This window comes from Tachysurus vachellii, chromosome 25 (genome assembly GCF_030014155.1).
Source record: "Tachysurus vachellii isolate PV-2020 chromosome 25, HZAU_Pvac_v1, whole genome shotgun sequence".
In the NCBI taxonomy this organism is placed as follows: domain Eukaryota; kingdom Metazoa; phylum Chordata; class Actinopteri; order Siluriformes; family Bagridae; genus Tachysurus; species Tachysurus vachellii.
Window position 1 is genome coordinate 10,594,886 of NC_083484.1, and position 144,179 is coordinate 10,739,064.

At 38.1% G+C, this 144,179-nt stretch overlaps 6 protein-coding genes across 13 annotated transcripts in view; 5 read left to right on the top strand and 1 right to left on the bottom strand.

The window, feature by feature from the left end:
• The first annotated feature begins 8,833 nt into the window (after positions 1-8,833).
• arhgef1b (Rho guanine nucleotide exchange factor (GEF) 1b) lies at positions 8,834-47,134 on the top strand. 5 transcript variants are annotated; one of them, XM_060862280.1, is made up of 33 exons: positions 8,834-9,150; positions 17,786-17,850; positions 20,056-20,142; positions 20,293-20,406; positions 24,112-24,210; positions 24,799-24,841; positions 25,093-25,198; positions 25,977-26,117; positions 28,847-28,876; positions 29,339-29,438; positions 29,643-29,703; positions 30,179-30,208; positions 32,022-32,228; positions 32,641-32,776; positions 33,579-33,590; positions 34,371-34,526; positions 34,930-35,117; positions 35,686-35,832; positions 35,937-36,019; positions 36,182-36,307; positions 37,192-37,306; positions 38,498-38,598; positions 39,311-39,385; positions 39,475-39,550; positions 39,679-39,846; positions 39,928-40,015; positions 40,147-40,266; positions 41,204-41,262; positions 41,769-41,912; positions 42,094-42,210; positions 42,300-42,448; positions 42,859-42,960; positions 45,510-47,134. In XM_060862280.1, the coding sequence occupies exons 2-32, from the start codon at positions 17,824-17,826 to the stop codon at positions 42,931-42,933; spliced, it is 3,180 nt and encodes a 1,059-aa protein (XP_060718263.1). In that variant the 5' UTR covers positions 8,834-9,150; positions 17,786-17,823; the 3' UTR covers positions 42,934-42,960; positions 45,510-47,134. The 5 variants fall into 5 exon arrangements, with proteins under 5 accessions (XP_060718263.1, XP_060718264.1, XP_060718265.1 ...); XM_060862281.1 differs by having other exon boundaries at positions 41,204-41,259; XM_060862282.1 differs by lacking the exon at positions 33,579-33,590.
• Positions 47,135-48,269: 1,135 nt separating this feature from the next.
• On the top strand, positions 48,270-54,062 carry cd79a (CD79a molecule, immunoglobulin-associated alpha). The gene is made up of 5 exons (XM_060862247.1): positions 48,270-48,406; positions 50,065-50,421; positions 51,368-51,483; positions 52,721-52,780; positions 53,044-54,062. The coding sequence occupies exons 1-5, from the start codon at positions 48,367-48,369 to the stop codon at positions 53,161-53,163; spliced, it is 693 nt and encodes a 230-aa protein (XP_060718230.1). The 5' UTR covers positions 48,270-48,366; the 3' UTR covers positions 53,164-54,062.
• A 2,842-nt stretch (positions 54,063-56,904) lies between these two features.
• Positions 56,905-83,494, top strand: lipeb (lipase, hormone-sensitive b). Of its 2 annotated transcripts, none has more exons than XM_060861787.1 (13): positions 56,905-57,010; positions 71,310-71,542; positions 71,748-72,032; positions 72,768-72,858; positions 76,519-76,664; positions 76,790-76,975; positions 77,119-77,271; positions 78,947-79,091; positions 79,242-79,469; positions 79,649-79,795; positions 80,764-81,020; positions 81,133-81,393; positions 81,755-83,494. In XM_060861787.1, exons 1-13 carry the CDS (start codon positions 56,905-56,907, stop codon positions 82,070-82,072), a joined length of 2,556 nt encoding a protein of 851 aa, XP_060717770.1. In that variant the 3' UTR covers positions 82,073-83,494. The 2 variants fall into 2 exon arrangements, with proteins under 2 accessions (XP_060717770.1, XP_060717771.1); XM_060861788.1 differs by lacking the exon at positions 56,905-57,010 and adding an exon at positions 64,709-64,878.
• A 4,258-nt stretch (positions 83,495-87,752) lies between these two features.
• Positions 87,753-109,698, top strand: tmem145 (transmembrane protein 145). Its single transcript, XM_060861758.1, has 15 exons — positions 87,753-87,912; positions 95,603-95,677; positions 96,122-96,199; positions 96,453-96,539; positions 97,643-97,744; positions 99,459-99,543; positions 99,828-99,899; positions 100,799-100,867; positions 101,071-101,151; positions 102,007-102,085; positions 103,713-103,806; positions 106,196-106,368; positions 106,522-106,642; positions 107,916-108,101; positions 108,447-109,698. Exons 1-15 carry the CDS (start codon positions 87,817-87,819, stop codon positions 108,666-108,668), a joined length of 1,620 nt encoding a protein of 539 aa, XP_060717741.1. The 5' UTR covers positions 87,753-87,816; the 3' UTR covers positions 108,669-109,698.
• A 2,827-nt stretch (positions 109,699-112,525) lies between these two features.
• On the bottom strand, positions 112,526-116,255 carry ino80c (INO80 complex subunit C). The gene is made up of 5 exons (XM_060861511.1): positions 115,954-116,255; positions 114,645-114,746; positions 114,346-114,457; positions 114,182-114,249; positions 112,526-112,887 (listed from the first exon to the last, which is right to left on the bottom strand). The coding sequence occupies exons 1-5, from the start codon at positions 116,167-116,169 to the stop codon at positions 112,756-112,758; spliced, it is 630 nt and encodes a 209-aa protein (XP_060717494.1). The 5' UTR covers positions 116,170-116,255; the 3' UTR covers positions 112,526-112,755.
• A 9,982-nt stretch (positions 116,256-126,237) lies between these two features.
• The window catches only part of galnt1 (UDP-N-acetyl-alpha-D-galactosamine:polypeptide N-acetylgalactosaminyltransferase 1), a 117,184-nt gene continuing 99,242 nt past the window's right edge, over positions 126,238-144,179 (top strand). Inside the window, exon 1 of one of the 3 annotated variants that reach the window (XM_060861431.1) lies at positions 126,238-126,745. The gene's annotated coding sequence lies outside the window, so the exon portion shown is untranslated. Of the gene's footprint in view, positions 126,746-142,482; positions 142,507-144,179 lie in introns of those variants that run through there. The other 2 variants (XM_060861428.1, XM_060861430.1) reach the window with 2 other exon arrangements.

A 144,179-nucleotide genomic window follows, 5' to 3' on the forward strand; every position in this document is an offset into this window, starting at 1 on the left:
ATATTTCTAATCCCCTATAAAACCCATTGTGGCAGAATATGAGAAAAGATCGCTTATATTTTGTTGCAGCAAATTATAGTATGAATTAATTCTGTAATTATTCACCTTCTTTAATTTCCCACACACATGTTCATACTGGGTCATTTGACTGCTGAAAGTTGTGGTCTGATTTAGGTGTATTGCATAAATTCTACATAAATTTTACTATACTCCTTAAGCATTAGCTCTGCAGCACAATATTAAAGCAGCATAATGCAAAGCTATTTGCGATGATGGAAATTGTGTAATAATTCCTCGCTGTGTTGTAATAAAGCACTTAAATGCATTTGTTTGTGCTGTGCTTAACAGCTTGCAATGGAAACACTGTCAAACAAAGACATCTTGTGGTGAGATGTGATTTCTACAGATAAGGTGATTGTATATGAATGTCATTTTGCTAATTTGTCTTTTCAAGGAATGATATCTGCCCCCAAACATCCCCGAATATTCGGTGTGTTTTTATCTATTTGTTCACTTGTACATTTGTCATGTCCATGTGGTGCTAACATGTCTTATTTTAAATAGCTTATATGTTCTTTGCGCTTTACAAAAAAAAACTAGAGAGAGATCGAGTAAGAAAGTGCTTAAATTTGCATCAATATATTTTATTATTGTATATAAAACATTTAATTTGTATTATTACTATTATATATGAGATTGATGTACTGGTGGGATTCAATTCTGTATTAAAATGATAATAGATAGGGGACACGTAGTTTGTATAAGAACTAGCTTTAAAAAAAAATAAAGCACTTGTTTTAATGGTTTAAGAGTTGAGAAAAATCTAAAACATATATAAAACATCTCAAATCCCACTTGTTCTATTCTCTGTCATTTTATCTGAGATATCAAAGAAAGACTCTATAGAGGAAGACTAGTATTCCACCAGTACTTGTTAATAGTTTATATTCACCAAGTGATAGTTTGCAGTAATGTTAGTAATATTGGGGTTTTGCACTTTTTTGGGAGAAATATTTTGACTAATGTTTGTTTGTATCGATAGTTGCAGATGAAAAAAACTTGAAAAATCAGTAATTAAACCTTTTGAATGTCAGCGCACTGAATGGCAGAAAAATGATTTGTTTAAGCAGACCATGCAATATGTAAAAAAGAATAGACCACGAAGTCACTGCAAACGTTTCCTCAGAAGACAAACTCAACACGATATCCATAGTTTACATGAAATTTAAATTGCCTAGCTGCATTTCATCAGTGTATTATATGAAACTACCAGTGTACATAGACCTTCCTTTGTATATTTCTGTGTACACATCAAAAAGAACAGAGGCATTTTCTTTGGAGTAAGGTTTATTTGTTGTTTGTATATCGTACAACTGAAAAAAAGAAAAGAAAAGAATGAGATAAAAAAAATATCTTTAAAAGCAATAAAACATTATTCTGGAGGTGTGATTGAGATGTGATTGTGAGAGAGTTCAGATTTGTCTTATGTACAGTTTAATATTGTATGAAATTGGGGAGAAGAAATAATACAGTTCAAGATTACCACATGCCATTATTTTGTATTTCTTTCATCCTGCCATTGCTATATAAATGCCTCGAACATTATGACACCCTTCGAGCTATTTATTTGACGTGTATGTTGACCACAGAGAAAAGAGCGTTCTAGTTTCTACACTTCAGAGCGTCTCAGTGTTCAAAGAGAAGAGATTTACTGTGATGCCTCTAGTTATATACAGTGTAAATGTCGGGTTAATCAATATGCATATGAGACCTTTCAGTTATTGAGAACATTTCCAGATTAGTTACCAGCTTTTCTTTTGTAAAACAGATTTCTGATCATGTTTTGCATGGTAAAAATTTAATATTTTCAAAAGACACTATGTTTTGATAAATGACTAGTACCTGAGACTAGCACCTGTGTTTGTGTGTGTGTGTGTGTGTATATGTGTGTGTGTGTGTGTGTGAGAGAGAGAGAGAGAGAGAGAGAGAGAGAGAGAGAGAGAGAGAGAAACCTTTCATCCATCCTCGTTACAAAAATTAAACATAGCTACACACCAAACTTTATTGTTACACAATCCAAGGCAGGTAAATAATGCCTTGCTAAATTTCTTGCATATTTTCTACTAATTTAGATAATGTTTGTTTAGGACTTTTAAAACAGACAAAGCAGCGCTACAGAAATCCAGTTGTATATTTATATTTTTATCCCTGTTGAGAAGAATCAACAACGGCTATTAAATTTCCATGAGGAGGAAACCGATATCAACAGTTTTAGAGAAAACACAAAAATGTGATATTATATTTATATTTTTCGTCAATACAATATAGTCATTTTGGTCTAGTCAAAGACTTAGATAGCTCCATGCATCTGTTTTTACATATCAGTGACATTGCAAGTCATTTCCTATTTGGGAAGATGTCAGGACATTTGCTATTTTTGATGTTCTTGCTGTTTGTTACTTTGTGTGAGCTCAGTCAGTCAGTCAGTGTTGTAAGACAGTACATGGTGAAGATTTACTTATTCTCTGGTCCATTCTGAAGTGCCCTTGTTTTCCCAGAAACTCCACACTTCAAATGGAGAACTCTGAGGAGTCCCCTAGACCTAAACATTCAAAATAAATGGTTGTTTGTACAAAAGGTGTTATTTCACACAATCACTGACATGAATGTAAACAAAAGCACTATAGGTTGCCGTGAGTGGTCCCTATACCAAGTCCTTACACTTGATCATTTCAAAATAAACCACAGCATTAATCTCCACAGTAGATCTCCAAAACAGTTCAAGTTCACGTCAGGCCACATTCTGCTCATGATTATCAACATAAAATATTTTGGAGCATTGTTTAGCCGGCTAGCGCACAGGGCCTACAGTTTGCAAATGAATACATTTTCAGAACTTGGAAACAACCGTCGGGGCAATGGTGCATGATGACACAGAGGTAACAGCAGCATCCACTTCATGGAGTAATACACAACTACTGTAGGTAATGGCCATGAGGAGAAAACGCTTCATAGCACAAAAAATATATTTCGTATTTCATGATTTAGGCCTTCGCTACAATGCTACAGAGATAGCGCTGGTTAAAGTAGTAAATTTCATACTACTGGTGTCTGACTAAAGCTGAGATTCCTTTTGTTGTTTTATTTTAGAATTCAGTTCTGATTTAACTCTTGTATGTTGTTCGGGTCTGTGGGACCCATATTTATAAACATCAATATAACTAAAATTTGTTGATTTTTTCCACTCATAACTTCATTTTATTAAAAAAACAACAAAAAAACGAGTAGCACTTTAATTAAAAATGTGATATAATAAAGTTAAAGGGCAAATATTAACCATATAAGCTGTTTATATTGCTTGTAATTGGGATGAAGTAAACATCTGTAGAGTATTTTAACATAAAATTTTTGATTGTGTTGTATTAAAAACCCAAAAATGCAGCGGGTCCAGCAGACCCACGAACACTCGCTGAGTAACACACATACGAACACCATACAAGGGTTAAATAACACAGATGATTTTGAATTTTCTCCTAAATAGACTTTTTCAGTTACAGAGAACATTTCCAGAACAGTTACCAGCTTTTCTTTAGTAAAACAGATTTCTGATGTTTTGCATGATAAAAAATTTTATATTTTCAAAGGACACTATGTCTTGAGAAATGACTAGTACCTGAGACTAGTACCTGTGTGTGTGTGTGTGTGTGTGTGTGTGTGTGTGTGTGTGTGAGAGAGAGAGAGAGAGAGAGAGAGAGCAAAACCTTTCATCCAACCTGGTTACAAAAATTTTGATGAAGTTTTCCTACCTCATGTCATATACTGTATGTGATGTTGTCAGCTTATATATTTTAATGATAACTTCTCTTTTTTATTCAGTTTGGTGTTCCACAAGTCTCCGTTGTAGTCCTACTGATTTACATTAAATATTTGATCCCTGGCTGCTATTCATAAACAGTGAATGAAATTCTACTGCTATGCTGATGGAACGTCTTTCTACACAGCAAAACCAGATGACAGACCCCAGATTAATAAAAGCTGAGCAATACTGGAGGCTGAGTAATTTCCTCCTAATGTATTATGACAAGATAAAAACTATTTTGCTAGCACAGTAAGTTTTCTGATTAAGTAGTAGCTCTGTCTATGTCCTTTCAGTTGCATCATCCACAGTAATGAAAGACCTTGTGTGATTATTGACTCCAGTCTGGCATTTAAAGCTCATGTGCAGTACTGTGCAAAAGTCATACGCTGCCAATTAAAGAGGCTTTCAAAAATAATGAAATTATACAACAATGTGACTATAAAGTGCAGTAAATTGTAACAAGCTAATTAAAGTCTGTATTTGGTTTAACAAACCTTTGCTGTAAAAATGCATTGTTCATCTTCAGCATTTTCAGTATATTTTAGATCTCTTTTTTTTTTAAGAAAATTGGCATCTTGAATAATCTGTCACAGTTCTTCTGGAGATTCTGTCTGGCACACTTGCTTCTTGTTTTGCAGGAAAGGTTAAAGGGTCTTCATTATGTTTTTTTTGTATGAAACAGGGGTCTATTTGTTTAAGTCTTTATTGACCTACCCTGAGAAACATTTTAAAATAAAATCTTTAAAAAAAAAAAATGTGGGTGCCTTAAACACTACTGTACATATCACACACACACACACACACACACACACACACACACACACACACACACACACACACACACACACACACCAGACATAAGCTCTTAATGTTCTCCTTTATTGCTATGCTCTCATGCTTGTACTCTCATCAGAATAAACATCCTACATAATAATCTGCTGTTGCTCTTCTCACCTGCTCGATCTGCCTAATTCATCCTGAAACTCTGCTTCTGCTTGGAGTTTTCAGTTTGTAGTTTATGCACAAGTCTCACTCATGCTTCACTGGTTAATTTCACTTGCAGCTCCTGATTTATACATAAGAACAGCCACTGGAATCATAAAGACTGCCCGAATCTCATCTGATTACTAAAAATATGCTAATACAGTTCATCCTTTCAACACATTTAATACAGTTTGGCCTTTAACAAAGGTTCCCTTTGAGTCTGGTTCTTCTTAACAAGCTCTACAAATAAATTCAGAAAATGGAATTACTGATTTGCTTGACATCAATCTTTTAAGGTTATAATGTCACGGATTGTGATTTAAGCAAAGAAAATGTCACTACCGCAGCATACATTTTATCAGATTTTTTTTTTGTGGTGTTAAGATGTTTTCTCTTCCTAAGAAGTGGTCAGAACTCTAATTATTTTGGGGGGAAAATTAACAATTTTAATCCAATCACGTGGTAGTTTTAATGGCGATGACTTTTTATAGGTAATGGTGAAATAGTTTGAAACATAGGAACTGGATCTATTTAACAGGTGCTTTGAAATTTCAGAATATATATATATACTCCAGACCTTGTTGAAGACACAACAAGATAATATATATATTATATGTTCATTCATATTATATGAAGTTCATTACAAATTACATTCTTATAGAAAATAGTCAATTAAAGGCACAAGATCTTTTAAGCATATTGTTTGTAACTGTATGTGTAATTAAACAGTGGACTGAATAATGCTTACTATACTTTAAAGATTGAAAATGATTCAAACATTTAGTGTATGTTGTATACAATGCTGCATTGCAATACACCATGCAGAGTTTAAAAGGACAAAAAGGTAATGAGTGCCCTCTACAGGTGAAACGTGATAACTGCAATCATTTAAAGAACAATTTCCAAACCCTAGTCTGGAGCACCAACTACCCTGCAAGCTTGAGTGTGTTCTTTGTTCCAAACACACCTGTTCTATTTACTCAGCTAATTTCAGCCTGTCCTTGCATTGAGGTGGGTATGATTAAGCAAGACAGCATTACTCCAAGGGTAAGACGTGTTAACATAGTCATTAAAAAAAGGACTTGGGTAGAAACTTTGAGGTTTATGAAGGAGCCAAAATGACTGAGATAGGATAAGAAACATTTGTGAAGGTGCCAGTGTGTGCACGTCTACAGTACATTGCATCCAGTTTTCCCAAGAAAGGTTCCAGTTCCACTGTCACTTTGACCAGGAAAATGCACTAACTGAAGACAAATGAATGAGCAAATGAATGACTACAAAAAAAAGTACTTTATTCTCAGACATTGGGTTCATAAGCGAAGCTGACACTTATTTGCAATACTAGTATCGCTGTTCTAAGTAGTTCACCATTTTATTTTTCACAAATAATTTCAAGCTAATCATTACATACATCGGAAATTTGGTTGAGGATGATGTACTTGAAGCATCGCATTGGCATCTGGGACAGATGTAGAGCTCTCAAGGCCATTTAGTTTGACATTCTGTACGTTTTAAATGATCTGGATAAGTTATTTATTTGATATCAACTGACATAATTTATCTGTTATTTATCTGGAAATTTATTTTCTATCCTCTCCCATCCAAACAGATCGACATGTATGATTGAAACATAAACATCTTATAGTATGTAGTTATAAGAAATGCACAAAAGCTCAGTAGGAAAATATAAAAACACAACCACTCAGTAATACATTTAAGAAATTGCTTATTAATATTTCAAAACCATGGCATTAATAAATTAAAGATAGTGAGATCATTTTTGTTGTTGTTTTTGTTGCTGATGATTGTTGGTTGTTTTTTAGAAAGCTTTCTAGAAAACCTCAGACTAGGTATAAAGTCTTGAAAAATGTATTTTTTTTTTTCTTCCTTTTTTATGCCTGAATATCTTAGGCTAGTTTCATCTCAATCTTTGCCTGGGAAACAGGTTGATAGTGTGATGCACATGCAGATATATACACTGAATCTGGCAACCCTGCTTGAGGGACAAAAACTATGTTCATTAACATGATATAATTAAGGAATGCACTATTGATTTGTCATTAGTGGGTTGCTCCTGTTGATATCCTGTGAAATCATATTGTTACTAAATTTCTAAAATAAAATAAATATTAATTTATTGAGCTGTCACTTTATATCAGCCATCCAGGCCAAAGCTGCATTTTTTGGTTTGTTTTGTTTTGTTTTGTTTTGTTCGGATAAAGCGGTAGAAAATGAGTGAGTGAGAGAGAGTGAGTGAGTTTTGTTTTGTTTTCTTTTTAATTAAAAACTTTAAAACATATGAAATTGTACATTGTGAAATATATACATTGTGTGTAAAATAAAAAATTGCAAAACAAAATTGTAGTGTTTCCAGGCCACAGTGGAAGGGATTACATTATTAAATGAAACAAAAAACAATTGTAGTGTAGAGATAAGTATAATAAGTATTGTAACATACTTCTAGAACCGTTGTATATAAGCAATATCACACCTGCAGTTTTTCAGTTGTATTGAATATAAGGCTGTGATTTCCTGCTGTGCCTACGACAGAATTACAGACGTGCTGATATTCACTACAACAGCACTTCTGCTCATCAAGTCAAGAACCCAAGTCAAGAAGCTTTTATTGTCATTTCAATCATATATAGCTGTTGCAGTACACAGTGAAATGAGACAACATTTCTCCAGGACCTGGTGCTACATAAAAAAAGACAGAGCTAAGGACTTAGTAAGTTAGTCCTAGATACATAAAGTGCATCTGTGCAACCTGGCGCAAACAGTGCAGGACAAAAGACAAAAAAGACAAAAGACAGTGCAAACAGAAAATACAAGACATCTCACAAAAGCCAATACACAAAAGACAATGAACAAAAAACAGCACCGACCAGTGTAAATACTGTATGTTCTATCAATATTGCATGTGCAGAAATACTGGAATGAACACAGTAGTATTATGGCAGCAGTTACATGAGGTAATGTAAAGTATTTTGCAAAACAGCAATCGACTGAAATGTGAGACAGCATGTGCAAAGAGCACAAACAGTGTGTAAAACAGCATGTAAGCAGTTTGATGGATGTATTTTGGAAGTGTGTAATCGGTGTAGGTAGTGCCTGTTTGTTTGGTATTTTTGCCACTGTGTCTTCAAATTCCTGTTCTTGTCTGACAGGAGCGGAACCTATAATCTGCTCTTCTGCTTTTGTAGCCCATCCACCTCAAGGTTCAAAGTATTGTGTTTTCTGATTTCTGAGATGCTTTTCTGCTCACCATGGTAGTAGATAGTGGTTATCTGAAGTACCATAAACTTTCCTTTCAGCTTGAATCGTTCTAACTAATCTATCTCATCAGCAAAGCATTTCTGCTCACGTGCTCACCATTATGTGTAAACTCAAGAGACTGAATTGTGGGAAAATCCCAAGATAACAGCAGTTTCTGAAATAATCGAGCCACCCGTCTGGCAACAACAACCTTACCGCAATCAAAAAGCCACTGAGATCACATTTTCCTCATTCTGATGTTAAAAACCTTAACTAAATATGGTTATATAGTTATAGTGATAGATACACTATGTGCAGCTGCAGCATGACTTTAAAGCTGATTGAATAATTGTATAAAGGAGATGCAGGTGTTCCTATTAAAGTGGCTCATATATATATATATATATATATATATATATATATATATATATATATATATATATATATATATATATATATACACACACACACACACACACACACACACACACACACACACACATATATGTGTATATATATGTATATATATATAAATAATATATGTGTGTGTGTGTGTGTGTGTGTGTGTGTGTGTGTGTGTGTGTGCGTGTGCATGATGTATAACAGAGAATAATAAAAGCTACTGTAGTACATAATGTAAAGTAATAACATGCACTGTTATGCCTGTGTGCTCCCTAGTAGAAGGGAACGCATTTATTGTAACACACTTAGGAACCAAACGTCTAACGGATCTTTCAAGCACAGGGATTTCAGACCGGGAACAAACAGGAAGCGGCTGAATTCAGAGATCTTAAGTTTCTATATAAAAAAACATAGTACCAATCTTTCAAATGGGGGTAAAATACAAAGGTGAATAACGCTTAAAAAGTGGATTAAACGACGGCGCATGAAATGTCTCCGGGTTTGAACACGTATGTAGCTTGTTAGCTTTTTAGGTTCCTTCCATTTCCGCGTACACTGAGTTTCCCTTATCGACCCACACCAACTTTTGAACACAGGACGTCCTAATTATCCTTCGTCATTTTATTCTTCATCTTCTCGTCGTTTTTAAGGTAAGGTTAAGTGTTTCAATTAAAACACTTTAATCATAGATGTTTATCCGCGTTACCGTAATGCTAAGGTCTGTGACTAGCGTTAGCGGAGTTTGTAGTTAGAAAAACAAACACGTTTTTCAGTATTTTCACGTCACAACACGGGGGTTTCAGGGTAACAGTCATAACCCTTGAGTGGAAAAAAAACCCCCACAAATATCAGCTTTAATGTTTTGTATTTCTTCCTTTGGTAAAAAAGTAGAAAGGTTTAAAAAATACCAACAGATATTGATGATGTGAAAAATACCTGAGAATTTGTTAGCTTAGTTACAGTTAGCAAAACAAGCTAAACAAACTAAACAAGCTAAATAAATCTTAACTTTTTTTTTAGTCTTTTACTCTTTGGAATATGTTTTATTGTGATTTGTTAGAAATCAACTGAAACCACGATCTACATCAGTGTCTGGTGTAATAATAATAATAATAATAATAATAATAATAATAATAATAAACACCTTTTTTTGTTTGATTTCCCAAAACTCTGCACAAACATCAGATCAACAATCACAACGACCTACAGCTAATGAACAGCATGAAGATGTCTAGAAATAAACTCATCCTTCTTCGAGCATCAGTGTTAGATTCCTTTAAAAAAAAGACTCCATGATGTTGCACTGAATGTGGTGTTTCAGATCAATAAGAATAAGCAATGCATGGTTTTGTTTTTTTGGTTTTTTTTTTGTATCTGGTGATACAAGTGTTGGTCATGATGAGCATATTTGTTTATTGTGTTAAACAATGGTGATTAAGGTATAAAAAAAAGAAAAGAAAAATGCTCATTTGTTTTGATGGATTAGTGTGCGACTGAATGACGGAGACACAATTCAAATCTAATCTAAAACTATTTAGTATTTCCTGTTTTAGTCCATTTGGATATTATTAATTAGCTCTTTTTGGACCTCCTTTCACACACAATGACCTCCTTTTTTTTTTTTTGTACAGTAGCTGTAACATAACTGTGGTTATTTTACTGATGGTTTCGTTCTGTCTGCTTGGTTTTGTAATGCAGTTTGCAGATATTTGTATTTAGCAATGAAAGGCTTATTCAGTGTTTTGGTCCAAATAGAGCAATGTTGTGTTAACAGACTAATGAGTGAAGAAAAAGTGAACTCTGTGCTGGAAAATGTGACATGTTCAAGAGCAAAGCAGCGAATGTCATCAAGACTGAGGAAACCGGTCAGGTTCAGGCCAAAAATAGCAATATTAAGATTTTTAAATAGGGAAATTGGAAAGCAATGCTCTGGGAAAAAGGCTTGGTGTTTTCTGTGTTAATACATATGCCTTTAGTCCTGCAATCAGTATCCGAGTGAAAGGTTTTATGAAATATTTGAAGGAGACGACTTTAAACTGTAATTTGATGGAAAGAAACGTGCAAATAGAAGATGCCGTCATTTCCTTTTCCTGTATGATGCTGACAGTTTTTTTTCCTCTCTTTCTCTCTCTCTCTCTCTCTCTCTCTCTCTCTCCTCCCCTCCCCCATCTTCCCTCTGTACCTCCCTCTGTTACACACATGCATACTCAAGGGCAAGCATGGGCTTGCTGTCCCGAAACCTAACAACCCCTTGTTTCAGTAGGAACGTGTAGTTTTCGTTATACTACACACCGTTCAATCCGTTTTTCTTGTTCTAAGTGATCCAATATTCTTTGCAAAACATTTTCTGAATTTTTATTCAGTTTCTACGTCTATCAAGTCTTCCGACATATCAGCAATATTCTGTAGGTAAAGTCTGTTAGACGTTTCCCTTTGGCCTATTTCAAAGTAAAAGAAGGATATAAGCTAACTGTATTTTCGTCTGCAGTAAACTGACAGTAATTATGTTTGTTCTTTAGGCCAAGACAGTGTTATTTGAAGACTGTTGGAATGTTTTTTACTGCTTATTTGAAGTGCATTGTGTTGATAATCAGTACAAGGGAGACCATGAATTCCTCCTGAAAGTCTGTTTTAATCACTGCTGCACAGCGATATCCAGCTGTTTATGTACGAGCCAGAAGAGACTAGGAAGAGCTCAAATGATTATGATCTTTACCTATAAACTTCTTTACTTATGTAGTGTCCAACTGTAAACAGTCCCATCAATCTTCTAGCATGCTTTAACTTAATTGCTGTATTTGGTCGTTAATGTACTGTCCTCGGCTCAGTATTTGAAGTATTACGAGCTAGCAGTCAGAAATGTGGTGTCCATTCCCAGTTATGACACATTTGTATAATTCAGAATTCTGCCAAAGCTTTGTGTCTTCGTATCGCAGTGCTACGATACAGAATACTTTAAAATGTGTTAGAAAAAAACAGAGAGCTGTAGTGCTTCTTTTAATGCTTGGGCCACGGAGCCTTCATCCTTCTGCAGACTCAAAAACGAGGAAAAAATAAAGCTTCCTTGTTCATTCCAAATCAAGCGTACAAGGAGTACATTGACCTTTTTTTGGTTAGCCAAACATATTGTTGCTATTTTGAATCAAGCCAGATGACTCATTCTTATTAAACGTTAAAGTGGCTAAGCAACTTCGGTTTTGACAGAGCACTGGATCGTCCTGTTACTCTCTTCTTCCACTGTACTCAAAGGCGACATGATGTAATACTTTTAAAGCACCTTGCTTTGCACTATTTCTAGTCTGGCTACAAGATTTGTCATGTGTTGTCCTCAGATCTTGAGTGAACATCTCACTTTTTTCATGCTCTCTTTTTTCCACGCTCTGAATGTTGTGGCTTTCCATTCATGGTGCAGGAAAAGCCTTGCAGCCGTGTGCAATAAATATTCAGAAGTACAGGTAACTACACAGAATGCACTAACGTCTCCGAACGGTAGGAAAGACATCAGCATAAACCAGATGGAACCATTGTGCAGAGCTACACACAAGCCGTGGGCATATTTCAATGGAAAAACACTGCAACAAAAAAAAAACACACACTAAGAGAACTGGGTGGAGGCACAGGTCTGCATGGCAGAAAGCAGATATGCGTTTTGTTAAAGGACTCTGTGTTTGAAGGCCGGGAAATTACTCCTGTTTGAAAGAGTGAAGAGGGAGAACTGCAGTCAGACTCAATATGAGCATGTGACTCTGAAATGCTCTCAGTTGCTTCGTATTTCAGTGACTCATTTGGCCCTCTGCATAGACGGAGAATGAAAAGCATTGGGTATTCATTGACTTTTTTAGGCTTGCCTTTTCTGTTCATAAGCTGTGGTGGAGTGTTGTTTTCTCTCTCTCTCTCTCTCTCTCTCTCTCTCTCTCTCTCTCTCTCTCTCTCTCTCTCTCTCTCTCTCAACAACTGTTCGTATTCACCCTGAGAAATCCTCTCGGAGTTGTTTGGGAATATTTAGGGGTTTGTAGTAATTACATCTGTACCTTGTTAACTTGAACCTCTGTTAACTTGAACTGCTTTATAATTCTTTTGATACTGAATGATATTCGGATGGTTTAGTCGAAGAGTTACTAAGGAGAAGTGGTTGTACAAGGAGTTTTGATTTTGAAACATGTCTGTTTGGGACTCTTGACTTTTATGACTTGACACATTATTAGAACCAACTTGAAATATGTTAAAAGTGAAAGGGATATCTCTTGTTACAGCTGACAAGTGAAATATCTAAATATAAGCAGACATAAGTGTCATAAGCCTAAGAAAGGATGACGAGTTCGGTCACAGACAGTTACAGACACACCCTTAAGGCTGTCTAGTTCACCAGTAGCTTTAGTGTGAGAGAGTTAACCATATGGGGGTTCTAAACTAACACAGCTATTGATGTGGGCAAAAAAAAAGCATGATCTTATGTAGAAATAATGATGATAAATTCAAGAAATAATATATAGCTACTGATTTTTCATTCGCTTTTGTTCTGCTTTTTTTAGCTAGCCAGTCACATAAAGCTTGAATATTCGATCATCGTTAACAAACAAAGTGCATCTTGTGAAAGCTATCTATATTTACTTCTGTCTAGCACTGAACGCTATGACACGCAGGTGAGATGGTCTTGTTCACAATATAACGCGAATGTTGTTGTAGTCTTTCGTCCGCTTCCTGTTTGGGGTTGACATAGTGGATTGTTTGATTTTTGGCAAAAGTTTTATGCCAGTAGAACTACCCCGTCAAGCTACATTTTATTAGTGCTCAAGACAGTGGCTGGGTTTGTTCCCTACTTCATAAACAAACCAGTCTGCAGTGGTGAGAGCACTGGATCATGCCGCCGGACCACAATATAATGTGGCCATATAGCGCATTCACACACTACCTGAGACACACATTAGTTAATGGTAGGGTCTCCGTTGTTTGAGAAATGCTTCAGAAAACTGAGTCTGGACGACAAACAAAACAAAAACCAAAACAAACGTGTAGCCAATGAGCAGAAAGGGGTGGTTCTTGTCAATATGGGCGGAGAGAGTGTTCAGTGTGCATGTGTGACATTAGCAGAAAGCGGTTTTAACATTGATATGGAGGATAAAAACAAAGAAAGAAAGCGAAGAAAAGCTTACAATAAGTCAAGAAGTAGGACCCGTGTTAATATAGGATCAGCTTTCCAGCACTGGAGAGAACTGAAGGAGCAGGAAGTTGGCACATATTCACAGATTCAAGTTTCCAGAGTCAATAACTCCTGAGCTAAACGCTGTTACTACACAAACAACACCTCTTTATCGTAGTAATGTAGAGAGGCAGTTACAACCACGTTTTGCTAGTAACAGCGTTTAGCTCAGGAGTTATTGACTCAGGAAACTCCAATCTGTGAATATGTGGCCAACTTTACTTAAGACGCCGAGGTTGCTTTTTTTTATATATGCCGCCCTTTACATGATTATGCTTGTGTGTCATTTTTGCTTGTTTGTTTATCTGCAATCGTATTGTTCTTCCCTTCAGCTATGATAAAGACACATTTCTTTCCATTAGTTGCTTGGGTTATGTATGTATGTGTGGGCGGAGCTATCAATACAGGGGTGGGACCCATTTGGGTTAGGGGCGTGTTTGTTTTGGTGATTTCATATGTCAGCATTGGCTTTCAAACAACGGAGACCCTGCCTTTAAGCTGAGCAATCAAGATTTGTTTGCTAAAACACGAGGTTTAAAGGTAACAAATGACCGTGGCGTGGTTCAGGTCACAGAGATGTGGATTTCCATTTTAATTGGAATTAAATAAACCTATGAAATTAAATAAACCTATAAGCCTATGAAATAAATGAGTAAATTCTGTAATAAATTCCATTATAATCCAAATACAAACCTGGGGCTGGGCAATATGGACAAAGTCACATCACATTATGGGTTGTGTCAGATCACCATCTCATGGAAATCACAATATATTAGGTTTTGGCTGAATACTATCCATACAAAATAACAGCTTACATTCATAACTGTTCTGTGGCATACCTTACAAGTATCTTACCATCATCTGCTCTGTGTACCTGCTTTTTTACGTACAGGTTTGTCATCTTTTAGTTGGACTGATGCCTGTTCTGTGTTGGATTGTTGCAGAGTGATTTGCTCTGTCATTGCTTTCCTAATGAGATTTATTGTGTAATGATAATTTCATAATGCCACAATTGCAATTAAAATTTACCCAGCAAAAAAAAAAGAATAATAATAATTGGTGAAAAATGGTGGCACTGCAAGACATGAGATTTTTTACCTTGATATTTTCTAACTGTTCGTTTTGTTGCACATCTGGGAAAAATACACACGAGTGAGCTAGCTTACCCATACATTCCAAAACACATGTCATCATGACTGCCTCTAATCACTTGAGTTTAAATTGGCAACACGGGGCAAAGTGTGGTGAATTTGGCATGGCGGTGCAGCAGAAACCATTGCCGCCTCACAGCTCCAGGGTCTGCTGCTCGAGTCTGTACTTGGATTACTGTCTGTGCAGGGTTTTCCGTACATGTGCTCCTCGTGTCTGCGTGGATTTCCTTCTTTTTTTTGTTTTTAGCTCGACTGACTGTGTAAACGTTGGTGCGAATAGTGCTGCTGGCATCCCATCAAGGATGTATTTCTGCCTGATGCTCAGCGTTCCTAGGATATGCTTATCGTAGGTGAGGGAGTTTGTATACAGATGTTCAGATATCCAAACAAGTAATATAATCAACAGTAAATATCTTGCGTAACATCTGGCATGAACTAGACTGCAAGCCAGACATAATTTAAATTTATAATGATTGATTGTATAAACAGTCTTTTGTACACTCAGCAGTTGCTTATAAAGCCAGACATTTCTGTAGATAAATATCACTTTAGTCAGTACTTTCGATACTATCATTTATGTACGTTTGTCTCATCCATTGGCATCTGTTTGAGTTTTTGTGATAAAATTCTGTCTGCCCGGATTGTTTTTTTTTTTGTTGGCACTGTTGACATCACAAACAACCACCATTGAAGAAGAGTTTGAAAGCAGAGATCTGGTTTTGAGGGGTGGTTGGAGGTTTGATTAGCCTTTTACCAACGTGGTAGAACCCCCAGAGTAAATTGTCATGACCCAAAACATTCATGGTGGAGGAGGTGACATGGTGACATCTGCTGTTGTGTATATGGTTGCTGTGCTTTTTATATGTGAAAGAGCGAGCAAAACGGACAATGCTAGGATTTATTGATTTGTTCTAGAGATGCAGTTCCAGTTGCACAAGCCATTCTACTATGTTTGAGGTGATCTTTTCTGTGGGTAGGAGAAGTGAAATGAAACACTTCCTATGTTTGTAACTGTGTGTTTCTGTGAATATCCGGTGAAGAACCACAGTTCTATATGTAACTAACATTATGTGTCATGAGAAGCTGCCATATCATTAGGACTGACAGATGAACTCACTCTAGCAGGAGCGTCAATGATAATGCTGTAAACTTACAAATTAAGTGACGCCTATGAGAAGGAGAAGCTTCTTGATTAACAACATTACAGGGTAGAGGCTGGTCGCTCAGCCCACCTATGAGCCATGACGGTGGCGTCCATCATCCAGTCGTCCAAGCTCTGTTTGGGAATGGAATCTCCTTGTGTCTTTTCTCTGCGACCGATTAACAGTTGATCTGAGAATAATAGTACTGTAGGACACATAAAGGGCGCCATTATTGGAACAGTGTAATATCTTTCTGTCTGCTACATAATTAGGCAAACGGCACACTAGGTTTGCAATAGTGACCAGTTAACCAAGTGAGGTTATCTGCAGGTCTTGCAATTTTTCCTCTGTCTATCTGGTCAAGACTTATCTGTTTTACGCTGCGTGTTCTTGGTATAGGATCCTATAAGAACTTTGCTCCTCTGTGGCATGTGGTTATATAACCTTGCTAACAAAAGTTATTAGAACTGGAAGTCGAGTGAACCACTGAAACCCGACCCTTAAAGTGATCTCAGATCTTTCTCAAAATGTCCATTTGTCTTTATAAAGAATATAGAATTGTACTCCCAAAGTAGTATATATATTTTTTCTTAATGTCTTTTGTCATCTTCGCCTGTTTGTACCATTTTGCACTTCGTTTTTGCAGACAGATTGACAGGAAATTACTCTGATCGGAAATTACACCCACTTCCTTCCTCCCGCTCCCTCTCCCGCCCTCCCTCTCTGTGTCTCTGTCTTTCTTTCTTTCTTTCTTTCTTTCTTTCTTTCTTTCTTTCTTTCTTTCTTTCTTCCTTTCTTTCTTCCTTTCTTCATTTCTTTCTTTCTTTCTTTCTTTCTTCCTTTCTTCCTTTCTTCCTTTCTTTCTTTCTTTCTTTATTTCTTTCTTTCTTTCTTTCTTTCTCTCTCTTGCTCTCTCTCTCTTGCTCTCTCTCTCTTTTTCTCTTTCTCTCTCTCTCTTTTCTCTGGTAACACAGATGACTCTGGAGACAGAGCTATGAGACTGATTAAAGTGAGAGATAAATTCTCAGTCATTACTGGCTACAATCCTGTGCAGATATACTTCGGTGCAAAGAGCCCGGGTCACCGTATCAGACAGCTGAAAAGAATGTGCCAAGATGTTCATTGTGCACTGACATTTACATGCTGCTATAATTCTCTAGCTTTTTTTTTTTTTTTTGTCGCACGTTTGACATTTTTCTCCCGACAATCATTACATATGTTCACTCGAAGCGTCTGAACATTTTAACAAGACAATAATGTAGCCCGGCTCTCAAACACTACATTATTTTAATAGATCTAATGATTGTCCCATGAGGCAGTATGTGTATAACAGGATATTATATGATTTTTATTATATGATGTATATATACTCAGGCTAGGTCAGTGGAAGGTGAAAAAAACAGAGGATTGTTTACTTAAAAAAATATATATATTTTTCATTGCTTTATTCACACACATTTTAGGTTCCTAGAAATCTATATAATGTTAAACTTTATATTTAACCAACAGTTTAATGTGAGTATTAACACTCTTCATTCAGTGTATTGCTTTTGCCACACACTGAAATGCCAGATTTTCCTTAATGGTCATTCCACAATGAAAGCCCAAGCTATTACAATTGGAACTTTTACAGGAACTTGTTTAAAATGGCTAAGAATCAGGAACCTTCAGTGGAAACAGGCTTGTTGACTGTTTTTGGCTTCAGTTGCTTTTGTCTGTATTCCCTCCATCGGTCTATATTTAGTTAGTTTGAGAGCTGAAATCTCACTGACACTTCTTTCATGTCTTGCAGAAGCTTGATTGACGGACGTCAGCCCCACCCACTTTAGCATGGACGGTGAAGACGCCCACAATGGGGTAAGGAATGAAAGGACGTTTGGTTCATCTGTAATTAAATACAGTAATGAATTGTAATGTAAATTCGGAATCTGGTATTTTTACATTTTAGTAAATAAAATTATGTATTTATATATTTATTTATTAAGTTAGTTAGTTTTGAGACTACAAAAATTGCTAGAGTTTCTTGTCTTTAAAATCATGACGCTACCTTGAGTCTTTTCATCTGTGACTTTCATTCATGTGACTCGTTCATTTAGAAAGAAAAAGAACATGAAAGCCAGACGACCTTATCTTCTTTTTTACTTCTTACCTCTTATCTGCCTTTTACTGTTAAAGGTTGCAATGATAAAGAAATGGGAAGGGAAAAAAAAAACGAGTATTTTACGTCTTTCGTCAAGCGTATCTTAAGTGCAGGCATTCAGCAAGACAAAAGGAACACACACAAAATTATTCAAATGCTTCTGTGATGCCTGCATATTTTAACACCTATTCTACGCGCTGTACATGCACATGCTTTTTACTCTGAACAGCGGGAAACCAGCTTGCTTTTTAGCGACACGGTTTCCAAAGAAGCCAGCTTCTCATAGGCTCAAGATGGCTGGCTTCAGCTGTTGCTCTCGCTAGTGATCTGCTGCCCCAAATGGTGCAGTCCCATTTACTATATTATTACACACCTACTATTTAACTGTGTGCCTGGCCAGGTAAAACGTGGAGTTGAGCCACTTTTATAATAAATCACAAACTGAGGGCTGTGACATGCTGGTCCAGACAAACCCCATGAATGCATGAGTTTATAGTATATATAAGTGGATATTGAGAGTAATTTTCAGAGCCCCGAAATCACAGACTGCTAAACGGAGGCAAGTCCACATCTAAAGCTCTATGTGATAGACATTGCAACACGTCCTAGCACTGTGAGTGGCATCTCTAAGGGCTCATGGACTTATTACAACTTTTCTAAGAGGGGAAAAGGCATGCATAGCCACCATGATTCCCTAACAGCCCCTTTTCTCCCCTCAGCTGCTGAAATCCATTCAGGCCCCTTTACATGCCTGTGCAAGATTCCAAACTCTTATTGTCATTCTGAAACCTGCCCGTGTGTTAGCAATCAATACAGCTAAAAAGTCAGAGAACTGCATACCCTGACTGTACCCTCGCCTTGCATTCGTTGGTAGCTAGATAACTAGGTAACTAGTTGGAATGTCTGCCCAGTTTGCCCACAGATAAGTATTAGCGGTGTAGCCGTACGGCATGTGTATATATATATATATATATATATATATATATATATATGTATGTATATATATATATATATATATATATATATATATATATGTATATATATATATATATATATATATGTATGTATATATACAATTCTGTTAAGTATGTCTAAGAGATTGAAGGATCACAAAAACACTGCTGAATCTATATAATGTCTAATGTTTTAATCGGTTTAAAATGGAAACTTCAAGCAGTTTTTATATAGTGTGTCACATTACTTTGTATGTGCAAATTAGAGTTCTGTGTGTTTTTACACCTTTAGTACACATGTATCATTATCAACAAAGTAGGTAATGAGCATCTGAATAATGAATGATCTCCGTACGGCAACTGTCCGTGTGTCGTGCTGGGGCTCTACTTGTGCTGGGAAAAGTAACGTTTTGCTGAATCAGTTTTATTGGAAGCAGGTTAAACTTCAACCTGTGCAGGCTAGCTGAAGGTGTTAGATGATGTGTGCCTCAAAAGGAAATCAAACTAAATATCAGACATAACATACTGTAACATTGAAATATAGGATAAATTCAAGGATAAAACTACAGCATAATTTTTTTAACTGTAGAGTAGACTAGTCAGTAGTGGGTTAAGTCTAAACATGGCTCTAATGGTGTTTATTTTATTAAATGATGTAATGAAAGTTTGCAGTTCAGTCGTCTGTAAATGCAAGTCGGGTGTAATAACATAAGTTTTGACTGAACACACAGTTTGTATTTCTGCTTCTTGCTTAGGGAATGAAACCTCTGCTTCTAAATTATGCAACATGCATCAAATGTTTGTGTTTGTGTGCACCTTGTGTATTTTTCCCTTTTCGATCTGTATAGTCATATACCTTTTTTTATTGTAATTCTATTCTTTTTCTGATTTGATTCTTTTTTTAGGACTATTAAATAAAATTATATTTTTAATTTTAAATTATCCCCCCCCCCTCTCTGTCTCTCTAAGCGTGCGTTGTCTGGAGCTCACTGTTCTCCTCTAGCCAGAAGTATAATAGGAGCAGAGGATGAAGAGTTTGAGAATGACCTGGACCCGGTGAGCCATGTATTCCTTCTTAATAAATGGACATTTCCTCTGTTAGTAATTCACTTTAAATATGATGACCACCTTTTTTCCCCTCATATCACAGACTCCTGTTTCATTTTAATAATGTTTCTTCTTCCCTGTTCTCCCGGTGTGTTTCAGACAGTGGATGATCAGTGCAGTCATTTTAACAGCATCGAATTGTTGAAAAGCAAACCCACCCATCTGCTGGTCTTCCTCCATCACGTCATCCTCCAGTTTGACTGTGCTCCTGTGGTGAGAAGTTCAGAGGCACATGACATGCCTGATGTGATGCGTGTCATCACGTCATTATTACTCACTAATGACAAACCACAGTTTGTCTGCCTTGCATGTGCTTAAGTATGCATGCATGTATTTTTTTTTAGCCCGCATGCATGTGCCTGAGTACATTAAAAATAGTTTAGAAATTAGTCGTATTTTTAAATTATTGGCTACAATCATAATCCTAATCCTTCTTAGGCTAGGCGAAATATTTCAGCTTCCTCCTATATACAAATAAGTCGAAATATAGCAAAATTTAATGCTCACACCGTGACTTTGTCGCACTCGTATTAGACATACAGGGTCGGTCTCGGACTTCTCTGTTCATGTGCTGTTTGTATAATTCTCTCCCGGCTTATATAACTAAGCAATATCATGTAACAATAAATGAAGCAGGAAATTAGTTCTAGAGTTTTAAATGGCTGCAATTAAAACATTTTTCATTGTCGCTGCATGAGCTGCAGTCTTGTGTGTGTTAATGTATTTGGTTGCACACTGTTGTGGAATGCTTATTTATTTATTTATTTATTCATTTAGCTGAAATTATATTTTTATTGCTCATTTACATTCGCTTTCGATTATTGCGGTACTCTAATTGTGGCTCATTGACTTTACATACATTTGGTGTGTGAGAAAATCGTGTACTGTTTATGTCAAACTTGTAAGTATAGTAAGATGCATTTTGTTTCTAAATTGGCTGATTAATTAAGATACGTTTTCAAAATCTGTACAAAATGATTGTTATTTTAGACATTGTGTAGCCCTGAGAACCCCATGTGCTCAAACAGCATGGTATTATTAGCATGGCCTTAGATAAAATGTACTCCCTATATTGCCTATAGTGTGGTGATACTTCAGAATTGATATTTAAAGCGTTTGCCAGTTTGGGAATTGAAATTATTCTGAATCGTCTTGTGAAGCATGAGCATCTCTCCCTTTATTTCGCATGCTGCCAAGTGACCCTCCTGAGGTACTGCTCCCCAACACAGCACACACAAACCACTCTTTATCTTGCCAGTAGTTCACATTTTGTAAATTCTTTAAACACTATTCAGTTCTGCATCGGGTGCTAATGGGAATTATGAGAACGAAGGTCTTATGTAAGATTTATCGTCTGCTTGCCCACTTCTTCACTTTGAATTTCCTCAAATGTAACATGCACACGTATAATGCTTGTCTTTCATTAATACAATATTTTATATAGTTGTAGTTATAGATTTTCAGACAAGTAACGTTGATTAAAATTCTCCCTGAAAGTCTGTCTTTATGATGTGCAAAGCTGAAGAAACATCTGCTTTTCTGGTTGAACTCTACAGATCAATATTTTCCCTTCTTACCCCTGACCCCTTCCTTCCCCTTCATTTTCACAGGGATGAAAAATAACAGGCTTTGGCTTCTGGTTAATAGCACAACTGTACTTATTTACATCATAGAGTACAAATAAGGAAGGTTTTGTGTAGTATTAATATTTTCATTTCCTGCCTTTATTTAATTTATTCCAAAAGCACCACAATTTCTGAACAACGGGTCTCATTTATCAAAGTGTTTAGAATTCGCACAAGAAATGAAGTGATTCATGAAATCCGTTAAGTTTAAGTCGAAGATTTATGTTTAAAATTATTCATATCTTACTATGAGAATATCTAACATAAACCTCGACTGATCGGCTTGGAGAGTCACTACAAAAATAATTGAATTACGTTGCCAGGTTTAGTGATCCTGTTCGTTTCAGTTGCACACACAAATTCAAGCAAAACTTGTTTCATGCCAATGGCTTGAAAGAGAGAATGAGGAAAATTTAGTGTTAGTGATACGTTCATGGCTGTCTGGTGTAAATAACCAGTTGCGATCAGAAATATTCAGCCCCCTCACCTCAAATGACTCAATAATAACAATAAATGACACATTAAACAACAAAACTATTTATTGATACGTACGAGTTATTTTGACAACAGAAATTGACTTGCATTATAAGTGTAACTCTTAACACATGGGCAGTATTATTCAACCCCCAGCTTCAGTACTTTTAGAGCATCCTTTAGTTTTTATAACTTCTAAGAAATGTTTTTGGTTAGTGCTGACAAGCTTCTAAGGCCTCTCGATCTTTACCCATTCTTCACATGCAAGAGCCTCTAGCTCAGTGATGTTTGATGGTGCGCGTGCTGCAACTGCCTTCTTTATGTCCCACCAAAGATTTCCAATAGGATTTAAGTGTGATGAACGAGAAGGTCACTCCAAGATGTTCCAGGACATTTTTCTCAACCAAGCTTCGGTTGACTTGGAGGTGTGCTTGGGACCATTGTTATGCTGGAATGTCCAATGATCACCAAGGTTTAATTTGCCAAAAGAAGGCATCAAGTTCCTCTTTAAAGTAGCCTGGTATTTCTGGGAATCCATGATACCAGGCCATGATTAAAAAAACAGCCCTACATCATCAATAACCCACCTCCATGCTTAACCGTGGGGATGGTATTCTTTTGGTCATAAGCCTGGCCTTTCGCACACAAACGTACCACTGGTCAGTTTGTCCAAACAGTTCCAGTCCATGGAACTGTCTCCCAAAACTCTGTAGTCGCATTCAAATTCCTATTCGACTCTTGATGTTCCTTGTGGTCTAGAGTGGAGTGCGTCTTGGAGTCCTTTTTTGATTCAGTGCACGTTTTATAGTTGCCACTGAAGCAGTCGTACCAGCCAGGTTTTTTTTTTTAGTTGGTACGAGCCCTTGATGATATAAAAAAAAATTGGGCTTTCTTCCACGGCCAAACATGTTTTCAGCGTTTCCACAAGTTTTAAACTTCCCTATTATGCTCCCAATGGTGTCTCTTGGAATGTAAAATTTTTTGGAAATCTTCTTATACCCTAAGACCCTTCAGGTGTGATGAAATAATCCACTCTCTCAGCTTTTGTGGAAGCTCCTTTGTCTTTCACATGATTGGAACTCACCTTGAATACCTTCATGGCAGGGACTTAAATATGCATCACAGCTGAAGCAAATGAAGGATCATTATAGAGTTCCCAAAGACTTCATTACGCTTCAACTCCACTTTAGGTCATAAAAACGGTCAGAAAGCTTTAAAAACACCAATATTATATAGGGTTTGAATAATTGTGACATGGATATCTTAACAATAAGAAAATATACTGTTACACACAAATAATACATCATCCATCTTCTGTGTTGATCTATAAAATCAATCACCTTATAATGAAGTCATCCAAAGCAGAATTTTGCTCTTTGAAAAAACTTGAATCGATAAATCCTTGAAATCTTTGGGGGGTTTGATACTTTGGGAGGTTGAATATTTCTGATTGCAACTTGTTAAAAATATAGGTTTGCATGATGATATTATTTGCACACAACTTTATTGAGAGATGAAAATAAAGGAAAATGAGGTCCAGTATCAGTGAAATTTACAGACTTTAGTAAATATCAGTTTTCATATTTTCACCTCTGTTAGTCGAATGTTCTAGGGTCATTCTGATGATTTGAAATTAAAGCCAAATTTGAGCAACCCACAAAGTTTAACATCGTGAACTAAATTAAAGCAGGTCCACATCGACGTAGACGCATTTGGATGCAGTACTTTTGTTCTGAAGCTTGAATGAGTTGTGGACAAGTCTTACCGTTTGGTAATATGTATCATCTGTCTGTCTGTCTTTCAATCCATCCAACCACAGTTGTCCTACCTGCATGCTGACCTCTTCAGGAGCCTCAGTACCAAAGAGACCAAGAAACACTTTGTGGACTTCTACAACAATTTCTTGGATAAAGGAGCAGTGAGTGAAAACGCATGCTGAAATCACAAGTAGAAATTTATGCCTGTTTATCATTTAATGTCTGTGGTTTCTCAACACACTTTGTGTTGTTCTCTCAGTTTCCAGTCTGTCATCATCTCATTTGCTGTCCATGTTTTTCATTTAGTCTGTGAGCTTGCTCCCCCCCCCTTTGTTTTTCTGTTTTTCTGTTTTTCTCTACCTTCCAACATCTGAATGGGAGAATAGATTCACATCTTTGTCTTTCTTAAGCAACTCGGTTCTTAACTCCTGGTTGCCCTTCCAGAATTTCAACCTTTCCTCCCATCAAATACACCTGGTCTTAATGAGGTCAGAGCTTAAGAACGAACTGGATGGACAGTAGGGTGAAGTGTAAGGGAACCCCAGGAGTTAGGAACCTCTTTTTCATTTCCTTACCTGAGAGTCTGATTCTGTTTATTTCAAGCAAGTTCAGGTTAAAAAAGATTTTGTCAGGGAATGTAACTCAGGAATGCTAGAACACTGGCTGGGAATTTTAAAGCTGTAGGACCATCTAGTGGTGCACTGTATAATGTATACCTTGCTTTGTTTATTCATCTTTTTTCCCCCCAGATTCTAAGAGTAGCAGTACCATATCATATAGCATACGAGTTGGGTAAGCTGATTATCAGAAAATAAAACGTATGAATCAGGAATAGTAACAAAATACATCACCACATCTAATTATTGTGTTTTTAAAGTTAAAGCAAGAAGTAAATAATTTTTAAAGAATAATATTTAAAAAAAATAATTGTAACTTGTTTATTAAAATGATACTGTTATTTTATTTGGATTGTGTAAAATATTTTGGACGCTGTCTTAAAGTTTGTTCTTTATTTTTGAAGTTTCATTTTCTGTGCGTTTCAGACCGTACGCGTCCAGACCTCATCAGTGAGGACCAGCAGAAGCGATTTGCTCAGGAAATACAGAACAATCAAACCATGGAGGTCCTGCGACAGCTTGAAGACTTCAGGTCAGAAGAGGGTTTTCACACTAGGATGACCTTATGATGTCTGACTAGACATGCTTATGTTCTACTAAAAATATTTATTACATCCATGCTGTCAAACCCTGCCATGAATGCTGTATAGAGCACTGGCAGTTTTATGTGAAGGAATAGGTGACAGAATGCAGTGCAGAATTAGGATGCTTAAAAAGCATTGTTTACAAGTGACCATTTATAATTGAATCATTTAAAGTCAGTTACACAGTCGGGTTGTAAGGCAAAGAAAACATTATGTAGCTGTTTATAGGAATGCTGAGAAATATGTGTGTGTTTCTATTATTATTATTATTATTATTTACACGCGTGTGTGTGTCATATATGGATGGATTTTAATGCTCCAAGCCTTAGTGAAGGACTGGACTTTTTATATGTAATTATTATTTAGAATTGATTATTATTATAATTATTATTTGGTCATTACAGATTATTCTCAGTGAAATGTCCCTTTTTTTCATTATCACTGGTAATATATCGAGCCAATAATCTAGACTTCTTGTAGGGTTGAACAACACTGAAGACTCACACTGCGATATTTCTTATGATTAATATTGTAATATTTAAAAAACAAAACGAAGGGTTTTCAGATGGCAAATCAAGGTAGTAGTTTAACATTCTGGTTAAGTCTGCTTTGGATTCAGTATTGCATCAGATTTTGTCATGTTCTCTTAACGTTCAGCCTTGATTCTGGTATGAGATATTGCTCAGATGTACTTTCTTTTGTTTTTCCAAACTTTTAACCGTTTAGGAAGAAAAGGATGATGGGAATGACCCCGAATGAACTTGAGCTGGCTGAGGTGGAGAATCACTATCCAACAGACCGTGTTCCCAGAGAAATGAAGGAGAAAGCAGTGGCTGAGAGACTTCTAGAGAAGTTGACTGAATCCAAGTGAGTTTGTACAGTTTAAAATGGTAGGAGTGATAGTTCTGTGTCTCAAAGTCTATAATATATACATTTTATACTGTTTTTTTTTTTAATTGATAATGATGCTTATGGGAATGATTTATTTTATATACAGTAATCGTGACAATAGAGCATTTGTACACTTGGACATAATGGGATGTTTTCTGTATTCCCTGAAGTGCATAGCTACATGGAGTTTGCTAAATCAGACCTTATGATTTTTGAGAATACAAATCGTGTCACTGACATGCATTAGTTTTGGTGAGCTTTACTTGACACAGTGAGGAAAAACCACCATACATATAAAGCCTAGGCCTCACTAGAGTATATTGCCTTTTTAGTTGATTATGTAAGATGTCCCAGTTTTTTTTTTCCTGCTGTCTGAAGTGCATAAAATTAGCCAGATGACAGTTTTCAGTTTATCATGTTGCATAAGCTAGTAAGGAGGAGATTTTAGGAACTCCAGCACGAGAGAGAGATCCCACATCGGCCTGTTAGAGATTTGTTAAGGATCTAGGCAATTTGTCCCTTTTTTTTATCAAGTTTCTTAAAGGTTTATGGGTCAGAGAGGTGGTGCGGTGCCACAGTTACAGAAACTTATTTATTTGGTCAAAAACGATAGTCTTAATAAGGAAAGAAATCCAAGCATTTCCCACAGTTCAAGTTTAATGCAAGCCTGGGAGGCTTTCAGTGTCTGTTAGCAGTGAAAAAATCTATCTGGATGGTGGACTTTTAGGTTAAAGCACAGTTATATACAGTTAACAGTGTGAAGAAAACAAAAAATAAAAAGGGACAAAAAAGTCTTCTCTTATTCCATATTGTTAGGAAGTTCGGTTTCAGAGTGCACGTTCAGCCATGACATGGCACTCCTGAAGCTGAGAGGATTAAGGACCTTTCTTACGCTGCCCTTCTGATCAGTAACCCAGAGCCTAAACCATTGTGCCACCACTGAAATGTCTGCACTGTTTTCATATCGTTTCTCTAATTTCCACATGGCCAACATTTTTTTTTTTTTTTTTAATTATTCTGTTGCTTTTCAATGTCCTGGATCACATCTACAGTGCTGAGCAGAGCCTAAAAAACAATTTAGTCACTTTCTAATTAGTGTTCAAATTATTTGTAAAGGGTTGCATTTACAAAACCTTTGTCCTTATTTTCTCTTTTGGCCAAAATCCAAAAGTGCAATTTTTGCCCATTTTAAGCTGAAATAACAAATCTGTATGTAATACGTTCTTTTCTATCGCAAGCTAAGTAGGGCATACAGTGATGCGTTTTATAAAATATTCATTTATTGACAGAAAGCCAGGGTGTGTTCGAGTGTTCAGCGCACACTACGTGAGATTGGGGAAGGGGCGGGGCTTAAAGGCAGTATCAGTTAATATCAAAACAACCGTCCAAATTCTTTCAGTTTAATATGGACATGTTTTTGTTTGTTTTTATGAACTCCCTATATAATGGAAGTGAAAAAAATACCAGCTTAATGGAGATTGAGCTGGAAGGATGGGAAATAAGGAGGAAAGGAAGAGTTAGAGAGCCGAAGAAGCCAGCAGGGACACGTTGGCAGGAAGCTATTTCTTTCTGGCTCTCTGCCAGGGTGATGGAAAGGGTAAGCTAAGGATATTCAGACTGCAAGACGAGGCAGTTAAAACAGACCAGAGTGGTTTGTTCAGGAAAAGGATCCCCAAACGTCTCCTAGTTCTCACAGCTTCATCTAAAGGCAAATACAGTTGTTAAGACAAATAGCACAGTTTGAGTCAGGAACAGAACACAACAGCACTATTGCAAATCGCAAAATGTTGTAATAGGACACTATTACTGTACTAACAAAACATTTAGACTGTAGAATATAGTTTGGAAAACAACCTCAAGCCTTCATTACTCTGAGGATGTAACTACGTGCTGCAGTTTTTAGTGTTTTCTCAGTATTACTGGAGTATGATGAGCATAAACCTAGTGCTAATAACTCACTAGTATATTCTCATTTCAGCTGAGAGCATGGCAGATCTGACAGCCAGCCATCATCTGAGCTGGGTTTACAAGCAATTACCAGTCACAATTTCATTTCATACAGCTTCATTTTATAGAGTTACGGAATTTGCCACATAACATTAGTTTGTTTAATGTAACACAAAATATCAACCATTAAAAGAGAACAAGTTAACTGTTGTCACACAAATATCATTCTCTTAATATAAACCTCTTAAGTTAAAGGCCTTACCTGTTAAACAGAGAGATGACTCTATTAGTTTAACATCACATTTCAGTTGTAGAATTCCTAGAAATAATGTTCTAGAAATTGAAATAGAATTTTTTTCTTTCCTTTTTTTTGTTCTTTAATTACTGTGATAGACGTTTGAAGGTTTCTTCAATGTTCAGCCTCCTGTAGTTTCTCAGCACTGTCCAGTCTTTTTTTTTTTTTTCCTACGCTCAAGCATGATGATGTACCATGTACCTGAGATGGCATATGACTTATGCCTCTGAAAGTGACTTAACAAACACAAACTCAACCTAAACCGTCTGTGACCATAAATAATTTTTACAGGGTTGTTGGTGTGTTTTAGTCTTTTAGGAACAGCGTGTTTTAAAGTAGATTTATTACCCGACTTGCTACTTTTTCAGTCAGTTTTCATCAAGTACACAAATGTTATAAATGGTCAGAATTACAGTTTTGGGTTCCAGCAGTATTAACATTTTTTCTTCTGTATTACTTGCAGCCCTGCAATTGTTGCAGATGAAGATAAATGGTGAGTGTTTAGCTTTTTTTATTATGATAATGATGTTTTTTGTTGTCACGATCGTAGATTATTGAATGTCGTAATCAAATTAAAAAACCCTTTTCCTTTTTAACTGAAGGATTCATGCTGTAAGTGCTTTTTTATTTTTTTATTTTATATATATATATATTTTTTTTACAAGAAGTTTTTTTTTTTTTTTAAATTTAATAGTCTATAAATTTAGCATTAGGAATTAACTTACGAAACCTAATAATATCATTCATTATGCGATTTTATTTTAATTATATGTGAGTTATATGGCTTGGTAAAGATGAAGCCAGAAAAAAGAGTCAGTTATTTAATATCTGATTTATTCAGAAAGGACAATATTACATTCTCCATTATTATCCATTACTTATCGTTTAATACATTTGAAATGTTCATTTCTACTTACAATACATATATTAATTTCTGTATACTTCCACCTTTTAGTTCTGCCATTTTTGGTGCAGTTGGTTTTTATATGAAGCAACTTGGAGTGAAGAGCAGACCACCAGACAGCAAGAAGGGCAAAGGATTTTTCAGGAGGAAGGTACAAGGAATCTGTCACCATCAGCATTCTGGCAGGGAAAATGTCACGCTAGCAAATTTTAACAATCCATAAAAAGGTTTAAAAATATTTTTGAGAAAATGATCTCCAGTAAACCGTAGTGATGTACATCTTAATTCTGACTTCTGTTATTCATTCACCTCTTATCACGGGTGTGTGTATTAATAAAAAAGCATTTGTGTGTAGGTTCCAAAGAAGGAAGACAAGTCCAAGGTCCTCAGTATCTTGAGGATCGGAGGTAGCAGCAGTACGTATCTACACACTTCTTTGCATGACTTGATATTGTTTTTAGTTCTGCATTGATATGAGGATTAAAACTGCAGCAACTGTACGATGCAAAGACTTTACACTATGACTCATTTCACTAAGCATTTGTTGTTACCTTGCTGTAAGTGTCGTCCGTGATGTATTCAGATTACGAGCTCAGATCTATGTTACCCCGTGTGAATACAAGCAGTTGTACTACTGCTAAAAAAAAAAAGAAACCCAGTGAAATTAAAACAGTGCTGTAACTATCAGTATTTGACCTTCTTGCACATCCCATGCAAATACTTAATGTCCGTGTTCTTTTACATGTCAGTGACCTTAAAGGTATATGTTTGTTTCTTCCTTTGTATGATTCAGTTTAGAAATATAGCAGCATATAGTACACAAACCATTATGATGGTTAAGGTGTTACAGGATTTAAAGGAACATTCTGTTGCAATGTTTTCCTCCTGCAGATGAGGTCAAAATGAAATTGGACAACGAAGGTACACTAGTTTGATCTCTTTGTCTAGTCACTCCTTTTCCTTCATGGTCTACCCCTTACTAATCAAAACTTGAAATCAGTGCACGTTTGCATGTTCTAAATTAAACACAATAGTGGTGTTTGGTTTGTATATACAGGTGCATCTCAATAAATTAGAATGTCATGGAAAAGTTCCTTTATTTCAGAAATTCAACTAAATTAGTGAAACTTGTTTTTTTTTTTTTTTTTATGTCAATTCAGTACACACAGCCTGTAGTTGAAGTCTTTGGTACTTTTAATTGTGATGATTTTGGCTCAGATTTAACAAAATCCCACCAATTCTAAAAGGTATCACAAAAACTTAGAATATGGTGACATGCCAATCAGCAAATCAACTCGAAGCTCCTGCAAAGGTTTCCTGAGCCATCAGAATGTTCTCTCAATTTGGTTCACTTTGGCTACACAATCATTGGGAAGACCGTTGTCCAGAAGACAATCATTGACACACTTCACAAGGAGGGTAAGCCACAAACACTCATTGCCAAAGAAGCTGGCTGGTTCACAGAGTGCTTTATCCAAGTATGTTATCAGAACATTGAGTGGAAGGAAAAAGTGTGAAAGAAAAAGATGCACAACCAACCGAGAGAATCACAGCCTTGAGAGGCTTGTCAAGCAAAATCGATTCAAGGGAATTTGGGTAAACTTCACAAGGAATGGACTGAGGCTGGGGTCAAAGCATCAAGAGCCACCACACACAGAAGTGTCAAGGAATTTGATGACAGTTGTGTTATTCCTCTTGTTAAGCCACTCCTCAGCCACAGACAGTGTCAGAGGCGTCTCAGCTGGGCTAAGGAGAGGAAGAACTGGACTGTTTCCCAGTGGTCCAAAGTCCTCTTTTTAGATGAGAGCAAGTTTTGTATTTCATTTTGAAACCAGGGTCCTTGAGTCTGGAGGAAGGGTAGAGAAGCTCCTTGCCCAAGTTGCTTGATGTCCAGTGTTAAGTTTTCATAGTCTGTGATGATTTGTGGTGCAATGTCATCTGTTGGTGTTGGTCCACTGTGGTTTTATGAAAACCAAAGTAACTGCATCTGTTTACCAAGAAATTTTAGAGCACTTTATGCTTCCTTCTTCTGACCAGCTTTTTAAAGATTTGGCACCTGCCCACACTGCCGAAAACACCAAATGTTGGTTAAATGACCATGGTGTTGGTGTGCTTGACTGGCTAGCAAATTATTGAGTACATGTACAGTAAATGAACAGACTTTCCAAAAGCCAGACAATTCACTAAAAGTGTTTTTTCTTTTTTTTTTTTTTTTTTCTTTTTTTTTTTTTTTTATTGGTCTTATGAAGTATTCAAATTTTTGAGATTTTTGGGTTTCTGTTAATTGTGAGACGAAATCATCACAATTAAAAGAACCAAATACTTAAACTACTTCAGTACTGAATTTATATAATACACAAGTTTCACTATTTGAGTTGAATTACTGAAATAAATGAACTTTTCCACGACATTCTAATTTATTGAGATGCACCTGTATGCATACCTGTAATTTCGAACGAAATACATTAACTGGAGTATTTAGTAAGTATTTAATACGTAACTAATAATACATTTATAAATACGTGATAAACTTTGTCTTGTGTTAATATAACTTTGTTTGGGAAGAGGACTAACACTGTTCATGCATCTGATTTAATCTAATATTCTTTACTCCGTAATTGTATTTACTTTCTAGCCTTCCACTTTCTGCATGCTCAACAAAATGTTGTTATTGATGAAATGACTGCTTAAGTTGTTGCTTGCTGTTTCTATAGTTTCTATTTGTTTTCCTTAGGCGATAAGGACAGGAGTAGTGAACGGAGGAATACTGCGAGCACCTTAGTACATCGTGGCTCCACTACAGACGGAAGTGTATTACCCAGCCCGGTTCGGAAACCTGCCGCGTCAGGACCTAGCATCTCTCATGGACCAGAGACCACTGAAGTGACGCACAGCAACATTATAGTTACCCCCAGTCCTGAAGCTTCCCAGCCTGAGACAGGTAGGTTGTGTTTTTTTTAAGTCTGGAGGGCATTAAATGGAGGGCATTTTGATTTGGTTTGGTTTCATATATCCCATCAAGGCCACAGTGCCAATCCTGTGTCGTTTGACACATCGCTCGCTTATGTCTTCACGCTTTGACACGTCCGTGTTATGCAATGTCAATAAAAAAAAAAAAAGAATAATGGAGGCAGCTTTAAAGAGAAACAGAGCTTGTCATTGTATTTTTATATCACTGTGTCCTATATGGAATTGCTTCTTGATGTGAATCTTACTGTGAAGCTCATGTTGACCCAGCACCTTTCTATGCCTCTTTATTACCCATCTATATACCAGTCTGTATATAACTAGCAATTTCCTGGAAGCTTTGAGATATTTATTAAATATCATTCGTGTACATGTTTGTTCCACAGGTCAGACCAGCAGTCGTTCAGAGCAGTCTGTGTCTGACGGTGGAGACGTATCTCCTGCGTGCCCCAATGTCGATATTGTCTGGGAGCCTCCAGCTGCACCCGACGGCCCTGTAGAAGAGAGCCATGAAAAGGACAGGTAGTGTAGGAGTAACATTGAACCTGAGCTTCTTACCACCTAAAATTTAAGAGTCTTAAACTCAAATTTGCCAGATATACAGTAAAGCAAGCTATCGGACTATGCTGTAACTGAGGGAGAAAGTCCATCACTCCTGAGTCCTTGCTGTGTGCTCTTCGTTGCTGATGCTGCTGACAACGCAATCTATGCTTTATGTCGATGGATCTGCGCCAGTTTGTCGCACACCTTCATTACACACACGTTTGTAAATGTTCACTTCCCTACCTTCCCAAAATGTCCTCTTTGTTCTGTCCTATATCTGTCTTTCATGTCTATCTATCACTTGTCTTACTTGATATTATGTCTGTATTGACAGCCTATCAAGAGCATTTGTTCAAGCTGTTTTCCTTTATAGCAAGTGTCTTTAAGTTATTTTTTTACATTATAAGTTGAACAGCTTTGATTATGCAACATCTCAGACTTGTAATTACCGAAAGCGTCTTCAAATGGTAATAGTGCTGTTAAATTTACATTTAATGTGCTGTGTTTGTAGAATCTTTGTCTAGTGCATTCTCTTGCTCTGTTTCTTTGCAGTTGCTTTGTTGAAGTTTGTTTCGCTTTGCTGTCTTTGCCATTTTTGTGTAGTTTTGTTGGAGTTTTTGTTGGAGTTTGTGCTGGCATTTTGAGTTCAATTTTCAATGTGATTGTGGTGGCTCTTTATATAGTGGTCATGTGAGTTAGGTTTTGATCATGTATTGACTGGAACCTTGTCCATGAGAACTGTTTTTTTTTTTTTTTTTTTTGCTTGTCCTATATTTTACAGACGGAAGACAAGGTGGGTCTTCATGACTGAGACATGGATATTCTGCCAGCTTCAGCCTGCTACTGATTCCACACTCATTTAATACCACACACAGACCAATATATGTCATATACTACACCCATCTTGTGCTAGAATATAGAATAACTCTTTAGTGTAAAACTGTTTTAAAAGTGTACTTTTAAATTCGACTTAAAAGTGATTCCTTTGGTCACATCAGCAGATTTTAAATCTTCTCACATTGACCTTTTGTACATCAGATACAGCATCGCTGAACCTTTCGGACGTGTAATATTTTTGTCAAACATTCGACCTTGCGGTTGTGGTGTAAGCTGTGTTCAAGCGGAATAATGGAATGTGTCTGTATGTGTAGTCTGTATAATTTGGAACCGTATACATTTCTAAATTGGACAGTATTTCATCTGTTGCTTATTTTGCACAGAAGTAACTTTATTCAGCTTTATGTCAGAGAATGAGATGTTTTATGTAATAGACTTGCTCAGAGCAGCACCAGATTCTTGAGGTGGGAAGGAGTCTGTGTGGTGTTGATGTTATGAACCGGTTTTCTGTCATTATTTATGATCTCTCTTCATATTTTCTCTTCCATAACCTTTCTACTTTTTACTTGTGCATGCTTTCATTATCCTTCTTTCAATTTCAAAATGTACTCTCCTTTCGTGTCACCCCCCACCCCACCCCCAAACAACCTTTCATGCACTCGTCTTTTCCCTTTCCTCTGTCGTACTTTTCTCCCTGTACCCTTCCTCTCCCCACTCCCTTAACTGGTGTATTCAGGAGTGTGCGTCGCAGTGAGAGTCTGTGTGTGGAACGCTGCCACTCTCGCCGAGGTGGCTCTACTCGGGCTAAACAATCTCGTTCCCGTAGCGATGTGGACCTTCAGTCAACTTCCACTTCCCAACCCCCTTCACCTTTTCCCCAGCCTGCCAGATTGTAAGACTGCATGAAAACACAAATCTACATAAAAACACAACTCAGATTTAATCAAATTTGCGACAAAATCTGTAAGCGCACACTGAGACATTTGCCTCAGGTGGCATCACATGTTATTAAGACCCATACATTTTATAATTATGCATGTACTGATACATGCTAGAGGGAAAGACACGTGCAAATATGTTCATAAACACTCCCTGGGAGGAAGATGCACAGCAGGGATTCAGTAACTGATGCTGTTAATCATAACCAACCAGATGTCTGATCTACTTTAATTCCTTAACATTTTAACTAAATAATGGGGATTATAATTCCACAGATTTACAGATCACAGTGATGGAGAGAAACACACAAAGGTCCACAATTGTTCACTTCTAACATTTGGCTTTCACTGTTTTAGAGGGGATTCACCAGTAATGCCAGTCGATGGCCCTTTTAAAGGCAGTGGCTCCTTTACTCAGCAAGAGGAAGTGGAGCCCCGGCTCCTGGAATTAGAGCAGGACCCACCCAACTGGAGAGAGCTTTCCTCCAGTGAGACTCTGAGTAAACTCACTAAGAAAGAGACAAAGAGGCAGGAAGTCATCAACGGTATGTAAATGAATATTCCCAGAAAACCAAAAAACTAATATAAATGGATTGTGGTCTAATATAAGGTTGAAGGTAGAAACTATCAAAGTGCTACATCCTACATTATTATGAAAGACTCTATAACTATAAATACACAGTAATATTTATTAGAGCATTTTTGCCCAAAAGAGAAAAAAAATAATAATCAAGTGTAAAGGTTTTGTACTCGCCATCAGGCAAGTGACAGTTCCTCTCGTGGTTACGCTAAAACTCTGTATACAGTTTCAACCTCAGAAAAGTAGCTTGTGAAAGTACAAAATTGTTTGGACCATATTGAGTTTTTCACCACCAGTGGCTATATCCATCACAGGGCACATAAAGTCATGCTCCTTCGTATCTACGTGCAACTTACCGTAGTCAGTTTTACCTACCTGCATATATTAGACACTGGGTGGAAGCTTATATATCATATATTTTCTACTAAAAACTATAATCTTGCACCTTGCTTTGACTTTAATCCCATTTTGACTTGTTTTATTTTTGAATTGTTTTCTCTCACCTCTCATTTTCTGTCCTGTTTGACCTACAGAGTTGTTTGCAACAGAGCATGCTCATGTGCGCATGCTGAGTGTACTGCAGACCGTGTTTTCTCGTCCACTGGAAAGAGAGGGACTCATGGAACCTACCGAGCTGGCCGCAGTCTTCCCTAGTTTGGATGAGATTCTGGACATGCACTGTGAGTCCTCTCTTGGATGACTTTGTATCAAGGTTTGAAGAAACAAAAAAAAAAACAACAACAACAAAAAAGGCGTTTATATTTATTGGAAATTATTCTTTCAGATGCTTTCTATGAGAATCTGAAGAAACTCCGCCAAGATGATGATTATGTGGTTAAACAAATCAGCACTCTGCTGCTGAACAGAGTGAGTATCGTAATATATCTAGAAGATAATTGGATATCGGGCGATTATTTTGTCATTTGACTACTTTATATTTTGCTACTTTAAGTTATGTAGGGTTTGTATGTTTGTAAGCTGGCATAAGACAATTCTCTCACATAAGCCATTAATCTCACAATCTCACAGTTTAATGGCTCAGAGGGCGAATGGTTCCAGAAGCTCACAGCTCGTTTCTGTAGTCGTCAGTCATGGACTCTGGTTCAAATCAAGAACAAGCAGAAGAAAGAGCCGCGCTTTAATGCCTTCATACTGGTAAAGACACACGCAAGTGCTTTGTACACAACTTTGTTTCAACAATGGCTTCTACACTTCCGCTTCGACCGCTGACTCCAGTCATAAAAGTTTACTGTAGGATAATTTATTTATAGAACTTCCATTCACTGTATTTGGTGGACATCCTCAATGCTTTTGAAGACGTCATTATCGATGAATACATCGGTACTGCTTCACTAGATTACAGACTAAGAATACTTATTAGACTAATATTAGAGGGTCATATAGCAGATATTATCAGAATATCAAAATTACTACATGTAGTGTAAGGTTCTGTAAGCTGTTGTGTTACGTATATATACGTGTGTGTGTCACCATGTCAGTGAGGAGGTGAAATACATTGAGAATCTTCTGGTAGGAACTTTTCTAGCGAAGACCCATTTTTCGATTTTAATAACATATTAATAAGAAAAATGTTTAGGGCTTTGTTGAAAAAGTCAAAGATGGCCAATAATGTAGCCATATTTTTAGAGACAGAACCTAAAAGAACACTGCGAAAAGTTTTCTCAAGATTTTAGGATAAAAGTTTATTTTAAATGACTTTCTTCATTTCTCATTCTTTAGCCTTGACAGTGACTTGACTTGATAGTATCCCGTAGCAGTACATATTCAGCATGCACAAAAGAATTCATTCAGAAATGACTTGTATAATTAAATTGTCCCATAAATTCTATAATCACAGCCCAATTAATCATATGGCCGTGGATCACCTCATTATATGCATGTATGTACGTGTGTGTGTATATATGTATATATATATATATATATATATATATATATATCCCTTACTATATATAAATACAATCCACCCATGATAGAATGGTATACAATGTAATGCACATTTTCCTGGCTGTATGTTTTAGGAGGCAGAGAGTAAGCCACAGTGCAGAAGATTACAGCTGAAGGACATCATCCCCATTGAGATGCAGAGACTAACCAAGTACCCTCTGCTGTTGGAAAACATTGCCAAGAGTACAGGTATTTTTTTATTTTAGCCGGGTAAAAAAAGTACAGTACTTAATCGATAAACAAAGCTTTGGTGATCTATTTGATGGTTTTTTTATTTCATTTGTTATTCGTTCACTCATTTTTTCATTAATTTATATTTAGTACTCACAGGATCAGGGTGAATCCAAAGCATCAAATACACATTCAGTGTGAATTGAGGCCTGAGTTCCAAAACAGCAAAGAATGGCGCACTCGTGCTCTGTTTATTTTGGGATGTACCTCAAGTATTTATGATTCTGAGATTATACATTATATGACCAAATATTTGTAACTAAGTTCTAGATACATTCCAGTATGACAGTTGTGGGTGGGAAAGAGCTCCAGCTTAACATCAGTGCCAAACCTCACTAATCCTCTTGTGGCTGAATGGGCAAATCGCCACAGACAAAATCTAGTGGAAAGTCTCAGAACAATGGATGTTATTATAAGAGTAAATGGGGAATAAGTCTACAAAAAAAGCACAGGAGTTTGTGTGTGATTGTCCGGTATCCAGACACTTTAGACCAGCAGTGTCCAATCTTATCCACAAAGGGTCGGTGTGGGTGCAGGTTTTCATTCCAACCAAGCAGAAGCCACACCTGATTCCACCTGTTGAATCAGTTGTTCTCGGCTTTTAGTAGACTCTGGTGTGGCTTCTGCTTGGTTGGAATGAAAACCTGCACCAACATCGGCCCTTTCCGGATAAGATTGGACACCGCTGCTTCAGACCATATAGTGTATCTGCTTAAAAAAAGACAACGTATGAAGCGGAAAAGCTCTGTAGTTTTTACTTATTGAATAATTTGCAGTATAAAGAAACAAACATTATGTAGTGTCAGCAATTACGTCTTTATCCTGCTATGTAAAACTGATCAGAGACTAAACCGAGGTAGATAACAACACCAAAAAACACTCATTAGCCACTAGCTAAACAGATTACAGGATAAAATACAAAGTTTTAATACAAGAGCACAGAAAAACTCACCAAAGTAAATTTGTTGTCCACCAGATGACCTGTATTAGGACGGCAGCGAAAACAGATCAGATTGAGAAATTGATCAAAATATGATGTATAATCCAGGATACAAAAGCATCAGTGTACCTGCTTTTACCCAGTTTAACAGTAATTCAGGGTGGTTTTGCAATTTTTTTCACTTGTGTGGAACGGTTTCCTTCCTACAGAAGATAATTTGGAGAAGGAAAATATCCAACAAGCTGCCGAATGCTGTCGAAAGATCCTAAACCATGTCAATGAGGAGGTGAAATACATGGAGAATCTTCTGGTAGGAGCTTTTTTAGCGCAGACCCATTTTTTGAATTTAACATTTTAATAAGAAAAATGTTGAGGGCTTTGTTGAAAAGGTCAAAGATGGCCAATAATTTTTAACATAGCCATATTATTAGACACAGTACATCAAAGAACACTGTGAAAATTCTCCCAAGATTCCAGGATAAAAGTTTATTTTAAATGACTTTCTTCATTTCTCATTCTTTAGGCTTGGCAATGACTTGACTTGCACAAAATGCATGCACAAAAGAATTCATTCAGAAATGACCCGTATAATTGAATTGTCCCATAAATTCTAGAATCACAGCCCCGTTAATCATATGGCCGTGGATCACCTCGATCGTGCTGCTTATCTGGCTCATTAAATACACAGAATCCTTCTTGCTCAGAAAAAAACAGCTTGTCTCGGTTATGGTCATAACCTCCACTACTCAATAATGTGCTAATGGCATGCCATTTTTCATTAACATGTTAAAACCAATTGTATACCTATCCTTATTTTTTTTAAAAAAAAAAAAAAGGATTGTGCACTGAGAATCTGACAGACTGATATGAAAACAAACATGAATACTCCCCTGCCATAAGTCATAATCCTCTCAAACTCCTTCAGTTCATTATCTCTATGGCCGTTTTCTTTAACGTTTTCTCTGTATGTCCCCATATCCATAACGAATGATCTGTAATGCTGGCTTGTTTTCCTTTACAAGACTTTAAGAGACTACCAGCGCAGGTTGGACACTTCAGGGCTGAAGCCCAGCAATGAACTATACTCAGAGTACAGGGTAAGACATTGTCTCATGCCTCTCTGTACGCAGTAAGCATCGTGTAACAAAGTAAATGTTAGGTTTTAAGAGATTAGTCTCTTTTTCAGGGTATTGACCTGACAACAAGATCTATGGTTTATGAGGGGCCACTTACATGGAGGGTGACTAAGGAAAAAACTCTAGGTAATAAAGTCTGCTTAGTATTTTCACAACAATTATAAATGTACAACTTGGGCACATAATTAATTACAATTAATTTTTAATGGAATTTTGGCCTAGTAACACTAACGTGTGTGTGTGTGTTTCCCCAGATGTGCAGGGTGTGTTGCTGGGAGACATGTTGGTCCTTCTGCAGAAACAAGATGATAAGATGCTCTTGAAATGCCAAAGTAAGAGTAACATTGCTGCCCAGGAAGGCAAACAAATGCTCAGCCCCATCATAAAGCTGGAATCGGCTTTCCTGCGAGATGTAGCTACAGGTAAGTGTGTGTCCTCGTCCCCCACAAGTAGGACGGTAAGATTCTTTCCTGAAATTAACATTAATACCTTCTTTCCCCCAGATCGGAAGGCCTTCTATGTTATCTTCACCTGGGAGAGTGGAGCTCAGATCTATGAACTCGTGGCCCAGTCTGTTGCGGAACGAAAAATGTGAGCGTGTGTGTGGTAAAAAGTAACACAGTAGGGTTTACAGCGGAACAGAAGACATCAGAAGGACCAGCATTGTTTCATTAGTAATCTGTACCGTAGATTTTCAATGGATACAAACCTTTGTCTTGTAGATGGACAGATTTGATAAAGTCATCAGTGGATGAGTTGAAAAAGAGCGCTGGTCATACGCTGGATAGGATGAGGCTTGGCAGCGTGCCAAGTAACAGCTCTGCACTGGGATATACTGCCTTGTAAGTATAAAAAATATTTGTTAAAGGTTTGTCAATCATTTGTGATCAGTTAAAAACTTTTATTTACATAAAATTTCATACACTGCAAAAATAGATGCATCAATGTCAAAAATGGGGGGAAGTCGTGGCCTAATGGTTAGAGAGTCTGACTCCTACCCCTAAGGTTTGGGTTCAAGTCTCGGGCCGGCCACAACTGAGGTGCCTTTGAGCAAGGCACCGAACCCCACCCCCCAACTGCCCCACGGGTGCCGCAGCATAAATGGCTGCCCAGTGCTCCCGGTGTGTGTTCGCGGTGTGTGTGTGTTCACTGCTGTGTGTGTGCACTTTGGATGGGTTAAATGTAGAGATCAAATTCTGAGTATGGATCACCATTCTTAGCCGTATGTCACTCACTTTCTCTCTTTCTCTAACCCAGTTTAAAAATGTAATACAACATGTCTATTGGCATTAATATATTGGTATTTATTTTAATTTATTTTCTTTTCTGTTTGAGGTTTAGAATATTATGAAAAGTGTGTTTTTAAGCCTATAATAATTTTTTGATTACGTTATTGCGTAATTAACAATAAATTGCAGAACCTCTCGCACCATGTACCGTATTGTACAGTTTACTTAACTATTGTATATTGTTTTTACTGTCACGTCCATAACCTTTTCACCCATCTTTAACAGTAGATCCAATGATTAAGGCAATCAAAGAATCTTGAGTTGTTGTTTTTTCTTTGAATAAGTTCATTTCTGTTAAAAGGTAGATTTCTCTTCTGTGTCAAAATTAGGCCCAGTTATTCTATATTTACCAGGGGTGCAAATAATATCTGAGATAAATTTAAAAACTATATACGAGAGTAGAATTAAACATGTTTACAATATACAAGTGTAGAATTAAAAAATGTGTTTTTAAAAAAAATAATAATAATTCTCTCCCTCTCCTCTATAGACTGAACCCCCCACTCAGCCCTACTGACAATGGAACAGATGTACTGAAAAACTCTGGTGGTAAGAACCGATGCTCATTTGTCATTAAGTGTGTTTTCACATTTGGCTTAAATACACCAGAATGTGCAGTATTCTTTCTGATCCATGGATTTATTTTACAGTTATCTTATGCATCTCTTTTGTTGCACATAGGTTTGAAAAATGGTAGAAACAATGTTTATCTGTTTGCTGTTTTTCAACTTTTTACTTTCGGAAACAACACCCAAGTTGATCCAACCATCTCTTATTGTGCAAGAAGTGTTTTTTAGCCATGCAGCCTGCCGTAAGACATGTGTTTCTCGCAGTGGCCTTAATGCAAACATTTACATCGCAAAGCTGAGCCCTGGGACCACGATTTAAAAAGAAACATGGGTCAATTTTCTGGATCACTTTCAGGCTCAATACCAGCTTTCACACCCCAAAAAATGTCCTGAACTCTTGAACCAAATGACCAAGTGTGAAAATGATTTGCATCTAATATAATTTATTGCATTGTTGTGATTGTGATACATGTTCTGATTAAAAAGGTCAATATAAGGACAGCCTGACAGATGAAAAGTTCAGGCACACTCAGCCTTCACTGATTGACTGCTTAACTGCCAAAGGATTTGACCTACTGGCTTACAGCAGTGCTCGTCCCGAGCGCTCAGGAAGTGTGGCTTTGGATGAAGGTCAGTGGTCCCTCCATTACATAGCATGACAAATATCTTATCATATATGTGCGAAGTCAAAGGTTGCGTTCGTCTGTATTGTTTTTTTTTTTTTTTTTTCAACAAATATGCGTATATGAACCGTATTGAAATGAGCAGCATTCTTACATCAGTGCACTTGTTTGCATCCATGCCTCGACAGTAATGTCATTGAAGACACTGTTACTCGGAAGTACCTGTCAGTCCTCGAATGTCGAGCCTGAAGGAGAGAGCGGAGGAGAGTCAGCAAAGCAGGAGAATGATGACAGTCAATCACAAGGTATTAAACTAATATTACACTTAGTTTCATCATGATGTGGAACTCCATCTCTGGCAACTGGGTAATATTTGATATGTTCTTTCATTAAGTGGAAGAGCACAATATGGAGTCACAGGATGAAAAGACAAGGGGAGAAGAGCAGAAAGCAGTACTTGCTCCACTAGTGCTTTCAGAGGAGCAGATAGAGGAGATCAGCAGAAAACTGGAGAGTCTGGAAGACCAAGTGAAGAGACTACAGGTTAGTTGCCAGTGGTTAGACAGATGTCAGAGCTTTATGCTGTAAATCATGTCTATTAATTACGTTAGCAGTGAATTAAAATAAGCAGTTGGCAAGAAAAAAAGAATTAGATACACGAGCAGAATTGACAAACTTTTTCAAATTTTGTGTAAGAAAACCTGTTTAAATTTAGTTGTATTCGGGTACAAGTTATTACTAATAACCAAAAACGGCAGTAAAAATATCAGATAAACTAGTTGACGTATGAATCTGACAAATGAACTGAATTGTAAATATCTCCTGATAAATTGAGAGATTTGCTAAAAGTGCTATTACTTAGATCAGTTTGCAAGAGATCTTTGTTTAAAATGTGACCTACAATTTATTTATTCATTCGTTTATTTGTGCCTGAAGCTGTAATGTATTTACAGAATGTGGAGGACGAGTATCACAGGCTACAGGAAACCCTTGCTAAGTTCACTATTCAAAGAGGCAACTACAACTGAGGATCATTCCAACCTGCTGGTCACTAGGTAATCCTGCCCCTACTACAACTTCAGAACTGTCTATTCTATTAGTTGTAGTGTTCAAGATGATACATTTCGTAAGTATTTCGTGCTAATCAGAGAATGTTCACCTGTAAAGATTTTCCCACGCCGAATACATGAAACCTGGGGTCAGTGCCAGTGTTATAATAACTGTGAGCACAGTCATTCAAAATAGTCGATTCAAAAGTCTTGATATCCAGGATATCTGAAGAATGAGGGGTGGAAGGTTTGTAGTATTTATATAGAAGTATAATTGGAACAAACAGACAATATTATTAGATTTGGTAGGGTCAAGAACAAATGAAATAGTTTTTCTTTAATCGCTTCATGTTTGACATAGAGAGATTTTGGGTGGGTAGTGATAGCCCTTGTGATAACCCTTGTGGTAGCCCTTGTGGTAGCCATGGTGGTAGCCATGGTGGTAGCCCTTGTGATAGCCCTTGTGATAGCCCTTGTGATAGCCCTTGTGATAGCCCTTGTGATAGCCCTTGTGGTAGCCCTTGTGGTAGCCCTTGTGATAGCCCTTGTGGTAGCCCTTGTGGTTACATTGTTGAACCTCTGGTCAGAAGTTAATGAGTTCCAATGATAACACTGCCCTTAGCTTGGCCCATAGATTGTTGAACAGTCTTTTTCAGGTCATTTGAGAGTTGTTTTGAGGCCTCCATGTTGCCACTCTTCAGAGGACAGTCAAAGAGAACAACATCTTTACTGTGTCCTTCAGTTATTTGATAGATCAAAATGAAATTGCTGATCCAAACATCCAAATATTTATAAATGAAAATCATGGAAATTGTCAGGGGTTCCTAAACCTTTGCCATACGACTGTATATTAAATAAATGTTAGTTACACTAGATGACAAAATGCCTAGTCTTAAATCAGCCTTAAAAATACTTATTTACTTCATGTTCAAAAAGAATTTTTTTTTCTTCCTCCCTTCTCCTGTCAGTCCATCAATTTCAGCTTTTATTAGACCGCATGTAAACGCCAAGACCAGGGAATTATTATCCTCTTAAGAAAATACCCTGATTTTTATGATTTTCGCCTATATGACATACCACCTAAAAAGTTGTACAGCTCCCACATACTTGTCACACAGGATTGGGCCTGGTCTTATTGGAAAGAAGTCAATCTCTAGTTCCAGATACAAGTGTCAGAGTGATTCTAGGCCTTACTGGCACAAAGTTACAGAGGCTAGAATGGAGGATTTCATTTCCGCCTGTAAAAATGTACTGTAAAATTATTAAAAAACACTACTGTAAACACATGGAAGTAGCTAATGGACAACTAAAGGTCATAGCCACATGTCTTAGCTTTCACCAAAAAAAATTTGAAGTCAAAAGACCCAAAAATGGCTTTTATATGAATGTTTTTCTACAGATAGGTCTGTGCGTTTTTGTTTTTTGCCCATTTCTTGCCCCAAATAAACCTTGTTTACAAGAGTAAACAAGAGTTTGAAAGGCCTATAACCTTTTAACCTCTTTAACTGAACCACTAGGCAGTAGAAACTGCTCAAAAAACTCAGGCCTTCTCTGTGTGTGCGCTAGGATTGGGCAATTCAGCCTGTGAATTGCGTCATGACTGCTTTCACAGCTCTCTGGCTGGCAGCCCCCACCTTCCTGATAGCTCTTGTCGCACCTCGTTAGAATCGTCTCCTTATTGGCTAAAGAGATATCAGGGTCCCGGATCATGAAATTGCTACTGGCTGGAACAAATGCCAAACAAACGGAGGGTGGGCCGAACGGAATGGAGAGCCATCATTGGCTTCTAAGCTGTCTATCTCTGCTCTACGAGCACCGATTGGCTCATGTGAGGGCTTATTTGATTCCTAAGAGTCTGGACTACAAATCTGACACCGAATTGTAGTTTTCTAAGCCTCCAATGAGAAGTGAGAGCCGAAAGAATGGACGGAAGTGAACTACCGCTTACGGTTTTCGGTCAGAAAAGTAATTATTGTGAGGCGAGCAAAGCGATTTGGATTAAAAGGCTTAGATATTCCAATTCCTTGGACTCTTCGGGATTTATGGAAAATATTTGTTTTGGAAAATATTACCCCAGTGAAGAAAGGGAAGAGTTTAAAGTAAGTAAACAACTGAATAGCGCCGCCTATTTCAGGTGACGGATCAACTTGATTACAATTGTATGACGGCTATAAAATCATATTATGCTTTGTGTGTGGGCTTAATAAAATCCTGAGAGTCTAAGCTTTCAAACAATATAAAATATAACCGTGTATTTAGAAGATTTAATGCTTAAAAGTTACAATGAAGTTGATGCAGCCTCGTCCCCTAGCGGTAGTGTTCCGCCGGCGGAACATATTGCTCTATCAGGAATTTTTTTTCTTCCTCCCTTCTCCTGTCAGTCCATCAATTTCAGCTTTTATTAGACCGCATGTAAACTTATATGGAAGGCCAAGACCAGGGAATTATTATACACCGTTTACACACCATTTTTAGATCACTAAATCCTTTGATGATGTTGGAATTTCATGCTTATTGAAACTGTACATTCTTCTTTCCTCTTTTCTTTACTGCAGATTATCTAAAGCCCCAAGCTGATGATGTGGTGAAAGAGTCGCTTAAAGAATTGAGAGAGAGAAAGATTGTGTGTGTGCGTGTGCGTGTGCGTGTGCGTGTGCGTGTGTGTGTGTGTGTGTGTGTGCGTGTGTGTGTGTTTTATGCAGAACTCTTGGCCCAAAACCCAAACGAAGATGGTGAAAATAGAAAATGTGTACTCATGAAATAACAGGTCTTGAGCACACACAAGACAAAGACAAGGGTTGAAGGGGATTGACATCTGCTGATTATGTATTTGATTTAAAGTGTGATGCTGGAGATGTTTGTGTGAAAATGGAGTTTTCTCTCTAAGCCACAGCCATGTTTCTATCACAGTGCATCAGTTATAGCTTAGCTCTGGTCACATGATCACTGTAGATCTATTCTGCCTTTAGCACGGTGGGGTGAGTAACAATATGTTCATGTGAATCACTTTGATGAGTTCGAGTCCTTGACAATCTGCTCTTTAGAAGAACTCAGCTGTATTTTCACTTCTATGCCTAATTGTCAGAGCAGATACAAAGGTGGGAAGTACTTTCTAAAGAGTAGCTTCATTACCTTCACACGCATCGGGTTTTAGACCAAAGAGAACCTAATAGGCAGATTTCTAGCAGTAAATCTAATAAATAGATCTGATAAGAATTATTTAGCTTTTACATATATAACCAGATGCAACAATAAGCACGGAGAACAAGATTCAAATGCACTTACTTCCCTTTCTTATGTTCTATGCACCTATATAAATAGTGATAAATAGATTATATAAGAAAGAAAACATGAACCATGAGACTCCTTCCAGAAAAAATAATAATAATAATATTTTCTCCTATTTGAAACCATTATAAGTTTTCTTTGCTAAATATAAAAATTATTTTAGTGTTTTTTTTGTTTTGTTTTTTTCTCACCTTCTGACAAAGCAGAATCAAGAATTCAGCAGGGTAGAAAAAGGTATACACATTTATCTCAGACTGTCCGTTTGTACAAATATCATCTAGGCTGATGTGGTGAAGAGCTCTGAAGGGGATTTTCTTTTTGTAGCACGCTTGTACCACAACGATTCGCGATGATCATTTTTTTATTTATTAACGAACATCACATTTTTAACTGTTTATAGTTTAATGTTATGGAACATTTATGAGAAAAGAGTTCCTGTTTTTTATTCATTGTTTTAGTAGTTATAAACAGTCATTCCCTCTGTAGCTTGCTGTTTTAATTTTTACATTTTTTTGTTTAAGTTCATCAAACAAAATAATCCGTTACCCTGACTCCAAAAAGCACAACTTTCAATGTCTAATTAAAAAAAAAATAACTTCACCACATGAATGATTTGATATTTTTACTAGTTGAACAACACGTCATTATATCTGTTTATTATTCCGATTAGATTATGTGCCACATCCCTGTGTATGCCTGTGGTGTGAGCTGTCACTAAAGAAACAATACAAGGACATTTGATGGTAGTCATTTAAACATGTATATCATTTATAATATGTGAGTGTTGAAGCCTGAACCATCGTTAGAGCTTGATACAGTGCTGGAATATTATGTATATCATTAATCATCACTTTCTGACATAAAATGGTTAATTAAATGTTAACAGTAACAGGCTGTGTTTTTTTTTTTGTTTTTTTTTTTTGTTTTTTTTGACCCGCAGTCTAACGAAAAATGGACTTTGTAGATGTCCAGTGAGTGAGATTTTTATATATATATATAAATATATATAAAAAATTAAGTTAGGAGGACCTCAGCACATCAACATAAATAGTTACCATTATCACGTCTATATATTTGTACGTGTTTATGCTGCTGTCGCTAAAGCGCCTTCAGAATTCTATTAAAAAACATAATGGTGAATATATATACCAGTAATAATGTGTATATTATTCTAAAGCATTTGCACCAGGACCTCACAGAAGTACTGAACTGTATAACGGTAGAGAGATCGATGAGACATTGTTGTGCCTTGTGGCCCTACACATGAAGGTGTACTCAGAAGAAAAAGTGAGATTTAATGAACCCTGCTTTCACGCTCATGCCATAGTTAGAACGCCATAGTTTTATCTTGTTTATTTAGCTAAGACGCACTTGCATTTTTTTAATGTACAATTCTATTTATAGCGCAGGGTGGATTATGCAAAGAGTCAGGTCTTTAATCTCACTGTTCTGGCTCAGTGGCTGCGTAGAGAACCTTGTGGCTCTTCCTCTTTCTTACCATCAGTAGCTGAACGGCAATTATGCTCAAGTTTCAGTTCCACATCTAAAGGGTCTGGTGGCAGGTTTTGTGTGTGTGTGGTTTTTTTTTTGTTTGTTTTTTTTTTTATTATTGTTTTAACTGTCTCACATTTTCGCACTGTTCAACTCGTGCCTCTTTATATAGTGTGTCTCTTTTTCTATGCTGAACCAAATATTCTATTATCTACATAGTTGTAAAATTTCACTTCATAACCATCTTAGCACAGTCATATTTTTTGGCTCAGTGTAGTACTATGTATATTTTAGGAGTGTTGTCAGTCTCACAGCTACTCCTGATTAAAGCAAGAACTATTCTGTGTATTTGTGCTTTGGTTTTTCTATCATGTAAGATACTTTGAATGCATCGAGGTACATTTTTATTACTACTGTAATTTTTTTTTTTTGGAATAAATGATTTCAACAATTGCTAAAATTTGCTGTGACTGATGTAAGTGTATGCGTTATGAAAGTGTGTGTGTGTGTGTGTGTGTGAAGGAGAAGGATGAACAGTGGGCAGGGGAAAGGGTGGGAGGGTACAGATCTATATGTCAGGGTTAACTAACATTAGCAAGCCATTTTGTTGCACCTTTTTGCTCAACTTCATTGATGATGGAGGCAACATTTGTCTTGTTCTGTCTTTTGGGAGGTAAGCACTATTTTTCCCCCAATTTTATTTAGGGTCACACGTTCTTAGAACAATTTAGTGCCATTTTTCTAAGCCTTGTTGCTGGAGTAAAATGACCAGATGCTTCATTTGTAGCGTTAATATTCATCTGTAAACTGGGACATAAAATGTAGTGCGCACTTAGTGTTCAGTGTGTAATTATAAATATAAAAACATGCAAAGAATATCTTCCCTTGCAAGAAAAATACAATGTAAAGAACTTAAACATGTTAAAAATGTGTCCTTTTCAAAATGGATATATAAAAAGAAAAATCTTTGACATTTATATTTCATTATGTTGCATGGAGCTACAGTCTTGAAGCAAATTTCTTTCAAAAGATATTTTTAAGTTTTAATCCATGTACAGTTCAGTGTCTTTATTTCTCAACACAATAAAAACTGAAAATGCGCTACAGCTAATAACAATTGTGTCTAAAACAAAATCCGTTCTTAAACCTACTTGAGTGCAACTTAATTTAAAAAAATGTAAAAAAAAAAAAAAAAAAAAAAAAGGATAATATACCAGATTACAAAAAAAATGTTCTTATTAATTAAATTAATTATGTGCGTCATTCTTAAATAATTAAAAAAAAATTTACAAATAAATTCAGCAATATTCACTGACTTACAAAATAATTAATCACATTGTTATAATTGTTAATGTACACTACAGTAAAACCGAACAGAAGTTCAGTTTTTTCCAACATCAGTTGGTTAGTTTTGTTCTTTTTTTCTCTCTCTCTTTTTTTTATCTTGTTTGCAACAGACACCTGTGAGTGTTTAGCTTCACTGGAGCTCATCTCCTGCTAAAGCCAGTTCAACTTGATCTCTTTATCTCTGTGTGTATTTACAGAATATGATACTAGTCAGGGTCTGAATTACTGCCATTCTGTAAAAGAACAAAAAAAAAATGGTATTTGTGGTTAACTACCTTGATATCAGGAATGGGAAGTCATGTATAGCTGTATACACTCACTGGCCACTTTATTAGGAACATTGCCAATCATGTTGGAGAAGCTTGGTGCACATACACTGGTTACACAGATACAAGTCAAGCACTTCATTTAATGTGACCTCGACCTTGGCATGGTTGTTGATCCCAGACGTGCTGGTTTGAGTATTTGCGGAGATACTGCAGATCTCTTGGGATTTTCACACACAACAGTCTTCATAACAGACCGGTGCCAAAACCAACAACCTCCAGTGACGAGCAGTTCTGCAGATGTTGATGAGAGCGAACAGAGGAGAATAACCAGAGGAAGGTTTGGGTTATCAGAAAGGTTACAATAACACAGACGTTCAGTCACTTGTATAATTGGGGTGAGCAGAAAAGCAAGAGGCTTGAAGCAGCTAACAACAGAAGACCACATTGGATTTCTCTTGTGACATTTAGAAGGCTCAGGCTCACCAAAACTGACACACTGATTATTTAAAACAAACAAAAAATAAACCGGTCCTTTTTAACAATCTTTAACTGTCCTGCTGATATACGATTGGCTGATTGGATTATTAATACACAATACAGTATTTATTTTATTATTTATTTTTAAGTGTTTTATTTATTTATTTATTTATTTTAATCACCAAAAATATGGATAAAATTTTTAAAAATGTCTTGCTTTTTCTATCTTTTTCATAAGCTGCTGCCAATGTTGGGAGTACTTCTAAAATAAAACTGGATGTAGAACTTCCTGGCTTACGGCTCACTGTCTCGAACGATGCCACATTCCGGTGCTGTTACATCTCCCAGTCACCTGTGAATGTTACCTGGCTACGAAATGTCATGGATTCTTTTAACACGAGTGTAATAGTACCTGTAAACGACACAGATCCACGAGTGGAAATTCGCAGTCAGAAGGCGACGGACTCAAAGTCAGATTGTTCGTATCTGACTCTAACCGAAGTTGTTCTGAATGATACAGGCCTGTATCAATGCATTCTAAGGCATCCAGACAACACCAGCATCATTACACCCGGCACCTATTTACAAGTATACGGTGAGTAGAATATATTGTTAAGCTCTATTTCGGTGTGTATTTCTCCTCAGATGGTAGCATTAATATTTTACGATTTGAGCCACTGTGTTTATTTAAAATTCAACAATAGAACATCAACAATAGAAATTTGATGTTATTTTATAGTCAGTGACATAATATAATAAATAATGTTGCTCTGTTTCTGATCTTCTGAACCACATACAAGCCCATAGATGTGTGTGAAAGCTATATTTGATAGGAATATATAGTAGGTGTGTTAACGATTACGTCAGTTTCCTGTTTCCTTGTCAAAAAATATTAAATGATGGCAATAAGAAACAGAAAAATTGTCTTATTTGACAATCTATACACATCATTAATACACATCATATCACTTCTACAGGATTTTTCTTCAATGCGAGACATTTTTTTTATGTCTTCAGGAATTGAATGTGATATTTCTTTAGAAAGTTTCTGAATTGATGATGAAATTGAAGATGCGTCATTGAAATATGTTTTTTTAACCTGGAATAATCATCACATCCTGTTATATATACTGTATAAATATAGAATTCTCAGCACAGTATACGTAAAATTATTATTAATCATTAATATTATTAAGTATTAATGGTCAATACAAATTAAGATGTTTCATTTAAATACAATTAGGGTCAAATTTTATTTGGGAAAATTGAAATTATTTTTTTTATTTTGAATATTTTTTATTTATTTTTTAGAAGACATTATATAAATAGAAGATGTTATTTCTAATAAAAATACAAGTAGAGTTGCAATAATATTTGTCTTTTAGCATAAAAATCCTGAAGGACAGACTTAAATTCTTAAAAGTATGATTTTTTGACAAGGTTTGTGAAGAGATGAGGAAGTTACGAGAAGGAACCATTTGCTGTTTATTACTCTATAATACTGTATATGGAGACAGAACATAATCTGTGTTTCTCATTAGCCCCCATACAGATGAACCTGTCCATCAGTGAGGAGAGTAAGAACAGCATCATCACTATTCAAGGGGTTCTTCTGCTGCTGTTTTTGCTGATTCCTGGCACCTTCATCATCTGCAAGGTCCTTTACACTTTACACTCATATAGATTTAACATGTGGGAAAAAAATTGGTAACACTGGTATTGTAAGGTCCACAATTTAAAAAAAAAAACTTTTATAGTTTGTTGTAAACTGAGATGGTTTGGACATGTACAGAGGAGGGAGATGGTTATAATGGTAGTGGTAGAAGGATGTTGGGGATGGAGCTGGTGAAGAGGAAGGCCAAAGAGGAGATATATGGATGTGTTAAATAAGGACATTAAGGTAATTGGTGCGAGAGTAGAAGGATGCTGAGGTTAGAGTTTGGTGGAAACTCGATGAGTCGCTGTGGCGACCCCTAACAGGAAAAACCAAATATATAAGAAGTTGTTATAATTCGTTTCATTTGTGATAAAGAACAATTACTCAAATATTTCTTACTAGATTATACACTATATTTGGAATATTGATACATTACTCCAGTATTGTTGGGATCATTTGGCTAACATGGCCCGTATCACAAACCCCACTTACTGTTAGATTGGAAATTAGAAATAGTGCAGAATCTTCAATAATAAATATTTAAGATATTTACATTCTTGTACATAAACATTCTGTTTATTTCCAAATATAGATGGAAAGCTAATACCCAGATATTCACTGTAGTCTCAGACTTTTGGAGCTCACTCTATAGCATGATTTATATTATTACAACATTACAAAAATCTAAATACTGTACATGACTGTTAAACCCAAGTCAAATCAAGAAGTTTTTATTATCATTTTAACCATGTATAGCTGACGCAGTACATAGTGAAATGAAAAAAGGTTTCTTCAGGACCTGTGTGTGTGTGTGTGTGTGTGTGTGTGTGTGTGTGTGTTTGGTACAAATTCAAGAAATTGTAGAAATCTATGTTTACTAATTTTCAGCTTTTAATTGTTATGTTCTGTTGGCAGATATTTCTTCTCGAGCTAAAAAAAAAAAAAGGCTTAATTGTATAATAGAATAGAATAACAGAATAAAGTAAATCTTAAGCTTGATATTAGCAAAAGCATTAAATGCTAGCTGAATAATTCCACGTGATAATTTCACATGCCGATTTTTTTTGCAGTTAATTATTGTTTAATTAATTATTGTTAATATATTACATTGAGCAAATACTCAATTTTAATTGATAATTTATTGCTCATTTATGTAGCAAATATTTAAGTCTAAAATCAGATTTTTTCTTTCTTTCTTTCTTTCTTTCTTTCTTTTTTCTTTCTTTCTTTTGCACAGTCAAAGGGCTTAAATGAGCTGGAGAAAAGAAACAACAAAGAGGAAGAAAATATATATGAGGTATGTCATCTCTTTTGCGTTCTGTAATATCCTGTTAGAAAATTCTAAGCTTTTTTCTATTATCAAAAACTATTCAATCATCCTGTTCATTTTATGTGCAAACAAAATGTAAACATTTGAACAATCTGAAATGTGAGCTGCATCCTTCTGAGTACGATGTGCTTGATCAGTAAAGGTTATCGTTTGCCTGACATGACATAACTGGTGTTTGATTTAAACAAAAATAACAGGAATTTACATGTTTTTTTTTTTTTTACCTACAGGGTCTAAACCTAGATGATTGCAATTCCACATATCATCAAATTCAGCGCTCTCTCGTCCAAGGACCGTACCAGGATGTGCTCAATAACGATGAAGACGACATTCAGCTGGAGAAGCCCTAAATGTGTGGCTGTGAAGCGCCAGGATCCATGCCATACAAACACAGTGCAGCTCTATTACTAATGTTTGCCTTGTAGGTATAAACTAGAGGTGTAACTTAATATGACTGTTATTCTGATAGAACAGATAATGCATCCTAAATGAATACAGACATGAAATATGGGTGAAGTATTCACTTTTTCTAGAAAGCTTGCCAGCTTCAAGTATTGAGATTGTGAGGTTTTTGCTTTTAATGTTGAGCTTTAAAGGTCATGTGGAGGGTTGCCAAGTTTGAGCAAAGTTCTCAACCCAATTCAGAAACCACACAAAAAAACCCAAGACTTGCAGTATAAATTGATCAGCTATAACATTCAAACCCAGTGAGATGTAAAGTCAATAACAACCCACACATTATTATTGTTCTGAGCTACTCGATCAGACTGAGATTTTTGGAGTTTGGAGGCAACAACTTTACAAACAAGTTCAATCCACGGCGATCGCAATTAGCATCCTACTGGTCTTAAAGGATCTGCTGCTAACGTCTTGGTGACAGGTAGCACAGCACACCTTTAGAGGTCTTGTGGAGTCCATACTACGAGGGGTCCAAGCTATTTCGGTGGCACGAGGGGACCTACACAATTTTAGGCATGTGGTTTCAAAGTTATGGCTGATTGGTGTATATCTACAATATGCAGATATTATACGCACCTGGCAACCCTGCTCACAAAAAAAACCCCAGCAGGTTCACTTACACGATGATCCTAGTGGGAGATAAACTGTTTCTTTTTAGCTTGACTGCTTTACTGAGTGCTAAAATAAAACCACATTTTGACCATATTTCTGTACAAACAAAAGGAGTATGCTTTTATATATTCATACGCCGCTCCATATAGCTCATTATAATAAAATGGCGCATAAAGGACCCCATTTTGTCTGGCAGTCTTCTTTCTGGAATGTAGCAAACCAAAAATATGACTTAATCTGATTGAATATTATTAGAGAGCTGTTGTTAACTGTAGCCTAAAGCAGTTAGTTGATTTAGGGAAGAAGTTTCTGTTTTGAAGTATCATTAGTTTGCAAACTCGCATTTGCTCACATTACAGTAGGTAAAGATAAAGAAAGATAAAGCTTGTAAGAAAGTTCCACAGGACATCTGGTTTAGATGTTGAATTGAATAAAGTTATGTTCTGCAAATGATATAGAGTGTTTGTACCAAACCAAATATGAATACTAAACAGATACAGTTAACGGCATTGTGTTACAACGCTAGTTAAATGTGTAAAGCAGGAAAAAAAAATCTCTTTTCAAAGGAATTTGGGGTTCAATTCCTGCCTCTGCCCTGCATACATGGATTGGAGGTTTTCTCCAGGAACTCTGGTTTTTTCCTCCAGTACTAAGACGTGTAGTAGGCTGATTCGTATCCCTAAATTGTTTGGTGTGAATGTTTGAGGGTGAGAGTTTGCTTTGCAATGGATTGGCACACCTGTAAATGCATTATGATATGGCCTTAGCTGGAGGGTTTGTGGTTTCATGTTTGCCTCACATATCCAGGGTGGGGATTCTTGCATCTTCCCACTGTGTGTGGAGTTTGCATGTTCTCCTTGTGCTACGGATATTTCTCCAGGTTCCTCCCACAGTACAAAGTCATGCGTTGTAAGCCGGTTACAATTTGTTTGCAGTGTGTGTGTCTGATTGTGGCCTGTGGTAAGTTGGCCTACTGTCTGGGGTGTCTCCTGCTGTGTGCCCCGAGTCCCCTGGGATAGACTCCAGGCACCCTGTGAACCTATGTTAGATAAGTAGTTCAGAAGATGGATGGAAGGATAGATGGAGTCTTTATAGCTTTGGTATAAGGAATAAAAATTCTGGGTAATAATCTCTTAAAGTTTATTACCATGAAATTAATTTACATTTAACATATAGTATTAACTGGACTATGGGATTTTAGTCTATAAAAGGATATTCTAAAAAAGATCTGGGATAAGGATAGGTTGGAATTTATAATTATAAATTACTATGAAGAAAAAAGTTTGCAGTTACTAGCCATAGTAAAATATATAAAGTATCTCACAGACGCCTGTCAGTGCTCAGACCACACATCACACACTGCATCAAATTGGTCTGCATGGCTGTCCTCCCAGAAGGAAGCCTCTTCTAAAGATGATGCACAAGAAAGACTGTCTTTGCTGAAGACAATCAGACGAAGGACATGGATTACTGGAACCATGTCATGTGGTCTGATGAGACCAAGATAAACTTATTGTGGTTCAGATGGTGTCAAGTGTGTGTGGCAGCAACCGGGTGAGAAGTACAAAGACAGGTGCGTCTTGCCTACAGTCAAGCATGGTGGTGGGAGTGTCATGGTCTTGGGCTGCATGAGTGCCTTCGGCACTGGGGAGCTACAGTTCATTGAGGGAACCATGAATGCCAACATGTACTGTGACATACTGAAGCAGAGCGTTATCCCCTCCCTCTGGAGACTGGGCCACAGGGCAGTATTCCAACATAACGACCACAAACACACTTCCAAGATGACCACTGCCTTGATGAAGAAGCTGAGGTTAAAGGTTATGGACTGGCCAAGCATGTCTCCAGACCTAAACCCTATTGAGCATCTGTGGGTCATCCTCAAACGGAAGGTGGAGGAGCGCAAGGTCTCTAACATCCACCAGATCTGTGATGTTGTCAAAGGAGTTTAAGAGGACTCCAATGGCAACCTGTGACGCTCTGGTGAACTCCATGCCCAAGAGAGTTAAAGCAGTGCTGGAAAATATTGGTGGCCACACAAAATATTGACTCTTTGGGCTCAATTTGGACATTTTCACTTAGGGGTGTACTCACTTTTGTGGCCAGCAGATTAGACATTAATGGTTGTGTGTTGAGTTATTTTGAGGGGACAGCAAATTTACACTGTTATGCAAGCTGTACACTCACTACTTTATATTGTATTGACACAGTGTCATTTCTTCAGTGTTGTCACATGAACAGATATAATAAAATATTTACAAATGTGAGGTGTGTGTACTCACTTCTGTGAGATACAGTGTGTGTGTGTGTGTGTGTGTGTGTGTGTGATTATTGTAATAAAGATGATTTTACACAAAAGAAAATCAAAAATGAATTTTTATTATTAAATACAGGTCCTGTTTGGATTTTTTTTCCTTTTCTAAAATTTTTTTCCGTTAAAAATGACTTGTGCAAAGCATACAAGAGCTTTACTATAATATACATTTTTCTTTTTCTATTTTAAATTATTATTAGTGCAGTTAGAAATGATCCCATTCATTACCTGTACACCTGCACGTTCCTGCAGGTATATAATAAGATGAAGTTTCCACTCTCCTTTTTTTAGTTGTTGTACCGAATAGTACCGGTAGGTGGCCCTGTAGAGCGCATTAATAAGCTCAAGAAGAAGACGCACTTTCGCTCACGTTAAGAACAAAATAAGGCAAATATGTCGTTTTTTAAGCACATACGTTTCCATGTGGTCGTCAGGTGTTTCACCGAAATAACTTTACGCGTCTGCAAAGCTACATCCAAACACACACACGCACTGGGAGCCTCAGTTCACCTCAGAGCTCCTTTGTTTACGTCTCTTCTTGTAGCGTCATGAGTGTAACTATGGCAACGCAGGAACACCCGTAGGCGGTACATTGGAGGAAAGGAAGAACGTGATTGGTTCAATTGATTACGGCTTGTACGTGATTGGTTGTGTTTGTGCGGGACTTTATGACAGGTATGAAGGAGCAGGAACAAAAGGGGCGGCGATGATTCACTTCATAAATATGGCGTCGAGGAAGAAGGCAGGAAACGGCGTCCAGGAAAAGGGTGCAAATGGAAAGCAATTAGCAAAACATAAAGACGGTCCTATAGGTAGGTTTTTTATTCTTGTCCATATTTGAACGCTTGGTGTGATGTTTATGTTATTTAATGTACATGTTCATACAGACAGTAATGTTCATGTTCATACAGACAGTAATGTACATGTTCATACAGACAGTAATGTTCATGTTCATACAGACAGTAATGCACATGTTCATACAGACAGTAATGTACATATTCATACAGACAGTAATGCACATGTTCATACAGACAGTAATGTACATGTTCATACAGACAGTAATGCACATGTTCATACAGACAGTAATGTACATGTTCATACAGACAGTAATGTTCATACAGACAGTAATGCACATGTTCATACAGACAGTAATGCACATGTTCATACAGACAGTAATGTACATATTCATACAGACAGTAATGTACATGTTCATACAGACAGTAATGTTCATACAGACAGTAATGCACATGTTCATACAGACAGTAATGTACATGTTCATACAGACAGTAATGCACATGTTCATACAGACAGTAATGTACATGTTCATACAGACAGTAATGTACATGTTCATACAGACAGTAATGTTCATACAGACAGTAGTGTACATGTTCATACAGACAGTAATGTACATGTTCATACAGACAGTAATGTACATACAGACAGTAATGTACATGTTCATACAGACAGTAATGTACATGTTCATACAGACAGTAATGTACATGTTCATACAGACAGTAATGTACATGTTCATACAGACAGTAATGTTCATACAGACAGTAATGTACATGTTCATACAGACAGTAATGTACATGTTCATACAGACAGTAATGTACATACAGACAGTAATGTACATATTCATACAGACAGTAATGTTCATGTTCATACAGACAGTAATGTACATGTTCATACAGACAGTAATGTACATGTTCATACAGACAGTAATGTACATGTTCATACAGACAGTAATGTACATGTTCATACAGACAGTAATGTACATGTTCATACAGACAGTAATGTGCATGTTCATACAGACAGTAATGTACATGTTCATACAGACAGTAATGCACATGTTCATACAGACAGTAATGTACATGTTCATACAGACAGTAATGCACATGTTCATAGAGACAGTAATGTTCATGTTCATACAGACAGTAATGTACATGTTCATACAGACAGTAATGTACATGTTCATACAGACAGTAATGCACATGTTCATACAGACAGTAATGCACATGTTCATAGAGACAGTAATGTACATGTTCATACAGACAGTAATGCACATGTTCATAGAGACAGTAATGTTCATGTTCATACAGACAGTAATGTACATGTTCATACAGACAGTAATGTACATGTTCATACAGACAGTAATGTTCATACAGACAGTAATGCACATGTTCATAGAGACAGTAATGTTCATGTTCATACAGACAGTAATGTTCATACAGACAGTAATGTTCATACAGACAGTAATGCGCATGTTCATACAGACAGTAATGCGCATGTTCATACAGACAGTAATGTACATGTTCATACAGATAGTAATGTTCATACAGACAGTAATGCACATGTTCATAGAGACAGTAATGTACATGTTCATACAGACAGTAATGTTCATACAGACAGTAATGCACATGTTCATAGAGACAGTAATGTTCATGTTCATACAGACAGTAATGTACATACAGACAGTAATGTACATGTTCATACAGACAGTAATGTACATGTTCATACAGACAGTAATGTTCATACAGACAGTAATGTTCATACAGACAGTAATGTACATGTTCATACAGACAGTAATGTACATGTTCATACAGACAGTAATGCACATGTTCATAGAGACAGTAATGTTCATGTTCATACAGACAGTAATGTTCATACAGACAGTAATGTTCATACAGACAGTAATGTTCATACAGACAGTAATGCGCATGTTCATACAGACAGTAATGCGCATGTTCATACAGACAGTAATGCACATGTTCATACAGACAGTAATGTACATGTTCATACAGACAGTAATGTTCATACAGACAGTAATGCACATGTTCATACAGACAGTAATGTACATGTTCATACAGACAGTAATGTACATGTTCATACAGACAGTAATGTACATGTTCATACAGACAGTAATGCACATGTTCATACAGACAGTAATGTTCATACAGACAGTAATGTACATGTTCATACAGACAGTAATGCACATGTTCATACAGACAGTAATGCACATGTTCATACAGACAGTAATGCACATGTTCATACAGACAGTAATGCACATGTTCATACAGACAGTAATGTACATGTTCATACAGACAGTAATGTACATGTTCATACAGACAGTAATGTACATGTTCATACAGACAGTAATGTTCATACAGACAGTAATGTACATGTTCATACAGACAGTAATGCACATGTACATACAGACAGTAATGCACATGTTCATACAGACAGTAATGTGCATGTTCATACAAACAGTAATGCACATGTTCATACAGACAGTAATGTACATGTTCATACAGACAGTAATGTTCATACAGACAGTAATGTACATGTTCATACAGACAGTAATGTACATGTTCATACAGACAGTAATGCACATGTACATACAGACAGTAATGCACATGTTCATACAGACAGTAATGTGCATGTTCATACAAACAGTAATGCACATGTTCATACAGACAGTAATGTACATGTTCATACAGACAGTAATGTTCATACAGACAGTAATGTACATGTTCATACAGACAGTAATGCACATGTTCATACAGACAGTAATGTTCATACAGACAGTAATGTACATGTTCATACAGACAGTAATGCACATGTTCATACAGACAGTAATGTTCATACAGACAGTAATGCACATGTTCATACAGACAGTAATGCACATGTTCATACAGACAGTAATGTGCATGTTCATACAAACAGTAATGTACATGTTCATACAGACAGTAATGTTCATACAGACAGTAATGCACATGTTCATACAGACAGTAATGTACATACAGACAGTAATGCACATGTTCATACAGACAGTAATGCACATGTTCATACAGACAGTAATGTACATGTTCATACAGACAGTAATGCACATGTTCATACAGACAGTAATGTTCATACAGACAGTAATGTACATGTTCATACAGACAGTAATGTACATGTTCATACAGACAGTAATGCACATGTTCATACAGACAGTAATGCACATGTTCATACAGACAGTAATGCACATGTTCATACAGACAGTAATGCACATGTTCATACAGACAGTAATGTACATGTTCATACAGACAGTAATGCACATGTTCATACAGACAGTAATGTTCATACAGACAGTAATGTGCATGTTCATACAGACAGTAATGTGCATGTTCATACAGACAGTAATGTGCATGTTCATACAGACAGTAATGTACATGTTCATACAGACAGTAATGTTCATACAGACAGTAATGTACATGTTCATACAGACAGTAATGTACATGTTCATACAGACAGTAATGCACATGTTCATACAGACAGTAATGTTCATACAGACAGTAATGTGCATGTTCATACAGACAGTAATGTGCATGTTCATACAGACAGTAATGTACATGTTCATACAGACAGTAATGTTCATACAGACAGTAATGCACATGTTCATACAGACAGTAATGTGCATGTTCATACAGACAGTAATGTGCATGTTCATACAGACAGTAATGTACATGTTCATACAGACAGTAATGCACATGTTCATACAGACAGTAATGCACATGTTCATACAGACAGTAATGTTCATACAGACAGTAATGTGCATGTTCATACAGACAGTAATGTACATGTTCATACAGACAGTAATGTACATGTTCATACAGACAGTAATGTACATGTTCATACAGACAGTAATGCGCATGTTCATACAGACAGTAATGCACATGTTCATACAGACAGTAATGCACATGTTCATACAGACAGTAATGTTCATACAGACAGTAATGTGCATGTTCATACAGACAGTAATGTACATGTTCATACAGACAGTAATGTACATGTTCATACAGACAGTAATGTACATGTTCATACAGACAGTAATGTACATGTTCATACAGACAGTAATGCACATGTTCATACAGACAGTAATGCACATGTTCATACAGACAGTAATGTTCATACAGACAGTAATGTGCATGTTCATACAGACAGTAATGTACATGTTCATACAGACAGTAATGCGCATGTTCATACAGACAGTAATGCACATGTTCATACAGACAGTAATGTACATGTTCATACAGACAGTAATGTTCATACAGACAGTAATGTACATGTTCATACAGACAGTAATGTGTGTTTGTGCGCCTGTGTGTTTATGCGCGTGCGTGTGTGTCTGTGTTTGTGCGTGTGTGTGTGTGTTTGTGCGTGTGTGTGTTTGTGCGTGTGTGTGTTGAATACGTTCTTCATTTGTATGTTATTATAGGCCTAAATATTCTATCAGTATCTGTGACAGAAGTCCGGTCTGTATTTCAGGTCTGTATTATATTAATGTGGCTCATTCTAATATGTCCTTGTTCTAATTCACTGGTCTGGAATGTTACACCAGTAGAAGTCTGATATTAACTGAATTTAAGTTTTAAAGTTATTATTTTAAAGAAATATTTAAAATCAGTGGAGAATGGATTTAATTTAACGGTCATGGAAGGAGTCTCCTGTTTCAGCTCATAAAAAGCTTGTAAAAAGTTTTTTCCTCAAAAGTGTGACTTTTTATATTACTATATAATACTTATATATTACTCGATATTACTCGAGCTGTTCTAACTAACAGCAATTAAAAGGTAGCATCCAGAGTATGTGCCCCTGCTTTCTCACAGCTTCAAGATCCTCGTTCCTGTGCTTATGTCTGTATGGAGTTTAACATGTTCTGCCAGTGTCTATGCTTGTGGTTTCCTTCTGGTTCTCTGGTTTCCTCCCAAGTCCCAAAAGAAAGTCGTAGGTGGTGGACTGACTGCCCTAAATTGTGTGTGTGTGTTTGTACTTTGTACTTTGCCCTGTGATGGCTCGGTGTCAAATCTACGCTGTGTTCCTGGAATTGCCCCCAGACCCTCCACAATCCTGACCAGGAGAAGGAACTTACTGAAGATGAATTAACAAAATGACTGAAGAACATCATCACTGCATTCTATTGCACTGTTGTCCCTTGTTTGTTTTTTTGTTTTTTTCCCACTGATGCAAGTTTGTACATGACACAGAAGATGGCATCATGCTCCTGAATTTACTCATGTTGTTTTTAGTTAAAGAAAAACTGTTTTTCTTAACAGATTTATTACAGAGGATTTGCAGATGAGAGAGTTCTTATTTTCACAAGGCGTCATTAATAAAATATTTTTATGGCTCCTCTGTGATGAACCCATGATTTTCCTGCTATTTTCACCCAAATATTTGCGTCATGTGTCCCGGCAAGAACACGCGCACAAAAACATTTAACACTCCCAAAGGAATACTGACTAACCCTGCTCGCTCTCCCAGTCACTTATGTTTCTATCCCAAAGGTTGTACTGTATAAACAGATATGTTTGTTTTTATTTTGAAACTAGGCTAGTAGGCCATTTTATAACTAGCTTTTGTTGAACATTTTTGATAATTCAAACAACTGTAAATTTAGAATAGTTAAAAAAAAATCAAGCTGGTATCTGAGGTTTATTGTCAGGTTTCATGACAGAGGTTGTGTAGTTTAGGTTGTAATAACAATCATTCCAAGATGTTGGTTTGATGTTTCTGGAGTCTTCGGACATTTATACATACGACGTCTCCTCTGTTTTGTTGCTGCCCCCAGTGCTTGTGACTTAATTCAGTGTCTTGTGCCCTACAGATCTGACTGTATGAGAGGAAATAAACAGTGTTTGCTTCGGTAGCTAATAGTTGATGGCGAGCTGGATCGCAGAATGAACGTTACTGTTGCTTGTACTCATAAGAACTGCTTAAATGTCTTTCACGTCTTTTAAAAGGATTTCATAGACACAAAATCTACTTTGCTGCTGAGCTTAACGATTGCCATAATGGATCGACACAAAATCAGCGTTTATATCCACATGCAGAACAATCGTTTAGCGATCATGTGCTGTTTAGGTTGTGTGTTAAAGCAGAAGTGTTAAAAACATCTCTGAATTTGTGTCCTCTTTTGCAGCATTGTTCAAATTCACCTAGACACCGGAGTCACCTAGAGTCTCTAGGATGGTTCACTGTATCGAGTGTCCGCTATTAATGTCAGCGAACGATGAGAATATTGAGCAAATATTTTGAGCAAATTCAGAATACAGCAGCTGAGGAACATCGTAAACCTTAAGCGCGGACATCCATCCATCCATCCATTTTCTACTGCTTATCCGGGGCCGGGTCGCGGGGGCAGCAGTCTAAGCAGGGACACCCAGACTTCCCTCTCCCCAGACACTTCCTCCAGCTCTTCCTGGGGAATACCGAGGCGTTCCCAGGCCAGCCGAGAGACATAGTCCCTTCAGCGTGTCCTAGGTCTTCCCCGGGGCCTCCTCCCGGTTGGACATGCCCGGAACACCTCCCCAGGGAGGCGTCCAGGAGGCATCCGGAACAGATGCCCGAGCCACCTCAGCTGACTCCTCTCGATGTGGAGGAGCAGCGGCTCTACTCTGAGCTCCTCCCGAGTAACCGAGCTCCTCACCCTGTCTCTAAGGGAGCGCCCAGCCACCCTGCGGAGGAAACTCATTTCGGCTGCCTGTATGCGGGATCTTGTCCTTTCGGTCATGACCCAAAGCTCATGACCATAGGTGAGGGTAGGAACGTAGATCGACTGGTAAATAGAGAGCTTCGCCTTGCGGCTCAGCTCTTTCTTCACCACAACAGACCGGTATATCGACCGCATCACTGCAGAAGATGCACCGATCCGCCTGTCGATCTCCCGCTCCATCCTTCCCTCACTCGTGAACAAGACCCCAAGATACTTAAACTCCTCCACTTGAGGCAGGAGCTCTCCACCAACCTGAAGGGGGCAAGCCACCCTTTTCCGGTTGAGAACCATGGCCTCGGACTTGGAGGTGCTGATTCTCATCCCCGCCGCTTCACACTCGGCTGCAAACCGTCCCAGTGCACGCTGAAGGTCCTGATTTGAGGAAGCCAACAGGACAACATCATCTGCAAAAAGCATAGACGAAATCCTGTGGTCCCCAAACCGGACTCCCTCCGGCCCCCGACTGCGCCTAGAAATCCTGTCCATATAAATAATGAACAGGACCGGTGACAAAGCGCGGACATGTGAATGATAAATACAAAACTCTCAAAACTGCATCAAAGTGTGTCAAAGTAGATCACAATTCATAGGTAAGTCAGCAAGTCCTTGCTAGTGTTGTATTTAATGCGGAAAATTACTCTGATTGATTTGAGTGGAATTTGTAATTAAGCATAATAAACCAAATGGTTAAACCAAAGCCCTGTTGTAGAGTGAAGTTCATATCTGGAAATAACTAATAGAGGGGAACGTTGCTGGGGCGGGTTAGTTTTGTGGATCGAGGTCATTTGGTCTTACCTCTGTGCCATTGTGTGATGACAGTATGTCCTGTTTTATATGGGTAATAAGATAAGAGCTGCTCATGCTTTTGGAATATGTTTGTGTGTGTAAGGGGGAAGAGGGCTTAAATAGAAAAACAGTGACTTACAAAAGGTTACAACAGTGTGTGGATATCCTGATACAGACAGACATGGTCATGTCAAAATACCAACTATTTTCTCTTCCTTAGTCTCCTTTCACACAGTTTTTCTGGCAGCGGTAACACTCTGAGCTTTGCTCTGTTAAAACCATCTGTCAGAAGCACTGCATCGCTGTCATTTTGAGATTCGCACAACAGAAGGACGAGCACTACTTTGCTACAGTAAACTGGTAGGGATGTTGGATTGATGAACTTTTCTGAATGTCTTTTTTTTTTTCTCTCTCCATGTACTTGCAGTCTTCATGTTTTAGGTGCCCAGATGTTCCAGATGTTAGTAGGGGTTACGTTGATCTATAATCTAACCGCACATTATGTTTTTAGGTTTGGATGCTGATGTGATTTTTATCAGACAGTCCGTGTCGAAATTGTTAGTTTAACATAATGACGAATTCTCACATTATAGCCTGGACTTTCTCTAGCTTAAATACACACTAACGAATAATTCATGTTGCAAGACGTCAGGCAGAGTTACGTGAATGTAGAGATGCAGAGTCTTGTTTGTTTACTTCTTACAAGATCCAAATGATATGATTAACCTCAATCCGTTTGAATAATATTCGACACTAATCACAGATTAAAAGTATTAAATAATTTACTAAATAATACCTCAGACTTTGTGATCAACAAGCACATCTTATGCACACCTTTATCTTAAAATAAAGGATGTCTGCTTTTTTTCCCTTATGTATTAAGTATTATATTATTCCTACGAATGATATTACTCATATTAACATGTTCTTTATTGAATAGATAGCTTATTTATTTTCTAAGTTGTTATTGTCAGGCTACTTAGGTCTGAGGTTTAAATCATAGCAAGAAATAAGCTTTCTGCATATTAAGCACATTCACATGCACAAATCCTTAACCAGAAAGCTCATTTCTTGCTAGGATTTAAACCTCAGACTTATTAGCATAACGGCTCTAGACACACTTGCATTTGAACGGCTCTAAACACACACACACACACACACACACACACACACGCTGCATCACGACATAAACACTACACTGAGGCATGAAATCACATGGATAGCTCACATGATACATAGGTGTGTATGTGTTTATTAAATGCATGTGAGACATAAGATAACGATTTGTCTGGTTTACAGTTTTGAGATGATGTGAAATTGATCATTTTATGAACAATAATGCTCCTGCTATTAAATCTGTGGTAAATCTAGTAATGTACTTGAAGCTACAGTGCAAATAATGAATTGTGTTGTCTGATCAACATGAACTGAGTGCTGCTTTGTGTTTGCGATAGTGTTCTCTAAAGCTATGTTTATTTTATCACTGCGAGTCACCGTACTATAACTAGTAATAATGTCCAAATAGCATTGAAATCAGTTTTCTTGCAGAAAACCAAGAAACAAAAAATCAAAAACATTCTGGAGAGAGTTTTAGTGTTTGTGTATAAAATTCAACAGTGTTAACGTTGAACAGTGTTTCACGTCTTCACTCTTATCGCTAGTCTATGTCGCGTCACAGGACACATCACGCCCTCAACTAGTCGCCAACAGACGCCGTCACTCGTGCCGCCGGAGGTCACAAGCCGTCACTGAAAAATGAAATGAATGTCGTTTTGTCGCTGCGAGTCGCAGTATGTGTGAAGTTATTTAACATCAAGTCTCTACCTCTTAACCTGCACCAACAGGCCACAATGCATTTAATATTTATTGTACAAAGCACATACCACCAACAGGTAAACAAACTTAGGAACGTTGTGAAATGATGCGTGTTTTAGTGGCAGGCTTGAAAACAGCATTCATGTCATTCCATCTTTAATAAGTTGTTCAGCTGTTTCATGAAGTCAGGCGAGGTGCCGAGATAGGCAGTGAATATCAGATCTTTGGCAACATGAGTGGGGATAGTAGTTCTGTCTATATATGATTCAATCCATAAAATAGATAAAGTTGGATTTTACATTCACTTTTTTTAGAATTTGACAGACGCCCTTATCCAGAGGGCCTGTTCTCTTTTTTGGCTAATGCGTGGATGTCTGTGAGCTCAGGATTATGGAAGAGCGCAGACAGGGCTTTCCTCCATGGGTGTTACGCTACCCTGTGATGCAGTATGAGCAGCCGATTGTAAAGATGTTGTTGGTTGGCATCATATGTGTCTGAGGAAGCGCATGTTGGCCTTCATCCTCTTTGGCTGGTTGCTGTCATATGCTGTGGCTGAACTGACTGGTGGATGGAAGAAAATGGAGGGAAAATCCCACCAAAAAAATGCTGTCCTGGTCAAGTACGCCTGGTCGAGTCAGGGCAGGATTAGTGCTTCTTTATGTTCTTAAAGAGGTTGGTGTTCAGCCAAGTAAAGACACACAGACCAGGTGAATGCGTCCTGGGATCTTTCTAACTGTCGTATGTTTATCTTCATGGATGCTGGGTTCAGTTTTTGCTTTTGACCTTTGACCTGGTAGAGAGCAGACTTTGATCAATGTCTTGAGGTAGGTGGAGCTGGTCGGTTTTTTTTAATTAGTACGCAGTCTTGGAAATCTGACTCAGGAAGTCGGTAGAGGAAATTCAGCTCTATCTGAGGAAATGTTTTGTCATAGCTTTGTTTAAAAGTTTACCGCTATCTAAATAACACAACAAAAATATGAAGCATGGTCCATAATGTAAAGTCGTATCTAATGTAGGCTGATATTATTGCTATAAAGGTTTATACTTTTTTTTTAAACTCTTAAGAATCTTTCTCTATTTCTTTCTCTCTCTGTCTCTCACTTCCATCTTCTTTCCTGCCTGGTTGTACAGCATAACACGAGTAATCCAGTTAACAGGCTGCCTTTCACAATTAGTGGTCTGGCCAGGACAAGGATATAAACAAACTTGGAGAAGACACAGCGCTGTCCCTTTTTCCTTTCATGTGCTATTTCCTGTCTATGCCATTGTTTGACTTGGCGCATTGTTGTACATTATCATGCTGCAGTTTTTTAATTTTTGGCCATGAATACAATAGAAAGTCTCCTCCAGAAGTATCGGTACAGAAAAAAGCCAAATCTTTTGGTGTTCCACTACAATAAACATGAACAGAGTTGAATGAATATGAGATTGATAGATCAGAATTTTAGCGTTGTGAGATCTGTGAAGAAAAAACCCAAAACAACAGTAAGTGACATCATAGGAAACGTTCACATTACAGGGCTAAAGGTGTCGCAATCCACCATTTGCAGAAAACTTTAAAAAGCATAAACTAAGCTACAAGATACAAACCTGTCATCAGCCATAAGACTCAAAAGATCAGTTTGGAGATCACAAAGAAATACGGAGATCACCCCGGAAAGTTCTGGACCCAAGATTGAACAGTACCGAAGTGATGGGAAGGCCAAAGTGAGGGGAAATAAAGGATCTGTTTGTGTATAGAAACAGAAAAAGTGAATAAAAATGAATTAATTAATTTAAAGTTTAAAATTAAGTTACTATACAGCTCTTACCTCTATCCCTAATGAGCAAGCCGGACGTGACGGTGGCAAGGAAAAACTCCCTGAGATGATATGAGGAAGAAACCTTGAGAGGAACCAGGCTCAGAAGTGAACCTCATCCTCATTTGGGTGACACTGGACAGTAAATAATGTAAATGTAAATAATGTCACTTCTACAACAGTTTATAATTGTGCAACCGAGAGCTCCTGAGGAACTAATGGGTCATCGTGATCTCTGAGTTCACACCAGACTTAACATTAATATTCCTTCCTGCCAAAGTCTTCATGTGATGGAAAAGGCTGGCACTACCTGCCTGCTCTACTACATGTTTTACATGTAAAAAAAACAAATACGCAGCCTTTTACACAACCTTGGGATTTACTGAATATTCCTGTTAAGATTCTGTAATATGTTTAACAGAGCCGGAGTCTTTAGCATGTACAGTGATGGAACTGTCAGAGCATTTGTAGTGTTTCTCTCTGTTAATGAGATGTCTGGAACTATGCTGCTTGGTCCCCTGTACCGTATTGGTACCTGCTGCTGCTGCCGTTGCTTGAATCTGCTGAACGAATCTTTGTTCAGTCTCTGCATTTTTATTTATTCATTTATTTGGTGAATGAAGTGGTTTGATTTCACATCCAATTAACTGGCACACGCAATTATTCATTCTTATGCATTTATTTATTGCCATTTCACACTAAATGCTAAAGTTACCTGTGGTGCCGTTCCTGCGTGTGATCTTCCTAACCGATTACACAATTAGTCTATCGGATCCGTGTACGTTTCACATAGCTCACTGGTATACAGTTTCGTTATTATGCCAATGCCAAAGGTGTCAACGAACAGTTTGGTCTGCGTTGTTGTCTGTAATCATGACAACGGAGACACACCCGTTGGTTCCAGCCAACTATGTGAAATGTACATGCATTAATGGACAAATTTGATTAATCAGTAAATCGGATAAACTATTCATTCAAACTAAAGATGAATTCTGACCTCTTACCTCAGTGTGCGAGTGAGAGAGAGAGAGAGAAAGGACTCAGTTTTAAAGCCATCATCAAATGTTGCCAAGCTATTTTAGGGCATCATAATGGGGCGTTTTTAATAGGGCTATGTGTAAATGGGCATCAAATTTATCTTTTATTTTCTTGTGACTTCCTTGTTGTTATACAGCAAAGGGAAAATCTCATTATTAATAGGTGATTAAAATAACACTTTTTTTTATAATTTTTTTTTTTGTAAAATTCTCTTTCGGAAATGAAAGTTAAATGGGAGCAGTAGAGTGAGTCCAACTCCAAACTATTTGGAAATCATCATTCGACAGTGAGAATGAGTCAGTTTACTAATAGAGAGCCTTCCGAATATAAAAACTGAATGTCCTCAGGGCGGGGCGGGGCAATGCAGGGCGGGGCAGGGCAGGGCGGGGCAATGCAGGGCGGGGCAATGCAGGGCGGGGCAATGCAGGGCGGGGCAATGCAGGGCGGGGCAATGCAGGGCGGGGCAATGCAGGGCGGGGCAATGCAGGGCGGGGCAATGCAGGGCAGGCATTTTTGTCCCAATACTTTTGGCAGGGACTGTATAAAGTAAATAGAATTACTTTATAAAAAGCAAAAACATTGTGAATATAAAATTGTGAGAGAAACAATGTAGAAAGTAGATATTTTTAACTGCTTTTTGATTGTAATAAAATACCAACAAATCCCAGTAAGCCCTTGTAATGTGATTTTCGCCTTCCTCGGTCCCAAAGCCTTTATCACCTGCTGTCCTTGTATAGTTGATATTTATAACCTACACTAAAAGAAAATGTTTCTCATGTTGTTTCTAGCACGTCATACTACTACAGATTTATAATACACTTACATGTTGCATCAGTTTTAGCTTAGGGGCCACATGAGGGTTAAATATTTTGGTGCTATATTTACTTTGCATACCAGGCATTGTACATACAGTTCGTACATACAGTTCAGTACATACAGAACAAGGTGCCCTTGTTTGTTTTAAATGGGTTAAAATAAAACGCGCTTGTGTTTATTTAACTTAGTATCACACTGAAAATATGAGAGACCTTTGAATTGAAATTAATAAATATATATATATATATATATTTAAACAATTTTTACAATTGTTGCCATTACTGCACACAAAATCTGACTGAGGCATGTTCATATTTATATTATTTACCATTAAAAACATCAGTTTTGGGGGACTCTGGGGTATAAATATGAGGTGACTGAGAGACCACATTTCCTTAATCATTCAACATGAGGAAGATTAGAAAATACGCATTAGAAAACATTTAGGCACTGGATATAGAAATATCTACACACGTGAAAGTACACGATGGAGAATTAATTAAGATGTTCAAACTAGCCACAGCTGTAATGAACCTGGAAGAATGCACGTGTATTTATGCCCCAGTGCACAGTGAGGAGGTTGGTTAGAGGAGCAAATATTCATCCAGAAATTACAGCTGGAAAATTGCAGAAGATGCTTGACACCTCCACCTCTCAGCCAGCAAACTAATCCACTAATATAAGTGCCTAGGGTTCATGTGACACTGCTGATGCCTAATCAAATGGATCTTGCCAGGATCTCCAGCAGGACAATGATCCAAAACATATGCTTATGGTTAAAAGTATGTGAAGACCAGATCATCACGTCTAAGTTTTGGGGCCTTCCAACATAACAGTGCCATTGTGCATGAAGTCCTTGAAGTTTGATAAGGTTATTGTGCAGAAATTGAGTGGCCTGAACAGAGACCTGACCTTAACCCCCTTTGGGAGACATCAGTGCATGACCTCACCAGTGCCGTGTGTCTCAATATCCCTGTGGCCGCATTGATCAAATGTAAGAGCGTGGAGGTTATTGTAGCGTCAAAGAGGAGACATGGGAGGTTAAAAAAGCACCAATGAGTGTTCTTGTAAGTTGTCCACAAACGTTTGACCTTTAGAATATTTCTGTATCTACACAAATGATTCAGCTGCAGGCTCAAGCATTTGAAATGGCCATCCTTCTGCCCTAAACCCGACTGAAGACTAGAATTCTCTCATAGTTTCTGTGAGATATTGAGCTAATCAACCAGAAAGACAAGTTTTCATCATTCCCAGTGACCATGTGAAGTAACATACTGATCATGTCTCTTAATCCGGATGCTTTTTATTTATTTTTTATTCCAGTGATGGACACTAAGGCTGTGTTTGCAGCTGTGTATGAGGTGTGTGAGGAGAACGCTGGTTTCTTCGGTGGCACGCATGCAGGAGATGCTCCACAGAGGCTGGTCGACGCTATGTTGACCATTCAGAAACACGCACGCAGCCTCGAGCCAGTTATCTGTGGTTTTGCTGCCATCTACCATCACTTCGACTTTGACCCTCACATCCCTGCTAATGGATACCGCTCACTTGTAAAGGTGTGTGTATGCTTATAAACTACTTTAGCAAACATAGTGGTCGATATCGAGTTAATAACCATGCTGTATGTATAGATTTGACCTAAATTAAACCAGTGGCAAACCTCTACCCAGCATAACCCTGACATAGGTTATAGAGGTGTCTCTGAAGAGGAATGAATGAATGTTTCTTCTATAAATTTGATATCTTTTTGGTTTCCATCAGGTGGTGCGTTGCTGTCTTCTTCACATCATCCACAAAGCACGGCACATTGCATCCAACAGACGGAGCATCTTTTTCCGTGCAGCCCATCATGCTGCAGAGATGGAAGCATACAGCTGTGCTCTGTGCCAGTTGAGGGCTCTGCTCTACCTTGCTCAGAGGCTGCTTCATGACAACAGTCACGGCAACCTCTTCTTCCAAGATGAGAATGGTCTTAGCCAGCTCTTTCTAAAAGAGTACGCCTCCATGCACAAAGGCTGCTTTTACGGCCGCTGTGTTGGGTTCCAGGTGTGTGTGCTCATCTGTGTGTCTGTGTTCATCTGTGTGTGTGTGTGTGTGTGTGTGTGTGTGTTCGTCTGTGTGTGTGAAAGTGACATGACATACGGCCAAGTATGGTGACCCAAACTCAGAATTTGTTCTCTGCGTTTAACCCATCCAAACTGCGCACAGACATACCGAGAACACACACCCGGAGCAGTGGGCAGCCATTTATGCTGCGGCGCCCGGGGAGCAGTTGCGGGAATTCTGTGCCTTGCTCAAGGGGCTGGCCCGAGACTCGAACCCACAACCTTAGGGTTAGGAGTCAAACTCTCTAACCATTAGGCAACAACTTCCCCACGTCTTCGTGTGTGTCCGTCTGTCTTCGTGTCCATCTGTCTTCATGTCCGTCTGTCTTCGTGTTAGTATTTCTGTGTGTCTGTCTGTGTCAGTCTGCCTGTGTGTGTATTCTGAATGTTATCACAGTTTTATTTGATTACTGGTTTTCATGCCCTTCTCTTTGTAAGCACCAAAAAAAAAATCAGCTATATTTTAAGGCTACATTGTAATAGTTTGCAGCTTACACAGACGTGCTGCTTATTTTCACTTTAGTCATACAATTATTTTCTATGTAAGCCATAGTTCTGAGATGAATAAGGCTTTATTTAAACAAAAGGGCTCTTGAAATGTGTTTTATGCATTTTACTTTCCTATCACTGAGTCCTGTTCATTCTTGTATTTCCTCTCTCATTTATCATCTGTTAGTTCACTCCAGCCATTCGGCCGCACTTGCAGAGTATTACTATAGGCTTGGTTGCGTTCGGTGATAACTACAAGAGGTATCATTCCGGCATAGGTAAGAAACTTCACTAACCTTTCCCACCTTTTATGAGACTAATTTCTATGTGCACTTTAGTGTGTGAGCTGACACAAAATTGCGTTAATTATGTTTATTTAAAATCACAAAAATACCCATAATTATGCATTAAATTGAAGAAAGTTCAGCCTTGAAAGGGGTCTAACGTTTGTATCTTGTGCTCAATTCTGCACCCTAGTGGAAACAGAAGCTAGTACATCATATGGTGAGTCGATGCTCGCTCTTTATAGCCTTGAAGAGAGAGTTTGAGACACCTTTGTTTTAGTCTTTGTTTCCATGCTTCTTAATAGCTTAGATACAATCTTCTAGCTTTGGCTAAAAAGCTTATAGGGCTGTACAAAATGCTAAGCTGGGGTCAACAACATGGAAAAATATTTCAAGACAAAAGCAGAATGTTAAAGAGAAATAGAGAGTTTAAAACAAAGAACTTTGAATTGTCTTATTTACAGCCATGAACTAATTACTAACGTTAAGTATTAAAGTGTCGTCACAATTCATTCCTGTCAGCTGCTTTTCCAGACCTTTATAAAAAAAGGAATTAACTGGGCTTTAGCCAATTTTAGATCATACTGTAGAGTGTGACTTTATAAAACTTCTTGCACCAACCAAATGTGACCCAGTCTTTTTTTCTAAATGCCTCTGGGACTGAAGCAGCCCTTACTTGTACATCATGTAACACTGAGACTTATTCATATGCTTGTAAATCCCAGAAGTCACAAGTAAACAAAAGAAATAGTTCAACTGAAGTTTCACTCTCATTATTTGGTTAAGACTCCTGAAAGCACCATAATGGGGTGTTGATGTTGCATTTCTGAAATTTGATTCAGTTTTCTCATCAAATAAACGTGTAAATACTAAACCTCATCTTTCTGAGATCTGCTGTGAGCTGGTGTTTTAGATGTCTTCCGGGCAATCAGCTATTCCGGGTGACGGATAGCAAGTGTCTGAATTATTTATTATCTTGTTTGTATGCAAATGGAATATCCCTGAGATACTAGATGAGACCTGTCAGAGTAGATTAGTAGACCGTACAATACAGAGCACAAACTCTCCACTGAACGATTCCACATTTTATTCACAGTTTTTCGGCTGTAAAACACAAACTCTCAACTGCTACTAATGGTGCTACCATTGTCTGGCTTCACTGCCACCAAAGTTCATTCACTGCAGTCCTGTTAGCTTGGAATCACTGCGGGGTTTGTCAGTCTTCTGTCAAAGGCTGACTTCCTCATGATCTATAGAAGGCACATTCCTGTCTTACATAAGGCCTACAGTATGACACCCGTCCTGCTTCCTGATGAGAAGTCTGAAGCCTTTTCCTACTCTTACCCAACCATTCACTCACTTGAGAGGAACCAGGACCAAAAGTTCCCCATCCTGATTTGGTTGACGCCAGATAGTGTGATGACAAATAAGTTTCCTTCTGTAACCATGTACTTTGTCGTCAAAAGTGCAATTATATAACCATAAAATCTATTCTAGTTTTAACCTGAAGTCTGTCTTGTTGAAGTTCTCAGCTGTTCAATAATGGACACCTGAACTGTTTGTGGCTATTGCAATCCAAAGCCATTTCCATGGTTTCTAAGTGCTATCCAAAACAATCCCATGTATCTCCAGACTGTCCAAGTGGAGCCATCCTCAGCAGCAGCAAGTGTTTTTTTTAAGTGACAAGAATTTGTACCAGAAGTAGAGAGCAGAATGGGTCAGGATCATTGGTATGACATGAGTAGTGAGAAAGAGAGAGATCATTATGCATGCCTATCACATAATGACAACGTTCATTGTTTGCAGAGTGAAATCATAGACTCAAGTCTAGCTATGACATAATGAGTAAAAGAGAGAGACAGACATGAGCACCCTATAGGACATAAAGTGGCCAGCCATTCCATATCAACAAACCTGAGGGAAACAATCAATCAAACATCCCAGTTCACCTAAACATCTAGAATTGGTTGCAAACACTGCAAAGCTACTGTGTAGGTATATAATCTACCAAGTCTGCCAGGTAAAATTCCCAAATAGATTCATACTGTCATTTGTCATCTCGACTAATCATTATACTTCCACATCCCACACAAGGTTCCTCTGCTGTAGCCTGGAGATTAATAGTAAATAAGATTTAATGGTGTTCTAAATATAAACACAATCGATCTGCATCCTGAAGTGAAATGGAAGATTCCGTTTTCAAGTAAAATGGAAGGAAGGTTTGTTGCATGTCAACATAACTTTTCACTAATCTCAGATTGATTACACTAGTTTATTCAAGATAATAGCTAAGATATAGGATACAGATATGACACATACCAAATATAACATCTACTGCGTTAAATTTTGGACATTGGTCATTCTTTGTTTGTTGAGCAACCCTGCATTCACATAAGGGAAGAGTGTGGAATGGTGGCAAAAAGTTTTTATGTGATCTCATAATGCCCAAGTGTAGAAGTAACCACATTGCAGAGCAAATGTTTAGATTTATTGACTACCCAGACAATAGGGCTTTTATAGTATTGTACAGGACTTACAAATTTCATTAGTATTCCCACTTTGGGAGACAAATTTTTAGCCAGAAGCACAGTTGTTTCTCGGAGGCATTTGTAGGCATCCACTTGTGAACTTGGCTTCTTTTTCTTCCTTTGACACTTTGAAGCAGTTCTTACAACCTGGTTATGATCCACCAGCGTAAATAATTGGAATGTTTCCCTCGGCCTTGTGGAGAAAAACAGTGGGCCTAAAACAGAACCTTGTGTTATCTTGACCAGGTTAACACATGATGATTTTATGTGTTACCCTACCACACACTATTGAATAGTTGAATAATTGTATGAAGGTGTACAGGTGTTCCTAAGAACAAGATAAGATAGCTGGTGAGAGTATAAAGAATAAATGGTTATTACATGTATTGTATAATATAGACCGACTCCTAAACTACTTCTGTTTTGTTCTCTATTTTTTCTGCACTCTTTGCTTCAGAATGCTAGGTGATGTAGTATTTTAATGATAACATACAGTATATAATTCTCGAAAGAATAAATCCAACTGGATTTAAGCATTAAAAAAATATTTTAAAGCTCATCTTCAATGCTGAAGAGCACTCACTGGGAATTTCAAGTTTAACTGGGTCTTTTTTTCAGGGGAGTTTAAACAAAGCTTTTGGTCAAATTGGTTGGAATTATAGTTGCCCTATTTTTCTTTTTCCGAGATGAACAGGAGCGCAAGCCTGGATTATAAAAACAGAAAAAAGATATGCAAAGCTTTGCAGAAAAAAGACTGCTTAGTTGTTTTTCTGATGTAGTGACTATATCTTCTGTTTATCTGCTAAATTTAAAGGTCCATAGAGATAATGAGACTGCTATAATTAAATGATAATGAGTTCCATGAGAGTGCCAGTGCACATCACTAATAAAAGGGGGCGTCACTACACTAACAAAAATGAAATTGAATAGCACTGAAATAATTAAGTACAATATTCTGAAGCCCTTTTTTTGTTTTTGAGTGTAAAGCCTCTGCTTTGCCACATGGATTGCTCTTTATCTGACTGTCCTATTCGGTACTTGTTTTATTGGTGGTACATTTGTATTATAGGGGTTTCAGAAGGCAGGCTATAATGTAATTCATTCATTTTGTTGTTAATTCTCTCAGGTCTTGCTGCTAGTTCCTTATTCACCTCTGGAAAGTATGCCCTCGATCCGGAGCTGAGGGGCCTGGAGTATGAGCGAATCACTCAGAACTTGGACGTTCATTTCTGGAAGACATTCTGGAATATCACTGAAAGCGAAGTTTTGGCAGTCAGTATAAATTTTTATATTTCACCTCATGCACCTGTTAAGTGAATAAACTTGTATGAAATCGTGACAGTTTACCGCATGGAACAAGCTGGTGGTTGAGTATTTATCTTTTGATTTCCCACTAGGGCTTGGCAAGTATGACTTCTACTCAGGTGAAGGTGAATCGCACCCTCTCTGTGCCACCTGATTGCTTCGATCTACCCTTAGTGGACGATCCCACACATACCGTAACAATCTCTGCTCCGATTGCCCATATCGGCCCTGGCCCAGTTCAGATGAGACTTATCTCCAGTGAGCTGAGAGAAGGACAGGTAATGTAGCTCATGTTCATCTCACATACACACAGTTAGTCTCTGGCAAAGCAGAGAAACACCGATATGTGGCAAGTCTGGATGCTCTATTTTGTATGTAGGTCTAATTTCCTATTACCTTAAGTGCTTTTCTTCCTCTAAAGGACAATGAGAAGCTATCAGCAATATCCCGTTCCGATGGTGGCTCAATCTCTCTGTCTCTGAGTCTAAAGATTAAGAAGAGCCCTCCCTCTCCTTGGCTGGTGGTACATTACCATGGAGGAGGTTTTGTTGCACAGACTTCTAAATCACACGAGGTACACTACTCTCCTGTGCTGACACAGCTTTGCATGTTGGTATTCGTCGATATTCAGCATGTTTAACACTCATGAGTCTCCAGTCCCTCATGCGTAGCACTGACAGCGAGTTAAAATACTCCACCATTTTTACAGCATGTATAAACCGCTGCATGGTCTCCAGCTCAGTTTCAGGGTCTTGGCAATCTTCTTGTAGCCTACGCCATCTTTATGTAGAGCAACAATTCTTTTTTCAGATCCTTAGAGAGTTCTTTGCCATGAGGTGTAATGTTGGACTTCCAGTGACCAGCATGAGAGAGTGAGAGCAATAACACCAAATTTAACACACCTGCTCCCCATTCACACCTGAGACCTTGTAACACTGAGTCACATGACACCGTAGAGAGAAAATGGCTAATTGGGCATAATTTGGACATTTTCACTTAGGGGTTTTCTCACTTTTGTAGCCAGCGATTTAAACATTAATGGCTGTGTGTTGAGTTATTTTGAGTTGACATCAAATTTACACCATTATTATGTTGGCTTGTAGAAGCCAACATTCTGTTTTCCTATTTAAGCTTAGACAAATATTTATCAAGAGTAACTCCTCCTAGGGCTTTCAAGCCACATGCACTAAATTCGGATATGTTGTAGACCCTGGTCTGACGTTTGTTGCTCTTAATTTTTTAAGCGATCCGAGTTCCAATACTTCCGGGACCGGGTCTCAAATGGCCTTTTTTCCCATAGACTCCCATTATAAATTTTGGAGGTTTATGACTCGGCAAGCTTTCAAACTATCTACACCAAACTCATCCAGCTCCTTTAGGGTGATACTCTGAACAAAGTTTTAAATTGGTGTACCGACAGGTCTTTCGGTTGTTCCGCAGCCCCTCCCCCAAAATATGCAAAATCAAAAAACTTTTTACAACATGGACATGTGACATATCAAAACACTCAGAACAATGAGGGGAACTTACTCACGGGTATTCTGATGATGTCACGTGAAAATATGAGTATTCGGATGACGTCACATGGGATTCGGATGACGTCACAAGCTCGTCTCCACTCCAAATGTTTTGGCACCCTAGCTTTCTGTCCACTTGCCTCCAAACGAAAAACTGATCCTTATGTCCACTCGCCTCCAAAAACCACCAGCCTTTGCGAATACTTGCTTTGTCAAAGCCAACATCAAAGTTTGTCGTGACAAACTTTACAAATCTAGTTACCATTACAAGCTCACTACTTTACATTGTAGCTAAGTGTCATTTCTTCAGTGTTGTCACATGAAAAGATATAATAAAATATTTACAAAAATCTGATTGGTGTTCTCATTTCTTTGAGATACTGTATGTGATCCCAGGACAACAAATCTCCTGGTCAAAACCTTGGCCAAACACTTCCTGATTATTTGTCAGCACACATCTGCTACATTAGATATTTACTTTAAAGGACATGATTATTATATGCTTATTAATATATTTAATACTTGTTTTGTATTAATATATTTAACTAACTACCTCCACCATACATTGTTACAATACATCAGTTACCAACTGTTAAGCCTATTGCATTAGGTTTCCTGGCACTCAAACATGAGATTTGGTCAACACTTTAAATAATAAATGAATAATTGGTACATACATTAGATGTAAAGACTAATTATATACTAATTGTGACATTTTTCTCCTACCTCCAGCCATACCTCAAATGTTGGTCTCAGGAACTGAATGCTCCAATCCTGTCAGTAGACTATTCCCTTGCCCCTGAAGCCCCGTTTCCACGTGCACTGGAGGAGTGTTTCTTTGCATACTGCTGGGCTATCAAAAACCATAACATTTTGGGTAAGTCAAGACTCCTTGTTTATGGGTGCAATTGCTATTGCTGACATCGTTCTTTGGGCAAATTGGTGTGATGAGCATATCCTGACTGTTTGTGTACTCCATTTGGAGAAGTTTACCTCTCTCTCACACTGGCTGTTTTAAAATATTTAGGCTGGACAGGCGAGCGAGTGTGTTTGGCTGGTGATAGTGCAGGGGGTAACCTGTGCATCACTGTGTCAATGATGGCTTTGGCACATCGAGTACGCTTGCCGGATGGTATCATGACTGCATACCCTGCCTTCATGCTCACCACCTGTGCCTCACCTTCGCGTCTGCTCACCCTTATGGATCCTCTCCTTCCCCTAAGTGTACTATCCCGTTGCCTCAATGCTTATGCAGGTCAGCAACAAAGAAATATTCCAAATTAGAAATAGTTTATTATTCAGAAAAATTACACAGCCGTAGTTCTGAATGTTTTTAGTTTTGCCTGGTGGGATTATATCTGTTCAATATGTCCTTTTTTTTGTCTTTGATTGATTCCGCATTGCTTCATTATGGATTCATGTATTTGTATGTAGGTTTGGATCCTCAGGAGGAGGAACAGGTAGAGAAGGTGACTGCTCTGGGGACGGTAAGGAAGGACACTGCCCAATTATTAAAAGGCTTCAGACAGGGTGCGTCAAACTGGATCCACTCACTCCTGGACCACAGCAAAGCAAGTGCAGGTGTGTGTGTGTGTGTTTCAATACTGCTTTTCAGTTGCTAGTGCATTTATTTCAATAAGTACAAAAGATAATGCTTTGGTTTTGTAAATAGGAGGCTAAATAATAATTCAGTACAAACTCAATTCAAGCCTGCTTTAATGTACAGTAGTAAATGCAAAAATAATTCATGTCTGTCCCAGTCTAAATACTGCTGCTTTATTATAATATTGTTACTCTATAATTATTCTACCTGCTTTGTTCATTACTTAATCTGGTATCCTTTTACTCCAAATATGATAGAGTACACTAGAGCAAGGATATGATTTTTGTGCTTTGAGAATAATAACCTATCATTAGTGAAGCCTGATCGTAATAATGACTATGTATATTATCCACTTTAATAGCAATGCATAAAATGATGCAGCTTCAAGTCAAGGGCTTTAGTGTTAATGTTTATATCAGTTGTCATAACAGGGAAAGATTGTAGTTTCATTTGCTTTAACCATGCCTTAGTTGTTGTCAAATGGGCCACTCAAATAACCCATCTTTAAGACCATGCTGAGCAGAAAACCACCTCAACCCAGTGAACATACTGTACCAAAGGTTGAGGTGAATTAGCTAAACAGCAGAAAAAACACATCAGGTTCCACTCACATCAGCCCAGAACAGGAATCTGAGGTTACAGTGGTCACAGACCAGCTAAACTAAACAGTTGAAGGCATTTTCTCCAGTCTTTAACAGTACACTTTCTTTTCATGATGTATGGAATCATTTCAATAATCGGTTCATTTCATAAGTCTGAAATATTGCTCCATAAACATGGACAGCATGGACACTGTCAACTTTCTCTACTAAAAACATTCTTTCTCTTATTAAAAACATCCGTTTAGAGAGATAAATGCTTTGCCATCTACGGGACAAGATACTGAAGCTGTGCTAACTTTATTGTCTCTCCGATGACTCTACCATTTTTTTTTTTCTTTTTTTAGAGACTGTGAGGAACAGTGTTTCTGAGGGGGCTCTAAGTTCTACCCAGCCTGACCCTCTGGTTCCAGGAACATCCTCTGAGTTCTCAGTGAAAAAAGAATCTCTGAAAAGCCAGACGTGTGAGGGTCTGGTCAATCACACTGCCAGCAAATCTACCAGCAGCAAGCACAACAGCACCAGCTCTACTGCCAACCACAGTGCCAACCTCATGCTTCACTATCATCCTATCCTCAACACCACAGCAATCCTAGAAAGCAAGGTATGGAAGGAGCCATTACATAGTTTTGTAGTCAGTCTTTCTCCTATGCTCACTCCTATGCTCTTCTCTCTCCCTCCTCTCTCCCTCTCCCACTACTTTATTTTAATTCTAGCCAGAGGATATAAGTATACTTTTCTCCAAAGAAGCAGACCCCTTCGTGTCGAGTTCAATCTTATCCGTGGCAGTACCTCCCCCTGACGGGGAAGAACACTCTGAGAACTCACAAGGGTTTCCTGGAGACTTTGAGCCCTTGCGCTCAGAGCAGCTTGCCAAAATGAATGTAGATTCCTCCCCTATCTTCAGAAATCCATTCATGTCTCCTCTCCTGGCTCCAGACCACATGTTGAAGGGACTGCCCCCTGTTCATATAGTGGTAAGAGATACTGTTGCTGCCAGATTTTGTGGTTTCCTGCCTAGATTTATTATTATTTTTATTAAATGCCTAAAAGAATTCCAATATTCAGAATATCCAATTCCGGTTGGAATATTTTAGCTGGAATTTTAAGGATACTAAGTGTGTTTTTAATAACCTACTGTATTATGAACTAGCTGAGGTTATGGAATACTGACATTGCTGGTATTTACACCTCTGAGTTGTTGCTCTATTATTTCTAGTTTAGGTCTCGCCCACTTGAGGTCTAAATCCAGATATAGATATTTGAAGCAATAAATACACAGATAGTGATATTGTGTTAAAAAGTATGCATCTGATTCTGACCTCTGATCACATCTAGGCCTGTGCTCTGGACCCCATGTTAGACGACTCTGTAATGTTTGCCAGACGGCTACGGAACATTCAGCAGCCTGTGACTTTGTGTGTAGTGGACGACCTCCCACATGGCTTCCTCAGCCTGTCACAGCTCTCTAAGGAAACCTATGAGGCCTCTATTGTCTGTATGGAGAGGATCAAAGATGTCTTCATTATGAAAGACCAACCTCCAGAGATAAATAAACACCGCAAACTGGAAAGGACAGACCACTGTGCTTCAGGTGCTTCTAAAAAATTATTTCAAATGACCACTAGTGAGGATGGAAGAGAAGGTGTAGTTTGACAGGTAGGGAGCGGTGTAGTGTCCAACAAAGATGAAGCTTTGAGGTGAGATTTGAAGGACAAATTGTTTCATTAAAAAAGGAAGGTTTTTAAATAAAAGGAATTTACAAGGACTCACTGGAACCACTGTGCAATGAACCAGATGAACAGGAATTAGTAAGATGCCGCATTAACGTCTCACAGAAGGTGTGTCATATGTACGTCAGTATTTGAGTCAATAAATAGCCATGAGAGGGGACGCTACTGTTTTTGGGTTAGAAACGACTGTGCATGTGCACTTGCACTTTTCTAGCACACAACTTTAACAAAACATTGCCACTTTGCCTCTGCACTGTATTGCTTTTGTTGAGATTCTGATTATGAATCATACAAATACCAGCATGGAAACAAATGCTTCCTGTCGTGTCTAGGCGTGAAGCTGTATCCTTGAAACGTTATATCAGAATTTCTGAAACGCACATTATTTGTTTATGCCATAGGCAAGCTTTAGGGAGTCAAATCATACCAAGTTCCTATTTGTAGTACTGTATATACAGTCGTATGCAAAAGTTTAGGAACCCCTGACAATTTCCATGATTTTCATTTATAAATATTTGGGTGTTTGGATCAACAATTTCATTTTGATCTATTAACTGAAGGACACAGTAATATTTCAGTAGTGAAAGGAGGTTTATTGGATTAACAGAAAATGTGCAATATGCATCAAAATGAAATTAGACAGGTGCATAAATTTCCCCTGGAAATTGTCAGGGGTTCCATAAACTTTTGCATACGACTGTATATGTGTGTATGTATGTGTGTGTGTGTGTATATATATATATATATATATATATGTATGTATATATGTGTATGTATGTATGCATTATGTTGTGTGAAAGTGGTAGTTCTGCTGACTGTCGAAAGTGGAAAAAGTGAAATTTTGACTACATGTCTTTTCAGTGTGAATTTGTGTATAGATAGCTCCAGGCTTAAGGTTCTGTGCAAGTGATCAGAAGGCACAACATTCGATACCCAAGCTTTCAGATAATCACTTTTGGGGCCTTAATCCTGAACATCTCAGCTCCAGGCTTGCATAGTGTCTCAGTTGTGAGTCAGTTTGTGTAAAAGTGCCTGCTAAATGAATACAAGTATATTGTTTATTACGTGTTAAGTACTTTAGATTTATTACATGGTATATTAAGTATTTTAAGTATTTTTTGTAAGTGTTAATTGGGGAAAGTTTATTGTTACTTCTGAGGTTGATTAATCGTGCATAATGTCTTGTTTAATTAAATATGAATTCATCAGCATTAAAGGACTGCTGGGCTTCATATACGGGAAGCTTGGACCTATTTAGAATTATAATATACACAACATCATCCACTTGCACACTTTAGCCTAGCCATTGCTAGTGGAATTCTATTAAAATACATGAGGAAATGTTTTTGCACTTTTTTTTAATCTTTAATCTTTTTGCTTGTCTTAGTTACTGCTATCACTACCTTTTTGCTTGCTTCTGAAACGTTCTGCACACTGACCCATTTCTATACCCCAGGAGGTATTTTAGGGAACATCCTTCAATAACCTTGAACCAATTGGGCAACACATTTAGCAGGAGTCAGGCTTTGCTCCCTCGGCAGATTTTCATTTGAGAAAACGTCGTTTGACTCAACCAGACCTAGATTTCTTTCCTCCCAGTTAATATATAACAAATTATAGCAAATTCTACAATTTTTAGGGATGGACAATTATTCGTTAGCCCACTGTGCAGGTCAAATAAGTTCACCCCAAAGTATGCCAAACTAGAAACAGAGACTATTCACATATTACTCTGCATTCATGCATATATCTATTTTTTGCAACGCTGTGCAACAGTTTTGAACTGCAGCATTTGTATGTTTGCTTGGATTTGTCACTAAATCCGTTTCTAAATGCCTGCATGTTGCCGACTGGTAAAGTTTATCTCTATTCTGTACAAGTTCGTATTTTCAACTAATAATGATGATAATTCTGTTGATAACCAGAATGCATCTGTGGCTGATGTGTACAGTGCAGCAGGTGTGTAGGGAATCGTGCCTGTTAGTAGTGTGTCACTCTGCCGGTTTTACCTTTAAATCAGTGCTTTGTAAAATTCATTAGAGTTGAGTGAAAAGGGGAAAAAAGAGACTGCAAACCCCTTTCTAACGATTCAGCGGTGTCTTATCCATAGGAGCAAGTCAGCCAAAATACCCCCTTATACATTAATCATAGCTAAATGCAAATCTTAGTAAATTTCTTATTTACCTACAAATAGTATGAATAAAAACCAATAACCTGCTTGCCCCAGACACACAAGCTACTGATTAGTCCTCTCCTGACCTAAAAGGTAGCTCTAAAAGTCTTTCTGATTCTTCTCCTTCTACTATTATGCTTATTTCTATGAGACAAAACATCAAAACCATCTATTAGACTACTTCATCTGCAAAAGTATTGCAAAGTGACATTAATACTGTATTCAGTTGCGATTCCTCCATCAGTTTGCTTCTGTTTGCTACTGTGATGATGTATTACCATGTTGCACCATGTTGGACCATGATATCTGTGAAGCTCAGCACTATATAATAGATGCTTATTTTCAGAGTATTAATTATAGTTCCTGTTGAATGTGTCGATCTTCCCGGCTTGTGTGGCTGCTTGTTAAAGTATCCTCAAAATATTCTGTTCTGCTTGAATATACTGTGGCTTTTGGGATTGTGTAGTCAGTAAGTCTGTATTTGTGCATCCGTGTCCGTGTTACTGTGTGTTTCTTCCATTCATAGGAAAACCAGCACTTTATGGATTCACTATACACTATACTACAAGCTGGAACATGCTGTATATAAACCCATGCACAAAGATACTTTTTTCTCTCTCTCTCTCTCTGATCAAAACACCACAAGTGCAAAAACACCAATGAAAATTGAATGTATTTTCTCACACATTAGTTTATAATGGTTCGGTTTGGGGATTGCAGATTTTATGCAGAATTCTTCGAACCAAATTGGTGAGTGCATTAGCATAGAACAATTAGTAAAAAAAAAATAAAACACTTAAATGTTAAAAAGAGCATATATATATATATAAAATGTATGTATGTGTGTGTGTGTGTGTGTGTGATATATATATATATATATATATATATATATATATATATATATATATATATATATGTGTGTGTGTGTGTGTGTACTTCCTTTAGAAGTAATGCCGAATAATATCATAGAAATGATGGGTTTTATTTAAGGAGGTTTTATTTTATTTAAGCATCATGTATTGACTTGTTAATTAATAGATATTTACATGCTAGAAAAATCTTTTAGCCCCTGAAACTTAGAAACCTTTCTTGCTTTTGGAAATTTTTGCATTTTATGCATTTCATATATCTATGAGGAGAATATGATTGTAAAAAAAATAACAAATATAAGATTTGCATTTGGAAAAAATACCAAAAGAATTGACTACTGTTTGTAGTCTAAATGTAAATGTAATCTAAATGTAAATCTTAATCAAAATGTAATCCAAAGGTCAAGGTGCAGTTGAAATATTCTGCCACTTTCCCATCAGTTCTGCTGCTTTCTTCTTCATATGCATTTTCTTTGTCTGTTTTTTTTTTTTAACTGTTTATTTTCCAGAGTTTACTGTTACTGTAATAAATGTAGGCTGAACCTATCTGTGGTTTTGTGTCCTGATGCATACATGATTGTTGTACATGTTGTATATGTGGATTATGTAATAAACAATAAAACGTAATGTCGGTGCCTTTTGTGATTATTGATTAATGCACTTGAAATTGAACGTTGCATACGTTTATTTCAATGAAATGTAGCACTAACCAACCACTGTTTAATAACCAACCACTGTTTGTGCTTCAACATCTAAAGAACTTACTCGATAAAGGCCAGGACCTAGACATCAATATCTGTGGGGAAAAAAATGTAGTTTTATTTTATTTATATTTTGTTCCCTCTGACATTAAAACAGTATGTTGAACGCTGGGATGAAAGCAAAAATTAAGCTCAGTAGATTAAATAAACACAAAGCAATGACATGGAGAAATACGTATCAGGAAACAAATGACTGAATTAGAAATGCTAGGATAAAATTCCAGCTTTATATGGCGCATTATTCCGGTCAATTAGGTCCAATATCTTCATAACATCTTTTATCATAAAGCTCAGGAAATGAGCAAAGTTTCATTTACAATTTCCAGAGCAGACTGTGTGACCAGCTTAAATAATTATGAGGTTCCTCATAAACACGTTAGCTGTGTCTTCTAGGCATGTGGATGAAGAAGTCTCTCTTGTAACCTTCACCTTTCAGCCACCTGACAGAAGGTACCAGATCATCAATGCTACTACCACTATGTTTCCCAGCAGCTACTTCCTTGAAGCAGACCCCCAAAACCATCACTGTATGACCATCACTGCACTCCTGCAAATAGCAATGAGCCAATTTTTTTTTTTACTGCTACACTTCAGTTATTTGTATGGAGGCTACAGACTATTGGTTGCACTGGTGGTGCTGATGGTGTAGTGAGTAGCACTGCTGCTCCTTTGAGTACTCTGAGTTTGTTTCACACATGTTCTCCTTGTGTCCATGTGGCATTCAGCTTGATTCTCTGACTTCCTAACACCTCACACAAAGCATTAAGCTTGGTTGGATTGGCAATGCTAAAGATTGCTCCAAGCTGTGAATGTGTGGGTTTAATTTTGCACTGTTGCCCCATTCAGGGTGTGTTCCCAACTCAGGCCCAGTCTTTCTCAACTAGGTTCTGGATCCAGCATCCACCCTGACCTGGATAAAGTGGGTATTCTGGATTTCTGCATCTAATATCTTTCTGTAGTCTGTTACACAAAGTTGTGCAAATACCAGTGTATTTGCATTTTATTCAGTCCTGTTCCATCCATCCATCCATTCGTCCATTCGTCCATTCTGTACTCCACTTATCCTGCAGGGTCAGGGGGAACCTGGAACAGGATGCCAAGCTATAGCAAGGCACAATCGGACAAACACTAGCACACCCGTTCACACACTACAAATCTTTTAGATATGCCGATCAGTCTACAACACATATCCTTGGGCTGGTGGAGTAAACTGGAATACCCAGAGGAAGCCCACGAGTCACAGGGAGATCATGGTCCACATACACGAGGCAGGATTTGAAACTTCATCCCTGGAGGTGTGAATTAAAAACATGCAGTCCTGTTCCAATTGTATGTTATAGATACTATAAATTCTATAGAGCCACAATTCACAAAACAAATCATTGGGGAGTCTGTGAAGCATAAGGCTCTGTGATTTGTAAGTATTGTACATACATACATGTAAGTATGAATAATGTCAGCTAAAACCTTAAATTTATATATTACAGTTATTTGTTACCTGTTATAACAATAAATAAAACAGGGATCCATTGGTGGAAATAAAAACTCACTGTTTTATTTATAAATGTGAGAAGTTAAGTGTTTTGTATAATGTATTTGCACTGATGCATGTGTGGTTTTATCAGGGATCATTGATGTATTTTTGGAACGTTTTGTAGAACGAATCAAACCATGCAGAAGTAACATAAAATAAAATCTGTTCGTTTTACAGTGGCGCGAGCTGTCCAAAAAGCGCGTCCTCGTCTCCGGTACGCGTGTACGAGCACAGTGGTGTCGGGAGCGTGCATTGTGGCTATTGTGGCTCTGTGAACTGCAGCTCTTCGTCTCGTCTGTAAACTGCGCACTCCTGTGAAGAGCAAAAAAAATGGATAGAGTTCTAGGACTTGCCATTTTGTGGAGTATCTTGTGCAATGTATCTGTTTGGGGGAAGTACGTCAAGGGTGTCGTGAACACCAAAGAGGTGAGAATTTGAATGGTGATGTCTTTGTGTGTGTGTGTGTGTGTGTGTGTGTGTGTGTGTGCGCGTGTGCGCGCGCGCATCCAGACCTTTGCCATCAGCTGCTTCCACTGTTGCAGTGTAGATATAATTGGCGTGTTTTTTTTGCGCACGCGCCTACGTACGTTTAACCACGTCTGCGTGCATGATGGATAAATGTGGCTTTGTCAAGAGCATCATACACATTGCGTGCACATTCAAAGACTCTTAGGCCGTTACAACTTGCCTTAATGTTAGTGTACACCATGTTACAGGTGTGCGTAACGCTAGTCGTCCATTTGGGTATTTAAATATATATGTATGTTACAGCGTGTAAAATGATGTGCTGTAGCTGGTTCTATAATCCAACCTCGCATGCATGTGCTTGGAATTACGCAATGAAACACGTTAGGGATGTTAGAATAAACCCCGTTATCTACTGGAACGCGAAAAGGCCTTAGATTCGTCTCCAAGGCAGGTCACGTGATGTAAACTCTCTGTTGCCAGCCAGAGCATTTAAAACAAAAGTAGCCGTGATAAAAAAAAAAAAAAACATGATCTTAGGCTTTATGCATAGATGAGATTTGATCAAATAACAATGAACGCATGGTAGGTGTTCTGTTTATCATAAAATCTTATCTTCCTCATGAGACTCGTGTTCTTGACTTGTTAGATAGGTTTATATGCATTTTCTGAAGATGCATGCACTTTATTAGGAACACTTGTAGAGCTCATTCATACAGTTATCCAATCAGCCAATCACGTGGCAGCAGGACAATGCATAACAACATGTAGATACAGTGCAAGAACTTTGGTTCAGGTTTACATGAAATATGCGATTTGAAAGATTTTGACTGTGGAATTATTGTTGGTAGTGGGTGCCAGTCAGAATCTGCTGGTTTGGGATATTCACACAAGAGTGGAATTGGCAGATTGGTTGGAGCTGACAGGAAAACTAACTCAGGAACCACTTTTTACAATCATGGTGAGCAGAAAAGTGGTTTGATCAAGAGGGACCACGTTGAAGGGACCACCTTAAGGTGGATGGTGCTACAGCAGAAGATGTGTACATAAGGTTCCCCTCCTGTAAGCTACGCAAAAGAATTTGATGGTACAGCTGATAAAGACTTCACCCAGGCTGGACAGTTTAAGTGGAGTTTGCAAAAATTAATGTCTGATAAATGTTGATTTGTTCTGCAACATCAGTCAGTGATGGTGGAGTTGGTGTTGGTGGAGGTGATGGTGGAGGAGGTGTTGGTGGAGTTGATGGTGGTGGTGGAGTTGATGGTGGTGTTGGTGGAGGTGATGGTGGAGTTGGTGGTGGTGGAGTTTGTGGTGGTGATGGTGGAGTTGTTGGTGGTAGAGGTGATTGTGGAGTTGGTGGTGGTGATGGTGGGTTTGTTGGTGGAGGTGGTGATGGAGGAGGTGATTGTAGAGTTTGTGGTGGTGATGGTGGAGTTAGTGATGGTGGAGTTGATGGTGGTGATGGTGGAGTTGGTGGTGGAGGTGATGGTGGTGGAGGTGATGGTGGAGGTGTTAGTGGTGGTGGTGTTGGTGGAGGTGATGGTGGAGTTGGTGGTGGTGGAGGTGATGGTGGACTTGGTGGTGGTGGAGGTGATGGTGGAGTTGGTGGTGGTGGAGTTTGTGGTGGTGATGGTGGAGTTGTTGGTGGTAGAGGTGATAGTGGAGTTGGTGGTGGTGATGGTGGAGTTGGTGATGGTGGGTTTGTTGGTGGAGGTGGTGATGGAGGAGGTGATTGTAAAGTTTGTGGTGGTGATGGTGGAGTTAGTGATGGTGGAGTTGATGGTGGTGATGGTGGAGTTGGTGGTGGAGGTGATGGAGGTGGAGGTGGAGGTGTTAGTGGTGGTGGTGTTGGTGGAGGTGATGGTGGTGGAGGTGTTAGTGGTGGTGGAGGTGATAGTGGACTTGGTGGTGGTGGAGGTGATGGTGGAGTTGGTGGTGGTGGAGGTGTTAGTGGTGGTGGAGGTGATGGTGGACTTGGTGGAGGTGATGGTGGAGTTGGTGGTGGTGGATGTGATGGTGGAGTTGGTGGTGGTGGTGGAGGTGATGGTGGAGTTGGTGGTGGTGGATGTGATGGTGGAGTTGGTGGTGGTGGTGGATGTGATGGTGGAGGTGGTGGTGGAGATGGTGGTGGTGGTCTATGGAATGTTTTTTTGACACTGGGCCCCTTAAACAAACATTATTTGAATACCACAGTCTTTCAGTTTACTGTTGCTGAACACATGCATGCTGTATTTCCCACATGACAATGCACCATTTCAGTCATTTATTACTAGCTCTGTTGAGTGCACTTCAGAGTTCCCCAGTCGCCAGATCTAAATTCATCCGAACTCCTTTTTAGAATAATGAGCTTCTTTTGAAACTCATGCCCTAACAGGGTATAAATAGTTGTTAGCTCAAGTGACAAAGTCTCTGCATAGTGTTTTGCATTACATAGCAATGTAAAAGTCTCAACTTTGCATATGAAGTCATTCAAAATGAGTGCATCTGTAGCTGCATTTTGGACCTGTGGTGAGCTGAAAAGAACAAATAATTGAGGACTACGCACCATGTCCAGCAGCCTCATCTAATATTCATGAAGAAGCCTCACACCTTGCTCGGTAGAGTCCGGGTCTTAATTAAAGTATGTCAATAAATTATATCTTTAAAAAAATAAAAAGCAAACAAACAAAAGTGTGTTCTCTTTGTAAAATAATACTCTGAAACCATTAACGTACAAGTAAATCCCTTGCTCCATGTTTTTTTGTTGTTGTTGACAATTGTGTGTGTTTAATCAGTGTTCCAGCTTCATTAAAATGCATTAATCTACAGAATTCTTTTAATGACTGATCCAGATTGCTTCAAATATCAGTCCCAAATAAATTATGAATTTTTTTTATAAAGCTTTTCTGAAATAGATCATCTAGATGAAGCAAAGTAGAACTATGAACTAAATCATTTTTAATACGATCTTATCTTTAGCAAGACATTTTAAATAAAAGGTCATTTAAAACATGGCAAACAATTAAAAAGAGTGAATTTGCAAACATTTAAAAAGGGATGCTTACAGGTAATTTGTGTTGAGTTAATGCTATAGTAAATGCATTGCCTTTAATAAATTCTAAAACTGTATTGTGTAACTCACAGCAATAAATAAACACTGATATAAAAAAATCAAAAAGTGTGTGTGTGTGTGTGTGTCACTTACCTGAGGAAGAGACAGCATCAGGATGCACTGCAGGAAGCTGGCATTGTACGCTGGTGAAGGCAGTGTAAAGCTTTAGCCAATGTTCTGCTGGGAAATCTTGGGTCCTGGTATTCACATGGGTTTTTCTTTGACACGTATCATCTACCTAAATATTATTACAGAGCAACTTATTACACTGCTTCATCGTAACAGTATTCCCTAATGGGAGTGGCCTCTTTCTGCACTCAGCCACACTGCGAATGTATTTCAAATCAAATAAAATTTTATTTGTCACATGCACATACAGGGGGCACGGTGGCTTAGTGGTTAGCACGTTCGCCTCACACCTCCAGGGTCGGGGTTCGATTCCCGCCTCCACCTTGCGTGTGTGGAGTTTGCATGTTCTCCCCGTGCCTCGGGGGTTTCCTCCGGGTACTCCGGTTTCCTCCCCCGGTCCAAAGACATGCATGGTAGGTTGATTGGCATCTCTGGAAAATTGTCCCTAGTGTGTGATTGTGTGAGTGAGTGAATGAGTGTGTGTGTGCCCTTTGATGGGTTGGCACTCCGTCCAGGGTGTATCCTGCCTTGATGCCCGATGACGCCTGAGATAGGCACAGGCTCCCCGTGACCCGAGAAGTTCGGATAAGCGGTAGAAGATGAATGAATGAAACATGCACATACATACAGAGTACGACATGCAGTGAAATGCTTTTTACATCTGTCCGATATTCAAGCATAAAAAGGAATGGAATTAAGGATAAAAATAAAAACAAAAGGAGGTAGATAAATAAAAAAGTATAAACTATATAAAATATATGTGAAAAATATATGTTTACAGATGCTGGTCATATAATTAGAATATCATCAAAAAAGTTGATTTATTTCACTAATTCCATTCAAAAAGTGAAACTTGTATATTATATTCATTCATTACACACAAACTGATTTATTTCAAATGTTTATTTCTTTTAATTTTGATGATTATAACTGACAACTAAGGAAAATCCCAAATTCAGTATCTCAGAACATTAGAATATTACTTAAGACCAATAAAAAGAAAGGATTTTTAGAAATCTTGGCCAACTGAAAAGTATGAACATGAAAATTATGAGTTTGTACAGCACTCAATACTTAGTTTGGGGCTCCTTTTGCCTGAATTACTGCAGCAATGCGGCGTGGCATGGAGCGATCAGTCTGTGGCACTGCTCAGGTATCATGAGAGCCCAGGTTGCTCTGATAGTGGCCTTCAGCTCTTCTGCATTGTTGGGTCTAGCATATCGCATCTTCCTCTTCACAATACCCCATAGATTTTCTATGGGGTTAAGGTCAGGTGAGTGTGCTGGCCAATTAAGAACAGGGATCCCATGGTCCTTAAACCAGGTACTGGTAGCTTTAGCACTGTGCAGGTGCCAAGGAAGCATGAAGTGCACAGACAGCATCAGAAGCGGTCAGGGTCCCAGAGTCTGGAGGAAGAGAGGAGAGGCGCACAATCCACGTTGCTTGAGGTCCAGTGTAAAGTTTCCACAGTCAGTGATGGTTTGGGGTGCCATGTCATCTGCTGGTGTTGGTCCACTGTGTTTTCTTGTTTTCTGAGGTCCAAGGTCAACGCAGCTGTATACCAGGAAGTTTTAGAGTACTTCATGCTTCCTGCTGCTGACCAACTTTATAGAGATGCAGATTTCATTTTCCAACAGGACTTGGCACCTGCACACAGTGCCAAAGCTACCAGTACCTGGTTTAAGGACCATGGGATCCCATGGTATTCCATAATGTATTATGGAATGTATTTTGATGTGAGGATTAATTCAAACGTTACCTAAAACAAAACTTTGAGGAACTTTATAACTGCTGGAAAAAAAAAAATACAGAAAATTTTTGCAATCTGAAATTTTGCATATGTACACATCATCATGTAAAATGCTGCGAGAATCTGTAGTGGATTTTTTTACACTCCAGTTGCACAAAATTAGTTGTTGTTGTCCTTCAGCTGTTCCCTGTTTGGGGTCACCACGGTGGTGCATCTGATCCCAGGATTTGATTTTGGCACATGCCGGATTCCCTTCCTGACACAACCCTCCCATTTTATCTGGACTTGGGATTGGCTCTAAGAGTTAACCCCTCAGTGTGATTAATGGGTTGGTTTCCCGCTCAGGATTCGAACGCGGGCCATGGGGGTAAAAGCGCCGGATCCTCCTGCTGGCCTGGTAGGGAGAACAATTATGCAAAATTAGTAAAAATTAAAAACAAAATAATTTTAAATAAAAAAAAAAATACCTCAGCAGGACACCAGTGTAGTGTTGTGTGTCTTCTTGATACCAAATGCACTACATATAATTAGGAAAGGTTCCCAATAATGTATTATTCAAAACATTTGTTGTCTATAGACCTAAATCCATTAGCTTAAATCACATAATGCCTAAAGTGTTATACGTTTGTAATATTTAGCTTTTTTATTTGGTTATTAACTACAGCACATGGGCAGTTTTTTATTTCCTCTTTGTCTTTTTATTGATGTTTGCAGAGGCAAAATAATTAGAGCCTAAGCAACTGTCTGTTAGGAATGAGTGCGCTGTAGATCAGTGTGTATGTATTCTGTCTCTTTATTCAACGTCATAGAGTACAAGATGCTTCTAGAGTGAATTTGGTCCTGAACATTTTACACTTCTCTGGGTTGCGCATGTAGACAAATCACACCATGGGTTTCTAGTAAGGTTCAGATCTGGAGACTGAGATGTTCAGAGCAAAACTGTGATTTTGTGCTTTTGTGAGACAGTAACATGTGTTAAACAGATCATAGGGATCATCAGTCATTGTCAATGCCTTCTACTGAATCTGTTCTCCTCTTAGTATGACTGGTCCTGTCTGATGTCCGACTACATAAATATTAGCAATCGTACATTTATCTTGCAAATCCAAAACATAGGCAAGTGTGAGGGACGTGTGACTTGGACCACATAACATGATAAGTGCCAACAACGACGATATCTTTCTCTCAAACCCTCTCTCTCTCTCTCTCTCTCTCTCTCTCTCTCTCACTCTCTCTCTCTCACTCTCTCTCTCTCTCTCACTCTCTCTCTCTCTCTCTCTCTCTCTCTCTCCCTCCCTCTCTCTCTCTCTCTCTCTCTCTCTCTCTCTCTCTCTCTCTCTCTCTCTCTCTCTCTCTCTCTCTCTCTCTCTCTCTCTCTCTCTCTCTCTCCCTCTCTCTCTCTCTCCCTCCCTCTCTCTCTCTCTCTCTCTCTCTCTCTCTCTCCCTCTCCCTCTCTCTCTCTCTCTCTCTCTCTCTCTCTCTGTATGCTTGTCTGCACTTCATCAAACAATACTGTAAAGGTATTAATATTATGCTCAGTAAAGCTCAGCCTCTGAGCTCAGGAACGCTTGTGAAGTCATAATCATATTTTATTTTGTAATAAATGCCCTATAAATCAGTCTCATTTGTCAGAATAAACACAGTTTGCATGAGTTTGAACTCTTTTGATAGAGTATGACTTTTTCTAACGTGCCTGCTTCTGTAGAAGAGAAAAGAAAATACTGATCTGTTAAGAGAGAGTTAGGGAAAACTCTGGGCTTTACTTTGTAGAGATCAGTGTAAGTCTGTCGGTTTATACAACACAGCTTTAGAATATTGAACATTTAAGCCTCAGAAACTGCTCAACTTTTAATTAAAGAAGTATGGTGGGTTCTTTAACAGTGGAGTCAGTAGATAATTACATTAAGTACACAATATTCACAGCTTTACATCGAAAACTCAGTTATTCATTATTCATTACTTTAATCAAATGTTCCTGAATAAAGATGTGTGTTTTACATGCACAATTCCCCTTCTTTCCTTCCTTTCTTATTTGCTTTTTTCTTTCCTTCCTTACTTCCTTCCTCAAACCCACCCACCCTTCCTCTCATTTCCTTTTACTTTTCTGTTTTAACTTCTTTCCTTTCTCTTTCTTTCTTTCTTTCTTTCTTTCTTTCTTTCTTTCTTTCTTTCTTTCTTTCTTTCTTTCTTTCTTTCTTTTTTATGTAACACTTTCTTTCTTTGTTTCTTTCTTATTTTCTTTCTTTTTCTTTCTTTCTTTTTATGTAACACTTTCCTTTCTTTTTTTCTTTCTTTCTTTATTTTCCGTTCTTTCTTTTTTATGTAACACTTTTCTTTCTTTCTTTCTTTCTTTCTTTCTTTCTTTCTTTCTTTCTTTCTTTCTTTCTTTCTTTCTTTCTTTTTTATGTAACACTTTCTTTCTTTCTTTCTTTCTTTTTTTTCTTTTTTTTATGTAACACTTTCCTTTATTTTTTCTTTCTTTATTTATTTTCCATTCTTTCTTTTTTATGTAACACTTTTCTTTCTTTCTTTCTTTCTTTCTTTCTTTCTTTCTTTCTTTTCTAACCTTTTCATTCCTTCCTTAGTTCCTTCAATCCTTCTTTATTTTACAGTGGGTAAGGAAATATTTATCATTTGTTCATTTTGCCTCTCTCAGTGTAATTCCTCTCTCTTTCTTACAGGACTGGGTGTTTCTGACAAGGTTTTGTTTCCTCACTGATTTTGGCAGACTGGACTTCAAGTTCCGTTACCCCAAGGTGATATTTCTGGCAATATAGAAGAGAAATATTTAGTCTTTTGTCTCAAATCCCATGTACAGTTTCCCAAACTGTACATAATCTTTACTTCTTTAAACTTTTTCCCACCATATTAACAATATCTTAACGTGGCACTGATGCTGCAGTGATGTAATATCCAAGATGCAGTATCACTACATAGTCTATAGCCTTGCTGATTATCCAGGTTCTTATACTAAGTTGTGCTGTTTTGCCAGTCAGCCTATAAAAAAACTGACTAAATTAAAGGGATAGCATAAGTAGAAATGCTAATCAGTGCAACAGTGCATTATTTCCTTTATTTCTTTCACTCAGTTTCTCACTGACCTTTCTTTTTGTAATCTACTTGGCATATTTAGGCAGTATATCATGTTTGGCTCTCAGAATGTCTACATGTCTCTTTCCCCAATGCTGTTTTCTCCTCAGTCACGCTGCTGTCAGAACATATTGCTCTACTTCGATGAAAGCTCACAGTGGCCAGCTGTATACAAAAGGCCAGACAAGGTGAGTTGAACAGCGACAGTGTACGCGTGTAGGTTTGTTGTATGCTGTATGCATGGCGGGATTCATTTTAAATGAGACTTAAGCAAAATATAGTGCTGTATTGCTTCCTAAATTAAAATCTAGATGCTAGTCTTCAAGTGCTCCAAGTGTGTCAAATTTCACACAAGTGAAAATGTTTTATGGATTTTGTCATATCTGTTTATTGACAAGACAAGAGCTATAAATACAAATGATGTATGTTGATGTTTTGCAGAACTGCTATCAGAAAGAGGCAGTCCTAAGGCCTGAAAATAATCAAGTCATTAACCTTACCACTCACTACACCTGGTCTGGATGTGTGGTAAGAAACCAGAGATTCACTTCCAATAGCCTCCAAAGTATTAGCACCCTTCTTAAAAATAAGCAAAAAATATTAGTAGTGTAAGAACGTTATACAAAATAATTTAGAAAAATTACTGCTGAACAGTAAATTGTAAGTAACATTACGTTTTAATTTTTACAAAATACTTCCTGAAAAATTTTTTGTCACGTCAGATGCAAACGCAGGACGTTCTCCATCATTTTTATTCATGTGCAACATAACCATAGATTTACAGCATTTAGCAGACACCCTTATCCAGAGCAACTACATTTTTATACAACTGAGCAATTGATGGTTAAGGGCCTTGCTCAGGGGCCTAGCAGTGGCAGCTTGGTGGACATAGGAATCGAACTCACAACCTTCCAATTGGTAGCCCACCTTAACCACTACCACATAAACACTACACAATGACACAATGGCACACAAAGCGAAGCGTGACATACAACAATGGCGAACAAAGACTGATACAACAGGGCAGGTATAAATAGAGGAACGGATGAGGGATAAGAAGACGTAGGTGGGAAAACACATGACCTTGAATGAGCACCCACTCTGGTGGTGTGGCAGAGAATAGTCCCAAAAGTTCCTGACACTTTTTCATCTTTTTATCTATGAGGAAATACAAGAAACACCAAAAGAAAAGAGACAGATGGGGGTTAACCTGGGCAAATAATATAAATACACAAATATTTCAATCCAAAGTTTGGTTGCATCTGCAGAAGGTTCAGTCTTGACCATAGATAGAGCTTTCTATATAATTATGATCCAAACCTCCAGAACAACACAGAAATTTCAAGCACAAATTCAATGTTTTGCTCTGACCATGCCAGTCTCTGTGTTTGACCCAAACTGACAACTGTGACCTGAGTTAAAGAAGGACGTCCACATGCACAAACCTGAGAATATAAAGAACCTTAAACTGTTCTGAATGAAAGAGTAGACCAAAATCCCACTGTAAATATCTCTAACCTTTTTAGACATTACACGGAAAGACTCAGCGCTATTATTATTATAAGATATTTACACTGTTTTTTTTTTTTTTTTGAAAGGTGTGAGGTTGTCTGTAATTATTTGCATTTCAGGTTGAAGAAGAGGATGGTGAAGAAATTCTCAGCTGTGTCGGAGGGCGTAGCTTTCGTTCAGTCAGAGAGAGGTGGTGGTATATTGTACTCAGCAAGTGTGGGGTGAGTGTTAATTTAGCTTTTCTAACATACTAAAAATACTGTTTCCTCAAATGAACCATGTGAAATATACTGGCTATAGATATATATATAGGTATATAGATAATTATAGATAAGTATATAAATATTTGATGGAGAAGGGTAGCTTAGTGGTGTGTACAAAAAAGTTTGTATTTACTCCCTGTGCTTCAGAGTTTTCCTCCAGGTACTCTAGTTTCATCCCCAGTACAAAGACATGTGTAGTGAGCTGAGACAGACTAAAGGCTCCATGTGTAGTCCACTGAGAAAGACTCCAAAATCCATGTGTAGTCCCCTGAGGCAGACTCCAGGCTACATATCTAGTCCCCTGAGACAGACTCCAGGCTCCATGTGTAGTCCCCTGGGACAGACACCAGGCTCCATGTGTAGTCCCCTGAGACAGACTCCAGGCTCCATGTGTAGTCCCCTGAGACAGACTCCAGGCTCCATGTGTAGTCCCCTGAGACAGACTCAAGGCTCCATGTGTAGTCCCCTGAGACAGACTCAAGGCTCCATGTGTAGTCCCCTGAGACAGACTCAAGGCTCCATGTGTAGTCCCCTGAGACAGACTCAAGGCTCCATGTGTAGTCCCCTGAGACAGACTCAAGGCTCCATGTGTAGTCCCCTGAGACAGACTCAAGGCTCCATGTGTAGTCCCCTGAGACAGACTCAAGGCTCCATGTGTAGTCCCCTGAGACAGACTCAAGGCTCCATGTGTAGTCCCCTGAGACAGACTCAAGGCTCCATGTGTAGTCCCCTGAGACAGACACCAGGCTCCATGTGTAGTCTGCAAAGACAGACTCCAAAATTCATGTGTAGTCCCCTGTGACAGACTCCAGGCTCCATGTGTACTCCCCTGGTCCCATCTTTTCCCCAGGTAATTGACCCACACATGCAGCCAGCCATCCATATGATAAAAGGAAAACATGATTCATCAGACCAGGCCACCTTCTTCCATTACACCTTCTTCCATGGTCACTTTCCCAATGTAGGACACCTTCTGTTAGGATTGTCTTGCATTTATTTTAAGAGCAAACTCCATATTGCTTTACAGGGTAGCGGAACACATTTGCAGGAAAATGCTATCCCCTCCCTTCAACATACAGGAGCTAACAGACCCCATGTTTGGCTAGTGTTGCTGTGATTCATAGTGTATGCCATCAGAGAATGCTCTTGCACTGCTAGAAACTCTTTTCCACTCAGGAGCCCCAAGATTGGACAGGGATGTGTTTTAATATCTGTTGTTTGGCATCCGATAAAGGGATGCAATTCCTATATGGTTTACACACGTAGACCTGATTGAAATCAGATGAAATCTTTGCGCCATTGTGCTAATGCGTCATGTAAGTTTACAAAGGCAAAACATAAAAGAAGAGAAACAGATTTTTTCAGTTATTCCCAACTCGAAAGGTTTCTGTTCTAGCCTTTGATTCCTGGCTGTCTTTTATCCGGTCCCTCAGCCTCACGCCATCGCTAGCCACACTGAACTTGACAGCATATGCTTCCTGCTCTTTACCCTTTTGATAAAGCAAAAGGAGGACTTCCTACTAAATTAAATCAAAGCAGGTCTACTTTCTTCAAGCTTGCCTCTAATACACCAAAGAACTCAAGCTCTGATGCTTTGAAGTCCTATATACATGAGCACTTTGTGTTGTGAATATTTGTCCCTATGTATTTCCTGTTTCTCACACACTCACAGGGTGGAGGGTTACAGCTGGAGTATGAGATGAAGCTAACTAATGGGCAGTCTTTCTGGAAACAACATTTTTCTGCAGACGAGTTTGGTGAGACCTACAGAAGGGGGTTTGCATGTTAGAGAAGATTTATAGACAGTGTTATGAAATGAAACAAGATTTATCCTGAGACGTATCTGGAATAGTTCAAGTTAGCTTTTATATTTTGCTCTGATGTTATTAAATTGAAGAATTTATGAAATTAAATCAGAGCTAAAGTATTATGTATATGTTTCATGTATAATACTTGATTTGGATTAAGCAGAGTACATACTGGGTGAAATGATTTCCTTCACTCAGTCTTGTTCTTGTACCCTTTCTTTGGTCTGTGTCAGGAATTCTGGAAACGGACATCACCTTCTTGGTTATATTTGCCAGTGTATTTTCTCTCTCCTGCTATTTTGCATGTGAGTCCATTTTAATGAGACATTAATGACTGCATGAAACGGAGCGACCTTGTATTGTTTTGGATACAAATATCTCTCATTATACAACAGCACTCTGTTTGCATCTGATTAGTGAGAACAAACAGCAGATCTGACAGAAGTGCTCGCTGTAATTCAAATCACAGATTTATGTAAATGCGCTCGTGTTGATCTGTTTGCGTTCCTATGGTAACATAGGGTCATGCATAGGGACTTGGATTGCGGATGGCCGTAGAGTTTAAAAAAAAAAAGGATATTTAACAAAGAAAAACGTATTATTGTCGATATGGTAAAGGTTTTTGTTGCAATACATTTGATTAAAGTTTATGGGATGTAAACAATATTTGTTTAACATATTGAGGGTTACTAAGTTTTCACCACAGGGTGTATTTTCAGCAACAATAACTTTGCACTTTGCATAGTTTTTTTTTTGCCCTTATTAACTTTAACAGAGAAAAAAAAAAAGATAATGATAAGGGAACAAATATTTAACATCAGTTCCACATCATTAAATGCAACCAATGTTAAAAAGCATAACTTCTTGTTCTTTAATAAATAATAAAAAGGGAATATAATTAGGCAAAATGTTGTGGTATCAGAGGAATAGTAATAATTCAATGTGTTGTGATTAGAAAATTATCCACTTACTCCACCGTAGATTATTTTCCTCTAATTACACATCCTGCCATGTTTTATTCCTTTCATTGGAGGCTCACACTGAATCCTCAGATGTAATCGTATAACTTTAAGAAGAAGAAAAAACACGATCAGACTATAATTCCAGATAAACAGAAAAATTTTATAAGGTTTGGAAAGGAAGTGTGGGTGTGTTTTATGTGTCTGTGCCTAAGTTTCTTTCCCTCGCTCTGTATTTCTTTTAGATAACCTAAAAGGAAGACAGCTGCTCCATACCACATATAAGATGTTTATGACAGCAGCTGGAGTAGAGGGTGAGGACAAGAGAGCAGTAACTCATGCTGTTGTGCTAGTCATCTCACTACATATGATTGCTGCTATACTGTATATGGACATAAATATAATCCTAATCTTAGCCTTAGCCATCGTTCCTCCATCACTGAATTCTCACTGTCTTCTCTTTTTGTGCTAAATTGCTAAATTAGCATTTAATCCCATTCTGTCTTTTCTCCCCCAGTTCTCAGTTTGCTCTTCTTATGTATCTTCTGGGGTCTTTATGCCAGAGATGGAGTGGGAAATGGGTGTCTAAAGATACTTGGTGAGTGAGTCAATATTACTAGAACATTTAAGAGTTTGAATAATCTATTTAGAATTTTGTCTGGATTAAAACTGGACATGGATTTTAATCATTAAAAGTAGAAATCCAGATCCAGATCTCTAACCTGCCGTAGCCTTCCGAATGCTTCCTTTTACTGTAAAACTTTTATAAAAGGTTGTGTTTCATGTATATTAGATGTATATGTGGTTATGTTCTGTACATATGGCAGGAGCTTATGTCCATACAGCTGAAGATGTTTTCTAACTTTCTTATTTATTTAGTAAGTTTTATTTTCTTCACATAATTACAATTTACTTTCTAACCTACTAAATTTCTGACTACTTTATTTATTGTTTGTTGTTATTTACTTAATAACTATGCTTACTTACTTCTTTAACTAAATTACATCATTGTTTTTTACTCACTAAATTACCTATCTTATTATCTTACTTTTATGTATTTGCCTACTTTGCATACCTAATTGTTTTTTTTTACCTACATACTACTTACTGACTTTACTTATTTTTTTAAAATTGCTTACTTGCTAAATCAGACTACAATAAAGATTTAAATTTACTTACAAACTTTTGTTGCTTTACTTTACTTTATATACAATGATTCCGATTTTGCACTAAAACACACCTTTAGCCCTAGAAAAATGTAAATTGTGGTATTTTCTCATTATAAAGTTTTACAAGCAAATATTAGAGTCCATTAGTTATGGAAACATGAAGAGCTGTACAAAACAAGCATCTACTGTAAGAGCAAAGCACAAACTTTATAACCTAAACTGATCTTCTCTCTCTCTCTCTCTCTCTCCCTCTCTCTCTCTCTTTCTCTCTTTATCCACTCTAGGAAAATTGCTCTTTTCTGTGAGTTTCCTGATCTTCCTCCTGATGCTGATTCTCTTAGGGAAAGGCTTCACGGTCACAAGGTAATAAGTCTCATGTTTATCATATTGTGTGCTAGATACTAGCATCGTCTGAGTCAGCAGAGCCACAACCTCAAGGCCATCCAGTCCTTTTCATTTAATTTAGTGCTACAATAAATTTTTTTTCCATTTTTAAATAGTGCTGCTCTCACATTTGTGGCAACATGAAAGTCTGCAAATGCACCATTGAAATGAACAAACAGCAGAAAATTCGAACAGCTTTATTCTTGAATCAGCTAGTTGAGCTAATTTGAAGGTCTGTAGCCACAAAGGGTCAAAAGGAAAGTATATATTTATATATTGAACAGCTTTAATGTTCAATTGTATATATATATATATATATATATATATATATATATATATATATATATATATATATATATATATATATATATATATATACAGAGAGAGAGAGAGAGAGAGAGAGAGAGAGAGAGAGAGATAGATAATATGTTTGTTTTGAGTAAATCACCAAGGATAAGGCAAACTATGACTTTCTACAGTTTACTAGAAGAGATATTTGATATAACGAGAACATACTGACATTTCAAAATTTCATACTGTATGTACAGAATTTTAGTCCCATTTTTGCGGATGTTTAGGTAATGATCAGTATATTATTACAAATAACTTCATTAATATTTTTATTTTATTTAAATTACTTGCCACAGAACAAATATGAAAACAAGTAATTAGCTAGCTATGTACTGAGTGAAAAGAAAAGAAAAGATATCTACATTTTCTGAGAAAAAAGAAACACTGGATTAATTCTAGGGAAAATAGGGAAGTGTGCAATCAGCCCATTCATATGATTCCTTTTACTGCAAAAAACATTTACATTCAGCTCTATAATTATTGGTAAATGTGGTGAAAGTAATTTCTATGGATGATAATTTTGGATAATTAGCTTGGTAATAAATTAGCTTATGTCTACCCTTATAGCAATAATTAAGAGGTTTAAAATAGTTGTAGCTGTACAGTAGTTAATCTAGTTTGAAGGCCACAAGTGTATTTTTCCACATGCACAGTGAAGAGACAGGTTAGAGAGGCAACCTTTTTAAGTGAAAATCTGGCCGTAACTGTCAAGAAGCTAAAAATTGGGTGTGGTTGAATTTTCCTTGAGGGCAACAATCCAAAATGAATACTCTGGAGGATCTGAAGTGGAGCTGTATTGAGGTGCAGTTGTGTTGGCAAAGGGAGGTGAGGGGAATGGACTAATCACAAGGTTACCAAGAATTGTATGAGAGATTGTTAATAAAATACTGTATTTTTATATTTTAAATAAAATGAAAGGCTTTCTTTGCCAATGCTGCCAGTAATTCTGGAGCTGACTGTAACAAAGTATAAGATATTTTCTACTTACACACACGTGTGGGCTAGCATGGACATCATTTGTCTTTCTTTTGTGACTAAAGCAGGATATGTGGAATTGTTTAATATGGCATTTATCCATCTTATCCATCCGTCCATTTATTAGTGTCACAAATTGTCTAAAATTAAATTGTCTTATTACAAGAGACTGGTGTTGATACACTGGACAAAGTAACCTCATATTCATTCTTGCAGTAACATCCTGTTCTGTAAAGACTCTGAAATACACAAAGTAACTGAATCTCTGTTTGCCATTTAGAGCAAGAATAAGTCACAGTGGCTCTATCAAGCTGTCAATCTACATGACCATCTATACAATTACCTACATCATCCTCTTCATATATGAAGCTGAGGTAATAATTATATTTTTATATACCATTAAGTTTAAACAATGGAGAGTGTGAACACCAGAAAAATGTATGCAAACAAAGAGCATAACATCTTGAGATTTATGCATATAAATTAAGTAAATAAAAATAAAGACATAATATAGTATACAGTATATACTGTACACAACACAGTGTATAAATACAAAGAAGAAAAAGAGACCATGAGTAAGTAGTTATGCTAACAGACATATTGCACACAGGTAATATTGTAAGGTAAAAATTTCAAGAGTCTCAAGAGTTCGCTAGTGTGAATTGTTGTGAAAAAAACATCCAGACTGCTTCTTTCTGTGAAGAAAGCTAGTGTAGCTCAAATATCCAGGTTTGACAGCCATAGTGAGCAGAAAATTATCTGAGGATGCAGCTGATGACTATCTTCAAATGATGGGTAAAGACCTACCTCTTCCTGAAACACTTAAACTAGATTTTATTTTCCCTGTTTGTTTATTTATATTTATATATATTTTTTTTAAAGCTATAATTCCTTCCAACAGGGTTTTTAGGCTGACGGTCTATGAACTAGTGAACCAGTATTGATGTTTTCATTGATGGAGGCTTCAAAGCACTTTTGTACATTGCTCTGGATAAGGGCATGTGCCAAATGCTGTCAATTTAAATGTGCATGTACTGTATGGTTTGAACTCCAAAGCTTTCTGAATTAAACTCAGAAGGGTAAAGATTTCACCAATTTCACAAATCGTGGTGCTGTGTCCCTGAAGTGTCTGTGGCTCACTGTCCAATAATAAATGCTTGAAGTCACAGTTTAGAATTTAGTGCAAAAAAATGAATTATCAGTTTACTTGGATTATTATTCCATTATTATCAATCTTTTACTGTTATTAATGAACTATCCTTCATGTGACTCAATATATACTTAGACTGATTATGTCAGGACCCACCAACAGCTCCTATGAGCTTAATGAGTTAAACACAAATAACACTATTCATATACAGTGGAAACTGAAACACAACAATTTGTTCTTTGCTTCTGCGGCTTTAAGATATCTGCATTAATGATTCGTTTTCCAGCTGAATATATATTTCATTTTTCAGGTGCCCCAAACTTTTATACTTTCCAAGAACTGCTGCTATAATTATATGCATCTACATCTGCAGTTCTTCTAACCTATATTATTCTCATAGTCTGTATATTTTTTGACAATCAGTACTGTTTGCCTTTTCTCTGTGAGTTGTGACTTACTGTACTTATTAAAATCTATTATCCAATAGCATTCTGAAGAGAAAGCTCTTCTCCAGGGAGTTTTTGCTGCGCTTTACTTTTGCCATGCTCATTACAGATCTAGTCCCAGATTTCTGTAAAGATGTTTTGAATAGATGCACTATATGGCCAAAGGTTTCTCGCCATCATATGCATATGTGATTCTTCCCCAAAGCGTTGCCACAAAGTATGAAGCAAACACTTGTATTTGTATTCCATTCATGGGAACTAAGAGGCCCAGGCCTGTTCCAACATGCAAAGGGAGCTCGAGGAAGATGCCATGCTATGCTTGGATTGTTAAGTTTGGATTGATCAGGATCCCTGTCCACAACCCCACCGAACACCTTTGGGATTAACTGGAATTCCAAATGCATGCTAGGTTTCTTTAACTAAACATCAAAGCCTGACCTTACTAATGCTAATACTGTGAAGAATACACTATATCAGGAATAGGATGTTCAAAAAGCACATATCAGTGAGATGGAGAGGTGTCAATATCCGTGTGTCATATAGTGTACTAAAGCCTCATGCTTATTCCTGAGACTTGGTGACAGTAGCATAATGCCAGTGTGAATATTAGAAGAAGAAGAAGAAGAAGAAGAAGAAGAAGAAGAAACCTTTATTTGTCACACATACTTTACAGCACAGTGAAATCCTTTTTTTGCATAACCCAAATTAGAAAGTTGGGGTCCGAGCACAGGGTCAGCCTCGATACAGCATCCCTGGAGCAGAGGGGGTTGAGAGCTTTGCACAACGGCCCAACAGTGGCAGCTTGGCAAGTTCCGACCTTCTGAGCAACAATCCAGAGCCATAACTGTTTGATCCGCCACTGTACAGAAACACTGCAGAAAGCAGAAAGGTTTTAGTGGGGAAAAGCTTCAATGAGCCAAACTGACACTTTGGCACAGCATCATAATGCAGATAGGTACAGCTTACACTAATGTAAGTGTTATTTATTGTGTATGACAATTAATAACTTGCTTTATCTAGCGGAAGCTTCTTGGAAATTGCATTATGCTGATCTCCAACCTTTCAAATAACAGGCATTTTGTTTTTAGTCTATAAAACATCTTTTAGATAACTGACTTTGACAGTTTATGTTTATGTGAAGTTTATGTTATAATTATGTATGTGTAGTTTTTTGACCCAGGTGAAGTCCTGTATGCGTATGACAGTCCTGCTGGATATGGGTTGATGAGCCTCCAACTGCTGGCATATGTGTGGTTTTGCTATGCTGTACTGGTGTCTCTTAAGCATTACCCAGAGAAACAGCCATTCTACATCCCTTTTTTTGCTGCGTACACTCTCTGGTGAGTGGAAAAGAAATTTTTCATAATCGTTAGAATATTGTGTACCTTCAGTGTTGAAATCATACATGAACAGAACATAATATCTGACCTTTGTCTTTATATTAGAAATTTATTATAATGTTATTCTACTGAATACTATTATTTTTCTGGCAGGTTTTTTGCTGTGCCCGTCATGGCTCTTATAGCCAACTTTGGTATATCTCGATGGGCTCGGGAGAAGATTGTCAATGGGATTCAGCTCGGCATCCACCTCTATGCCCACTCTGTCTTTTTAGTAAGTTTTTTGTACAAAAAATGATATCTCTCTAAAATCACTAAATTCTTGGGTAGTGGGACAGAGAAGTGGTAGCTCAGTAGTTCAGTCTGATGGTTGGCAGGTTGTGAGTTCAAATCCCAGGACCACGACACTGCCACTGCTGGGCACTTGAGTGTGGCCCTTAACCTCTAAGTTATACAAATACATATATAAATGTAAGTCTCTCTGGATAAGAGCATCCTCCAAATGCTGTAAATGTAAATACTTTTACACACTTGAATGAATAAATGAAATATTTGTAGTATTTGGGTCAGGCAAGAAGTTGGGCCACAGCCATTTAGGTACAACAGTGAGAGCTGGGACTGTTTATGAGGGCTTCATTATGTTTGATTATCATATGGAATTAAGGGATCCAGGAAATACAAACCAGAGCATCAACCCAAGTATATATTCCAGGTACTCACCTTGGATACCAGTCGCTTTCATCACTGCATAGAGCTGATGTTTCAGGGAAGGGTTGAAGAGAAAACTTTTACTTTTGTAAGACTTCCTGTCCGTGTCTGTCACTAAGTCTGGACTATCTACTGTCTACTTAAAGTCGAACTTCTTTAGCACCTTGAATGCTAACCTCATAATCCCGTGCACTACACCTCCTTCACCATCCAGAACCAGAAACGCAATTCCATTTCTTTGCCTTACACACAAGAGTGTCTTGCGAATGGAGGTCATCACACCTCCGTTGATGATGACTGTGGATGTCCTGCAACATTTGGCACTTTTGCCTAGGCATCTAATTCCACTATTCTAGTCTCAGTTTCACGCTTTGAAAAGGCATATAGTGCTTTATACTTTTGTTCTGTTTTAGTCCTGCCCAACGTCAATCACATGTTTGTTCCCTGAATCTTTTCTTCTGTTTTGTAGACATGGTTTAGACACTTGTTTTGTTTGTTTTTTGTTTTTTTTTTGTTTTTAATGGAATATTGTGTATTTCTATGGTTTCCATGATGTGTTTTTGGATCAGCTTGGTGTAAGCTATCGATATTCTTTTATTTTGAATGTGAATCCACTTGTTAGGCAACGTGCAGTAGCAGCTAAAACGTACCCCAGTTGGGTGTCATTTTTAACACTGTAACGCTTTAACAATGTAGTATTGGAAATTCTTTTTAAACCATGTTTAACTCTTTACATTACATTTGAAACGACACACTTCTCATCCGATTTAGAGAATTGTACACGTTTAAAATTGCTTTTTCTGTCTATCCCTTATTATTTATCAATAATTCTCCTACAGGTCATCACACGTCCATCAGCAGCTAATAAAAATTTCCCTTATCATGTGCGAACATCTCAAATTGGTATACTGCTGTCAAGTCCTAAAGAGATGGGGGCAGAGAGCTTCCCTCACCATGCCTACGGGAACAGCTCCTTTTTGGGAGACTCTCAGCCTAACTTCACTGAACTCTTCTCCATCCAGTCAGTGAGTAAAAAAAGAAAGAAAAACAACCCAAAGTATTGCAACATTGGTAGAACAGGCTCTATGAGGACAATTTCTGCAGTTTCAGGAGAAGATTACAGTAACCTTCACTCGTAGTCTCTGTCTGTAACTCTTAGAGGCAGTGAGGCAGGCCTGACTCTAATAAAGCAATTCTTATCTTATGTTTAAAAATAATTACATTATTTCATTAAAGCAGAAATCTTTTGTCAGTTTTCTACTCCTAGTCCATTTTTTAATGCATTGCCAATAATAATATTTTCATGAACGATATTTATTTAAGATATTATTTTTGTTGTATGTAATTCTTTTTTTTCCCCTGATCAACAGGTTTCTGTGAAAAATATCAATGATGCCATGGGATTTAAGGGACAAGAAATGGCTGTGAACTCTGAGCAGAAAATCATCACTACGTCATCACCGGTTGACTTTTCAACAACATTTAGTCCTGCAATGGCACCAGCCAGCTCTGCTCTATCGCCCCCTCCAAGGCTTTCCTCTCATTTTACTGAATATTTCAGCATGCAGGGCAGAACAGTCTCTCAAGCATAGCGAAGTAGCTTTAGGTCTTTGGAGGAAGCGACAACTGAGGTCGAGCTCATCCAAGTTTGCTTTTCAAAGGTAGAATATTGTCTAAATGATTTATGGAAAAGAAGTGACAAAAGTTGACAAAAGTCGTGTGGGATGTGCAACAGGATTTGCAGCAGAGATGTTAGGAGGAGATATGAAGTGCTAAACTATAAGCAATAAATATTTCAGACAGATTGAAGTGACTCCCTAGGGGACATTTTGATTGTATATATATTACGAATAGCACAGCACACTATATTACGAATGTAAGATATTCAGTATGCAGTTTTAAGATACAGATATTTTATGTGTACATGTATAGAAGTGTACGATTTTTTTAAGTGTAAAAAGGTCACTTTTTTTGTTTTTTTGTTTACACACTTATTTTACAAGTGGTGCTGTTAATATGTGCATTGTCATGCCATTTTATTTGAACTGAAATGTTCAACAAAAAAAAAAAAGCTACAATTCACTGAATAATCTCACGTTTCAGTTCGTTTGTTGTACATTTTATATATGACGATCTTTAATTTGGATCCAAAAAAATGGATCTTTTTATGAACTTTCGACTAAGATCTGCTTACAAAAGGGAAGAAATATTCATTCTTTCCTCCTAAAATATTTATCTAGTTCAGTACATGCAATAATTGCCTTTAGTGTTTGTGTTGTGCATGTTGCTTGTAAACGAAAGTAAATTCGAAATTTATTATTAGTTTAGTATTATTATAAGCCCACAATAGGACCAGCTCCCAGTTCAAATCCTTAGGGTAAGAAAAGGTAAATTAGGAATAGTAAAAATAAAATAAAATAAAAAGGTTCAAGCATACGATTTAAAAGTATTCATTCATAATTTTAATAGGCTACATTACATATGTGAATGTCCTTTTTTTCTGTAATAGAGAATGAGATATATATGTACTGCATGTCAGACAATTCAGCACATGGTTATTGGGGAGGTTCTTTGGCATAGTGACATAACTCTCCTTTAACTGAGACGATGGCACATTTTCAGTTTCACAGCAGATTTTAATTAAAAAAAAATATTTATGTATCTTGTATCTATGTATCCTGTATTATTTAAGGACAAGAATGTTCATATCTCTTATTCAAACCGATTGCACTGGAGAAATCCTTATCCTTATATTTTAAATAGAAAGTTATTTGTTTATTGTTGTCATGCTTCTTAATATTGTATTATATTGTGTGTCATTATAAATAGTTTGCTAGTGGTTTTAAAACTTTAAACAACATACAATGTACTGTTTTAAAAGCAAAAGGTTTTACACTTTCTCAATACTGTATGAATATAAACTGGAGGAATGCATTATACCATATTGATTTATTATTAAATTATAAATAGAATATACAATATTATATTATTATATTTAAGTTGCCAGCTTACAACTATCATTTATATTCACAGCTTATACGGTAAGTTTAAGCTTTCAGGTAAACACTATGTAGTCTATAGCCTACTAGTGAAATACCGCTCTGTGATGAACTCTGATCTAACTATGATGTAAAATTTCCCACTGCTACGTATTTGAACTTTTTACTGTAAATATGTGCAACGTTCATAACATCTCCAGGGTGTCTGGTCTGATCATGAGCTCAGGTTACTGTCTGCATGGAGTTTGGCATATTTTGTCCTGCATTCATGTGGGTTTCTCTGGATTCCAACCACAGTAAGTAAGTAAGTATACTGGAAGTAAGTAAGTGGAAGTAAGTAAGTGGAACGGCCAAAGGAAATTACAAGAACAAACTCAGTTCCATTCGATTCGATTCAAATTTGTTTGTATGGCACTTTTAACAATGGACATTGTCTCAAAGCAGATTTTTCCAAAGGTTTAATATTATACAAAGATTAATATTATGCAAAAGTTCAAGATTAATATTAGACTTATATTTAAATGTGTTTGTATTTATCCTCAATGAAGAAGCCTGAGATGACTGTGGTGAGGAAAAACTCCCTTAGATGGAAAAGGAAGAAACCTTGATAGAAACCAGACCCAAAAGGGAACCTCATCCTCATTTGGGTGACACTGGAGGGTGTGATTATAAATTCTGACAATTGTGTATTGATGAGGAGGTTGTTGTCCTCAAAGACCACATGTAGTTGGTGTCACCTCTTATAATGTCTAAACACTACACTCTGTCTCTACTGTGATATATTATTGGTATCAGTATTGGGTATATGGCTAGTATTCGTTCGCCTATTCCAATTTGTGATTATTCTGATTCTGAGCTTGTATTTACTGTAAATGACTGTAATTAATTCACGCACATTAGAAAAGCAATAACTCACCGAATCGAAGAGCCACCATAACTATATAATGTGAACTGTCTCATCCAGCACAGACCCTCAGCTACACATTCAGGGACATTTGATTGCAGAAATGTTTATTTAGCCCAAAAGGGGTCTTGTAGCTGAGCAGGATGCAACCTCTGAACACTAGGTCCTGTTACTATACAGCACCTCATCCAGAGTCTTACTACAACTAGAACTACACTATAAATATAAAGTATTACTAATGACCTACAAAGCAGTGAATGCTTTTGCCCCTAAAGTACCACAGAGACCTAGTGTAATTGGTGTTCACTGATGATTGAGACCAAGAATGGCTTACTATCTTCTACGAGCGGTGAGTTTTACAGTGAGGCAAAGCATCTTAAAACTCACCGCTCGTAGAAGATAGTAAGCCAAACATACTTCCAAAATTCTGTGACAAATGAAACAAAAATGACAACAAAAACCGGTTTCTTTAATCATTCACTCAAGTAGTAATAGATTTGCATGATTCAAGGCCAAAGACTCACTAGTTCATGGAAGCCTTTTTTGTCACATGTACATTAAAGCACAGCGAAATTCTTTTTCTTTGCATATCCCAACTTTGGAGGTTGGGGTCAGAGCACTGGGTCAGCCATGATACAGGGCCCCTGGAGTAGAGAGGGTTAAGGGCCTTGCTCAAGGGCCCAACAATGGTAGCTTGTCAGTGCTGGGGTTTTGAACCCAGTCAGATTGAATCATTCAGACTGATGAACATGGGCACATGTAAACATATCGACTGTTCCGAAATATCCAAAAATCCAAAATAACAAACATTAAAGTTAAATTAAATCATTGATTTTTAGATGAAGTTGCTTGTCAGAACTGGACAATCTGCACTGAGCAGTTTGAATGTGTGAATTAGGTAGCTAGTAATATGATGACCTGCCATGATAGAACTATATGTAATGTAATGCTTGCTAACTACCTTGTACTGTAGTTAACTAGGTAACACTGGTAGTAACAGTCAGCTGAAAAAAAAAGCTCATCAATGCATATTATCATTATAAAGAAAGTGTGGCCCGTCTGATACTGATCATTCTTATAGCAGCAAATGGGTTTGATCTCTCATGGGTTTTTCAGCTCTCACTGTTGGTGTTAGCAAGTCAGCGTTCTTAGCTGCATGAAAGTTAAATAATCATCCTCGTTAAGTAACACCTTTAGTGATAATCATCTGAAAAACATATAAACTAATTACAAAATAAGGCAGGACAGTGAAAGCACTCTTGGCTTTTCTATTTCTTGTAGCTTGGCTATGCTAATTTCTAGTACCTAATGAAGAAGCTGCTCCATGTTGTAGCCATATGATAACATCAGTGTGCATTGGTGTAATGTAAGCTTATTTTATCGAATTTAATTTTGCAATCTATTAACAATTTCATGCTTTTAATTTCTTATCTATAACCGCAGAGGCCAGCAAAACACAGCCACGTGTTAAGAAAACTAACAGAAAGCACTTTAACAAAGAAGCGGCATTTTATATATTTCAGCAAATCACAACATCCAAAATATCTTCTGATTTAATCAATTAACATTTAATAAGCAAACATTTGCATGAGTCTTAAAAATACAGTTAATAAGACCTTAAGTATCAGTCATGTACATATATACAAGGTTACAATTAACAAGAATCAAAAGAAGTCACTCAGGAAGTCACATGAGCTTGGGGTCATTTCCTTAAGTTTAGTTTTGTCTTCATATATTCAGAAAATTGAGAACGGGTTATTGTTGCATGTGTGATGATCAGGGCACGATGCAGGTGGCCTTTCGCAGAGTCAGGTATCCTGTCACGACATCTGTAGGTAGTAGACGGATGTATGAAAACTCTTCGGTGGAGGTAAATCGCAGCTTAGTCTGAGGGTCTGTGTAGTTTGCCTGGAGACACAAAATGCCCAAAAGCATTAGCAAAACAATTTCATGCACATAAATTAATCTGCTTCGAAGCAAAAGCTGTGTGACCCGACGTTCCTTTAGCATTTCATTATTCAAAGTGGCTCTTCGTGCTTAATTCTACAGCAACTGATATTCAATCAGAACAAAAACCACATCATATTAAAGGATTAAATAAGATTCTCTGATCAGATGGTATTCATCAAATTATATAATAAATATTCGGTGTGAACTAAATACACTCTCACTCACTCATCTTCTACCGCTTATCCGAACTACCTCGGGACACAGGGAGCCTGTGCCTATCTCAGGCGTCATCGGGCATCAAGGCAGGATACACCCTGGACGGAGTGCCAACCCATCACAGGGCACACACACACACACTCTCATTCACTCACGCAATCACACACTACGGACAATTTTCCAGAGATGCCAATCAACCTACCATGCATGTCTTTGGACCAAGGGAGGAAACCGGAGTACCCAGAGGAAACCCCCGAGGCACGGGGAGAACATGCAAACTCACAAGGTGGAGGCGGGAATCAAACCCCGACCCTGGAGGTGTGAGGCGAACGTGCTTGAGCTAAATACAGCCTACCTTTAAATAAAAAGTCTAATACAATCTAAATAATACACTGCAAAACTATTGGCACACATTTTATTGCTAAACACAGACAATGCATGTTCAAACTGGGGAAAATAAAAAGGAAAACGGATTCAAGTCTTTAGCTCATTTTAGGGTAATGAGCTGTCATAATTGCTAATGAAGTGCAGCACAATTTATAGCTGGCTGACAGACAGTAGGTTTAACAACCAGAAATTTAAAACAAAGCCCCTATAATTTATTGACGTTCCCTAAACAAAAAAAAATGTTATTTTGTCAAGTATGCTTAAGCTTAATGCGCGGTACGTGAGTGTTCCAAATCCCACCAGATGCTCTAGGACACGTATCAGGCGACATGCAATCTGGCTGTCTAAGCTTGAGGATTAATTAGCATGCAGAGATGACACAATCACAATCAGGAGCATACAGGTATGTAAAAAATACCACAAAGCCACATGGAGTCACCTTACAGTTAAACAGCTCAGGAGAAACGAACCATGCTTGTTGAGGATGAACCTGGAATCTATTCCAGAAATCATACAAACTTCATACACACATGCATGACAGATGTGGGAATTAAACCATCAACCATGGAGGTGTGCAGCAGGCGTGCTATCTACCAAGCCACCGTACCACCTAAATCAACAGATCAACAATCAAGAGCACAGAACTTACCGGTAAGCCTGAAATATCAGAATACTTTTTAGGAGGCTTCATGGAAGGAGGAGCATCTATATTATAATCTGTCAGAAATCAGAAGAGTCTAATTAAAAAATATATAGTAATAATAATAATAATATCATTTTGTTTGTATCAGTTTAACCATGACTCAGACATACAGTTAGGATCACAGATTTTCCAAGGCAGTGCTCTCTCTGCTGCCAGAATCTGCTTCAGGTTCTTCCATGTCCGATTCTTTTTCCCTGCAGCCACCCCTCCAATACCAGAGTGCTGCAAAGAACAAGAGCAAAATGAACCAGTATACAGTATATCAGTATACAGGAACAAAATGGACTGTGTGCAAGATCATTTCGATTGAACACGAGCATCAGTATCGACCTACAGTTTCAGTTGTTCGTGTTTATCGTCTTTTGAGAAATGCCTAACCCTAATGCAGTCTTTTTTTCTGAAGACTTACCACAAAGTTGGGGTCTTTAAAAGACAGAGGCTTTGTAACTGGTTCTGCAATTACATCCACTGTAGGAACCAACTTTCCATCTGCCAGTTCCACTGGGAGAATCTAAAGGGGGAAATGTATAAACAAACTAAATAACATCAATAATAAGAATATTTAGCCTTAATGACAGAAGTTAACCCAAACACACACTAGCCCTGGTGGACAGAGAAGGAAAGGGATGGAATGAAATAGAAGGAAATAATGACCATCAATACCAAAAAAAATCTCTTAGTATCACACGTGTGGCCCAAAAAACAGACTTAAACTTAATCCATTACATAGCATGTGTCAAAACGTTTGTGATGCTCCTGAAGAACCCAAAGGAGGAGATCCAAATGTGAATCCAAATGTGTAAACTAAGAAAATAAGATCAATAATAATAATAATATTTAGCCTTAATGAGAGACGTTAACATACACACACTAGCCCTGGTGTGTGTGTGTGTGTGTGTGTGTGTGTGTGTGTGTGTGTGTGTGTGTGTGTGTGTGAGTGAGTGAGTGAGTGAGTGAGTGAGTGAGAGAGAGAGAGAGAGAGAGAGAGAGAGAGAGAGAGAGAGAGAGAGGGGAAAGAAAATAGAAGGAAAGGAATGGAAGGGAATAATGACCATCAATACAAAAAAAAAATCTCTTTGGTATCACACGTGTGGCCCATAAAACAGACATAAACTTAATCCGTTACATAGCATGTGTCAAAACTTTTGTGATGCTCCTGAAGGATCTGAAGGGGGGAAATGTGTAAACTAACAAAATAAAGATCAATAATAATAACAACAACAACAACAACAACAATAATATTTAGCCTTAATGACAGACATTAACCCAAACACACACTAACATTGGTTTGTGTGTGTGTGAGTGAGTGAGAGAGAGAGAAGTAAAGAGAAGGAAATAATGACCATCAATACCAAAAAAAATCTCTCATGCATGGTAGGTTGATTGGCATCTCTGGAAAATTGTCCCTAGTGTGTGATTGCGTGAGTGAATGAGAGTGTGTGTGTGCCCTGTGATGGGTTGGCACTCCGTCCAGGGTGTATCCTGCCTTGATGCCCGATGACGCCTGAGATAGGCACAGGCTCCCCGTGACCAGAGGTAGTTCGGATAAGCGGTAGAAAATGAATGAATGAATGGACAGAACTGAGTGAGTGAAGCCAAAAGTATGTGGACACCTGACCATTTGAAGGCTTAACACTGGACATTAAACTGTAGAGGTGTTTATTCAGTTACCAGAAAACCCAGAAAAGTTACAACACGTGAATCCTCCAGGTTTTTACCTGCGTGTGACTGACTCCTGATACTGAGTGAACTTTCCTCCGTTTGTTGTTGTTGTTGCTGTTCGGCTGTGTTAGCATTTGAGCCGCCGGGCTAACGGCTCGTTTCTTCCCTTTAGCTTGAGCACTCGGTGTTATTGATAAATGTTTAACGTTGTTATTAACCGCAGGATTTGTCTCTCCTGTGATAAATGACTCAGATGGACACTGAGCAGCCATGAGTTTTAATCATTAAAATAGCCAGACTGACAGTTACCCATTAAATGCTACATGCTAGCATACGAGGCTCCTCTTCCTCGGTGAGTTGAGGCTGTTTATATGTAACGTTATGGCGTGATACTGCCATCTACTGGTCTGGAAAGTAAACCTTTTTCTTTCAACTTCTACTGATTTTTTCATTCATTCTTTGTTTTGTTAGTAACCATTTTTTACTGCTCATCTATCCTGGAAACACTGGGTTTGATGCAGGGAACAGACTCCAGTCCTGGACACCAGATCAACACACCGCACCATTCAGACCTAGGGGCAATTTAGTGTTGTTTTACATTTACATTTACAGCATTTGGCAGACGCCCTTATCCAGAGCGACGTACAGAAGTTCCACAGCCAGTTCCTTCCATTCCATTCCAAGGAAATGCCAGACTTCCATCTTTTTTCCCATCCCTTTCCTTCCACACATAATCTATATGTTGTCCGTCCACCTACTGATATTTTTGCGTGATGGGAAGAAACCCACATGGACACACACAGGCCCTGCCCACACTTACATTAGAATCAGAATCAGAATCAGAAAGGTCTTTATTGCCAAGTATGTTTTCACAATTTGTTCTAGTACAGGAGCTCCACAGTGTAAACAGAATGGCAATGATAAGACATGAACACGTATATAATAAATGCAGTTGTATGTAGAGTGGATAATAAAAAGGCAGTTGTATGTACAGTGGATTAACATCTGTCTCGAACGACATGATCACTAGTAGATAACGAGACGCGAAGGCATTAAGATGCGTGTTATACATTTACATTTCCAGCATTTAGCAGACACCCTTATCCAATTTATACAACTGGGCAATTGAGGGTTAAGGGCCCTGCCCAGGGGCCCAGCAGCGGCAGCTTGGTGGACGTGGGAATCAAACTCACAACCTCACCACCTCCCAGTGTCCTGGTCATTATGTATTTAATGCATTTTTGATGATATTCTCTCACAATTATTATATATTTTTATATATATTATATACATTGTCTAGCTCAGACACATAAACCACTGACCAGGAACCCTGAAGGTTGTGAAGCCCACTTTATTCTGATATTTGGATTACTTTCATTTTTTCAACTCTGCTTCCATTCACTAATCTTTATATCAAATATGTCACTTCTGCTTTACCTTGATAGGTAAACCACTTATTATAAGTGGTTTATAACCACTTATTATAACCACTTAGTATACCACTTATAGAACTTTACTTGACTTTTTGATTGCTCTAACTGTGTGTATGTAAATCTTCCATTAGAAAATGCTAGTGTGTACTATGTGAAGTTTGTGTCTGAAGATTTACAGACTAACATCATTAAATAAACACAAAGCTGAGATGTGGTTATAGGGTTAGGGTTCGTGTAAAAGTCTGAATACTGCAGTGAAAAAAGCATTGGCTGCTACTCTATATGGAAAGATTAAGGCTATATTGAGTCTATCCTTATCCTTACATCAGATGTTTTCATTTTCTTTGCAATGTTAAAATGTAAAATTATATTTTATTTAATGGTGTAACAAAAAATAAATGTGTGTATTTATATACATAAGTTCAAATGCCATAGTACTAGAGATGTTGCTTCACTAATAATCATATTCACATATTAAGAAATAGTTTTTATTAAGATTCAGCTCGAAATTTAAAATGTATGATGCTAATTTGATTGTACAACAGTTTTTTCTTTTAAAACCCTATTAATGTGTGTATTTTTTAAAAATTAATATATAGAATGTATTTGTCAATAGAGGGGGCACGGTGGCTTAGTGGTTAGCACGTTCGCCTCACACCTCCAGGGTCGGGGTTCGATTCCCTCCTCCACCTTGTGTGTGTGGAGTTTGCATGTTCTCCCCGTGCCTCGGGGGTTTCCTCCGGGTACTCCGGTTTCCTCCCCCGGTCCAAAGACATGCATGGTAGGTTGATTGGCATCTCTGGAAAATTGTCCCTAGTGTGTGATTGCGTGAGTGAATGAGAGTGTGTGTGTGTGTGCCCTGCGATGGGTTGGCACTCCGTCCAGGGTGTATCCTGCCTTGATGCCCAATGACGCCTGAGATAGGCACAGGCTCCCCGTGACCCGAGGTAGTTCGGATAAGCGGTAGAAGATGAATGAATGAATGAATATTTGTCAATAACGTTTGTCTATCTTTTTTGTGAAGTGACATTTGTTGCATTTCAAATAAAATACATTTTAATTTATTAGAGCATTTAGAAAATGCTTTAGTCTAATTGATTAGTTATCTTATGTGAACATGCAAATGTTATATGGCAATAAGGAAGGGCTAAATAACTGTTCAGTCCTTGTAGGAGTTCTGCAAATACATTCACCAGACAAACAGAAGAGGACAGCACTGCACTGTTTCTAGGAATGATGGCTATGAAAATGTAAAATCTAAATGCCAAACCAAACAATCCAAGGTCAGTAAAATAAACTGAATTCCGAATGTCAAATAACATATTCTCCAAAACTGCCAACATACGTGGATGTAAGAAATGCTGACACCTCAAAACAAGAGGATAAGCAGTTTTATTTCCTCCTGAGTTGATACTAATGCAGGTGTTAAGACGGGGTTATAGATGTTGGGTTGGATGTTTACAGTTTACCTTATTTTCTTATTTTTTAATGTCTCTTTTTTAATGTGCATGTGATGAACATGATTTTTTCTTTAAGAGGAAGTTAATGTTGTGTGACTTGATCCAGTTATGATCATTATGCTATTACACTATAAGGTATTATATATCATTCCGCAGTACAGACACGTCTTCTACATGCTTCTTTGTGAATCACATTTACTCTTGTTATTGCTTATAAGAATGATAACCAGTCTTGGGATTTCTGAGCTGAGCTGTGCAACAATGGGAGACAACACTTTCTCTACACTTGATTAAAAAAACAAAATCTTTCGATTTTGACCGTGGCTTGATTCTCTGTGTCAAATGGGCTGGTGTGAGTATTTCATAAACTGCTGACAGGGATTAAAACATAACAACAACAACAACACATCCAGTGACTAGCAGTTCCCCAGGAAATGCTTTGTTGATGATTAGTTAGAGGAGAATGGCAATACCGGTTTGAGATGACAGGAAGTCTACAGTAACCAAATAAACACTCTTTACAACTGTGATGAGCAGAAAAACATCTCACAAGGAAGCTTGGAGATGGATGGACTAAAAGAGCTGAAGTAAGTCAGTCAAGTACATGAATATAAGTCTGAGAGAAAAATAGATGGAAAAACACAACAGATGATTTTTTTTTTTCCAAAAAGTCAAGTCAGATTTGATTTATAGAGCATATTTAACACAACAGAAGTTTCCCCAAAGTGCATTACAATAAGAAATCTAGTATTCAGAGACACTGATATCAAAAACAACAATAACCAGAGTGCATCATTAATCACTCTAGCTTTAAAAACATTCAATGTTGGAGATGTCCTGATGTTAAAAGGCAGCTGTTCCAGAGCCTATGGGCAGCTACAGAATAATAAATGAAGATATATGTTGAACTCCATTCAGGGTGTATCCTGCCTTGATGCCCGATGACGCCTGAGATAGGCACAGGCTCCCCGTGACCCGAGGTAGTTCGGATAAGCGGTAGAAAATGAGTGAGAGTGAATGAGTGAGATATATGTTGACCTTTATAAATCATGCAAGGTCTTAAAATGTTGTTTATGCAAACAGTAAAGAGGATGGTTTTCTGACACAAAGTTGCAGAAGATTGCAGTATTTGGCATCACAAGTCTGTTAAATTAAAATTACACACCATACAATGCTTTCGTCTACCATGAACCACCTGGAGTTTGCTAAACGCTACAGGAACTTTAACTGGAACCAGGTTCAATGGTCAAATTAATTAGTGCTCCTGTTCACCATTGAGTTTCTTTGTCATGTTACACACCACAGTGGAAGTTCATGGTTCATATAAAAGTAAACAATCAGGGCTTTATGAATTTCTAGTCTTTCATAATAATGTCTGTTTGTCCTGAGTCTACTAGGGGTTAGTTTGGAATTTTCAAAGTTCCAAAAAAACCCCACAAATGGTTTGTTTTTTTCACACAAATGTTTTTATCTTCAAAGTAAATGGCGATATCAAACCCATTTCTGCTCTCTGAGGTGCCCCAAGTGCTTGTTCATGAGCTGAAATTTAAGGCTTTATCTTCAATCCCCAACAGAAGCAAAAAACATCCCAGCCTGAAAGTCAACAGTGTCCTGATTAATTTTATATCTGACTTGCAGCTATCATATAATTAACTTGTTTATACCGAATAAAAATGTCTGAGACTTCGGTTTTTATTTTGCCGGTGGAGTGTAATGGCAGTGTATTAGTAAAAAGAGGTAAGCATGGTGGAGGATCTGTGATGTTTTAGGGCTGTTTTTCCTCTAAAGACACTAAGAACCATAGTTCCAATTCCCAGGAGATTTTACATGGAACTCTGGCTGCCTTTGTCAAAAAGATACAGCTGCATCATGGGAAGATGTTCTAGCAGGACAGTGATGTAGAACATACATATAAAACCACATAAAAAATAGATCAATAGCCATAGAACCAAGATCACAACATGGCCATCAGAGATATAAACTGTGGTCCATATGAATAGACCTAAAACCTTGAAGGATGTGGAGGAAATGTGTATTTGAGGAGCGTCCCACATTCATTCCTCTTTTCTAATAGATGACTCAGTGCTGTTATGTAGGTAAAGAAAGTTGCACACTGTATAAAATGATCCTTGATATATGGTTTTCTTCTTTTTTTAATAAATGTGTTTCAAATAAAGCTTCGATTTCTGTGCTGTTTGCAGTGTGAGATGAATAAACCACCAAGACGTTTTTTTTTTCATATTCATATTTTCCGTGTCTAAAAACTGTAATCATTCTGCTGCTGACTGTAAGATTAAATCACAAGCTGCTGTGCAGATATGGTTTGGTTACCAACTTAAATGAGTTTTATAGCCTTGCATTAACTATTCTGCAGGCGTGTTCTGAGGATACAGGATAATTAACCACAGGCCTACCTTTTACAGCACTAGGCATCTTCTAGGTCTGTGGAAAATGCTTTAAGTTTACAATTAAACGCATTAGAAGATTCCAGGGAGTCTGCAAAGTTCCCCCAATTTTCCTTATATGAATTTTCCGATACCATCGTTTACTACGATGCTAAATGTTATTTAGGGAAAACACTAAAAACAATCTTTTACGACTGACTACGCTAGGTTTCTATTAATTAAACAAATGCAATTTAATGAATAATAAAAGATGAAGTAGAGAGTACATTTTTTTTTCCTTTCTTATGTTTCCTAAATATAGATTACATTTAAAATGAATCTGAATCATGGGTAATGCATTCTCATTTCTCTGTTATAACAGTTAGTATAATGACTAGAAGTTTAAGTTTGATTTATGGTACTTATACTATACCTCATTGTGGAAGAATAAAGTTCAGTAATGACAGTGTGTTAAGTTCACACATTGTCCTGGAGCCAAATGAATAATTAGCTCTGGCCATATTCAGTCCTGTAGAATTAGAACTGAGACAATTTATTTCTCTCTCTCTCTCTCTCTCTCTTTCTCTCTCCATTAATCCTATAAGAAATCCATTATTCCTACTACAGTAATAGCATTCGGATTTACAGTTCAGACCATGCAGAAGATGAATAATAATCTCAGTCGCTCTCTCTTCCAGTCTCTCCTTATTTCAGCAACCACTATAAAACATCAGTTTGGGATGACCAGGTAGCTTTGCACGTGTGGAACTTCTTATTTACGCTCCATGGGAACAAAAGAGTTCCTTAAAACACAGATTTTCTCAAGGACATCTGTGTACATTGCATTTGTTCCTTTTTCATTAAAAAGATAAATATTCAATTCAAGTTTGGATTTCACACAGTAAATATTACAGAAAGGACTTTTTTCCACTTTCATGTTTTCTCTCATAACTTCAGTCCCTGAGGTTTAAATGGATGAATAATCTTGAATGGCACAGATGTGTATCAGCAGTTACTGAGAAAATTAAATATTGGTATTAGTGCCTGATTTTTAGGTGGAGCTTCAATTCATGTGTCCGGGCGTGATCCTGACACATTGGTTCGGAGTGTGCACTTGCAGTCAGTCACTTGCAATCAACCTACGTACAAGTGTTGTAGGCTGATTGGCATGTCCAAATTGTCCATTGTGTGTGTGTGTTATAGTCACCTGGGATAGACTCTAGGCTGCCTGCGACCTTGGGTAAGATAAACAGATCTTGGATGGATGGATAGATGGATTAATGCCTGATGTACTACAGCTGGTACAGATCACTACTTTTTAAAAGCAGCAAGAGATTGACAGTAAAACTGGAATGAACTGGTGCAATGAAATTTAACAATGTTTCTGCACATGCCGATCCCACGTTTCTCTTCTCCGCCATGAAAACAGAATAAGGCTGTAAATATACGTCTTAAGCAGAATAGCATGCTGACCTTTCCCAATTCATTTCCTTTTAGAAATTTTCCTCCAAGAAAAGCTCAAATAAAATAAAATAAAAAGACCATTCCTTGCTTTCTGGTTTGAACACAGCATACACAGACTAAGAACAGTTTTTTTTTTGTATTTATGTGTTTATATTTATTGGAAATATCCTTTAAAGATCATTTTGTTTTTGTTTAATTCATACAATAAATTTTATAAAAATGTTATAAAAATTTTTATAAAATTATTTTATAAAAAATTTATACAAATATGAAAATACAATCCATAGATTCATAAACATGTTAGAATTGATTGGATGCCATTAATTAAAATGATGTATTAAGAAAGACATAATGGCAGCAGAACCAGCGTGTCTCCTGGAAGAAGCATGTAAGGTGTTACAAGATGCAAAAAAAAACCTATCCATCCATCCATCCATCCATCCATCCATCCATCCATCCATCCATCCATCCATCCATCTTCTACCGCTTATCCGGGGCCGGGTCGCGGGGGCAGCAGTCTGAGCAGGGACACCCAGACTTCCCTCTCCCCAGACACTTCCTCCAGCTCCTCAGGGGGAATACCGAGGCGTTCCCAGGCCAGCCGAGAGACATAGTCCCTCCAGCGTGTCCTAGGTCTTCCTCGGGGCCTCCTCCCGGTTGGACATGCCCGGAACACATCCCCAGGGAGGCGTCCAGGAGGCATCCCGAACAGATGCCCGAGCCACCTCAGCTGACTCCTCTCGATGTGGAGGAGCAGCGGCTCTACTCTGAGCTCCTCCCGAGTGACCGAGCTCCTCACCCTATCTCTAAGGGAGCGCCCGGCCACACTGCGGAGGAAACTAATTTCAGCTGCCTGTATCCGGGATCTTGTCCTTTCGGTCATGACCCAAAGCTCATAACCATAGTCCCAATTACAAATTAAAAAACCCAATTTCCTTAATAATAATAGCCTACAGTTTATTTTTATTCCTCGGGAAGACACACACACATCTTACAGTTCCTGCTTGTAGCCTTACACACTATTTGTTTGTTCTCTAGTTCTCTCAAGTGTTTCTAAAATGAGAGAAGAGCAACAAGGTGTCACGAACAGAACGTCTCTATCACATTTCATCAAGACAACACAACACTTGTTGTTACATCTTTATATGCTGTACACTAATCCACAATGCTGGAGATTCAATGCTGTAGCTCAGCTGTAAACAAGTCTAAATATTTTATGAGACAAAGTTGACCTGCAGTACATAACAGACAGGATGATTTCCCCAGGCCATTGTCCGAACCCTGCTGCTATTCAGTAAACATTAAATCCAGCAAGGAAAGTCCCTCTATGTGTCACGCCTGCTAATGGTGGTGTTAACCTTTAATGTCCATGCTGAATGAAAACATCTCACATACACACATGCATTATTATTGTTGTTATGATCACATCACACGTATTCTTGCATCTACAGAAATATTAATCAAACATGTAGCTTCTGATGTAATCACACTAGCTAAGAAAGTTATAAGAAAATAATCAGTGAGGGGTCGGTGTTGTCCGACAACAGAATTGGATTCCTCTTACAGAACAGCAATTTGGCAACGATTACAATTTTTATTAAAATTTGACTTCAAAAATATCCTGTTTTTTATGTATTTAGGGTTGAATATCATGTCTGCAAAACAATTCAGAGTTTCATGTCATGTCTCTGAAACAAGTTTCCTGTTATCATGTACGTTATAGCAGCTATCAACAGCCATTTTTTTTTTATCCTATCTAAGTTAACTTAGAAATCTTACTGAAAATTAATGATCTTCCAGTTGCTTTGTAGCTGAGAGTTGCTCTTTGTGTGAATATAAGTTTAAGGTGAATTCACACCTACAGCGACTCGCATCGACAAAGTGGCTGGAGATCATCCGTTTTCAGTTTTCAATGGATGAGGCCTTGTGACAGGGACATGAGCGACAGAAAACCACTGGCGACTAGATGTGGGTGTGTCCAGTAACAAGACGATGCTTTATGATTTGGAACGCAAGTTGCAACACCCACTGATAAATGTTATTACTATGGCAACCAGAGGTAGGAAGACCTACTGGCGACTGGTGACTTGCATCGATAAAATCACTGTATGTGTCAACACATAGCAAACATGCTAGACACTACACCACAGTGCCCCTATCGTTCATTTCTTGTTTTGCCTAATGTCTTAACTACTTACTTATTCAAAGCAGAAAATCCATGTGCATTTCAGTGAACTTGATGGTGATTCTTCTTCTTCTTATCATTATATTTGAATATTATTAATAATTAGAATAATAATAATAATAATAATAAAAAAAACAATAATAAAATTAATAATACTAAAAATAATAACAATAAAGAGTAGTAATAGTTATGATTCACTGCTGATGTGGATGTAAATATAATTTAAAAGTCTAACAAATATGTTAGACTTTTGCAATATATCTGTTAGCGTAACTATGTGGTAGCTCAGTGGTTAAGGTGTTCTACTACTGATCGGAAGGTCATGGGTTTAAATCCCAGGTCCACCAAGTTGCCACTGATGGGCCCCTGAGCAAGGCCCTTAACCCTCAATTGCTCAGGTGTATAAACTGAAATAAAAATGTAAGTCACTCTGGATAAGAGTGTCTGCTAAATGTATTTACTCATGGTCTCTCTTTTTTCTTCTTCTCTGTATTTATACATTGCGTTGTGTATATACTGTATATTATATTATGTCTCTTTTTTTATATATACATTTGCATTTCTTTCTCTTCGCTGCTGTAACAGAGAAATTTCCCCATTGTGGAACGAATAAAGGTATATCTTATCTTATCTTATCTTAAATAAAAAGGGATTCAGTCTGATAAAGAAGACTCTCTTTGCCTTACAGGAAGCACAATTATATATTAATTTAACCAAATCCAATATTTCATTATTTTTAAAGACAGTTTCAGGAAGAAGCTTCACAAAAAAACCCAGAAGTGGATTAAAATTTTGCTTTCCTCATAAATAAACCTTTCCTTCTGTGTCTGGTTTAACACCAGGTTTTGTCCTCAGGTTGTCTAAAGGAAGTAGACAATGAAAATCAGATGAAACGAGGAAGAAACCTCGAGAGGAAAGACTCGAAACAGGGAACATCCTCTTCTGAGTGACAATAGATTATAAATCAATTTGTTTGTGTAGTTTTTTTTAGTGCTTTCTCAATGAATCCTCAGATGAGCACAAGAAAGTGTTTATGATTGCAGCTGCAGTTCTTAGACACGTCTACAGTGTCCAATAAAAACAAAAAAGTTTGCTTATTTACTGAATGTGAGTGTGTAACTGCCCTCTGATGTTGATTATAAAGCTACATCGTGTTTATGATTGCTGCGTTTTAAACGTTGTCAGATTTTTAAAAAGGATTGTTTGCTTTTGTTAGGACAAGGATATGCATATGTAAAAATACGCATTTTGATTGGCTGCGCTTTCGGTATGTAGCAACGTTATTGGCTGTGCTCTTTAGAGGGGGCGGTGCTTCATCTCAGTTGATGCCCACTGCATCTTTCTATTGAGGACGTAACCGTTATGTGCGAATTTTTCTTCCGGGTTGAGTCAGTGGGCGGAGCTGGAGTTTCCTCCGGCTCCTCCTCTTCCAGCAGGCAGCGGCTCTTCAGCTCGAGCCGTGTCCGTGTAACGCGCACGCAAACCCGGCACACTTCTGTCCCCAGTCCCCGCTTAGCGGAGTGAACCCTCGGTGCGAATTCACTCCGACGTCGCCATTTTTGTTTGAATTCGAATACTCACGAAGAAAGGCTAGTTTTCCGCGTAAATCTTCCCCGTAACTCATTGTATGGTCTCCAGAAACGAGAGCTCCAGGTCTTCACCGGGACACAACGAGGCTAACGGCCCAGAAACTGCTGCTCTTTCCCCCCCCACTGAGGCTGCCGAAGACGCGGCGGTTTAAACGACCGCACACACTAATTAATAACGGAAAAAACGGGTTTTCAAGGACATTTTGGTTGCCAGCGCCGCTATAACGACGGATACTAATGGTGAAAAAAATGCCACTTTATCAACATCTCTAAACCTTTCAGCAAAGGAAACCCTCCAGACTGCTGAGTGCTACAAGACTTCACCTTTTAAAGGTAACTTCCTTTACAGCTTTGGGAGAAATTGTCCTATTAAAATCTGTCTGGTTTAGGTGTTGATTTTAATAAACAACTTACTCCAACTCTTTATTGTTTTTAATGTGAATCTAAAATTAACCAACTTTTTTGTATTTCTTTTCTATTATTTCCTGAGATTTCAGTTCAACTTGTGAACAACTGCTGATGTTTTATTATTTACATTTAGTTGAAAATCTAATAGGTGTTAAAGACTCCATGAGGGAATGAGGATGTTCATGGGGTTTAACCTCATGTTATGTCACTTAAAGAGCTTCCTGTTAAGTTGTTAATAGTGTTAAGAGATTGTAGATCATTAAAAAAGGACACGCCGGGTCCATCCGGGACGAATATCGGGTCTGCAGGATGCTGGATTTCTCACGAGGTTTTATTCCTTTATAACAACAACGACTGCAACAACAACATCGACATCTCAAACTCCTCACGTCATGACATCACAAACAGACTGGCGTGAGAATTATGACATCATCGAGGTTACGTTGTGAGCCTTGAGCTCGGTAAGTTGTCAGTCAGACAGCTCTCGCTCCGCCGCCACGTCCCTGGGTTCGATTACACGTCTCGAAGCTGGACGTTTTTTTTGAAAATTCGGTACGGCGCTCGATGATTGATCGTGCAGTCGGAAGATGCTCTTGCAGCTCGGTAATCACTCGCACAACCATTAGGAGATTAGAGAGCTCGGTCGGCTGTCTGGAGGACGCCAGCCAGGAATCTGATCTGGACAAATCCAGTAAAATGTTTATTATTACTAAAAAAGAAAGAGTGATCTTTGCATTATTTTTTTAGGGTTGATGTAACAGACTCTTTCCTCCTTATTAGAGCTGAATCATTATATCGGTTTTATTTTAAGAAAGGAAAATAAATAAAAAAATAAAGAATCTGGAACGAAAAAAAAAAAAAAAGAGTCGACAATCGTAAACAGATTATTCATTACGCTTTATCAAACCGAGTCTTCTGCTCCTCGTTATTAACAAAACGTGCAGACAGATCAAATAAGTAATCAGACGTCGCAGACATTAATAATACATAACACCGAATGTTGTAAGAAGTCGTAGTGGAATTATTTAAAATAAGAAACCTTATGCCACCCTTTAATCGAAGGATCCTTAACACTGATCCAACTGAACCCTGCATTGGTTAATATATTAGATGTTTTGATGTATTCGCTTGTTACCAGTTCAAACCGGGTCAAAAGTCCAGTTGAGTATCAAACATCTTGTCCATTTCACCCAGCACCAGAGACCATTGTAATATATTACACACCTCTGTAATCTGTTACACAACCACATCCAGGGTGTTGAAGTACGTTTCAGTTTTACATTACAAACATTTGCCTTTTTTGCGTCATCTTTCTCAAACGAACCTTAGGCCGACCACAGATTCAAATTCACCTCAAATTCCGATTCAAATTTTATTTGTCATTTACACGGTAAGACATGCAGTGAAATGCTTGTTGCTCGTTGTAGAGTCAGATTAAAAAAAAAAGTCTAAAATGGAATTAAAAGTAAAATAGAATAATAAGGAAATAAAATGGAATTTGCTGTACAATAAAAAAAAAAAAAAACATGCACTGATATGAATTAAATGAATATAGAATTGTGATAAGTGCCAAATGCGCAGTTTTGCAAACTGAGCTGTGGACAAATCCATCTGAGGTAGTAGGTATTATGGGACAAGTCCAGAAAAGTCCAGGCTCTAGGCTTGCGGGAAGAAGCTCCTCCTTATACTCCCTGTGTTTGCCTTCAAGGAGTGCAAGCGTTTCCCTGACCACAACAGAGAGAAGAGTCTGTTACTCAGATGACTGAGGTCCTTCACGATCTTCTTCACTCTTCATTCTGTCGCTGCAGCTCAGTGTAGACGATGCACTCGGCGGCTGATTGCATCGCCATTTGCTTGATGATGTTCTCAAACCAGGCTGTGATGCTTCCTATCACGGTGCCAATAAGGTGCAAGTGTAGAAGATTCTTAGCACCCGAGAAGGCAGTTTAAAGTCCTTTAAGCTTCAAAGGTGATAAAGATGCTGCTGGGTGTTTGTCACCAGGGTGTTGATGTGCCAGGACCTTGACAGCTAGGTACCAGAAACTGCACAAACCCTCCCCTGGGGTCTCGCTGATTGTAAATGGTTGATTGTGCCTTTCCTGCATTCAGGTGGAGATTGTTGTAGTGGCACCATATCTCCGGGTCTCTTCTAGGTAGAACTGCCTCGTCATTGTTGGGGATCAGGCCAATGTACAGTGAGTATAGCAGGTGAAGCAGAACACACCCCTGAGGGGGAAGTGTAAAAAACATTTAGTCATAAATCCCCTTTCTGCTGTCCTTGTGGCTGATGGCTGCATGAAAGAGGTGAACGATGGTGTCTTCGGTAGAGTTGTTGGGACGATACACAAATTGTAGTGGGTCCAGGGTGTCAGGTGATGAAGACTTTGATTAGTGTTTCATCTGAGGTCAGGTCTATACGGTGATCCTGAACTCGGTCGGTTACACATAGATCGAAATCTCATGCTGCAGTGTCATGTAGTATTGAAGCAGTTTCACTAGTGCCATCAAATACAAACGCTTGGCGGTTACACACCTACTTCTTGTTGACAGTTGACAAAAAAAAAACAAGTGTTAGTTAATGCTTATTAGCTTTAACAGATGCTAGCCTGAATCACGTGCAAGCAGTGACTAATCTGAGCACAAAAGCTGCTACTCAACTATGATGCTAACGCAAAAATGGGAGTTTACTATATAAACAAGCGATTAAATTTTCTCACTCCTAGACGAATCGGGTATAAAACGGTTAAGAGAGAAATACAGATGTTTACCTTTGGCGTGATTGCTGGGTGTCTTGGGGTGCACGTGCACCGACATTTGTTCAGGTCCTTCAGTCACAACCTGACCGCTTAACTCCAATTCATATTTCTGTGGCAGGCTGCATGGCATGTGCACTCAAGTACTCGTGTATTTTCCATAGTGTCTATCAATGCAAATATTTTGCACGGAATATTTACATTTGCTTGTTCTTTGGCCCTCTAGCAAAGTGTAACATGGGAACAAGTGCAAGAGTTTGTGTGCTCTGAGCTTTCAAACTTGTCTTGTTTTGAGGGAAATGATTTGTAAAGTATGACATGGGGGCAAATGGGGCATCGGCACGGACATCTCGATTTGAAAATATAAACATGAGACTAGTGTAACAAATAAAACCTCAAGGGTGAATAAGTGTTTTGCAAAATCAGAGTGGTGAAGTCCAGCCCAAGTCTTAGCAAGTTAATCGTATTCCACAGAAAAGGGACCTGAAAACACTCTCTGCTGTCTGCTATAACACCAGGAGTCTGCTGATGTAGAGCCTCAAATTGTGTGTGAGAGAGAGAGAGAGAGAGAATTGAGCTGGAATTGCTGTGTAATGTAGTGTGTGTTATGAGAGTGTATTTAATGAAACATACAAATACAGCAAATCTGCAGATCTCCAAATCTGTTGTTTGTGTTTGTTGAGTTGTGATTTGCACTCAGAAATGGCCGAATACAGCACGTCTGCAGACCTCCATAACAGTTAGTGGATGCACTGTGTGTAAGTAAACTAACTCTTTGTGTGCATTAGTGTGAGTTTTTTTTTTTTTGTAATGCACTGTGTGTGAGGTCTTGCCTGTCTGTGGTTTTGCGAGTGGCCGTGGAACAATGGCGCTATTCTGCGACGCGGCTTCGGCCGAGCGGGCACGAGGACTGACACACACATAGACAGCAGATGGAAAGGATCGAGTTCCTCCCGGCACCTGGCTTCACCGAATAGACCAGCTCACTTTTCCGGCACACGGCATCGGAGAATGAGGGAAGAACCGAATTCCACGTCTATCAGAACAGCCGATCTGGTGCTCACAGGGGTCACAGAGTTAACGAGAGAGACGTGAGAGCGAGTGGCCATAAGCCGCGGATCCACATCTGAAAGAGACTTTTGTAATAGATTCGAGGTGGTCGTACTTCTCACGTAATGGACGGCGAAGACAGGACACGGAGAAGACAGGACGTATCCTGAAATATCGCACTTTCATCCAACGTAAAAAGACATTTGATGTGACACAAGGACTGAAGCATTAATGAGCTTGAGAGAGGTGGAGAGAAATCCTTTCCATGCATGTGCTCAGCAGCCGTGTTTGATGTTTACATCCGTTTGGAAAATTTGTGCTGATTGTGTGCTAACTGCCTCGGCTTACACGTCAGAATTCATTTTGGAACTTTGAAGCTGTATCGATAATCACGGAAATTCCATTTAACCGAGGTGTTAACTGCCGTCTTTTGCTGATCACGGCTCGCACTTTCAAACATCTCACTTCCCCCACTGACAGGAAGTCACATCCGTGCTACACAGCTTTGGTTACTAGAGCTGCATGTAAGTGAATTACAGAATGACTGAGAAGCATGACTAACAGGAAAACGCAGATTCTGGGTGTGATGTGATTGCAGATGTTTTTGAGCTTTCAGTTTGAGCATGCGTGGTGTTCTGAGTAAGGCAATGAAGATGAGAGCTGGGAGATGTTTCAGATAAGTGTGGATAAGTGTGTTGTGTGGTGGTGTAGAGCGTCTCCTAGGTTTATGCTCCACATGCTCACGCTGACAAAGAGACCGGAGATCATTCATTAAAATGAGGTGACATGAGCCACAGAGACTGTTGGCAACTAGATGTGGGTGTGTCCAGGAATACAACAAATTTGACTTTAACTTCATGGAAATATGGAGCAACTTGTTGGACTAGTAACAGGAGTGATGACAGCAGAGCGCACATGATTGCGACAAAGAGCACACACTGCTTCTCCTTCATCTCATATGATGCCGATTTTATTGCGTACACTGATGAAATATCTACACAAATGCCAAATCTTCCTCAAGAATATTTCATTCTAAAAGCTAGAAAAGCCCGATTTGTTGTCTAGTGGAATGCTAGCTGCACCACCCGCCGATAAACGTTGTTACTACAGCAACCAGATGACTTCGTAGTACAGCGACTGTGGGAATGTAGCTTTAGAGTTAGTTTTATAGGAGGAGTTGGATCAGGTCCAGCGCCACCTCCTGGAATGTTTCGATCCTCCAGTGAGGATCGTGTCATTCAAGCGTGAAGCTATAATAAAGTATTCTATATCCGAAAAGCCTAGTTTCCGTGGAGATAACGGGGTATACAAAAACACGGCTGACATTTCAGAGCTCTCTCTCCAGACCCGAGACATCTCTGTGCAGCGGAAACATCGACAAACATCTTCCTCCGCAATCTCTGCTCTGCTCTGCGCCTGCTGCTCTGTAATTAAATTAAAGCTCATTAGTGTTGATTTGATCTCCAGCATGTTGCGCAGTGTTGCACATGCTCCATCATCTTCTGAGATATTATTATTATTATTATTATTATTATTACTGTTATTAATCTGCTTCTTCACCTCCAGGCTTCAAATCCGGCAGGAATAATGACTTCCAAAAAATGTTTCAAGCTTAACAAATAATTGCTTGACGTACATCAGCGAGTAGAGTGTTATTATAGTGCAGAGAAAAGAAAGGACATATTTATTTGTATAATATTTGCAGATAACAAACATGTAATGTGCGATGCTTGTTCGCTCTGGAATTACCCGTTAAAGCCAGAAACACAGCTCTCTCTGGCTCTTAGATTTCATGTTACAACAGGCAACAACTTCGGCAAAATGGTATGAGAGATATTACACTCCAAACCAAGTGTTTTATGCTCAAACTATTGTTTCTTGGCCAAAACTGATACATAATTCTCAGCCACTCCCGTCAGGATTTTATGATTCTGATTTAAGGTTAAGAAAAATTCAAAATCCAGTTCAATACATTCAAAGCTGTTTGAAACGATCGCAGATTTTTTGCACGTTTGGGCCAAGATTCGTCGCATGGCATCAACAACCACACGCATTCAGCCAAAAACACTTTTTGATCCAAGTGTGTGGAACATGAGTAGTGCTATCACAGAAAGTTATTACAGACAAGTGTTTTTTTTTTTCACCAATTCAAGTAGTTCTCCACAGAAAAATCACAATTTCAAATTTTGAACAAAAGCTGTGGCAAACTTGAGCATTTATTACCACAAAAATTGGTTGACTCACTCAGTTGTGGTGTTTAGTTTGTTTGTTCTGATAGGTTTTACAACCCACTGAAATCATGGATGTGATGTGAGAACTTTCTTTATCGGGAGCTCGAGGAGAAACGTTCCAAATTGACCCTGAATGTAAAACTCTTCCATTTTAACACGAGTTACTGTATATTGTGCAGAATATCATACAACTTTGTATTAAGCGGGGGACACGGTGGCTTAGTGGTTAGCACGTTCGCCTCACACCTCCAGGGTTGGGGTTCGATTCCCGCCTCCGCCTTGTGTGTGTGGAGTTTGCATGTTCTCCCGGTGCCTCTGGGGTTTCCTCCGGGTACTCCGGTTTTCTCCCCCGGTCCAAAGACATGCATGGTAGGTTGATTGGCATCTCTGGAAAATTGTCTGTAGTGTGTGATTGCGTGAGTGAATGAGAGTGTGTGTGTGCCCTGCGATAGGTTGGTACTCCGTCCAGAGTGTATCCTGCCTTGATGCCCGATGACGCCTGAGATAGGCACAGGCTCCCCGTGACCCGAGGTAGTTCGGATAAGCGGTAGAAAATGAGTGAGTGAGAAGTGTGTATTAAACTAAATGTTCTAAATTGTATGCCGGTACTCTGTAGGAGAGGGTGATACGGCACACACATTTATCACAAGACTTTTGTACAATAACTTAACCGTATTACGATCAATTCTAATAATACAAAATAATAATACAATTTTTGAAAATTAATACAAAATCTGCTTCTTACCGCAGTTTTTAATTGTGAAAAGAGAGAGAGAGAGAGAAAGAGGTATCCTGTCTGGTGCCGTCGCACTTCTGATGATGCTCCCATGCAGAACAAAAGTGGCAGCAAACACATCTCACTATCCACTTTCCACTGAGCTTCCACTCACTTGAGCAGTTTTGGATTTCCCGGATGTCTGTATCCAGCATTTCACAGAATCCGACAAATCAACGGCCTGCACTAGCTACAGTCGCCGTGAGCTTAGCAAGCCGCCAGACAGATCTTGTTAGCGTATACGAGCTGAGCGGAGCAGAACGGTCTTCATGGCTGATCCTAACCAAGCAGAGGCAGAGCAGATGCAGTCTGTACAGATCATGGGGATTTCTGCTCCAACAGCAGAAGAAAGAGCTTTTGCTAGCGAGGGAACATCGCGCACAGTATTTCAGTGTACTGTGACATCATCGTTCACAATATCAATATTTTTCTCTACTATTTTGCGTGATAATTTATTAAGGCAGACATGGAGCGTTTTATTCTTGAACTTTTTCTCAGTTATTGATGGCTGGATGAGTTCCCTTACAGCTAGCAGACTAACTGAGTCTTAATTCTAACATCATCCATAATAAATACAGAAAGGTCCCTGTGCCACACACTATTACTTACCACCTCAAAGACAAGGCATGAAAATCTTATTTCCTAACCGGATTTCATCAGTTTCCTTTTCTGCATCCCAGCTGAGAGGCAGTCTCGCCTTTTCTTCTCCTTCCCTCAAGTTCCTCCTCCGCATCTTACTCTCGGGAGAGCCTCGGTCATATTAACCGAAAAATAATTGAGCCTTCAAGTGTAGAGGAGCTAAATACCGAATGCTAATTATCTGATTCGTGACACTCGAGACACGGATCTAAATGTGCCGCGCGTGATCGGTATTCATCCAGAAGCACGAAAGAATAACAATGAGGCGTTTGATCGAACGGACTCGGGATCTAACAGCGTAACCCTCGTTGTGGAGTTGTGATTAGAAAAAGATTGACATGTTCACAAAGTCATCTCGAGGAAGTGGTGTAACGTGTTTACAACAGTAGTGCAGTCGAATGCCCTGTACTGAGACTTGGAGGGTGCTGTGGTGCTGTTCATACAAGGAATTAATAGACAGAAATGCGTTTATGAAGGGGAAAAAAGGTCAGCAGCGAGGCTTACATTGTGACCGACACCTGTTAAAAGTGACAAAAGTAAAAGCTCGACTTTTACTACACACTGATTGTCAGCAGCTATTTAGTTTGATTGTAAGTCAAGTTGTTTCTAAGCTGCATGGTGCAGATGTTCATTATTATATTATTTGTATAAGACGAAGAAGCCTTTATTTTGTCACATATACATTACAGCACAGTGAAATTCTTTCTTCACATGTCTCCACTTTGGAGGTTTGGGTCAGAGCACAGAGTCGGCCACGATACAGCGCCCCTGGAGCAGTGAGAGTTAAGGGCCTCGCTCAGGGGCCCAACAGTGTCAGCTTGGCAGTGCTGGGGCTCGAACCCTGATTCTTCGATCAACAACTTAACCACTTTAGCTACCACTGACCCAACAATGGACATACTGTCATATGGACATATTGAACATATAATACAAAATTCAAGATTAATATTAGATATATTTAATTGTGTTTGTGTTTATCCAAAATGAGCAAGTTTGAGGTGACTGAGATGACTGTGGTGAGGAAAAACTCCCTTAGATGGAAGAGGAAGAAACCTTGATAGAAACCAGACTCAAAAGTGAACCTCATCCTCATTTGGGTGACACTGGAGGGTGTGATTATAAATATACAGTCCGACGATTGTGTATTGATGATGAGGTGGTTGTCTTTAAAGACCACATGTAGTTGGCATCTCCTCTTAGAATGTCTGAATATTTTGTGAAGCAGAATCCAACTGGAGCTGATGCATCTTTAGATGTCTCAGGATCTTCACAGGGTTGGCCTCATCTCAATGAAGGTCCAAAATCTTCATGACACCAAACACCACTGGAGCTGATACAATCTCTGGATGCCCCGGGATGGGTAGAAAAAGAGATGTATGTGCATGTATGTTTTTCACCATCACCAGCTAATTAGCATCTGACAAACAGGAAAACCTACAAGACACGGGAAGCATTTAGCTGTCTGAGTAAAACGTTTACTCCAAAAATGTTTGTTCTTTAACTATGACATCTTGCGCCGGAGATGTTCAAGTACTGTATATATTACTTACTGCATCATGCAGCAGGAGAGCATTGTGTCCCCTGTACAATTCGAGTACACACACACACACACACACACACACACACACACCCCAATATCCGTATTTAAAAAAAAAACATGCTTGGGTTTGTTTTGCATGTTACACCATTTTTACATACACATACTGAATTTGTTACCCCATGCCATTCACCAGTCAGCACTGATGTCTAACTCGTGAGCTTGTGTTACATCATCGAGGGTGATTTGAATTATTATCTGAGAAAGATTAACGGAATTATATGTTAATGTTCTGCTTTTGTGCCAGCTGAGAGCCTGTAAACACCTTCAGTGCGTCTTGCTTATGTCTAGACCCAGTTTATTTACATACGAATGAAACCGTAAATCCATCCCCAAAATCCGAGCCGAAGTGAACTCTGGAAAGTGCAGAATCTTTCAGAACAGCAGGAGGATCTTAGCTGTCAGTCAAACGAGGGGGCGGGTGGTAAGCAGCGAGGCCTGATTTATGGAAGCGCACATTTAATTTGAGGCCTTTTAATTAAAACAGTGTTTCACTTTCACTGATCACGACGTTGTGTTTTTTTTCGTGCCTGAGGAAGATTATACAGAGTCACATCTTCTAATGAAAAGCATTTATTTGCAAGCATGATATGATACTTTTGAACTTTTCTCAGAGCTTGATTAAAGCTAAATGCTTGTCTGACTTCCAGCGCGTCCCTTATTATGAAATAACTAGTGAGCAGCCTAATTTTAAATTGTAGCAAGTCCCTAAACACTGGTCCTGTATAAATGGCTCCATTACACTGGCTTAAAAAGGAAAAGTGGCTCCAAATCACCTGACAGGTTTAATGAACCGGTAGATAAGATAAATTCTTGATCGTTTAGTTTTTTTCCTCTGTCAATTTGAAAACCTTAAAAAAACAAACAAAAAAAAAAAAACCTGTGCCGCAAAAATGACTGTAACACTCTATGAGAAATGATATTACATTAATTGACCCTACTGGCATCATGGTGAAGATGGGAGGTGTTTTGTGAAGGACTTTTCCCGTGAAATGCCCTTAATCATCAAAAGCTTGTTCAGATGCTGTAGGTTTGTTAGCAGCAGTATTAGTACTAGTACATGTTGGCTGATAGCTATAAAAGTCAGAACACTAAATCTTGTTATTTTAGTCTTACTACACTTCATGTATATCGCTCAACAAGAGCAGGTACATTTTGTAAACATTTTATCCAGAAGAATTTTCCGTGTCATTGTTGCCTTTAGAATACTGTAAAGAACCAGAAACCCTTTTAAATGGACAGGTTTGGAGTTTCAGATGATGAGTTCAGTGTAACTCGCACCATGAGGCTGAGCTCACTTGTGTCACGTTACCTTACTGAAACCAGGAGATGATCCACACTTCCATTTAATTAGCTGGTAGAAAAACAATCAACGGCCATAAAAAAAGAACTACACAAGGGCCGGCTTGAAGGGCTGTTTAAAATGCGTCAAGACTCGGAAAATGTCAGAATGTCAGAACGTGATCTCTGTGACTTTGACTGCGATTGTTGGTGTCAGGTGGGCCGATTTTAAGTATTTTAGAAACTCCTGATTTCCTGGGAGTTTCACACACAACAGAGTTGACACAGAATGGTTTAAAAAGCAACCTGTGTACAGAGCGTCTGCAGGCCGGTGCAACTTGTTGCTGAGAATGATTTCCTCTGATGACGTTACAGCCGTGGTCGTCAGAAAAGCTTCTGAGAACCCACAGTACATCAGACCTTGAAGTGGGTGAGCTATAACATCTGGTTCCACTTCTCCATGCCAAGAAGAAGAAGCTGAGTCTAACTTGAGCACAGACTCGCCACAACTGGCCAGTTGAAGACCAGAATCTTTTCTTTGTTCCTAATCTTCACCTGTTCGTCGATGGCGATCGGGTCATGTGATGCCTCAAGGGGTTAAGGCTCTGGGTTGTTGAACAGAGGATTGGGGTTCAAACCCCAGCAGTGCCAAGCTGACACTGTTGGTCCCTTGAGCAAGACCCTTAACCTTCACCGCTCCAGGGGTGCTGTATCACGACCCTGTGCTTTGACCCCAACCTCTAAAAGCTGGGATACATGAAGAAAGATTTTCACTGTGCTGTAATGGAAAGTGACAAAAATAAAGGCGGCTGCTTCTTCATCTGATCCTGTGCTGTAGGTTGAGACTCCTGCTCTTGGCTGACAGGTTTGGAGGCTGTGATGTGGTTTTCTGCTGTTGTAGACAATTTGCCTTGAAGTTTGCTGAATTCTGAGATGCCTTGTTGCTCGACATGGTTGTAAAGAGTGCATATTCGAGTGACCTGTCAGCTGTAACCAATCTTATCATTCTCCTGTAACCTCTTCCATCAGACAGCCCATTTTTAACCCAAACTTCCTCTCACTGGGCTTTGTTTTTTTTTTTTATTCATTCTCCATAGACTCTAGACTGTTGTGTGTGAAAACCCCATGAGATCATCATCTTCTGAAACACCCAGACCAGCCTATCTTGTGCCAGAAACCAGTCAAAAGCACTGAAATCATGTTTATCCCGCATTCTGATGTTAGATGTGATGAACAGTTACATGAAGCTTTATGCATTGCTCCGTGGCTGATTAGATGATTGCAAGAATTAGCAGAGGTACAGTTGTTCCTTCTAAAGTGTCCAGTGAAGGCACCGTGTTTGTGTGTGTTTACGTGTTTGATAAATTGGAAGCAGAACAAGCAACTTGTTGGCAACATGCAGCTCATTAAAATATGTAAATTGTGTGCCTAATGTGAGGAAACTGTGCTGAAAGTTGTGACATTGCTGCATATTTTATCCATGAGTTATTACTTTGTGTCTGCTTTATAGCCCCCAGTGAGTTTCAGCATACTTTGCTTGTGTATGTGTATATATGTGTGTGCATGTGTGTGTGGTGTGTGTATTCAAGACGGAGATGGAGATGAGAGGATCTACAGCACTCCTAGTGTTCTCTTGTTACTGGTAGAGCTCCTTCTAAATGGGTCATCGTTAGCCAAGAGGGAACAGCGCCAGGCTTGTCAGAGGAAACAGCCCAGCCATGAACAGCCAGCGTAACCAAAAACCCCCTAGCTAACAGGCTAACACCTGAGCCCTGCAATCCACGAGCATCATGGGGTACAATGACGATCTATTTCTAATGAACTCAGTCAGACGTTTCTGCCCCTGCTTTTCATGCACTTAAGCCAGTGATGATAAAATACAGGCATTAGGTTGTAAGTGTAGAATCATAGTAAATCACCCTGTGTTCCTTACTTTTACTTCGATGTAAATCTCATGAAACAAAAGATACAATTCTGATCTACTGTCCCACTTATTCTTAATTTTTAAAAAAATTCAAACCCAAATGTCTTCATCTTACTAGAAAAACCAAAGCACTGTACGATTTGGAACACAGCCTCGAATTGCCTTTGAATGTGTGTTAAACCAAACAACAACAAAAATGTCCAAATCTTGCATACAAATGAATGTGAAACAAAGCAATGCAAATATGGACAAAATTCATTTTGTTATCATGTTTGGGTTTCAGGATAAATACACACTGGCACTCCAGAGATTATTAAACATCCTCAAATGAAAAGCTCCTGTAGTTTAAATTAGATCTCCAAAGCAGAAAATTGAGCTTTCTGGCTGTTTTGTTAGGACCACGCTCAGCTGCTCAAGTTACACTGACTGTCGAGTAGATCACACAAGCATGTGTTTATCGCACCACTTCTCTGTTTATACCACAGCGCTGCTCAATTATAAGCCACGTGCAGTCCCAGGGACCGGTGTACTGAAAAAAGTAGAAATGCCGATAACTGACATTTATTTTCATGTTTCTTTAAGGTTTTCCTCCACAGGAGAGTCTTCAGGGCAAAGCGCTAGGTCTTTTTTTTTTTTTTTTAGAAGTTTCAATATATTTAAAAAAAAACAATTTATTGACGTAATGCTAAGTCTTGCAAGACGCTAATGTTCTCATACATGAACAATCCTGAAACTTAACATGTGATGTGTGGTCTGATGTATTAAAATCACATAAATTGTTTAGAATCGATAAGATAAGATTGCTTTAGAAATACAGCTGGTGAGTTGCGCCGGTTGGTAAGCAGATATCATGCCTAATCTTTACGACTAGCATTGTATGATCTGTAATAGCTAAGGTTTTATGAACAGAAATCAAATTTAAGGATAGAAACACATTACGATTGAGTTCTGGGGCTGATTTGCTATTTGTCAGGCGCTCGTCTGTGATTTTTTATTACTGTACTTTTTTTTTGTTTGTTTTTACTTATTTAGCTGTCTTTGTTTTTCTTCGAAAAAAAATTTACAAGTCAAACGAATTGACTTGGTTTTCTCTTTACCTCTGCACTCGTCTCATCATGTTTACTCTCAGTGCCCTTCCCACAGATATTAAACAAACTAACAAACAAAACTTAAGCTTTTCAAATATTTCTTGATCGTTGTTTACTGTGTAAACTTTTGAACAGTGATCATTATTATTCAGTTTAATAATATTGTTTGTAAAACAGTTTTATTGTTTGTTTACTTATTACTTCTCTTCAGGAAGCTACGTAAGATATTTACATGTTTCTCCCAAAAATAAAAGAAATAATTCACACTGATCAGCATGTTCAAAAGTTTTCACCCCACCGGCTCTTAATGTATCAGTGAACATCAGTTTGGACCTTTTGTGTACGAGTCCCTCAGTTGTCCTCTGTGTGAAAAGATGGATCTCAAAATCAATCAACCTATGATGGAAAAGGGGTCAGCAGAAGGTGCTGGAAAAGCACAGAATGAGAAGGACCTTGAGGATTGTTTATTTTGAAGAACATTGTGAGGTGTAACTGCTCAGGACAAAACATCAAACCCAGTATTAAGAATCAGTCTCGTAGAAACAGTTCAATCGATTAATTTGTGTAAAATCAGGTATTATTGTGTCTTGTGGACTGTTCTGTGAAATATCTTATTCAGGGCCGAACTGAATTTTGAACATCTCTCATTTCTTTTTTTAAATATTTTTGCAGATTCTGCAAACCCGTGACCTCAGCTGTAGATCTGAGTGGCAAGGGCAAGTTACTGGCTGAAAAATCTCAGCAAGTCATAAAGCTAGCTCTGCACTCCTTAATGTGGCACATGAATTTTGAATTAGGGATTAAAAATGAACAAGAAGAACAGAGCAAGGACATTGTCATGGATACAAAGCAGCATTTTTCAGAGCAGTAGTGCTGCTGGTGGTGGAGGTGCTGCTGCTGGTGGTGGTGCTGGTGGTGCTGGTGGTGGTGTTGGTGGTGTTGATGTTGGAGCTGCTGCTGGTGGTGGTCAGTTTCACCATTTCACCAACAGTGAAGTGGGAATGTTGAAATGTTTAGGTATTTAAAGTTTACTGTTCTGTAGATGAAAGTTGCTCTTAACTGCAGGATTGTATTCAAATTAAAATGCATTAAAGGGTGAGGGGAAATATTTAACTTGCTGGATGGGAGTTAGGGAAGGTAACATCTTTACGTAATCGTTTTTATTGTGACCGCTTAAGGTAACAGTTTTCGTTTTTGCACTAGAAGAGTTGAAGGTATTGAAAGCTCTTGCTTAAGGTGAGCTTCCACTCTTCCTCTTTTTCTACAGTGGATGAATTATGCAAAACAGCCTACAGTAAGAAATAATTAGGTTTTTGTCTACTGTCAGTGTTGACATTCAGATGGAAATGTTTTTATTTCAATTACTTTCAGGTTACTTTTATTAACTGACAGCACCAGGAAGCTCCGCCCCATTCTCCTAGTTTACATGTGTGAGGCTCACACTCTCTTGAGGTGTGTCCCAAATCACATACCAGTCACACCAGCAGTCTGTGCCATTTTGCAGTAGAAATATTGTGAGTGCACACAGATGGAAACCTCATCTTCATAATGTCTTTTAAATTAGCCCACATTGTGTGATTTCTGTTTGTCAACATTTTAGAAAGCCTTGATGCCCAATGACGCCTGAGATAGGCACAGGCTCCCCGTGACCCGAGGTAGTTCGGATAAGCGGTAGAAGATGAATGAATGAATGAACATTTTAGAAATTCTACGTATTCTGGTAAATCTAGCAGCGTCCCGACAAGTGGGCATGACATAAAGTCCATTTAACTGGGAAACTTCTTGTACTTATGGGTAGAAAAAAATTGTAGTTTAAGCACATGTACATGGTGCATAATGTAAGTGTATAGTGTATGTTTTGGGTTTAAAACTATAGGTTTGATTTGGCTAGCATCAGACAAACAGCAGGAAACTGTAGGTATTAGGGAGAGCAGTTCCCGACTCCACATCTGTTAATAATATTAAGCTATTTAACATTGTTTGTTTGTTTGTTTGTTTGTTTGTTTGTAGATCATGGCCAGCAAAAAATCAATACCTCCCAAGCCCACTGTACAGCTTGGAATGAGAACCTGTGATACTGAAGTGTACATGTGTTGCATTGAAAATTTCTTATTCTGTTCACCACAAGTGTATGAATGTAATTGACCACATGACTCTTGACAAATTTAGTTGTTTTTTTCCTCCTTTGTGTTTTGGCCTCTCGTGCTCAACTACAGCAGTGTTTTGAGTCGCAGAAAAAGGTTACCTGTGGACAGCAATAATATGCTCGCTGACACACACTTTGCCAGTTTCGGTGTGTTACGAATGTGCAGGATGTTTATCACGGCTGGTGACCGGGCTGCTGTTGGGTGAGTTCTCATTTGATAACGTGCCCGTAATTAAATTTCCTTTTGTTTTATTACTGCACCTTAATCTTAAGCCGTTGTTCAGTGTACTTCATCACCACTGCACACAGATGGACCATCATTTTTCTCTTTTTTTTTTTTTTGTTTTGTTTTGTTTTGAGAGCTTTTCATCATGCTGGTGATTTTCCTGCATTTCTGCTTCTCTAACGCACAGTATGCAGTTCTAAATGTGACTCTTGTGGCGTTTGACAGAAGATTATGAAGTACCGATCACTAAGCTGGTGTATTAATGTGAGTGTTTTCAATTTCTTTTTGAAAACGCTGCTTAGAAAGGGATATTTTTTTGAGTAAAAAACACTTTTCAGAAATATCTCTACATGGTCAGGGCCTCGGTGGTGTTGTACAATTCCTTATGTTTTTTCTTCTTTCTTTTTCTTTTTCTTCCCTTCATACATGCTCGACGTTTGCCGACGTTTTGTTCTCCTCACGGGAGATGCAGTCTCTCAGCTTCTCTCTGATTTTACTGTGTTTGTGTCTAGCTCATGTAGATCTGGCAGATGCTCATGTGTCTTATACACTGCTGTGTTGTGGGTAGGTGTCATGCTGAAGTGTTTGCACATGCTGTGCTCCTGATTGATTTTGTTTTCTTTCTCTCTCACTCCTTCATGTTCTCGCGCTCCCACTCTGTTTTTGCTGCTGTGTGTGTGTGTATGTAGTGCGTGTGTGTGTGTATAGAAGCATAGAAAGTGCTCCCCCCTTTCGTGTTTGTGTGTGTGTGTGAGTATCATTTACCCTCCTTTCATTTTATGCATATATAAATAAATATGAAAAAAACATATATATATATAAATGTGTGTGTGTGTGTGTGTGTGTATAGAAGTATAGAAAGTGCTCCCCCTTTCATATTTGTATATCGTGTGTGTGTCTGTGTGTGTGTATTTTATATATATATATATATATATATATATATATATATATATATATATATATATATATATATATATATATATATAATTTATATTTGTCATTATACCCAAGTGGGTGAGTGTATACATACATAAATGTGCACAAAACATTCTGCGCTTTATTGCTAGTGTGTAAACATATGAAATACAGTAACTGAACACCACCTTCACCATTTTAGTCAGACGTTGTCCTCTTTCAGGACCTTTTGTTTATTCCCAAAAAGACACTTTTATTTTAGTATGTCTTGATTATGCTTTCGGATTCTCCCATTTAGACTCGCTTTTAGTATCGCATTAGGTCTTTGCCAGCCGCTGGAGCGAGGGATGGTTCTGTTTCTCCTCTCGCCCAATAATCATTGTAACTCTCAGTCTGGGAATGTGCAGGCTTACATGAGACAGTTATTTGGAGTAGAGAGCACAAACTGCCCTCTGTTGTATACATAACCAGAACAGAACAGCCATATTTGTCCATTTCACTGTAATTAACAAGAGAGAAAGGCCTGCGATTGGTCCAACCCAACAGGGATAAAGAGAGCAGCCATAAACCCATCCTGAGTAAAATTACTGGTATTATATAAAAGAGTTAAACAGTTAAAAAGGAGTCTTTGAATAAGCCGGTCCTGTAAGCTAGCAGTCTGAACCTGAAAAGTGTCTCGCCAACATTACATTAGCATAACAACAATCAAAAGCTAGCAGTAGTCTTATGCTGGA

Excerpts from the sequence above, each read along its gene's own strand:
- arhgef1b (XM_060862280.1), top strand. The coding sequence starts at position 17,824 with ATGGACGGTGAAGACGCCCACAATGGG. Across the intron at positions 17,851-20,055 it reads GTGAAGACGCCCACAATGGG|CGTGCGTTGTCTGGAGCTCA; the intron begins GTAAGGAATGAA and ends TGTCTCTCTAAG. Across the intron at positions 29,704-30,178 it reads GAGGATCGGAGGTAGCAGCA|ATGAGGTCAAAATGAAATTG; the intron begins GTACGTATCTAC and ends TTCCTCCTGCAG.
- cd79a (XM_060862247.1), top strand. The coding sequence starts at position 48,367 with ATGATGGAGGCAACATTTGTCTTGTTCTGTCTTTTGGGAG. Across the intron at positions 48,407-50,064 it reads CTTGTTCTGTCTTTTGGGAG|CTGCTGCCAATGTTGGGAGT; the intron begins GTAAGCACTATT and ends CTTTTTCATAAG. Across the intron at positions 50,422-51,367 it reads CACCTATTTACAAGTATACG|CCCCCATACAGATGAACCTG; the intron begins GTGAGTAGAATA and ends GTTTCTCATTAG.
- lipeb (XM_060861787.1), top strand. The coding sequence starts at position 56,905 with ATGATTCACTTCATAAATATGGCGTCGAGGAAGAAGGCAGGAAACGGC. Across the intron at positions 72,033-72,767 it reads GCCGCTGTGTTGGGTTCCAG|TTCACTCCAGCCATTCGGCC; the intron begins GTGTGTGTGCTC and ends ATCATCTGTTAG. Across the intron at positions 79,092-79,241 it reads CAAAAACCATAACATTTTGG|GCTGGACAGGCGAGCGAGTG; the intron begins GTAAGTCAAGAC and ends TAAAATATTTAG.
- tmem145 (XM_060861758.1), top strand. The coding sequence starts at position 87,817 with ATGGATAGAGTTCTAGGACTTGCCATTTTGTGGAGTATCTTGTGCAAT. Across the intron at positions 87,913-95,602 it reads GTGTCGTGAACACCAAAGAG|GACTGGGTGTTTCTGACAAG; the intron begins GTGAGAATTTGA and ends TCTTTCTTACAG. Across the intron at positions 96,200-96,452 it reads TATACAAAAGGCCAGACAAG|AACTGCTATCAGAAAGAGGC; the intron begins GTGAGTTGAACA and ends GATGTTTTGCAG.
- ino80c (XM_060861511.1), bottom strand. The coding sequence starts at position 116,169 with ATGGCTGCTCAGTGTCCATCTGAGTCATTTATCACAGGAGAGACAAAT. Across the intron at positions 114,747-115,953 it reads CAGGAGTCAGTCACACGCAG|ATTCTCCCAGTGGAACTGGC; the intron begins GTAAAAACCTGG and ends TTCCCCCTTTAG. Across the intron at positions 112,888-114,181 it reads CTGATATTTCAGGCTTACCG|GCAAACTACACAGACCCTCA; the intron begins GTAAGTTCTGTG and ends TTGTGTCTCCAG.